General features: G+C 50.6%; 6 protein-coding genes across 6 annotated transcripts; 4 read left to right on the forward strand and 2 right to left on the reverse strand.

Annotated features, from left to right (window-relative positions):
• The first annotated feature begins 12177 nt into the window (after positions 1-12177).
• On the forward strand, positions 12178-30878 carry Nadk (NAD kinase). The gene is made up of 11 exons (XM_051171205.1): positions 12178-12411; positions 18527-18610; positions 24636-24765; positions 25868-25976; positions 26075-26160; positions 27346-27448; positions 28408-28547; positions 28731-28830; positions 28910-29067; positions 29536-29618; positions 30173-30878. The coding sequence occupies exons 1-11, from the start codon at positions 12203-12205 to the stop codon at positions 30336-30338; spliced, it is 1368 nt and encodes a 455-aa protein (XP_051027162.1). The 5' UTR covers positions 12178-12202; the 3' UTR covers positions 30339-30878.
• On the forward strand, positions 17334-17702 carry LOC127211367 (60S ribosomal protein L37a-like). Its single transcript, XM_051171206.1, has one exon. It carries the CDS (start codon positions 17360-17362, stop codon positions 17663-17665), a length of 306 nt encoding a protein of 101 aa, XP_051027163.1. The 5' UTR covers positions 17334-17359; the 3' UTR covers positions 17666-17702.
• A 16442-nt stretch (positions 30879-47320) lies between the features above and the next one.
• On the forward strand, positions 47321-68624 carry Slc35e2b (solute carrier family 35 member E2B). The gene is made up of 8 exons (XM_051171423.1): positions 47321-47826; positions 47985-48120; positions 48666-48793; positions 56854-56974; positions 61080-61133; positions 61710-61782; positions 62816-62961; positions 68289-68624. The coding sequence occupies exons 1-8, from the start codon at positions 47505-47507 to the stop codon at positions 68524-68526; spliced, it is 1218 nt and encodes a 405-aa protein (XP_051027380.1). The 5' UTR covers positions 47321-47504; the 3' UTR covers positions 68527-68624.
• A 6120-nt stretch (positions 68625-74744) lies between these two features.
• LOC127211456 (cyclin-dependent kinase 11B) lies at positions 74745-100950 on the forward strand. The gene is made up of 19 exons (XM_051171348.1): positions 74745-74903; positions 76326-76441; positions 78391-78518; positions 79874-80012; positions 84249-84388; positions 89669-89791; positions 90893-90988; positions 91087-91251; positions 91586-91651; positions 92288-92463; positions 93255-93345; positions 98168-98289; positions 98675-98780; positions 98953-99074; positions 99160-99267; positions 99372-99488; positions 99664-99812; positions 100055-100244; positions 100326-100950. The coding sequence occupies exons 1-19, from the start codon at positions 74793-74795 to the stop codon at positions 100416-100418; spliced, it is 2358 nt and encodes a 785-aa protein (XP_051027305.1). The 5' UTR covers positions 74745-74792; the 3' UTR covers positions 100419-100950.
• Positions 100951-101624: 674 nt separating this feature from the next.
• On the reverse strand, positions 101625-105872 carry Mmp23b (matrix metallopeptidase 23B). The gene is made up of 8 exons (XM_051171924.1): positions 105533-105872; positions 104898-105037; positions 104637-104776; positions 104400-104567; positions 103835-103999; positions 103643-103753; positions 103436-103562; positions 101625-102134 (listed from the first exon to the last, which is right to left on the reverse strand). Exons 1-8 carry the CDS (start codon positions 105683-105685, stop codon positions 101960-101962), a joined length of 1179 nt encoding a protein of 392 aa, XP_051027881.1. The 5' UTR covers positions 105686-105872; the 3' UTR covers positions 101625-101959.
• Positions 105873-107151: 1279 nt separating this feature from the next.
• On the reverse strand, positions 107152-121570 carry Mib2 (MIB E3 ubiquitin protein ligase 2). Its single transcript, XM_051171225.1, has 20 exons — positions 120972-121570; positions 119503-119658; positions 113336-113605; positions 113079-113250; positions 112051-112157; positions 111760-111954; positions 111513-111655; positions 111283-111390; positions 110342-110446; positions 110083-110245; positions 109874-110007; positions 109652-109800; positions 109397-109553; positions 109046-109206; positions 108830-108956; positions 108507-108740; positions 108004-108182; positions 107735-107922; positions 107593-107658; positions 107152-107480 (listed from the first exon to the last, which is right to left on the reverse strand). The coding sequence occupies exons 3-20, from the start codon at positions 113580-113582 to the stop codon at positions 107242-107244; spliced, it is 2874 nt and encodes a 957-aa protein (XP_051027182.1). The 5' UTR covers positions 113583-113605; positions 119503-119658; positions 120972-121570; the 3' UTR covers positions 107152-107241.
• Positions 121571-121896: the final 326 nt, after the last annotated feature.

Consider the following 121896-nt stretch of genomic DNA (forward strand, 5'->3'; position numbering starts at 1 on the left):
ATCATCAGAAGAGACCCTTACAAAAGACCCTTACCTCACTTAGCTGAGTGCGGTAGCATACACCTTTAATCACAACACTCAGGAGGCAAGGCACATGGATCTCGGAGGTTAGGACCAGCCTTTTCTACTTAGCAAGTTTCAGGACAGCCAAAGCAATATAACTGAGGAACCCAGTCTCCAAAAATGGGGGGCTGTGGGTGGGTGGGATCAGCTCCTGAGAGGCTCCTCATATGCTGTACACCTCAGGCCTGTAGAACTACGTTGTCCAGGGCAAGAGGCTTCACCACCACCTCAAGCATCTGGGGCCCTGTCTGCCATCTTCTCCTTTGGCCACTACCAACCAGCTGCTTTGGCTTCCTCTTCCTGTTTCCCCACTAAAATACCTGACAACCTGGCCCTCTAAATACACTCTTTCTTTCTGACTAAGCAGTGTTACCTCTCGGTCAGTAAAGGGTGATCACTTCCCCAGAGTTGTGGGCTGCTGTTCCAGTCTTTGACATTCATTCCACTGCAGTGCCCAAGTTCCAAGCTGCATACAATTTTTAATCTTACTTAGTTTTAACATTATAAACAATAACTTGCTCAAATGCCCTAGGTACTGACTGACAGGGCCAAGCCACCTTTGTTGGTTGGTAAGTGAACCAATCCACCTACAGTCAGTGGTGCCCAATTCAGAAATGACTCCCCTGATGTTGCGTGCTGTGCTGTGGTGATTGGCAAGTGGGCTTGCCTAGCTTAGCCCTTCCCCAGTCTCCCTGAGATCATGTGTTCTTCACAGACAGACACCCTTGCAAGCCTCTACCGCAGTTCCTTTTGAAGTAGAGGCCAATATTGGTGAAGTTCACGCGGCCCCAGCCCTACCTTTTCTGGGAATCTGCTGCAGGTGCTTCTACCCTCGCTACCAGCAGGCCGGGTGGAGCCTGGGCAGGTCCGACTCTGCCTCACAAGAGCTGGGGGTTGATAGCTTCTCAGCCAATGTCAAAGTTGAGCAAGCAGTAGTGCCCACTTCGAATATGTGGGCAGCAGAACTGACCAAACAGCATACAGAGGAAGGCCAAAGCCACAGGCCCTTCAGACAGCACAGATGCTCTGGCTTGCATGTCTAGCATCTGCGATTAAGTACCACCCATGGTCTGAAGGGTGACTGGAGGTGCCAGGCTGCCCTGTGTGTAGTCACCCAGCCTGCTGCCCATGCCTGGAATATGTTTAGGTGCACACAGACAGCCGAGTGGCTAGGATGTCTTAGGCCCACTTTTGCTCCGGCATGCTGCCTGATAGCCCTCCATGGCAGCAAGAGTGTCACCTCCTTATTTGCTAAATACTGTATATATAGTCTGGGAGGCTGAGGGGCTGAGCTGGCCTGCGTCCAGCTTGCACACTCCCACTGCCATCACTCTGCCCCTTTATTCTCAGTGCTCTATAGACTACCCCCTTCCCCTTAGGACCCCAGACTAGCCATAGCCAGTCTCCTCTGCCTCTCTCGGCGGGTGTGTAATTTACTCTCAGGTTCCCGGTGTAAGAGCTAGTGAACAGTCTGGCAGGTGTTCTATGAGAACAAAAGTTGATGAAGTGTGGTGACAGCTGGTGACTGCATAGCTTACACTCCTGAACCCACTGTTTGCTTAGCCTGAGACATCTGCTCTAAGTACCCTAGGCAAGGCTGGGTCCTGCCCTCATCAGCTCCTCCACCTACTGCACCAAAAAAGTGAGTGCCTGGCAGCCGTCCCTCTGGCTGAAGAAGGGGTCGAGTTGCCCCCTGAACCAACCCAGTAAGGGAGATTGAAGCAGGCTGTTGTAGACACTAGCCCCGGATGAAGTGTGCACTACTGGGGCACAGACAAGGTAACTTTGTGGTATCCCTTGAGACTAAACTCTCCTCCATAATAGATATTTCTGGCTACCAGTCACTTAGACCTTTTGGGTACTGGACAAGTTTGTGCCTGATCCTGACAGCCTGGCCCTGGGCACAGAGCATCCTGTTACCACTTCCTCACAGCCTACTTCTCACTGCCTGTTTCCAGTCTCCCTCTCCCTTACATTTAGCCCTTGAAGAGGTTTAAGTCCAGGAACTGGGAGCCTGGGCTGTGTATAACAGCCTTGATTTCTTCCTGGTACCTCACCCCCGCGGGACTGCTCTGCTGCCCTTTGAAGCCAGCCTAAAGGGAGCACTGGGAGCCCCAGCCATTGACCCCTGAACTGTCATTAGCCCTGTGGTGGGAATGAGCCCTCGAAGTCTGGTGGGGCCCACTAAGATGTCAGCACAGTTCCTTCCTCTGAAATGGGAAAGCCACCTGCACAGTCCAAGCCTTACTTAGCCCCGTTGTGAAAAAAGGGTTTCCCCAGCCTCCACTGGACAGCTACTCGATTTAAGAGGGCACAGGTTACTTGCTGTGTGACTTTGGACTGCAGATCATAGGCTGGGTGCCTTTCCAGAAGGATATGACCACTCCTGTTCTGGAAGTCTCTCAGGCCTGTGTATGTGCCTGCCACGTACCACTAGATACCAGTTAAGAACTATTAGAAGGGCTGGAGAGATGGGACAGCTCAGAGGTTAAGAGCACTCACCGGCTGCTCTTCCAGCGGTCATGAGTTCAATTCCCAGCAACCACATGGTGGCTCACATGCCCTCTTCTGGCATGCAGGCACACATGCATGCCGAACACTGTATACATAATAAATACAATCCTTAAAAAAAAAAAACAAAAAAACCTATTACAATGCAATACAGTAAACACCCCAAAGCAGTTGAAGCCTTCAGTGGGTGTGGCTGGTGTCCACTATGGGGAAGGAGTTAGGTTTACAAAAACACGAGGAAGTTACAACACTTAAGAAATCCCCTCAGATTCCTGTGTCCCTACCCCCAATTTTGTGTCCTCACTGTGCACCGGTCTGTTCTTTTTGGAAGGACAGGCCTCCGGAGTCTCCACCAGAAAACATCCTTACAGCAGCAGGTATGGGGGCTGTGGGCAAGTTTGGAGATCGGGCTGTACAGGAAGGGTCTTATTGCCAAATGTAGCATACACCATATTCTGCTGAACTTCTAAGGCCTGATGTAGGAACTGGGTATCCATCTGCTCAGCACTCCCGAGGATCAGTCACAGAGTCAACTCTAGGGGCCTCCTTCTTTCCTTGCTCTTAAAGCTGTGAGGCGCACTGTTTACACAGTCAACTCTTAAATCAGACTTTTTTTTTTTTTTTTTGGGAGACAGAGTCTGTCTATGGTACCCCTGGCTGGCCTCCAGTTCCTACAGACCTTTGTCTTTCAGTGCTGGGTTCTTCTCTGGCAAGCTTAAGACCACAGGTCAAAATCCTAGAGGTTTTGCCCATTGCGAATGGGGGTCGGGCCACTGCTGGTGGGCCTGGGACGCATATGAGCACAGGTGCCCCAGGCACAGCTGGGACCTGAGTTGTGCTTCGGAAACCCGCCAGGTCATTAAAAACAATGGGGGAGCGGGAGCCTGTAGCAAAGCCCAAGTCCGTTCCTACCAAGCTGGCCCGTGTTGACCCTCAAGGTCCTGTAGACCTCGCGTGCGAGCAGAGCGAGCAGAGATTAAAATGAGACTACAGGGCCGGCCGTGGTGGCGCGCGCCTTTAATCCCAGTACTTGGGAGGCAGAGGTAGGTGGATCACTGTGAGTTCGAGGCCAGCCTGGTCTACAAAGTGAGTCTAGGACAGCCAAAGCTATCACAGAGAAACCTTGTCTCGAAAAACAAAAAAAAAAAAAAAAAAAAAACCAATCAGACTGCCAGGCAAGGAGGAACTTGCGAGAAGGGTGGACCTGGTGGTACTCTGCAGCTGCTGCGACGGTCAGGGGCCTTGAGGGCGAGCCTGCTGCCCCTCCTATGGCCCCTCCTACGCTTCCCTTTTTTCCCCCTCCGCCTCCTCCACCCTTAGTCCCCGCCCACGCTTCCGCCCTTCCTCTCCCGCCACTCCTGCCTAGGGTGCTGCCGGGTCTGTCTTCCCCGCCCCTCCCCGACTAGTACACCCCTTCGCCTCCGGTGCCGTCTGTCTCCCTTCCGCCCTCCCGTCCCCATCCCGAGCAGCCACTCCCTCCTTCAGCTCCTTTGCGGGACCTCCTCAGATTTGCCTCGGCCCCGCCTCCTACTCGGCCACGCCCACTTCCTCTCGGCCCCGCCTCCCGCCCCGCCCACAGCCTCTGGCCCCAGGGCCTACAAAGAGCCTAGGAGCCGCCCGAAGTTTGAGCGCCGACGGCCCAGCTGCGGCTGCGCGGCCGTCCCGCGTGCTCCGCGGCGCATGCGCGCGTCCTGCGCTTGCGCACTGCCCGCCGCGGCGCCGCGCTGCTTGGCGGTGCCGGCCTCGGGGACCGAGCGGCCATGGGGCGGCGGGCGGCCGGGTCGCCGAGGGCCAGGTAGCAGTAGGGCAGCAGGGACCGCTGGCTCGGCCCAGCATGTAGACGTCCACGCGGGCGCGCGGCAGCCGACGGTGAGTGCGGGGCCTGGGGTCGCCCTCTGCCCGGCGGGCGTCACCGCGCCGGCCCTGCCCACCTGCCCGGGGCTGGGCGGGGGCCCCTCCCGTCGCGCCTCCCGGCGTCCGAACGTGGCGTGGGCAGCGACCCGGATGACGCGTGGTCTCCGGAACGAGCCTGCGGGGGCAGGTCTGAGGGTCCCCGCCCTGGGGGTGGGTCTGGAGGACGAGTTAGAGGTTCGGGTCCCGGGAGAAGCCCAAGTAGGCCGCCGTTCTGTTCCCGGCCCTGAGCGGGGCGGCGCGCGGCCCCGCAGCCGGCTCAGCTTCCGTGGGCCTTAGCAAGCAGGAGAGGCCCTGGCGTGTGAAACTTGGGAAGCCCGAAGCTAGCTGAATGTAGAGGTTCCAACGTTTGTAAATCAGTCGGGATGTTGGTATCCAGTACGTGCCGGAAAGTTCCAAATGGAGAAGTTCCTAAACAGGCTACTGGTTTTAGGCTCTGGCAGGTTTCTTAATAGTGGGGATAGGACGTGCCTGGCGGCCAAGAGCCGGCCCCTCTTCCCATCTCTCCTCCCAAGTAGTGGACTCTCTCTTGTCCTTGGTTCCAAATAGCAACCTATTTTTTCCTTTCTTGTTTGGGAAGAACGTCTTCAAATCTATATTCATTTATTTCATGTATCACGGCTGGTTTTCACAGCCTGATGCTGGCACCCTTTCTCTCTCAGCATTGCTCCGGCTCCTTGGGATTTCTCGTAGCGTATTTGTCCTCAGCAGTCACTTCCCTGTGAGTTACACAGCCCCATCTTGGGCTGTGGGACGGCAACCGGTGCCAATACACAATCCAGCAAGTAGCTGCATTTTGAGGTGGCCCTGGTGGGTTTATTTGCTAAAACAGTTGGCAGGGCTGCTGTTTTGTTCATTTGGAATTAAAGACCAACACCTGTCTCTTTTATTTTTTGGAAACAGGGTTTCACTATGTAGCCTTGACTGGCCTGCAACTCACTATATAGACCAGGCTATCAGTTAACTCACAGAGAACCAGCTGCCTCTTACTCTCAGTGCTGGGATTAAAGACCTTCGCCCATACCCAACCAAAAAAAAAAAAAAAATTTTTTTTTTTTCTTTTAAATTTTTGGTTTCTTGAGACAGAGTTTCTCTGTGTGGCCTTGGCGGTCCTGGACTCCCTTTGTAAACCAGGCTGGATAATTTATTATTATTATTATTTTTCTTTTTATTTTTTTTAAGAAAAGGTATGTGGTGGTACATACTTTTAATCCCAGCACTCAAGGCAGCAGTGGCAGGTGGATCACTGTGAGTTGGAGGCCAGCCTGGTCTACAAACTGAGTCCAGGACAGCCAACCCTCTCCTGGACAGGACAGAGAACCCTGTCTCAAAAAAAAAAAAAAAAAAAAAAGCTTTAAATTCCAGTCCCAGAGGATCCTACACCCTCGTCAGGTCTCTGTGGCAACTGTGTACACATACAAATAAGTCTTAGTCTGTTTGTTTTGTCAACGGCTCCAACAGTGGATTGGAACCAGAGAGCCCAGGTGGTGACCACTCTCTCTGGCCTTGGAAACTAGCAGTCCAACCCCAGGGGACACAATAGGGCGACACCCCGCGTTCCCTTGATCCAGCCTCTGCACTTCCACGTGACATGGGGTCTTAGTCTCCTTCCCGGTGAAAGGGCACCAAAATATACTCACAGAATACGTTTGTGGCAGGGCGCTCTTGAACTCCACCTCCCACGAGTCTTGTTCATCTCTATCCCCAGCAAACACAAAGCTAGAGCCTGGGAGATGCAACTGTCCGTACAGCCCGCTGCTTGGACAAAGGCCAACTGTAGAATGACCACGACAGGCTGCACATGGACCTGACCACGCTGTGTTAATGGTGCGCGCAGTCACGGTGTGGGTCCTTCCAGCCCTGACTCCGAGATCCCTGTGGTTCCCACGGGGTGTGAGGGGCTGTCCTCCTCCTTGTCCTAATCATCAGCCCCATGGTGATGGGATGGAGGAGGCAGGGGGACCCAGAGTCTGTTAGCAGATCTGTGCTATGTCTACCACATCCAGAACAGAGCCCAACGCACCCTCAAATGCCAGTGTGGACACTTGCTGCCAGCACACAGGATTTTTTGTGATAATTGGCATTTTAATAAGCCACCCACTCTGCCCAGTAATGACCTAACAGGCCAGCACAGAAACTCCAATGGGCCTGTACCTCACCAGGCAGCTACTTTTCTAATTCTTAAAGTTGGATTTGTTGACTTGGTTTTGGTGTGTAGGGGTGGGGTCAGGTGTGCACAACTTGTCTGTGGAGGTCAAAGGAGTTGGTTTCTTCGTTCTATGGTATAGCTCCAAGGGATGCAGCCCAGACTCCCACACTTGAATGGGTACCCAGGAGTGGACTAAGCCATGGCAGCTAAGACTGAGGCCGTGGGAATGGAGAGAGGATGAAGAGCTATGTAGTGAGGCCATGTCTCCAAAAAAATCTGTTATTATATGCGTGTATTTTCATTTTCTTAACTGTCATTTAAAGAGTAAAGTGTGTGTGACAGCATAGGCCTATAATCCTAGTTACTAGGGCAGCAGGGCAAGAGGATCACAAGGTCAAAGACTACCTGGATTACAGGGTAAGACCCTGTCTTTAAAAGAAAAGGGGAAAAAAGAGAGCTGAGCATGATGGTGCACACCTTTAATCCAGCACTGGGGAGGCAGAGGCAGGCAGTCACTGAGTGCGAGGCCAGCCTGGTCTACAAAGTGAGTCTAGGCAGCCGAGACTACACAGAGAAACCCTGCCTCAAAAAACCAGGAAAGAAAGAAAAAAGATAGACTATGGTGGTGCCCTCCTTTAATCCTAGCACTCTAGAGGCTGGCCAGGCAGGTCTCTTGAGTTCAAGGGCAGCTGAAGGACTCCTTTGTTAGGGATTAAACCTAAGGCCTTGTACTTGCTGTGTGATTTTTTTTTTTGTTTTGTTTTGTTTGTTTGTTTTTCAAGATAGGGTTTCTCTATGTAGCCTTGGCTGTCCTAGAGTCGCTTTGTAGACCAAACTGGCCTTGAACTCACAGCGATCCACCTGCCTCTGCCTCTGCCTCCAGTGTGCTGGGATTAAAGGCTATGCCACCACGCCCGGCTCTTGATTGGTTTTCAAGACAGGTTTTTGCTGTGTATTCTTGGCTACCCTGGAACTTAATCTGTAGACCAACCACCAACCAGGCTGGCCTCGAACTCCCAGCAATCTGCCTGCCTCTGCCTCCTGAGTGCTGGGACTACAGGCATGGGCCACCTCGCCCAGCTACCTTTTTATACTTTGAGATATAAAAGTTTTGTTAAGTTGCCCAGGCAAGCCTTGAGTCTGTCATTGTCCTACCTCTGCCTCTCAAGTAGCTAGGCTTACAGGCCTGTGCCGCCAGCCCCAGCTGTCTTGGTCTTTGGTTTCTTTACTGTATAGTCCTAGCTGGCCTTAAATTTGCAGTGGCCCTCTCCTACCTCTGCTTCCCAAGTCCTTATTCTGATTTATTTGATTTAAGTAAGTAGGACATAGAAATTGTCTTTAAAAACCTGGCGGAGAACTTCCCCAGCACCTCTGTGCTACTCGAGGTGGGCAGGTCTGAATGTCAGGGAGAGCTCAGGGAGCTCAGTGGTGGACAGAGGCAGGCAGATCTCTTGAGTTTGAATGAGTTCTAGGACAGCCAGGCCTGTTAGGTGGCCCCACCCTGTGACTCACTTCCTCTGAGGCCTTTCTGCAAGTGCCGTCACAGTGGTGGCAAAGGCTTCGTGATAACTTGACGCATGTTGTTGGGCCTGGGATCCAAACTGTGAAGGCGGAGAGGCAGGAAGATCACAAGTTCTAGCAGGTACTAGACTGTCTTAAAAAAGAAAACAGTGGGGCTGGAGAGATGGCTCAGCGGTTAAGTGCACTGACTCCTCTTCCAGAGGGCCCGGGTTCAATTCCCAGCACCCACATAGCAGCTCACAACTGTCTGTAACTCCAAGATAGGACACCCTTACACAGACATACATGCAGGCAAAGCACCAATGCACTAAAAATAAATTATTTTAAAAAAAAGAAAGAAAGAAAACATAGCTTGGGTTCTATAGCTCAGTGATAAAATGAAAGGGTCCCTACAGGTGTTCCACAGGGAAGCAGACCTTCTGAAGAGATAAGAATTAAACCCAATGCAGACTGGCTTCCTTCAGGGAATCTATTAACAGTTGGTTTATTCCCAAATGTTATTTAAGCCCAATACAGTTTGGAAAAGGTTTCCTGGTGTAATATAATCCCCCAGTGCACAAGGAAGTGGAATTACATCCAAACTCAACACAGGCTAGTGTGTCATTCTTCCAAGAAGATGGGTTCTAGAGATAGGCTACCTATAACTAGTTTAAGGGCCTAAGAGTCTGGCCTGGTCTCAGCCATACAACCTGTGTAGAGGTCATTTGGGCTGTTAGGCACCTCTGCTCCTGTTTGTAGGAGCTCACAGATGGCCAGGCTGGGTTTTTTGTTGTTTTTTGAGACAGCATTTCTCTGTGTAGCCTTGGCTGTCTTGGACTTGCTTTGTAGACCAGGCTGGCCTCAAACTCACAGCGATCCACCTGCCTCTGCCTCCCAAGTGCTGGGATTACAGGTGTGGGCCACCACACCCAGCTCACCAGGCTGTTAATCATTTCCAGTTCTCAGCTTCCTGGATGGAGTAGCAGGTTTTTCATCTTTCCTATTGGAATGAGAATCCTGTGTGCTTGAAATCCCTGTATCTGTGGGCTCAGGGGAGGACCTTCGTGCTGTGCTCCCAACAGTAGAGCCCTTGCTTGGCCAGAGTGAGGCCTTGGGTTCAGCCCCATAACTGCTCTGGGTGGGGAGCAGCATTCCGACCACAGCACTATTTCATCTGGGACAGTCCACCTCCCCCTCCTAGCAGGGGATTAAAGGTGCTCTAGTAAGAAACTGGGGAAGGGAAGCAAAGGGGCTGCAGGGTTTAGGGTGGGGGTGGGGTGAGGAGTGCTGGGAGGAGCCACAGGTGCTAGGACTTGTCCCAGGTTTCTTTGGCACCTGACAAAAGTGAGTTCTAGGACAGCCTGAACTATAGAGAGAAGACCTTGTCTCAAAAAAGAAAAAGGGTCTGGAGGGGCTCGGGGGGCCAGAGTGCTTCTTGTTCCTGCAGAGGACCAGAGTTGATTCCTAGCGTCGACGTGGTCGCTCACACCATGTGCACTCCAGTTCCAGGGGATTCAGGCCCTGTGTCTGGCTTCTGTGAGTATGAGGCACACACATGGTACACATACATACAGGCAAAACATAGACACATAAAATAAATCTTAAAGGAAAAAAAGACATTTTAAAAACGCCTTGGTCAGGTTCTTGTGCAGCACAGTATGGGGTGAACACCTGTAATCCTAGTACACAGGAAATGAACAGAGGGTCATCTTTGTCAATATAGGATTGTGTGAGCTCAGCTGGTTAGCATCGCCCTGACGCAGCACAGTCTCAGGAGGCTCGTCAGGTTGGTCTGTCCTGAGTATTGATGGCTGTCCTAGGTGGCTGGATGAGGACGCCTGCTGCGCACTAGAGCACCAGTGCACTCCCCTCTGTCCATTCCACAGGCTCTTCAGTGATGGACTATGACCTGGGTGTGTAAGACAAGTAAATCTGTTCCTCTCGAGTTGCCTCTGGTCAGTGTTTTCTCGCAGCAACAGAAAAGAAACTAGGACACAGTCTTACAGTCCCTTAACTCAAATTAGTTTACTACAGTTTCTCTCCAGACTCTGCTCCTTTGTTTTTTCTTTTTCCCCTTTGGTTATTTGTGGGTTGTGTGTGTGTGTGTGTGTGTGTGTGTGTGTGTTTTGTTTTGTTTTGTTTTCCGTTTTTCGAGACAGGGTTTCTCTGTAGCCTTGGCTGTCCTGGGCTCGCTTTGTAGACCAGGCTGGCCTTGAACTCACAGTGATCCACCTGCCTCTGCCTCCCGAGTGTTGGAATCAAAGGTGTGGGTGGCCCAGCCTCCTTTGTTTTTATTTGTTTGTTTTGTTTTTGAGAAAAATAGAATGTAGCCTTGGCTGAACTGGAATTCAGAGCTCTCCTTGTAGTTGCCAGTCATAGTGGCACACGCCTTTAATCCCAGTACTTGGAAGGCAGTGGCAGGTGGATCTCTTGAGTTCCAGGCTAGCCTGGTTTACAAAGTGATTCCAGGACAGCCAGGGCTGTTACATAGATAAACTGTCTCCGAAAAAAAGCTGGACGTGGTGGTGCTCGCCTTTCATCCCAGCACTGGGAAGGCAGAGGCAGGTGGATCGCTGTGAGTTCAAGGCCAGCCTGGTCTACCAAGGGAGTTCAGAACAGCCAGGACTACCCAGAGGAAACCCTGTTGTGAAAAAAACAAAAAAAGGAAAGAAAGAAAAGATGAGAATAGAGTCCTTGTCTCTGCTATTCTTGTTTGTTATTTGTGTGCTTTTATATGAGACAGGGTCTCTTTTGTAGCTCTGGCTGTTGTGGGATTCTTTCTGTTAGACCATTCTGACCTTAAACTCAGAAATCTGCCTGCTTCTGCCTCCTGGGTTCGCCATGCCTAGCCCTCTTTGTTGTTTTGTTGTAGAGACTGGAGTCCTGACTGTTGCCCTGGGCTGGCCTAGAGCTGACAGAGATCTGATTGCCACTGTCCCCAAGAGATGAGACTGAAGGCCTGTGTCCCTCACCTGACTTCCGCTGTGCTTCAGCTCGTTTTATTCCATTTCCAGCTTTATTAGTTCATTACTGTTCATCTTCAGAAAAGTCATCTCAGTTCTAGGGAACTAAATAAACTGTCCGCCTGCTTCCAGCGCGTGGACATTTCCCGTGTGGCTTCCTGTGTGGCTTTGGGCTTTGATCTCAAGTTGCTGAGGAGGAACGTTTCAACGCTCCCTAGTGGACAGAGACTTTGTTTTTTGTCTCCCTCCCCCCCCACCTTTTTGGGGGGGAGGTGTACTTTGTCTTTTTCTGATTTTTCTGGGCCATGGTCAGAACTATGTATCTTCATATGGGACCTGAAATTTTTCTTGAGGATTATCACAGTTCAGTTGTGATGACTTTGACCGGCACTAGACTCAGCTCGTAGCCTCTGTGGGTGTGCACTCCAGTGTGTGCCTGTTAGGAATTGAGAAGTCGATTACTGTACTCGAGTCCACACCACAACTTCAGGTTTGGATGTTGCTTGTTGGGCCGTGTGGGCTCCTTTGTGGGGCTGTGTCCACTCTTGCAGGGACCTTCTGTCTGGCTGTGATGGACACGCTGCAGCTCTGTGCTGGTTAGCCCTTCCTCTCCTCTTCTTTAGATTGGTTCCAAAACACCAGTGAGGATTGTTGGCGGTAGCTAGAACATGCTAGGCCCTGGATTCAGTCTCTGGCACTGAAGGAGAGTGACGGCAGGAAGGATTCTGAGCTCTTTGAAGAACTCTGAAAAATGAAAACCTAGCAGGTTTTTCCTGTTGCATGTGACTTTTCCTAAGGAGTCTGTTTTCTCTTCATCCAGCTAGAGATGGCAGTGACGGATGATCCCAGCCAAATCCAGCAGGGAGTTGATTGAGGTTCCTGAGCACCTCAGGCAGCCATGTCACCAGTCTTCCCGGCAGTGTTTGCTGCTTACCTACCTGCAGGGAAGGGAGGGGCCTCAGGAATCTTCCTCTCCTTCCTCAGGGAATGTCATGAGGGTCTTGTGAGAGCCTTGTGTAGGTGACTAGATGGTGGTTCTGACAGTCCCTGGTACACGGAATGTGTGCTATTGCTACTCAGATGCATCACTTCTTTATTTTATCAAATGAAGGCATCGGTGATTTTCTCATATACGATGGAAATGGAACAAGAGAAGATGAACGTGAGTAAGGAGTTGAGTTCTGACTCGGCCTCATACCACTGCTCCGCGTGTCATGGGGACGAGACCTGGAGCTACAGTCACCCCATCCGGGGCCGCGCCAAGTCTCGGAGCCTGTCAGCCTCACCTGCCCTAGGCAGCACCAAGGAATTCAGGTAAGACCAGGAGTGCGCCCCTGTAATGCATGTAAACATGTTTTTGTTTTGATCCCAAGTTTGGGATGTCAAACAGACTTGTGAGAGGACAGGTGATGTTTGTCCATTAGAAAAGGAACCGCCTCTTGCGGGGGCATGGTCTTTGCCAACTGATAAACACCCTAGCACGGACTCTGAGAGGATATATGTATATATGAGCCCAAAACAAGAGGTGAGGCATTGTTGGTCTTGGCTGCTCATCACTCCACCTCAAGACACTTCTAGAGAGAAGCACTCCAGCGAACGCTTCCTGGTTCCTGGTTCCGGCTGCTGCTCAGGCTTCCAGCGGCTGCAGGGGAATCGCTCCCAGGAACTGAGTCTAAAAAAGGTCTATTTCTTCTGTTTCCATTAACCTCTTTTCTCTCCTATCTAGGGTAGGTGGGTTGGAAGGGAGGTGTAAACATTAAAGAACCCCAAATAGAGTAGGTTTGAAAAAGTTCAAAGAAGCCGGGTGTGGCGGTGCACGCCTTTAATCCCAGCACTTGGGAGGCAGAGGCAGGTGGATCTCTGTGAGTTTGAGGCCAGCCTGGTCTACAAAGCGAGTCCAGGAAAACCAGGGCTACACAGAGAGACCCTGTCTCGAAAAACCAAAAAGAAAAAGAAAAAGTTCAAAGCCTACAGGTGCACCTAACGTGGCTGGGCATAATGGGCAACTTAACTTCTAATGCCATGGAGGAAAATGCAGCTCTGAAGGTGTAAAGACACTGTGTCCAGGTCAGCAGAATGGCAGCTGCTGTTGCAAGGCTCCTTCCTGCTTTGTCCCCAGAGGGAATTTTCAGTTTTTGCTTTGTCTTTTTACTGTATTCCTTTTTTTAAAAAGATTGGAAGGAAGACTGATGAGAGATGAAAACCGCAAGTGTCACTAAATTTTGTAATTCTGGAAAAGATTTCCAAATTTTCAGTACAACAAGAGAGTTTGTGGTTAAAAGTGGAAGCACTTGGGAAGCAGATAGCACCACTGATAAAAGGAGAAAAAATGTGTTCAGACTCGGTAATAACTGAAAAAAAAACAGGAGTTCTCCGCCCTTGCCCTCCCACCCTACTCCGCACACCAGGTGTTTAGAGCCTGCGGAAGGAGGTGGAGAAATACCCGGAAAGCCTGGAGGCCGAAAGGGCTCTAGAGGAACGGGAAAGCAGACAGGCCAAAGGGCTGTGGCGACAAGTGCTGCGATAGAGGAATTCTCTGGGGCTACACAGACACATCAGCCTTTCCAGTCTTTGTGCAACATGTCCCTGCTAATGATGGTGGTGGGGCTCCTGATGAGATGGTGTGGCATCCAGTAGACGTGCTAGATTTAAAGCATTTTAGAGAGTCTATTGTACGGTATGGAATACACTTATCTTTTGTTAAACAAATGTCAGTAACCGGGCTACACAGCATAGTATTCCCCAAGATTGGAAAGGATTGTTGTCAGCTGTGTGAGAAGCTGCTCAGCAGTTACAGTGGCTATCCTGGGGGAGAGACGAAGCCGGGAGAACAAAATACACCAGGGGGATAAGTGTTGTTGGAGATCAGTTGCTTCCTGGGTGTTGTAAAGAGAGCACCAACTCCGGGACCACCAACCTCCTACACTGATCCAGGTAGTTACTACGGACTCTTTGCCAGTCTTCACTGATCACCCACGATGACATAATCTCAGCGTTAGTAAGAGGCACTGCAATTTCCTCCCCGTCTGGTCCTGGTGGTTGATGCAGTCTTTCTTATTCTACCTTTCATAATTCAATTTTTTTTTCTATGGATGTCTTCAGTTTTTTACTTTATGTGCTAAGAAAGTCCATTCCATAATTTTATCTGATAAATGTTGTTAAAGGTCAATTGCTTGGTGAAGGGTGTTAGGCTGACTTAAGAGCACAAACCCGATTTAAAGGCACAGTAATTGAACGATGTCGTGTTGCAGCCTTAAGAGCTTGGCACGTGGTTGAGGAGCCTGGTAAAACAGCCATTTCACTTACTAAGGTATTTCAGGGCCTTGGAGAAGCCTTCACAGAGTCCTGACAGAGACTGGGCTCAGCTCTCGATAGAGCCACAGCCACAGCGGCCCTGACACAGGTGACGGCGTGGGAGAGAGCGAGCAGAAGCCAAAGGTGCTGCCACACACATTTAATCCCAGCACCCGGGAGGCAGAGGCAGTTGAGTTCGAGGCCAGCCTGGTCTACAAAGCGGGTCCCGGACAGCCAAGGCTACACAGAGAAACCCTGTCTCCAAAACAAAAACAGAACACATAGAACACTTTTTATTTTTTTGGCTTGGTGTCAAGTGATAGAAAAAAAAATTTAGCCTTTGCTGTTAATATAATGGTTTTTATGAAAATTTGAGGCTTTTAACAAATGTTTAAATTAGTGGTTGGTCAATTTTTTTAGTTTCCTGTGTCAGTGGATCTGATAACCCGTATGAGACAGAATATGAGTAATTATGCAAAAGATAGTTTCTACCTCTCAGGGCCTGTGAATTCCATTAAGTAACAAAGCCAATTCTGAGTTAGTCCAACAGTTTCTATACATAAAACAATTTTTTGCATATTGAGAGTCAGTAATTAAGATATTTAAGGAAAATCTAACAGCACCATAGGTGTTTTGTTTGTTGGTTTGTTTTGTTTTTGTTTTTTTGCTGTGAGTTGGAGGCCAGCCTGGTCTACAGAGCAAGTCCGGGAGAGCCAAGGCAACACAGAGAGACCCCATCTGGAAAAATGCTTTAAGTATAAACTTTATTTTTTCTCTTTTTGTTGTTTTTTGTTTGTTTGTTTTTGGAGACAGGGTTTCTCAATGTAGCCTTGGCTGTCCTGGACTTGCTTTGTAGATGAGGCTGGCCTTGAACCCACAGAGATCCACTTGTCTCTGCCTCCCAAGTACTGGGACTAAAGGTGTGTGCCACCACGCCCGGCAACTGTAAATTTTCTTAATGTTGGTAAAAAAAACCAACAATAGCAGCTGAGAAACATTGAGTTCTAGAAAAAAACTAAAGAATTAAGGCAACCAGTATACTGTGAGGATCTGCTGACAGTGAAATAAAAACCCGCAATAGTTTTAGGGTGGGGGTGGGCTTATGTTTATGTATCTACAGAGATTTAATTTTAAAAATACATGGTTTCAAACAAAAAAAAATTTTTTTAAAGGTTTTTCGAGACATAGTTTCTCTGTGTAGCCTTGGCTGTCCTGGACTCGCTTTTTATACCAGGCTGGCCTTGAATTCACAGGGATCCGCCTGCCTCTGTCTCCCGAGTGCTGGGATTAAAGGCCTGCACCACCACACCTGGCTTTTCCAACAAAATTTCTAAAGATTAGATCTGACCATAGAAGACCTACTATCTAAAACATAAATGTCTTCACATAACAAGGGAATTTTTTTATTTTTCTCGAGACAGGGTTTCTCTGTGTGACAGCTCTGGCTGTGCTAGGCTCACTCTGTAGAGCAGGCTGCCGCTGCCTCCCTAGTGCTGGGATCACAGGCAGGCAGCGGCACCACGCCCGGCTGACCAGGGAGTCCTGCGGCTGCCTGGTCCTTGTGACACCCACTCTTCAGTACTGCATTCCTTCCTTCCACGGGTGCACCTGTTGGGATCCTTCCCGAAGACACACTCTATCTGTGGAGATCCTGATTGCTTAGTGTGAGGCTGGGCCTGCCCAAGTGGTGATGACCCTAGCAGAGGGATCAAACACTGTCCACGAGACTTGTACTGGATACTTGTTACCAGCTGGCTTGTACCAAATGTAGGCCACACCATGTTTTCCTTTCTACCTCAACACAGAGCCGCCCAGTCAGCCCATGCTGAAGTGGGGTTAAGCTGAAAGGAAAGGATGGTTGTGCTCACTGAAAGAAGGTTCCACTGGAGCATGCATGGGTGCTGTTGTGACCTAGAGCCCTCAGCCCCTCAGACAGGAGCAGGACAGGGGGTCTCCTGTGTGCAGGCTGCGGGCACTGCCCTCCTCTGCGGCTGCAGCAAGCCTCAAGGGAAGGTTAGCTGACAAGCATGGGGTTCCTGATGGCAGGAGGTGTTCTGACTCCTGGAGACAATAACTATGTTACATTCTAGATGGAAACTTGCCAGAGACTGGCCCTGGCTCCAGAACAGGGTGACACCTGCCAAGTGTGGAAGTGGGCTTTCTCGTGAGGAGCCACTTTAAAAACATCCAGTCTTTTCCATGAGATAGAATGATCCCGCAGAGCTCCCTCTTAGCAGTAGAGGGATAAGGGGCTGCTGCAGATTCTATGTAGAAAGTTCTTTCTGTGAGAGATGGCTCCAGCAGAGGCCAGGTGACCAACACCTTTGCCCTTGGTACACAGCTGATCACAGCGTGGCCTCTGTTGCCTATTCCTTCACTGCGTTTTGCCCTGCCAGCTTTGCACAGAATTGCCTGGTTTTCTGGTTTCTCTGGGGATATTGGACCTTCGAGAGTGGCCATAGGTCAGAGAAGCTTCTGTTGCTTGTGGCTGTGTCCTGGGGCAGTGTGCATACAAGGAAGTTTGCCCATTTAACCTTTCCTTGAGGAGTGCAGTGCTGACCCTCCTGTCTTCTCCAAGCCCTAAATCCCCTGCCTGTTAGCCTTTTAGTCCCTACATACATGGAGATTTATGATGTTAAAGGTTGTGTAAGTAACCTAGACTTGGCAATTTACTCATATAATCTTAGCACTTAAAAGACTGAGTCAGGAAGATCACAAGTTTAAGGCCAGCCTGGGCCATATAGGGAGGCCCTGTAAAAAAAAAAAAGAAAGAAAGAAAACTGGATGCCGTGGCGCACGCCTTTAATCCCAGTACTGGGGAGGCAGAGGCAGACGGATCTCTGTGAGTTCAAGGCCAGTTTGGTCGACAGAGCAAGTCCAGGACAGCCAAGGCTACACAGAGAAACCCTGTCTCAAAAAAAAAAAAAAAAAAAAAAGCTCTTCGGGCTCTGGCTTCGGTTCCAGCAAGATGGCGAAACGCACCAAGAAGGTCAGGATCGTCGGGAAATACGGGACCCGCTATGGTGCTTCCCTCCGGAAAATGGTGAAGAAAATTGAAATCAGCCAGCACGCCAAGTACACTTGCTCCTTCTGTGGCAAGACCAAGATGAAGAGACGAGCCGTTGGCATCTGGCACTGTGGTTCCTGCATGAAAAGAGTGGCTGGTGGGGCCTGGACCTACAACACCACTTCTGCGGTCACGGTGAAGTCTGCTGTCAGGAGACTCAAGGAACTGAAAGACCAGCAGAAGGGCTACCGTTTGAGACTTGCCTAGCCTGCAATAAATGGGTTAATTTACGTTAAAAAAAAAAGGGAGGGGGAGGGGAAAAAAGCTTTATGTAACACTCTAGCACTTGTTGAGCCCAGAAGGGCCTACAGCAACCAGAGGGCTCCTCTCCAGCTGACGGCTCGCCAGGCTGGCCCGGCTCCATGACCTGGACACTGCTGCTCCCCCAGAGGCAGGGCAGTCTTTCATCTGCGTCATCAGATTGGGAAGGTTTTGTGGATTTGGAGACAGGCAGCTAAGAGGAAAGCAAGTTTAAAGGCCACTCTTGCTAATGCGGTGGTGTTCTCTTTGAGCTGAGAAGGGTTAGTGAAACCCTAGAGACCTGAGTGGAATGCCCAGGATGAACACGCATCACAACACTGTCTTAGTCTTTGCCCTGAACCCTCAGACCATCGAGCGCCCTGACTGCTGCTGTCCTTGGCCAGGGCAGGCTGCAGTGAGCCTGTGCTTGGGTGCTCAACTGGCTGGGTCACTTCAGGAGGGATGGCAGGGTTGCTCAATTGTATCTGTTAAGAGACACATGTGCTGCAGAGCAAATACATCTGCCAGAATGTTCATCTAGATTACTCAGGGTGGTGCCAGGTTTGACTCCCGATTATAGCCCACAGACCTGCTGAGAGGCTCGTGCCGGGCCCGTGTTTTCCTGGCTCTGACTAGACTTGTGCCTCCTTTGATTTGGGTTCAGTGTCCATGGGAGCCTGGCCAGGTCAGCTTCCATGCCTCCTTGCTGCCACAGGGAACCTGGGCAGCAGGGATCCCTGCCATGTGAATGTTGGGGATGGTGGTGCTGGTGCTGTTTTGCTGCCTGTCCCCTCCTACTTTGACACCAGTTCCCACTGTGCTCCACAGGAGGACCCGCTCACTCCATGGGCCGTGCCCAGTGACCACATTTGGACCAAAGGCCTGCGTGCTGCAGAACCCCCAGACCATCATGTGAGTTTACCAGAGCTGCGGCGGTGTGGGGGAGGGGCAGTTTGTTGGGAGTATTATGGGCTTGCTCTGTGCAGTGTTCTGAGTTGGATAAAAACAAAAGCCAAGCAGGTGTCTTTTAGAAACCCTCTGTACGTAGACTAAGCTGCTGGTCTCCTGTGGTTTGCAGAGGCAGAGGGCCACTTTCTGTGTCAGTGCACACCCGTAATCTGGCACTGAGTTTGAGGCAGGAGGATCTCCAGTTCCGAGCCAGCTTGAGCTGTTAATAAGATGTCAACCTTGGCCACAGAGTCAGACCCTGTCTGAAAAACAAAAACAAATAAATAAGCCAGGGGAAGGCAGTGGGGAGCCGAGCACTATAGCCACATGGGTGCCAGGTTCCCTGGTTCTGCCCTTCTTGCACAGATTGAATGGGAGCAATGTGAGTTACTTCATTTTCTGTTTCTTTTATTTTATTTTTAGTTGTTTTTAAAAGATGCATTTACTTGTGCATGTGAGCACTGTATGTGCATGTGAGCCTGCATGACAGAGAGAGCATCATCAGATCCCCTACAGGTGGCTGTGAGTCACCATGTGGTTTCAGAAACTGAACTCAGGACCTCTAGACAAACAGGCAGTGCTTTTAACTCCTGAGCCAATCTCCAGACCTGGGGTTCTATTTCTATGGGTGAGAATTCCATTCTAACAGTCAGTGGTTTCCCCTTTGTTACAGGAATAGAAACATGAATTTTCCTTGTTTTTCATCCTGTGCTTGTTTGCAGGGTGGGTTTGCTGTGCTAGCGACGGGACCCAGGCCTTGCACATAACAGACATGCACATCCCACCCAATGTAGTTCTCCAACTCTGTCAGTGTCAGGACAGTGCCCAGGAATAGAGGCTCCCCGAGACCTCAGCAGTTAGTGTGTCTTACCACGTGTACACACAATCCCCTGTCAGCCCAAAATCTGCTTAGCGTTGATCTTTTCAGAAGGGCAAATACTTTGTGTCATGTTCTTCACAGTGACTGCATTTCGTAATGGAGGAAAAGTCCCTCAAGAGGGTTGATATGAGTGCTCTGTGTGTGTGTGTGTGTGTGTGTGTGTGTGTGTGTGTGTGTGTGTGTGTGTGTGTGTGTAAGATTGATTGATTTATTATGTATACAACAACTTGCCTGCATGTGTGCCTGCCAGAAGAGGCACCAGCTCTCGTTACAGATGGTTGTGAACAGCTAGGCGGTGGTGGCGCACGCCTTTAATCCCAGCACTCGAGAGGCAGAGGCAGGCGGATCGCTGTGAGTTCGAGGCCAGCCTGGTCTACAAAGTGAGTCCAGGACAGCCAAGGCTACACAGAGAATCCCTGTGTCGAAAAAACCAAAAAAAGAAAAACAAAACAGATGGTTGTGAACCACCACCTTGTGGATGCTGGGAATTGAGCTCAGAACCTCTGCAAGAACAGCCAGTGCTCTTAACCACTGAGCCATCTCTCCAGCCCTAGTGCTTGGTGTTTTAAAATTTAGAATGCTATCTGGGTGGTAATGGCACAAATCTTTAATCCCAGCACTCTGGAGATCTCTCTCTTTTTTTTTTTTTTTGGTTTTTGGTTTTTCGAGACAGGGTTTCTCTGTGTAGCCTTGGCCATCCTGGACTCACTTTGTAGACCAGGCTGGCCTCGAACTCACAGCGATCTGCCTGCCTCTGCCTCCCGAGTGCTGGGATTAAAGGCGTGCGCCACCACGCCCGGCTCAGGCGGATCTCTTGTGTTCAAGGCCAGCCTGGTCTACAAAGTGAGTCCAGGACAGCCAAAGCTACACAGAGAAACCCTGTCTCAAGAAAGAAAAAAAAAAAAGAAAGAAGAGACAAAACAAAATTAGGATATCAAGGCCAATGGTGGCTCAGCAAATAAAGGCACCTGCTGCCTAACCTGACAGCCTGAGTTCAAGCACTAAAACTCACAGGGAGGAAGGAAAGAGCATTATCTTTTGACTTCCACTCTCTTATTATGATAGACACACACACACACACACACACACACACACACACACACACACACGTGAGTAAGTAAATGCTTGGAAGAAGACGTTAGAATTTCATTTCGTCAGCCGGGCGTGGTGGCACACGCCTTTAATCCCAGCACTCGGGAGGCAGAGGCAGGCGGATCGCTGTGAGTTTGAGGCCAGCCTGGTCTACAAAGTGAGTCCAGGATGGCCAAGGCTACACAGAGAATCCCTGTCTCGAAAAAACAAAAACAAAAAAAGTCATTTTGTCACTTTTGTTTTTTGTTTTTGTTTGTTCTTTTCTTCCTTCCTTTCTTTCTTGCTTTTTGTTTTTGTTTCCGAGGCGTGCGTCCAGAGTCTATTCTTTCCTTAAATGTAGACGGTGAAAGGGCTAATATAATGTGGCTGTCGGGAAGTAAGATTAGCCCAGTGTGTAAAATGGAGACACTTCACTACTGTTCTATCATCGACAAGGGTTGTAGGCAGGGCTAGTGATGTACTCTGGGGCTGAGCCAGGGCTACTGTGATCTCACTCTCAGAGCACACGTGCCTATGCAGTACACCACCCTTTTCTGGCCCAAGGCTATGACCCTCTGAGGCCTGGTTCTCAGCCTTCCTGATACTGCAACCCTTAATGCAGTCTAGTGTGTGACTCCCAACCATAACATTAAGTCATTGCTGCTGCCTAAGTATAGTTTTACTAGTGTTATGAATTGTAATGTCAGTAGCTGATATGCAGGATATCTGATACACTGCCCGCAAATGGGTGGCAGCCCAGAGGTTGAAAACAATTGCTCTAAGCTTTGTCTTGGAGATGAAGGTATCGTTGCTTCTTCTGCCACCTCCAGGCCATGCATGGAACTGCTTTTAAACTCCATATGTGACTGCAGAGTTGTTGTAAATCCCAGTAATGATGCTGTTCCTGCACCCTTGGTGCTGGTTGGTGTAGGGGAATTGTAATTGTCAGGAACCCTTGCCTCCAATGACAGACACCTAGTAGCAGCAATAACCCATAATTCTGCCGATGGAAACACAGGCATCCAGCATTTTTGCCGCAGAAACACTAACTCTAGCTGTCTAACATCCACTGTGGCATCACTGTCTGTCCCACGTGTGGCCTACCCACACTCCCCCCACCCAGAGCTCTAGGCTCTCTCTTACTTCCTGCCCACGTGCCCATGTCCACCACCTCCCAGTGTCCTAGTGGACTCCCCTGTTTGCCCAACCACCAGCTGCTTGCGACCCCTTCCTGCACAGTCTAACACTTGGCATTTCCTTAAAGCCTCTTCAGCAGCCAGTTTTTAATTGTAGAGAGAGAGAGAGAGAGAGAGAGAGAGTGTGTGTGTGTGTGTGTGTGTGTGTGTGTGTGTGTGTGTGTGTACACACGTGCATGTGTGCGTCCCCCCCATATGTATGCAGCGGTTTTGTAAACATGGGTCTTCTTCGAGGGGATTATGCCCCTCCTCCCCTTTTTTTTTTTTATCTTTCAGGACATGATTTCTTTTTCTTCTTTTTTTGGGGGGCGGCAGGGTAGGGGTTTGGAGACATAGTTTCTCTGTGTAGCCTTGGCTGTCCTAGACTTGCTGTGTAGACCAGGCTGGCCTTTCACAAAGATCTACCTGTCTCTGCCTCCCGAGTGCTGGGATTGACGGCCGGGTGGTGCTGGCATGATTTCTTTGTATAGCTCTAGCTCTCCTAGAACTCTCTTTGTAGACCAGTCTTGCTTCAAACTCAGATTCAAGTGTCTCTGCCTTCAAAGTGCTGGGGTTAAAAGCATACACCACCACATTGAGTGAGCAGTGTGCACTATACTCAGGACGGCTGAGCTATCTCTCTAGTCCCCCACAGCCAGTTTTACTTATGTATCAGTTATTTAGGACAGGACACAAACTGGCCTCCAAGCCATGGTTTGATGTTGGGAGGTCCAGGTGGGGCTTCAGGCTGGTGCTGAGTGTCTAGGGCAGGCAGCTTTTTCTGCTCTGCCTGGAACCGTTTGCTCTGGGCTCTGGGATGTAGAGTTCTGTCACCTACATTTCTGGGCACCTCCACATGTCAGTGTAGGGACACATAGTATCAGGGTTAGAAGAATGGGGGCCTCGTACATTTCCCAACTACTCTAAGATAGCATAGGGAGGGCTGACCATGAGGGGTTCTCATTTCCTGATTACTTTGAGACTTTACTTTGAGGCTGTATTTTCCTCGCAGGGTATGTGAGGCTATCAGCCTCTATACGTTGTATGGCACAGTGGTCACTCACCCTGGCTGGCATAGCAGATGACTTAGAGCTGGTTCTGGCAGGCCGTGGATGGGCCTGCCAGCTCCACATGGCACCTGCAGCCCAGACTGCCTGGAATGACCAGCCTTCCCTTTAGATGACACAACAGGAAGTGGAACTGGTTTGTGGTCACAGGGAGTGCTTGGCATCTTGGCCTGTATATAGTAACACTGTGGCACATGCTGAACCCTGCTGAGATTTGGTGCTGAAAGAGTCATGGCCCGGACCTGACTAGAACAGCCATGACACACGTATGGGCAGGGTAGGCCGCGGGGCGCAGGGTGGGGACTTGGAGCTCTGGTGGGACAGAGGACTGGGGTCCGCCCACATTGTCTGGGGCTCAACGCTTGGCAAGGAAGGGAGTGATGCCCTTTCACCTGCAGCCCTTTTGCCTGCAGGTGCCTGAAGCCTCCTCCCTGTGGGTGGCTCGCCATTCCCAAGCTGCTAGTCATCTGCTTGGCCTGAACACTGCAGCTGCCAGGAGCCTGCTGGGCAGGGGGTCCTGGCCCACTTTGTCTTTTCATTTTTAAAGTAGATTAGGCAAAAGGGTCATGTAGTCAGAAAGAGCCTACATTCTGTTTATTTGATTTTCATAGTTTAGAGAACACTTCGATAGAACTTTGACAAGTCTTTTACATTTTGCTTTCAGTTTTAAGGACACAAAAATAGGCCTCTCACTATAGTACACATGTAGAGCGTGGTGGCCAGACAGGGCTCTGTGTCTGCTAGTGAGGTAGCCCTGAAATACGGGGTGAGGGGCGTGCCTGCAGTCTCCTACAGGTGGAGATCCTGTAGGAGTCGCGAGCACCGCGGGCAGGTGGTGAGGCTCAGAGAGGCAGCTATGAGCGGCCCCTCCCCTCCCAGAAATGCCAGGAACAGGTGAGTGCTTTGACCAGGATTCCCTGGTCATTTTTTGGCCTCTGTTTTTAGTAGTTTGTGTCATATTTTTGAAGGTTGGTCGTGGGTTCTCACAGATTGCCAGAACATTGAGCCATTTTGTAATTGGGAAGATTGTGTTGAACAGGGAGAATGGTACTTAAGAAACTAAGCTTCACTGTGTCAGGCAGAGAACCAGGTTGCACCTTAAACTTAGCACTCAGGAGGCAAAGGCAGGTGCGTCTCTATGAATTCGAGGCCGGTCTGGTCTACATAATGAGTTCTAAGCCAGCCAAGGCCACATAATGAGAACCTGTCTCAAACATTTTTTTAATAATAGTCAGCTAAGTTTATTCAGTGGCGTAGAGAGGTAGGCCACATACTTTCCATGTACGTCGAAGGAAACACTAAGTCCTGAAGGGCCCTGGAACTGGACAGAGTCGTCACCCCAGGTGTCCTGTGTTCTGTAGAGCAGGTGCCCTCTGTGGGCTGCAGACAGCCTGGGCTTTCCCCTCTGCTGCTCCAGCCATCTCTGTCCCCACCAAAGAGTGTAAGGAAGGAAGTAAACATACTGTGTATGATCTGCCCCGTGGCTGTGACTACAGGAGCACTTGGCAAGCAGGGGCCAAAGGGGATATGGCCAAAGCCACGGAGACAGTGGCTGGGCAGCGTGCGTCTTGAAGGTCTGTCTACCAGCTAAGGACAGTTGCTCTGGAGCCGTTGTGTTCCTGGTTCTTGGCTATAGGATGGCTGGCAGCCGTCCCTGGTAGGGACCGTTGCTTACTCTATGTATACAAGTTGGCAGTGCATTTTTATTTGCTCTGGTTTGTGGCTATTTTTATTTTTCCAAATTCCTCGAGGAGGAAAAGATGACTGGTGGTGTGAGCTCTCTTCTCTCCCCAAAGGCACATCCAGGACCCTGCAAGCCAGCGGTTGACATGGAACAAATCTCCCAAGAGTGTACTCGTCATCAAAAAGATCCGAGATGCCAGCCTGCTGCAGCCCTTCAAGGAGCTCTGCATATACCTCATGGAGGTAAGGCAAGCAGGCTAGGGGCCACGCTCTGGAGTGGGGCATCCTGCTCAGGAGTTGGGAAGAGACTTGTCCAGGGCAGCAGAACCAAGGGCTCAACGATCCTTTTACTTAGATGTTTGAAGCATTCTAAAAAGTGGTTACTAGCCAACTGTGCTGGAGGCCCAGAAACTCAAGGCAGAGGAACTGCGTCTGGCAAGAGCCCTGAACTGTGCCACATGCTCATGAAGAACCTGCCCATGGCTGTTACAGTAAATTGTATCAGCTCGGCCTAACATGGCTAATAACTGACACAGAGTCTGAAATGTACCTTAAAGCTGTTAGCACTAGGTGCCGGGCAGAATCTAAACTGATACAAATCTACTGGTAAACTAAACAAACTACTCTAAACCTCATGACATACATTTATTCCAAGCACTTGCCACTCTGATCCTTGGGTGGTTTCTCTGCCCAGTTCTTGTCCACTGTCAACAGTCTTTCCCTTTCCTCTCAAACTTGGCTCTGCCCCCTCTCCAGGAAGTCCCGCCTTCTACTTCCTGTCCTTCTGCCTGTCCTGACAGGGTTTCTGTGTGTAGCCTTGACTGTCCTGGACTCACCTGTAGACCAGGCTGGCATCAAACTCACAAAGACCTCCTGCCTCTGCCTCCTGAGTGCTGGTGTATGCCACCACTGCCCGGCTGAGACAGTGTGTTCTTACACTTCTGTACAAAAGTCTTCTGACTTTCCCTCTTCCTTGGAAACTACAGGAGCGCAGTGGTTAGGGCTCGTCCTCCTGAGCACCCCCCAAAGGTCCCACCTCTGGACACAAAAGACTAAGCTGCCTCCCTCTTGGCACCTCAGAACCACACTACCCTTCAGGACATGACTTGGGGGACTCCCTCAGAACACAGGTAAACCATGCTGTGAATCTGGAGCCACTGGGGTCAGAAAGCTCCTGTTTGAGAAGCAGCCTCCATGATGCCCTGAGCGATGGATGAGCTGAGCAGGCTGCAGTGATGCGCTGGCCAAGGAGACACCGTCCACCCTGTTGCAAAGTCTCTCCATGCAGGAAGAGCCAGTGTGACCTGGGTGCACTGTTGAGCTCCAATGCATGTTTCACTTCCAGGAGAACAACATGATTGTGTATGTGGAAAAGAAAGTGCTGGAAGACCCTGCTATCGTGAGTGATGAAAACTTCGGACCAGTGAAGAAGAAGTTCTGCACTTTCCGTGAAGGTATGCTGTCTGGAGCCTCTGCTCTTGTTGATGTCTGCACACTCGGGCACTAGGGCTTTTTGTGTGACAACGGTTCCCATTTTGTGTTGGTCTTGTAGATTATGACGACATCTCCAACCAGATCGACTTTATCATATGCCTGGGAGGAGACGGCACCCTGCTCTACGCCTCCTCACTTTTCCAGGTAAGCTGTGTTGGGGGTGGGGTGTTGAGATGTTATTTGAGTCCAATGTGAGGAGGAGGCGCCTTCCCAGCACAAGTCCCCCTACTCGACCTCACACAGCCTCACACCAGAGAGCCACACGCTGTAGTGTTGAAGGGGAGCATCTCAGCCTGTGTGTTGCAGCCCCTTCTCAAGGGCCGCATAAGGGCATCAGAAAGTGTGTTTATATTGTGACTCATAAAGTAGCAAAATTATAGTTATGAAGTAGCAACAAAGATGATTTTGTGGTTAGGGGGTCACCACAACGTGAGGATCTGCCTTCAAGGGCTGCAGCATTAGGGGACTGAGAACCACGGCTCTAAAGATTTTTCAGTCCAACTAATTAGCAGTAGAGTGCATGTGCAAATAATTTAACTAGTTCCCTGGGGTCAGCCGAGATGAGTGACACACTCTGTCAGTGTCGGGTAGTGTGGGGAGACCTCATGAAGGAAGGGTGACTGTATGGCCACATACCAGACAGTCTGGGAGAGAGCTAGGCTAAAAGCCAAGGCCCCAGGCAGGGTAGGGCAGCAGGGGGACATGGGAGCCTCTGGCCTCACCCTCAGCAAGGCAGGACCAAGCCTGTGGTGTGCTAGAAAAGGGTGGGCATTGTGGACTGTAGATCAGCTGGGAGTAGGCCACACCCCCTGGTGGGACGGCAGGGCAGAGCCCATCTAGCTGTGTGAACTGGGGGTGGGAGTGGCACTGGGGCTCTCTTGGCAAGATGTCACCCTATTTTGCTGCATAAGTTTCTGTCTAAGGGCTGCAGGCAACTGGTACTTTGAACCTTGGATTTTGCTCAGTCCCACTTGTATTTAGATGGGGCCTAAACCATCTCCACCTTTCCTCTTCCACCCCCCAAGTCTCTGCCAAGTCTGCCTACCTTCTAGTCCTACTGGCATGGTCTCCACAGTCACAGCCTTGTATCTGGTACTGGCCAGATCTTTCCTGTGTGACCAGTGAACTGGTCTGGTCCTGTTGCTTTTGTTTCCTTTTGGCCCTTCTCACACATTCCTCATTGCTTTGGGGGATGGCACCACCCTGCCCTGCTCTGGGTTTCCCACCTCTTGCCTGGCTCATGTTCACCTGTCCCCCAAGATCCGCACCTGTTGATAGTCGGTGGTTCCTGGGTAGCCCAGCGATACCACCTGGTCTCCTCACCCACAGGGTAGTGTGCCTCCTGTTATGGCGTTCCACCTGGGATCCTTGGGCTTCCTGACCCCATTCAACTTTGAGAACTTCCAGTCCCAAGTGAACCAGGTGATAGAGGGTAAGCTGCGGTGCTGTGGGTCTCACGGAACAGCTCAGTGCCACCTCCTATGTGATTGGGGCTCATCATTGCTATTGGGTGTCCTCTCGTTTTTCAGTTTTCTGTCTTTGGGTATTTTGCCTGAAGGTTTGTCTGTGTAGCACGTATATACCTGGTGCCCACGGAGCTGTGGGATCCACCAGGACTGTAGGTGTTGCTACCCATCAAAGGGAAACTAGGGATTTAGACTAAGTCTCCAAAAGCTGCCAGTGCTTTTGACCACTGAGCCATGTCTGCAGCCCCTTTGGATTTCTTTGGCTTTTTGTTTCTTGGGGTTTTTGGTTTGTTTGGTGTTTTTGGTTTTTTGTTTGTTTGTTCGTTTTGTTTTTTTGTTTTTGTTTTGTTTTGCTTTTTTTTGTTTTTTTTATTTTTGATTTTCGAGACAGGGTTTCTTGTGTAGCCTTGGCTGTCCTGGACTCACTTTGTAGACCAGGCTGGCCTCGAACTCACAGAGATCCTCCTGCCTCTGCCTCCAAGACTCCTGGGGTTACAAAGAGTGCGCATTGGGTCCAGCTTGTTTGTTTGTTTGTTCTTTTTTTTTTTTTTTTTTTTTTTTTTTGGTTTTTCGAGGCAGGGTTTCTCTGTGTAGCCTTGGCCATCCTGGACTCACTTTGTAGACCAGGCTGGCCTCAAACTCACTCTGCCTCCCGAGTGCTGGGATAAAAGGCGTGTGCCACCACGCCCGGCTCTGTTGTTTAATATTTTTTTATTTATAATGATGCAGTTTCACAATTTGGAGATTTCTAAATTTCAGATGTTTCAAACACTCCTTACTAAAGTGGGAAGTCCTGCTATTCATGGGCTGCTCAGGGTGGCTTGGGTAAAGGCACTGAAGGTCACTGACTTGAGGACAGAGGGAAGGGTCGTAGCTAACGTGGAGGTGGCCCCAGCCCCCCTGAGCTGGATCCTGCTGACCCCAGGCAATGCTGCTGTTATCCTGCGGAGCCGGTTGAAGGTCAGGGTGGTGAAAGAACCCAGAGATAAGCAAACAGCCATCCTCAACGGCCTCAGTGAAAACGGCCTGGACGCGGAGGGCGGGAAGCAGGCCATGCAGTATCAGGTCTGTGCAGAAGTCCTTGCTGCCTGGCTTCACCTTCAAGGAGGGCACCAGGTGGGGGAGCTTGGGGCGGGAGTCCCTGACCCCAGCATGAGAAGCTTGTGGTGAGCCTGAGTGCTAATAGCAGCAGCCCCAGCCATGAGCTTACTCCCTGAGCGCAGGCCGTGGTCTTACCATCTCTTCCAGGTCTTGAATGAAGTGGTAATCGACAGAGGCCCCTCCTCATACCTGTCCAATGTGGATGTCTACCTGGATGGGCACCTCATCACCACTGTGCAGGGCGATGGTAAGGCCCATGTTGTGCCTGGGGAACCCAAGAACCCCACATGGGCCCTAGAGTGACACCTACACCCTGTCTCTGCCAGGAGTGATCGTGTCTACCCCGACGGGCAGCACAGCATATGCAGCTGCAGCCGGGGCCTCCATGGTGCACCCCAACGTGCCAGCCATCATGGTTACGCCCATCTGCCCCCACTCGCTGTCATTCCGGCCCATCGTGGTCCCTGCAGGGGTCGAGCTGAAGGTCAGCAGCTCCTTTCTGTCTCCTCTGCTCTGTGAGTCTTTGACCCTAGGTCAGCAGAAAGCAGTTGTCGCTACCTTAGCGCCTGCTGCCACCCAAGGTCTGCTGTCCAGCCCCCTTCCATGTGAGCGCTACCTGTCCCTGCCTTCCATGTGAGCGCTACCTGTCCCTGGAACCTAGGACAGAAGGGCTTTGCCTCTGTCCCTGGTTTCCAGTGGCACAGAGAGCTGCCAGCCCACTATGCAGGGCTCTCAGTTGCAAGAAGTGGGGACGGTCCCCATTGAGAGGGAATGGCATGTGTCTCCAGGTGACAACAGACCCCCGATTGGTTTAAGTTCTAGTGACCCTACCTATGGGAGGCACCAAAATGGGGGCTACAGCAGCATCATGCGGGAGTTCTGGGGGGCCAGAGGGGCCCTGGGAAGACCCTTCCTGCCTAGAGCTCACTTTCACTCCTGCCCCAACCCTTAGATTATGCTGTCGCCGGAAGCCAGGAACACGGCCTGGGTGTCCCTCGATGGACGGAAGAGGCAAGAAATCCGCCATGGAGACAGGTGTGGGGCTGCGATGCCAGGCAGGGGCTGACCTTGTCTTCCCTCAGGTGGTTTTAATCACTAGGGGGTGGCCTGTTCCAAAGCTTGGTCGTGGACACAGGCGTGACTGGTCTCCGCCTAAGTCACCTCTAGCGAAGTTGTGGTGCTGCCTATGACCTGCAGTGTCTAAAAGTGAAAGGTCCACAGCCCACTGCATAGCCTTAGACACAGTCAGCTGGCACTGACTCACGTTAGCCCCTGCATCCTCCTGGGTGTGTGAGTGCTGCCCGACAGCTAAGTTCTACAACAAGGCCTAGGGTGGGCCTGGTCATCCACTAACCCCTACCCTGGTTCACTTCAGGGAAAAATTGCCCAGACCTCTGGGAGTCAGAGACCTGGAGTCGGGTCTTCAGCACAGTGGTAGATAACAGGGTCTGAGCCTGTGTCTGTACCCCTATCAGGGTTCAGGCCCAGAGTGGCTGCTTGCATTTGGACAAAACTAACTGGCCTAGGGACTGCAGCTTGATACCTGTAAGGCCCTGCTCACCCAGACACGCTTCTCTTTCCCATCCAAGCATCAGCATCACCACCTCTTGCTACCCGCTGCCCTCCATCTGCGTGTGTGACCCTGTGAGCGACTGGTTCGAGAGCCTGGCCCAGTGTCTGCACTGGAATGTTCGAAAGAAGCAAGCTCACTTCCCAGAGGATGAGGATGAGGACCAGGATGGGGAGGACAGCTAGACGGCACGTTCCCGCTCCAGCCTGAGGAGGCCCCCAGCCTTGGGGGCTGCCTTCTCTTGCTCTCTCTCCTGCTGGCCTTCTGGCTGACCTGGCCTTGACAAACCACGAGGCTGTCCAGGCGTCTTGTGTCCGGCCTGCCGTGCTGGGAGAGCTTGGGTCTGCCTTTTGCAGAACAGATGAGCTTTTTAATGTTTTTAAACCTCTTTTTCATTTCTAAAGAAGCAAAATGAGAACTGGGCTGGGTGTCCTGCGTCTGCCCATGCGCTCCCGTTGGTCCCAGGTCAGGAATTCCCATAAATCAGTCTGTTGAAATTCTGAGGGGTCAGAATGATTGATCTCCCTTCTGATATTGAAATAAATGTCTCAGCCAGAAATCTTCCTTTAACTGCAGTGCTTTCCCCAGGGCCTGTACTTTCCCCCCATGCAACTCTTGGGGTCACCTGGCAGCTTTGCTATGGGTTGGCAAGGTGAGCTGGTTTTTGTGTTTGGAGATGGCTAGGTGCCTCCGAGTCTGGCCCAAGGCCTCTGACTCCTTCCAGAGCACAGCCATCCGGCAACCTCACATTCCTCACAGAGCAGGGCAGCAGCTCCTGGGACATTTTAGGTCCTATGTACACTTTTTAGAGGCTATTTTAAAACTTTCTGAAGTGACTATGTACATATTTTCTTGTACACACTTTGTGAAGATTTGGAGGGACTGCCTGTTCAGTGTTTACATGGTGTCTAGCCCAGGGCAGCGCTCTGTGCTTCCACTCTTCCCTTACACATGACCCCAGGGGATTTGAGACTAGCTCACCATTGACATCATCAGGCTTATGGGCCTGTTCTCCTTCCATAAGAGGGAGGTTTGCAACTGAGCAGCAGCCATATGGAGCCCTGAGTGCCACACATGGCTGCCACACGTGTGTGTGTAACACTGGGTGCCACACAGGCCCTGAAGCCTTTGTGGAGTCTGGTCAGCCAAGGCACCTCAGTGCAGCTTGTCTGCTTTCAGTTTGTCTTCACCCTTTTGGCAGGGGGAGGAGGGGAGGACTGCCCATTCTCTGACTGCTTTCAGGGTGACGTCAGGCCTCTGTCTCAGGCTGCTAAGGAGGGCTTGCCAGCTGCTGTAAAGCTGACCACGCAGAGCTTTCTTCTACCTGTTAAAGTCAGGCCTTACTGGGCCCTTGTTGACACCTCAGCCTCTGTGGGGCCCTGCGTGGTCGGTCTGGCTTGAGTGTTGTCGAGCCGTGGTGCCTCATCCGGGGGTTGTGCTGTTCACCTGTGAGGAGCACAGCAGGCCTCTGCTGTGATCCAGAGGAGAGCAGGGTCGGGCGTGGGGCGTGCATCTGCAGAACAAGTGTTAACAAGTCTAGAAGCAGCTGCCACCAGGCTGCAGAGAACACACAAATTCTTAATGTTTCATATTGTTAATATCTTAAAAATTTGTTAATTGTTAATGAAGGCCTTATTACTATTTTCAGATTCTTTCAATAAATAAACTTGTTTAAAAAACTGAGTTAAGCAGCAGCTTTCTTCTGGCTCAACTCAAGGGCATGTAGCTTGGTGTGCAGAGGCTACTCTCTCCACAAGAGTTGCCATTGCCCTGATAACACCATAGCCGTGGGTTGAGGGTGGGTGGGCCTACCATAAGGCAACATAGCATGCCATCTTAAGAGTTGGGGACACAGCCGGGCATGGTGGCACACAGTTTCAATCCCAGCCCTTGGGAGGCAGAGACAGGTGGGTGGCTGCGAGTTCAAGGTCAGCCTGGTCTACAATGTGAGTCCAGGACAGCCAAGACTACACAGAGAAACCCTGTCTTAAAAAACCAAAAATAATTTTTAAAAAGTTGGGGACACAGCCACCTCTGCAACGATGTCACATGTCCCCAGAGCTGGAATAGAATGGTGACTACCAGGGCAAAAGACTGGCCATGCAGTCTCCTCCCAGGGGCAGTACTCAAGTCAGGAAAAGTACTGAGACCAAAGTGGAAGTGAGCCCCACAGTCCCAGTGAGGGGATTCCCTGTAAGGGCGTGAGGAAAGCCACTGTCCCTTACCCACCGTCCGTCCAACAACCTGGTCCAGGTCACAGGTAGCTGTAAGCCAGGCAAAGCTTGAGCAGCCTGGGTGCTGGGCACAGGCACATTATTCTCCTGTCTGTCAAGTGCCTGCGGAGTGCTACATACCTACATGACCTGGAGCAAACTACTGGGGTGCCTGCTACTGTGCAGCCCTGACTCTGCCTAGGCCCCAACACAGCTTGTAAGACAAACATGGCCCTTATATACCCATGTGTAGGCCAGCCCGGGCCTGGGTGGTCATTACCTGCTCTGTTTGTTAGGACCATGACAGTGCCAAGGCTCACAGATTCACTTCCGGTAGGTCCCTCCCTGTACTTTGTACCTCCCTACCTCACTACCATGAGCACTGACCCTGAGGGTGTGAATCACACATTTAGACTAAAGGAGTCAGGAAGCCACTGACAGCAGAAATGACTTGTTTGCTGGATCATAACCAGTACCTGGGGCTCCTAGCCAGGTGCCAGCATTAACCTGGGCCAAAGCTGCTTGTGTGTGACAGCCCCAGCCAGGACCCATAACTCTGCCTCCCTGTTCAGAGCCTGTGCCCCTTCAATGGCCTAAAGGACATTTGGAGACCGGGACTCAGACCCCGCACTGCCTAAGGGCTCTGAGCCAGAGAGGACGTCTCATTAGGGGTGTTAGAGACCTGCTCCCACGCCATCCATACTCCTGGCAGAGGCTGTTGACCTTGCCTGGCTTACAGAGTGAATGCCAGGACTGCTACACAGAGAAATCAGGTCTCAAAAAAAACAAAACAAAACCTCAAGAAGCTGGAGTGAGACAAAGATACATGAAAAATTCAGACAGATGGATACGTGGAGACAGACCAACACACATGAGGCACAGGAAGCCGCACAAGAGGCATGAACACACACACGGAGACATTGGTGGGACAGGCTCAAGAGACAGAGAGAGGAGGCTTTGTACGGCTGCGATGTTTTTGAATGTGTCCCCAGAGCTCTGACTGCGACTGCTATTTGCCCCATTTTGAGGTAGGAGGAGGACACAAACATCTTGATCCAAGGTTCAGAAGTGGAAGCTTGGCCAGGCGCGGTGGCACATGCCTTAAATCCCAGACTCAGGAGGCAGAGACAGGAGAATCTCTGTGAGTTCGAGGCCATCAGGGTCTATACAGGGAGCTCCTGAACAGCCAGGACTACACACAGAGGCCCTGGCTCAGAAAAGCAAAGACAGCACCCAGGAGAACCTTCGGGAGCAGCTGAGGCTTAGGTGAGGCTCCTATGGGTGAATTCTGGTGGCTTTATGGAAGTGGGACACACGCACCACAGCACACACAGACACACACACTCCCTATCTCTCACCACAAGGTGCTTCAGAATTCCGTTCATTTGGCCCCTTGATCCTGAGCCCAGCATGAGGCCAAACAAATGGTTTTTCTTTATAGCTTTGCTACACTGCAGAGCTGTGTTAGCCGCACTGGGACACTGGTCACAACAGACGTGCACACATGTTGCTGGGAAAGGGGCAGACCTTCCCAAGGGCGCAAGTCAAGGGATGAGGTACATCCCCGGCACCGGGGCAAGCACATCACTTGGCAACGCCAGCTTCAGCCTACCCAGCCATCGGCTTATGAAGTCCACTCCGAGGCCTGAGTTGAAGGTGCTCTTGTGTTTCTGGTGGGGCTAGAGAGTCATGACTACAGTAAGAGAAGTCTGTCCCCTCCCCTGAGTGTTGAAGTCCAGCCTACTGGGGAGAACTGAGGTAGGACGTGAATCCTGTGACCCTGTAGACATTCTCTGAAGGCAACCTTCCACTGATGGTGGCAAGCTGGGGCTACGGCTGATGATGCTCCTAGCGGAGGATACAGCTGATGGTGGCAAGCGTCTAAAAAAGGGAAAGAAGGAGAGAAAAGAACCATGCACATGTGTGCGCACACACACACTTACACTCAACCACGATGTGAGACAGACGCCAGCAGGTAGGTTTCACCAAGCTGCTGCTTCTTTTTATTACTGTCTTATACTTATTCTATCCATTTTCTTATCCTTCTTCTTACAGTTTCTAAACCCCAACAAAATCTTTCAAGCAGTACAAAAATCACAATGTGTTTACAGTCTCTCTCTATAAATAAATGATTACAATGGGTATACATAAGAAAATCATGTTCCCCAATACCTGATCAAATGTTTTACATGTTATGAGTGAGGAACAAACATGAATAACAAGTTATTTCTAAGATACATTTGTACCTAAGCAGCTTGTTACATATTAACAGCATAAGCAAGCAGGAGAATGTCTCAGCCAGCTCTTCTTTACTGGCAGGCTGCCATTTGTGGGTACAAAGAAGGAATCAGTCCTCTTAAGATGTAACCTTATAAAGATCTCAAAAGAATCACAAATCTAAACTCCTATATGAAAATAATCAGCCATTTCTACTTTAAGTCCTAAAGGTGCTCATCTACTCGTTAATATGTTGTATTGAATCATATGAGGAAGCTGAGGGCAGAAAAGCAGAATAAGGAAGTCAATCGTCACCTCAGTCACCAGCCCAGCTTGAAGAGTCACGTCAGCCAGTGCTGCTGTGGCCGTTGTCCTTGCTTCGCCGACCTCAGAATGTCCCTAGCTTTACTGATAAGAGTGTACTTTCTCTTAATGTCAATTGTCCTAAGATTTCCTGCATCAGGGCCAATAGCAAAAATATCTTTACCTTACTTTGCTAAACAATCTATTTTTCCCTAAGACTTTCTACATCAGAGCCACTAGAAAAAACATCTTTACCAAGCCGGGCGTGGTGGCGCACACCTTTAGTCCCAGCACTCGGGAGGCAGAGGCAGGTGGATCGCTGTGAGTTTGAGGCCAGCCTGGTCTACAAAGTGAGTCCAGCACAGCCAAGGCTACATAGAAAAACCCTGTCTCAAAAAAACAAAACAAAACAAACAAACAAAAACCTCCCCCCCAAAAAAAAAGAAAAGAAAAGAAAAAGAAAGCCTCCTGCCTCTTCACCTGATACCCATCTGAAGGGCCCTAAATGTATTCATCTTTCCAATCAAATTTGGCCTCACAAATCCCTTAGACCACTGAACCAAGGGCCACCTAAGGGCACCCTAGATTCTAATATTATTCTGGATCTTTACAAATGCTGTGAGCTATCAGGAAAATGCAAAGAGATTCCCCATTCACTATTTCTCTTTACTTTGCTCCAAGCCCTGTTTGTTTTTGTCCAGTGGCCCCCACCAACACACACACAAATGGTGTAAATATCTGTTTTTGAAGTTACCACTGATGCACCACATACCCTACCCCACCTATCCATGGAGCTGCAGACAGTCTTGGTTGGCTGGAAGTCTCTCAACTCCCACCTGATACAGCCAAGACTCAAAACTTTCCTGTCCATAACCCTCCTTTGTCCTCAGCTTACTGGATTCAGCTTTACAGGAATTCAGGGGTCTTTTAGTGTGGGGACCAAACAAAAGCCATCTTGCACCAAGCCTCTGTCTTGCCTCGACAGTGAACTTAACATCCTTCCCTCAAGTTCCCCCAAATTCTTGGAAAGCCCACAAAAATACGCCTGGTAACATCTCCCTTGCAACCGGGGGCCAACTAATCAGGTACAAAACCCACAACGTCATAGTAGATAAAAAAAAATAAATTAGGTAAGATTCCCCTTATGAGCCGGGTGTGGTGGCGCACGCCTTTAATCCCAGCACTCGGGAGGCAGAGGCAGGCGGATCGCTGTGAGTTTGAGGCCAGCCTGGTCTACAAAGTGAGTCCAGCACAGCCAAGGCTACACAGAGAAACCCTGTCTCGAAAAACCAAAAAAAAAAAAGATTCCCCTTATGGCTTGGGCCAATACCCCGTAGCCTAGCATACCCTATCAGCGTTAAGGTCAAACCCCTTATAACCTCCTTACCCAATTATGTAACGCCAAGGCTTGGAAAACCCCGCTAGTGATTTTTGCCTTTATGAACCTGGTACCCTAAGGAGTCGGAGCAACCACCTTCCTCCAGTTACTGGGGACCTGACGGTCCTTGCTCCCAAGCTTGCTCAATAAAAGTCCCTGTGTATCTTGCGCCTGGCTGGTCTCTGGTGGTCTTTGGGGGAGGTCTCGTGACTTGGCCGTAACATTAGGTATGAGTGGCATTAGACTGTTTTGTGCTGTCCCACTTCAATCAAACGCTGGCTATGGAGTTAGGGTATGGCACCCCTTCCTCTAGACCCAAACATGCCCATTTCCTCCAAAATGCCTGTCCCTTATCAGATGAGCCACCTAACTACGTGACAGAGAAAGGAGACCAAAACTAAGTAAAGGGACAGAACAGTCCCACTGGGGCTACTCAGCATACACTCTTTTGGTTTGGGTTTAACTCTCTAAAATTTTTGCTAAGGTATAAACCTTATTGCAAGATTTGTAAGCATGTTGGGTATGATTAAAACTAAATCTGTGATGCCTTGGGGGCACTCAGGAGGCAGAGGCAGGCCACGGCTGTGAGTTCGAGGCCAGCCTGGTCTACCAAGCGAGTCTAGGACAGCCAAGGCTACTCAGAGAAACCCTGTCTCGAAAAAACAAAAGCAACGCAAAACAAAACAAACCCCCTCCCCACCAAAAAACCAAAACTAAATCTGTGCCAGGCAGTGGTGGTGCACGCCTTTAATCCCAGCACTTGGGAGGCAGAGGCTGGCAGATCTCTGAGTTTGAGGCCAGCCTGGTCTACAAAGCAAGTCCAGGACAGCCAGAAATCCTATCTCGGAGTAAAACAGAAAACAAAAAACCCCCCCTAAATCAGTAACAAAAGGGTTAACTTAGACCTCATAACCCTGGGGCTGATAGTTAAGAATCTATACACAGGTAGTCTTAAAGGAAACGTGGCTTGCTGCCATCTTAGCGGCTGTTCCCCCATCAGGGTGGAGGCAGCCACGTGGAGTTTGCTGGGGTTGAAAAGGGTGGATTTTACCATGTGACTTCACTCACATCTTGATTAGAAGTGACCACATGGCATAAGCCAACCAAGGAAAAAGCAACTTCTCCTAGCTGTGAGGCCCAAAGCAGGTGAGTCCTTCCTTCACTATCATGCTAACAAGCCTCCCCTTACACCCTCAACCCACAGTCTCTTCTCTCAGCCTCTGGCCTCTTCTGTCTCCCTTTCTCCCTCCTCAGAGACAGGCTGTCCAAATCAACCCTCTCAGGTGCCCACTCTCAGCCCACTGCCAGCCCTCAGTCCTCCCTCTACTTGTTGTAATTGGCCATGGGACCCCCTGTACCCCCCCAGCCTAAACCTGCTCCTACCCACTACTAAGAAGAGATTTTTATTTTTATTTACTTATTTATTTTTCCAGATAGGGTTTCCCTGTGTAGCCTTTTTTGTTTTTTGCTTCTGTTTTTCGTGACAGGGTTTCTCTGGGTAGCCTTGGCTGTCCTGGACTTGCTTTGTAGACTAGGCTGGCCTCGAACTCACAGGGATCCACCTGCCTCTGCCTCCCGAGTGCTGGCACTAAAGGCGTGCGCCACCACCTTGCAATCAGCTATATTTTTATAGATGATGGTCCTCAAACCTGTCAGAGAATCTGTAGACTAAGTACATTTAAATGCTTAATCAAAAAGCTTAATGTGACAGAGACCCCAGCTTCCAGCAGTGACCCCAAGGCCTCCAAGAAGACGTGGCCACAAGGAGAGAGGACTCCGCCTGGATTGTGATACTGGACAAGTCGCCCCAGCTGGCCTGCTACAAAGGCTTGCCTAAACACTGAACACCTGGAGTGGTTTTTGTTTTTGTTTTTTCAAGACAGGGTTTTTCTGTGTAGCCTTGGCTGTCCTGGACTCCCTTTGTAGGCCAGACTGGCCTCGAACTCAGAGATCCACCTGCCTCTGCCTCCCCAGTGCTGGGATTAAAGGGAACACCTGGATTGTTGACTGCACCGTTTTACCTAGACAACATAAGGTCAGTTATCCTCCCAAAGCCCTCTTCCCAGGAAAGGACTCTCAATTTGTGAGGCCCAGGCTGATGCTGTGACGCTGCCCTAAGATCTGTGCCCAGAATGAAGCCACGCTATCACAGGGGCCTACCCCTGGCTGTCCTGGACTCGCTTTGCAGACCAGGCTGGCCTCGAACTCACATCAAGCCGCTTGCCTCTGCCTCGGAGTGCTGGGATTAAAGGCGTGTGACACCACGCCCAGCCAATTCTTAGGCCGCTTGGATTACACTCTCTATGGTCATTTATCTTTCTCAGGTCTCTGATGGTTTTGAAGATCAGTTTAACAACAAAAACCCAAGACTTCAGCTGCCTTTGCAGAAGTAAAGTTTATGTAAGGTCTGAGGACCTAAGAAGTGTTTGAGAGTGAGGTGTTTTAAGGTTGGTAGTAAGAAAGTGATTTAAGGTACAGAAAAACTTTTCCCTCACTTAGTTACTGTTGTATTTAGACTGTTCACAGATTTAACATTAATCAGATTTTAAATTTTATCCCAAGCTAATGATGGGACCATCATGTATAAGAATTTGTAAACTTAGCCGGGCGTGGTGGCGCACGCCTTTAATCCCAGCACTCGGGAGGCAGAGGCAGGTGGATCGCTGTGAGTTCGAGGCCAGCCTGGTCTACAAAGTGAGTCCAGGATGACCAAGGCTACACAGAGAAACCCTGTCTCGAAAAACCAAAAAAAAAAAAAAAAAAAAAAAAAAAAAAAGAATTTGTAAACTTAAAAAGATTCTTATCAGCTTCAGGACATCCACTTGACTCCACAGGTCATACTCCAGATAAGTATTTCCTGTTTTAGAGGATGGAATTCCTCCCCCTTTCTCCAGTTTTGGGACTCCCCTCCTCCAGCTACCAAGACCATGGACCTAAAAGTTTCAAATATAAACTCCTTGACTTTATCTTCTGCCTCTAACGTACATGTGCGCCAGCATCCTGCCAGGTGCTGCGTCCTGAACGCAGGCGCTCCGGCCTCAACCTCACAGACTGCACCAGCTAGACCTGCAGTTTCTTAGCTGCTGTTAGTCCTAACAGCAAACACAACAGCCTGCGCCTTCTGGACTTGGCCAACATTTCAGCCTTTTGAACCCATGTTGCTACCCTACTGTAAACAGAAAGCCTGTTATCCACTTACTATCAACCAAAGGCTGGCATGTTAGGTCCTGCTGCAGGGAATGGCTGGCATGCCCAGCCCTCTACCTAGGGGTGGGACTTCCCCTCTCAGAGATACTCACTATATAAACCAGACATTTTGGTTTCTCTGGCCCTTTTGTCCCCTTTGCAGCCCTTGTCCTCCCTCCTCCAGCCCTCCCCTGTGCTCTCCCCCTTCCCCTCCCTTGCCGCTTCCAATAAACTGCATTTATGTATTATAGCTTTGTCGCCAATTAGCTCAGATCTCATTTAATCAACCATCTAGCAGACGGGCAGCGAAGGCAGTCAATGAGCTGCCATGACAGCCTTTCCAGGAGGGTTACTTGGTCAGTCTTGCTCATCACAGTCCTGATTGGTCCCTTATGCTTACTGTAGCTGTTGGTGACTTTTGGGCCTTGTGTTATGAATGCTTTAGCCCGCTTTAAAAAGTAAAGGGTATCCGGTGTTCAATTTATGGTCCTTAAGACCCACTATAATCCCTCACTTATAGAAGACACCTGGAGTCAATGATTTGACCCCCCCATATAAGTCAAGGGGGAAATGCTGTGTTAAAACTGGACAACAGGAGCCAGGCGTGGTGGCGCTCGCCTTTAATCCCAGCACTCGGGAGGCAGAGGCAGACGGTTCGCTGTGAGTTCATGTCCAGCCTGGTCTATGAAGTGAGTCCCAGGCAGCCAGGACTACCTTCTGAGACACTGAGAGGTTCCTGGTAGCTTGGGTTTAGCGGGCGTGGTGGCGCACGCCTTTAATCCCAGCACTCGGGAGGCAGAGGCAGGCGGATTGCTGTGAGTTTGAGGCCAGCCTGGTCTACAAAGTTAGTTCAGGACAGCCAGGGCTACAAAGAGAAACCCTGTCTGGAAAAGCCAAAAACAAAAAACAACAACAACAAAAAAACCAAACAAACAAAATTGCAGATTAAAGTTAATAATTCTCCCCTAGCCTCCATCTCCACCCTGACCCTCATCCCACCCTACTTGGAATTTACTACCTCAGACCCCCATTCACCTAAAACGTCACCTATTGTTAGCCTGTCCCTTGATAACTAACTACAGTTGCTGAGTTCTGCTCCTGTAAAGGGTATTTAGACCCTCTGAGTTGGACCCTGGTGCGTCGGCTCAATAAAATTCCTTTGCTTTTGCACCGACTCTGGACTCTGGCTCTCAACTGGACTCCCAGGCATAGACTCTGACGATCCGAGTCTAACAACGCTGTCTCAAACAGTAAATAATAAAGTTGCACAAGTTTCTGATTTGAGTTCATAAAAAAAATCAGAAAATTTTATCTTGTGATTAGGACAGAATTTTCAAATGATTCGGTTCTAAACACACTTAAGCAAATTCACACGTATGTTGATTTTGGCAAAGTGAAAATACTAACTCTGATCTGGCAGTGTCAAAGATTCAGCCAAGAATTAATGATTTGTGTGAAAATAAAAAGGCACATTTTTTCATAAGGCCGTTTCCTTTCATTTTAACTGATAAAATCGTATATATACCAAGTAATTGGTTTTTTGTTTGTTTATTGAGACAAGGGCCCTCTAACATAGCACTGGTTGTCTTAGAACTCACTAAAAAGAGCAGTTTGGCCTCTGCGCCCAACAAAGAATTATCTTAAGATACACTTAAGGTTGGCCATCAGTAAATGCTTGGTTTGCATATGAAAAGGGTTTTCCAGAGGGAAAGGTTTAAGAAGCTCCGCTTTAATTTGCTCTTGGGCAAGATCTGAAGGCTTTCAAACAACCAAGGGGTGGGGGGAGGGAGAACGAAGGTTTGACAAGAAGTAGCGCTATGAGGGCGGATCATCAGCTGAGGCCAGGCGCAGCCTCAAACTTCCCCACAAAATGACCTTCCGGGATAAAAGAGGCCAAGGCTCCTCCGCCCGGCTGCTGGCTACAAGGAGCTGTGATGCCTGCACCTCCGAGGCTCGACCGTCGAGCGCCCCTCCCGCAGCTCGCAGCCGGCATCACTCCAGACTCCGAGTACGGGGCTACTCCACTTGGTATGTAGGACAGTGAACGTTAGTGCCTCCTCTAAGCTGGACTTCCTAGTCACAGTTTAGGCTCCCTGGTTTGGCTCAGAGGTCGGTACCTTGGCAGCCTCCGGGGCGCCACCCCTCCCGGATTGGTCTCTGTGGAACGTTCCGGGACGTACCAAGAGGCGACGACGGGGAGGGAGGCCGGTGCATTCCTTCAGCATCGCGGGCCCCCGGCGTGGTGCAGCTTCCGGAAGGTGCCAACGGGCGGCCACGGGCCCGTGTCGTAGCCCCGCGCGCCCGCGGGTTGTGGGGAAGCATTACAGACGGCGTAACGTGCAAGCGCGGTGGGACGGTCTGGAAGGTGCCAATGTGTGTCCGCGGGGGGGGGGGGGCGCTGCTTAGGCGCGTGAGGCTTCCGCTTCCGCAGTCGTCCGCCGCAGCTTCCTGTGCGTCACTTCCGGCTCCGCCCCTCCCATCCCAGACTGGTCCAGGTCTAAACCCCTTAGGGTTCCTGCTGGCGCCCTGCGGGACGGCGTGCAGCCGTCGGCCTTGGCCGCGAGCCCCGCTGTGTGAAGCTGCTCGGCCCCCGAGGCGGCGGCGGTGGCAGCGTGGGGTGCACAGCAGTGGCGGCCCTCAGAGCCCAGCCCCGTCGGGGAACGTGGGCACCGGGCGCCCAGGTGGCGTGAGTCGCCGGGCTGGACGCACAGGTAGGATGCAGACAGCGATGGGCAGCGGCGGGGTGCCGGGCGGGCTGCGACCGCAGTAGTGCAAGCACCCTGTCATCTGTGGGTGTCTGGGCGACTCAGCCAGGTCCCGACCCGCAGCTTCAGCTGTCGGTGTTTTCCTCAGCCGGTTCTTTTCTGGCATTGAACTGTTTCGCTGCAACATTGATGGTTTGAATTCTTCAAACGTGGAAAAAAATAAAACGAGTCAAAAACACTACAGTTCAGGGGTTTTCCTTGTTCACTGGGCTTTGTTGTTAATCCTCGCCCTCGTCCATGGGATGAACGTACTCTATTAAAAATGTGTGTGTGTATGTGTTTCTTCCCCCCCACCCCCCTTTTCTTTTGAGATAAGATCTGAGGGGGTAGCCCAGGCTGGCCTTAAACTTGTGACCTTGTCAGTACTGGAATTACGGGATTGTGCTACCAGTATCCCTGGCTACAAAGAATGAAAGAGTTTTAAATTGCAAAAGAAGGCCCATGAGTGAAGAGACAGGAAGGCTTTTACATTAAAGTGACGCTTTTCCAGTGTAGACAGACTAGAGGGTGGGCCCACGGGCAGCTGCGTAGAGGACCTGTCCACCACATGGAGGCTGCTCATGTGGATGGCCTGCACTCTTTCTGCCTTTAATCTGAGCATATCACAAAGGGTCCTGAAGGCATCTGTTCTTCAGAAGTGATCAACTCTAACCTACAGCCGCAGAGCTGCAGTGTGTTCACCTTAGTCAGGAGTGACTTGCCCCTCAGTACAAATTCTCCAGTGCTGAGTGGTCTAGGGCTTCCAGTGTCCTGTTAGAAGCAGGATTGGGTGGACAGATTGTGAGCCCTTCTAGGCCCTTTTCTGGGCTTTTCCCACAGATAAACTCTCAGGAGTGCACAGACTTGATATGGTTTCTCTAAGCCACCACTCACTGGCCAATCCAGATGCCCTGGCCTTGGAACTGAGCACATCCCTCTTTTCTGTCCACCACTGTTCACCACTTCTTGTCCATCCATTGTGTGTAGGTGATTGAACCTTGGGCTTTGATGCTAGGCTAGCCCTCTGCCAGTGAGGCACATCCTCCAGTAAGGACGAACGATTAGTAAAAACTGGGTGAGCAAGTGTGTTGTGTCATATATGTAGTGGTGGGCTGTCACCAGGTCCCTTTATTGCTGGCCAGTGGTGGTGCACACCTTTATTACCAGCAGTCGGGAGGCAGAGACATTTAGTTCTCTGTGAGTTCGAGGCCAAGCCTGGTCTACAGAGTGAGTTCCAGCACAGTTACAGTCAAGACCACACAGAGAGAAACCCTGCCTTGAAAAAGCAAAAAAAGAAAGTCAATCCTGAGCAGTCATACCAGCCGGATAACAGGGGTCTTGATCTAGGGTCCATGGAGCCAGAATGTAGAAAAAATAAACCCTGAATGGGATAAAAATGACATCAGGTCAGGTAAGGTGGTCTATGCCTATGACTCCAGCACCCTGGAGGCTGATACAAGAGAACTCTCATTATCAAGGCCAACCTGGGCCACCCTTTAAGATCTTGTTTCAAGAAAAATCAGCAGTTGGGGCTGGAGAGATGGCTCAGAGGTTAAGCACACTGACTGTTCTTCCGGAGGTCCTGAGTTCAAGTCCCAGGATGCACATGGTGGCTCACAACCATCTATAATGTGATCTAATGCCCGCTTCTGCCCTGCGGGTGTACATGAAGACAGAGCATTGTATACATAATAATAAAAAAACAAATTTTTTTTTAAAAAATCAGTTAAGAGCATTGGCTGCTCTTCCAGAGTTCCTACAGGTGTACATTACAAATTGAGCACTCATATACATTAAGTAAATAAATGAGTAAATAATAAAAGTAACCTCCCTAGCGTTTGGGGTGAGGCGAGGGACTGCTGGCTTCTGTAGCATTGGCCTCGTGTCTTTGCTCTAGGTGTAGAGCATTGTGTGGCTTGGCTACTTCCAGCTCTGTATACACATTGATGACAGAGCCTAGAATAGAAGACAAGTCTGGTCAGCAAGGCGTCTTTTTGTTTGTTTTTGTTGTTGTTTTGAGACAGTGTTTGTCTGTGTAGCCCTGGCTCTCCTGGAACCTCCAACTCAGAGATTCCCCCTGTCTCTGTGTCTTGAGTACTGGGATTAAAGGTGTGCACCACCACTGCCTGGCCAGCATGAGAGTCTTTTTGTTTCTTTTGTTTTTTTCGAAAGGTTTCTCTGTGTCACCCTGGCTGTCCTGGATTTATTTTTTTAGACCAGGCTGGCCTTGAACTTTTAGTGATCCACCTGCCTTTGCCTCCAGTGTGCTGGGATTAAAGCCATGCACAACCACACCCAGCTAGCATGGGAGTTTTAATAAGCCAGTGGAAGAGAAGTTACAGCTTAGTTTAAATTTTTTCTTCTGTATATCTGAGAGGGGCATGGTGACCCCCAGCATTACAGTCAGTGACAGGGTAGGTGGCTGCTGTTCTACACACCACAAGTTCGAGTTCAGCAGCTCTAACTGGCTTCCGGGCCCATGTAGGTCAGATCAACTGTGAGTTCTTAAATGCAAGCAGCTTCTTGCCAGATCTCTGCTGATCTCCAGCTCTTTGCAGGCTAAGACGTAACTGAAACGAATTGTGGGCATGGGCTCTGAGCTAGATCAGGCCTGGATGAGCCACACGCTGCCAGGGCTGGAGCTTCAGCGGCTTGTCCGTGTGCTGATCAGGCATGGTTGCGTCGGGAGGGTCGGGCTCTACTCTGGTGATGTTGGCTCTGACTGTGTGCACAGTGGCGGGTTGGGTGGTTCGCAGTAGTGATGTTGTGCAGCGAGGAAGGAGACAGAAGAACTGTGTGGGCAGGAAGGCTCTGGCTGGAAGGTCTCAGACAAGTGCGGAAGGAAGTGGGCGTGAGGTCTGTACAATGTCTTATAACAATATGCATGTACACAGGCCTCGATGGGTGTCTCCACCCCCGAGAGCAAGCCAGCAGAAACACGTGAAGGGCATGAGTGGGTGCTCTGAGTAGCTCAGCCCAAGCGTTGGTTAGTAAAGGGTGCATGCGCTGGTCTATAAGTAGGGGATGTTGCCTGTAATGGCAGGAAGGGATGATTTGCTGTGCCAGTGTGCAGGACTCTGATTAAAATTGTCCTCTTGATTAAATTATTGCTCCAGGAAATCAGCCCCTGGATCCCTGGCTTCTTAACCAGGCATGAGATGTTGGTCCTTTTAAAGTCCTGTGGCCTCATAGGGCTTCTTGGTGGGCACACTACCTCACCAGAGGACAAGGAGCAAGTGTGCAAGAATCTGCACATAGAAACTCCAGCTTCGTTCTGTAGTATTTGTAACCTGCTTGCATTGTCTGCCAATGCTGAGAACTGGGAGCTTCACTCATCTCTGTGTTGGTCGTCGTGATGGATGTTTGCCGATGTTTTATACATTTTTAAAATTAGGGGGTTGGGATTTAACTCAGTGGTAGAGCGCTTGCAAGGCTGGGTTCAGTCCTCGGCTCTGGGGGGAAAATAAAGACAAAATAAAATGAGATTTAACTTAGTTGTGTGCGTGGTGTGGTGGCATGTGAGCCACGGTGCAGGTGTGGAGACCAGAAGACAACCTGCGGGAGTCGGGGGTGCCCACAGCTGTGTACCCACTGAGCCGTCCTGTTGTTGGATGTCGCTCTTGTGTCCCCTGCAGATGGGCACAGGGTGAGCAGCTCAGTGCTGACTGTGTGTTGGGGTAGTGTCCCCTGGAGGTTGGATTGTTGGGAGTCTGGATATGGAGCCCGTCAGTGGTGTAGGTGAAGGGTAGAGTTGCAGACCCCAGGTAAGAGGCTGTGGAGGGCCAGAGCGTGGGACAGAGTGGCCGGGTGGGGTGGCACGCACCTGTAATCCCCGCACTCAGGAAGGCAGAGGCAGGCGGATCTCTGATTTGGAGAACAGCCTGGTCTACACTGAGTCCAGGACAGCCAAGTAAGTCTACATGGAGAAACTCTCTTTCAAAAGACTTAAAAAAAAAAAAAAAAAGTCTTTGGATTCTCAAAGGTTACTCAGCTCCTGTCATAAGAAGACCAGGAGGGGTGATTGCAGGGCCATGGATGTCCCAAGGTGTTGGCTTTGTTCCATCATCTTGTCAGTGGCTTTTGTTTCTGTACTTAGATGTCTACCAGATAGTAAGCTGACCACTTCATCTTCAGTCAGACTGCTCCCCTGGGCAGGAAAAGGATGTGGAGGAGCTTGAATTCTTTCTTCATCCCAGCACAGGGCCTGGCCAGCCCTAGAGCCTCCAGCTGGTTGTCACTAGAGCCCAATTGTGGCGTTGCCAGTGATGAGGAGGAAGAGCATGGCGTCAGATGAAGGTCAAGCGTAATAGCACCTGAGGGATAGAGGAGCAGTGGTGTCCCCACAACGGCCTGGGACCCCACAAGGCTTCTCCTGTGTGCTGGGGTCAGGGTGGGAGATAGATCATACCTGCTAGGATCAGATGGCACCAAGGTACTGATGAGACTTGGCAGACCTGTGGGTGGCAACGGGTGACCGCTCAGGGAGCAGGACAGACTGTAAACTGCCCCAGCTGAGCATCAGGGCCCTGTACCACAGGTGGGTGAGCCCAGTGCCGAGGTGAGGTCTTCATGGGCAGGCAGTGCGTGCATCCTTCAGGTATTTGATGTGAGTCAGGCACATGCAAACATGGAAGTATGAACCAGGGTGCTGGTGAGGTGGAAATCTGACATCCAGAAGGGCTGAGGCTGGATGCATAATCAGAGATAATGTCTGCAGTGAGCCTCAAAAAGGGGTGGGGTGAGTGGTTAAGAATACTTGTTGAAAAAAAAAAAAAAAGAATACTTGTTGAGCTGGGTGTGGTGGTGCACGCCTTTAATCCCAGCACTTGGGAGGCAGAAGCAGGCGGATCGCTGTGAGTTCGAGGCCATCCTGGTCTACAAAGCAAGTCCAGGACAGCCAAGGCTACACAGAAAAACCCTGTCTCGAAAAACCAAAAAAAAGAAAAAAGAAGAAAAAAAAAAGTACTTGTTGCAAGGCTGGAGAGATGACTCAGCAGTTTAAGAGCGCTGGCTGTTCTTCCAGAAGACCTGGTTTCACTTCCCAGCGCCCACATGGCAGCTCACGCTCAGGTGCACACACGCATCTTATGCAGAAGATTACAAAAGAATATAAGATGTTCAAAATTAGTAATACGGTTTCTTTTCTTAACATTTTAGCCTCTGCTTTCTTACTTTGCTGGAGACAGGCATGTTGGGGTCCCCATTCGTGCAGACCAGGACTGCTGCCTCCAACTGTGGCCCTCTGTCTGGGCAGTCGATTTGATCCATGTGGTCCGTCCTTAAGATTCACGCCTCACAAGTGGCCTCAGCATGTCATCATCAGCAAAATCCCCAACGCTGGAAGAGACAGCAGCTGTCTGCGAAGAAGAGCCAAAAGGAAAACCTCTGCTCACTTGGGCCTCGCTTTTTGGTCACCGGAGTGAGAAAATTGCCTTTACCAGAGGTGATGGCAGCCCAGAGGAGAGCCTGCTCACCGTTACCATCACAGAGACTACTGTCATCGAGTCGGACCTGGGCGTGTGGAGTTCACGGGCTCTCATCTACCTCACCCTCTGGTTCTTCTTTAGCTTCTGTACGCTGTTTCTCAACAAGTACATCCTGTCCCTGTTGGAGGGAGAACCCAGCATGTTAGGTAATGCGCATTCCTGGTGGCCCCAACGTTGTGTGGCCAGAGGCCACCGGGAGAGAGGGAGGGAGAGCTGAGCCTGATGTGCTTCTGGAATGAAGGTGGTGTTCAGTGCGCATGTGCAGGAGCCTTGTCCTCAGCCTGGCCGATGCCTCCCTCCACAGGTGCTGTGCAGATGTTGTCAACGACGTTAATTGGATGTGTTAAAATATTTGTTCCTTGCTGTTTATATCAACACAAACCCCGGCTCTCATACCCACCCAACTTCATCATGACCATGCTGTTTGTGGGCCTCATGAGGTAAAAATATGTTGATTGACTTAATTCTTTTATTTATTTATTTATACATAGATATAAAATTCCTTCCTAGTTACTAAGTGTGGAAACCCAATTGGAGGCCTTGGTGAATAGTGCTGTGTTCAGGGCACAGGGTACAATTACAGGGCCATCCAACTGTGGGACACCATCAATTAGATTTTAGGTTTGTGGCCTTTAATCTCACAAGCATTCTTTAGATTCTTTTATAAGGAGACCATTAAAAAAAATTCAATTGAGTATGATGGCGCACGCCTTTAATCCTAGACCGTGGGACACAGTGGCTGGTGGATCTCTGTGAATTCAGAATCAGTCTGGTCCAACAGTGAGTTCCAGGACAGCCAGAGCTACATAGTGAGACCCTGTCCCAAAAAAAAAAAAAAAAAAAAAAAAAGTGATTATGTAGTGGTGGGAGGGAAGGTGTTTGCTATTTTGAGTGCAGTGGTGTAGCCCTCACCTGGGGCGTGCCCTCCAGTCATGGCTGAGCAGCTAGAGTCTCTGTTCTCACGACTCTGTTTTCTTGTTCTGAGGTTTGCAACGGTGGTTTTGGGGCTGGTGAGCCTGAAGAACGTGGCGGTGTCCTTTGCCGAGACTGTGAAGAGCTCTGCTCCCATTTTCACTGTGATCATGTCCCGGATGATTCTTGGGGAGTACACGGGTAAGGACGCGCCTGCCCTCTTGCCGGGCTCCCCCCACCCCCTTCCGGCCTGCAGTGTCACTGACGTCCTGTTCGGCTTTCCAGAGCTTTTCAGGGCAGTGAACAGCGGCAGACCTCCAACCAAACAGTGCAGCCATCACTTGCTCTCACTTCTGGAAGTTTTCCTTGTGGCCACATGTGGTCCCCTGCAGTGCTCTGAGCAAATGCCTCATCGAGCCTGCTGGGTGCTAGGGCTGCCCTTGTGGGAGAGTCAGGGTCAGAGGAGGCTTGTGCTTCAGGCTCCCAGCTGGGTGGGGAGGGGAAGGGAGCTGGGAAGTGAACATCAGGCTTTCACCTCCAAGAGACACAGGCACCGCCCATATTCAGGGATGGGGCCGCTTTAGTAGACCGTCAGGTGACGTCCCCAGGGAGCTCTGTGATTCGTCTTTGTTTTTATTTTGGCAGAGTTGCTCTATGTAGCCCTCACTGTTCTGGAACTTGCTCTGTAGACCAGGCTGGGATTAGAGACTTGCACCACCACTGTTTTTGCCTCCATGTCTGGTGCCTGGTGCCCAAGTCTTTCCTGGAGCTGGATTTACAAAGGGTGTGAGTCGGCCTAGGGGCATAGTGAATTATCCCAGGTCCGCTGTGAGAGCAGCCAGTGCCCTGATCCACCATCTCCTCAGTGCCTGCCCCACATGGACCTTTAAAAATCAGCATATTTGGGCCTAGAAAGGTGGCTCAGTGGTTAAGAGCACTGGCTGCTCTTCTAGAGGACCCGTGTTTAGTTCTCAGGATCTGTTATTTGAGGCTCACAACTGCCTGCTGCTCCAGCTCCAGGAGCCCAGCACTCTCTTCTGGCTGTTGAGGCTACCTGCACACAAGTGACACACAGTCACATAGACACACACACACACACATCAGTAAAAACAACTCTTTAAAATAAAAATCAGTGGGCTGGAGAGATGGCACATAGCTTACGAGCACTGGCTGCTCTTCCAAAGGTCCTGAGTTCAGTTCCCAGCAGCCACAAGGGTCAAGACCAGTTCCTAAAAATCACAAGCAGCATGAAGCAAACGAACCGTGTCAAGTTACCCATATACAAGTGCTGTTTCAAGCCAGGCGCAATGGTGCACACCTGTGATCTCAGCACTCAGGATTTGGAGGCAGAGGTCAGCCAGGGCTGTTACACAGAGAAACCCTGTCTCAAAAAAAAAAAAAAAAAAAAAAAAGTTGGTAAAATTTATCAAAAAGGAATCTTGTTAGGGATGCATTGAAGAACGGTGGAAGTAACTAGTGTTTTGTTCCATTTTGTTTTTCAAGACAGTGTTGAGGAATGTTAATTCAGAACATGGCTGCTGTGGCAAGAGATCACATCCAAAGATCTAGGTCTGTGTGGTCTGGCTGGAATACAAACATGCCTTTAATCCAGGAGACAGGCAAACAGATCTGAGTTCAAGGCCAGCCTGGTATAGAGCAAATATCAGGTACAGAAAAGCTTAGGTCCTGGCCTTTAAATCCCAAGTGAAGGGAAAATTAGTTTGTAGAAGGAAGCACCCATGTTTAAAAGTGATGTTTTATTGAGTGGCAGAAAAGGTGACGAATCAGAGGATTGACAGAATAGGCAAAACCCAACTCATGAGAGGAGAGAGGAAAGGGAAGCTACTTAAGAGGCACTGTTACAGAGAGAGGAGGCAGTTTTTAACAGGACAGTAATAGAGAGATGGGTTGCAGAGAGAGAACTCCGGTGAAGACAGAATGAGCCAGAAAATGAGAGGAAACCATATTAGAGCAGATTGCTGAGTTAGTCTGAGGCCAAGCAGAGCAATTCCAGGCCCAGAGAGAAGCCAGATTAAATCAGTCACCTGGGAGAGGAGTTGGAGTCAGATCAGCTGAGTGGAACCAGAGCTCAGAAAGAGCAAGTAAGGCTGAGCTTATTAAGCAGTAAGTCTCAGAAGCTGAAAACATTCTAGGCCTAGGTTAGATTGTACACAGGCTAGAAGCTTCCAGGACTAGGCCTAGGTTAGCAGAAGGAGGCAGTGAGCCTCCCAGACAACAACTGAGCCAGGAGCATCAAAGTTACTTTTACAAGACAGGGTTTCTCTGTGCAGCCCTGGCTGTCCTGGACTTGCTTTGTAGACCAGGCTGGCCTCGACGCACAGAGATCCACCTGCCTCTGCCTCCCATGCTGGGATCACAGGCGTGCGGTGAGGTGCTAGGTTTTAAAGGGAGTCTGTGTTTACTGAAAGTAGTATCCTGGTTGTTTGTCACCATCTCCCCAAGAGGCATTTGACCATTGTGTGGTAGCTGAGAATCTCATTGACCTGACATGGAAGTCGACTCGGTGTTGCAGTTAATGTATCTGTATGGCCTAGGAAGCCAATAACTGATACAAATAACCAGCACAGCGAGACTGAAGTGTAGCTCAAAGCTGCAGAATCTAAACCGCTACTAATGTGCTAGGAAAGGAAAGGAAGCCACTCCGACCCCCACAGCCTACTACATCCCAAGCACTTGCCAGTCCGGTCCTCCTAGGGCAGCTCCTCTGCATCAGCTGTGCGCTCTCGCTCTCAACTGTCAGCTCCCGCTGCTCCTCCTCCCCCGGAAGCCCCGCCTTCCACGTCCTGTCCTTCTCCCCAGTGGCCCAGCATTCCTCCACACTCAGGGCACAGGGTGTTGGCTACACCATAGTTATCCAGAAGCAAAGTCAGGTAAGCTGGTGCGTGTCTAGATCTCTCTGGAATTTTATGCATATTGTCCACTGCTGCTCCCCAAAGCGAGCTCCAGGAACAGCGGAGAAGAGAGGCGGGTCCTGGGGAGGGAGAGTTGAGCAGGTGGTTAGGGGAAAGAAATGGTTGGAGTAACAGCTAGCTAGAGGAACCGGTTGTTGAGGAGAGGTTGAGGAATGGAGGAAAAAGAAATACTCAGACACTCAGGCATATGTGGTACAAGCTGACGGTCTTAAAGCCCAGGAGAACTTTTCTTCTGACTCTGTCTCTGTCTCTGTGTCATTTGATGTGTCTGTCTGTCCAAATAACTATCTTGCTTGCTGTTCCCCGTCTCTCGCTGTTCCCCGTCTCTCAGGCTGTTCCCCGTCTCTCTCTAACTTACTCTCTCATGTCTGCTACTTGTTTGCCCCTTTCTCTTTGGGCCAACCCCAGTACTTTATTGAAATGAAGTTCTTTTTTTTTTTTTTTTGGTACAGATTACATCTTTTTTTGTTGTTGTTGTTGTTACAATCACTAGGGCAATCAAAAATCAACAGAGTAACAAGGAAATACAAAAAGTTCTGTAACCTACAACAAAAATCAATCAATTTCAAGCAATGGTCAGCATGACCTGATCATTATCTTCTAAACACAGGAAAGTTTAATCATAAATTTTCCTGGGCTAAAGATAATGTGTTTACAAGATGGTCATAGCCGCATCGCTTGAGCTAGACATTCTGTAAAGAAAGAGCTTGGCCTGGGCTGGAGAGATGGCTCAGAGGTTAAGAGCACTGGCTGCTCTTCCAGAGGTCCTGAGTTCAATTCCCAGCAACCACATGGTGGCTCACAGCCATCTGTAAAGTGATCTAATGCCCTCTGCTGGCCTGCAGGTGTACATGCATGCTGAGCACGAGCACTGTATACGTAATAAATGAATAAATAAATCTTTAAAAAGTGGTCTTCAAAAAAAAAAGGAAAAAAAAAAAAAAAGTGGTCTTCAGGTTCACTGTCAAGGCATCTGTGGCTCGTTGGAGCTGGCGAGTGATGACTGGAAGACAAATGACCAAGAGTAAAAATAGCCCGAGTGCAAATGCACCGTTAACTAACACCAGATTGTATGAGGATGTAGAAAGATGGCTTTCCAACGCAGGGGAAAATTCAGTAGCCGCTTCCTCAAGAGAGGCAGAACCTAAGAGTGAACTTCCAGCATCAACTATCTTTCCATGAAGTAGATCAAGATTAGCTCCCAAGTCAGAAGGGTTCCAGAGTCCTTTGATGTGGCTCTGTATACGTGCCCCTTCTGATTCGTTATATTGTAATGGAGTTTTGCCACAAATCCATGTAAACACTGAATGGCATGGAACTGCTAGTCTAGCCTTGATGTTCTGAGCGTGGACTCTGCCCTGAAGTCCTCTATCAACGGCTTCCTGATAAAATAATGCCAGGGAGACATTCCTACATAACTGGTCTCCATAATAAGTGACGTGGCAGCAACAGCAAAGCTAGAGATAGTGGCTATCAGTGCTGAAATTCCTAAAACAAGAGAAGCCACAACTCTTGCTTGCTTTAAAGATAAAGCAGCTCTATGTAGTAGTAGCTCAGCTCCAGGGTTATTCAACCAAGACCCAGCGATGCTCATAGACAGCGTGACATAGGGACGTTGCTTCAGCGACATAAAGGCGTCCTGACCAGTTTCAGTGATGCAGCTAGTCAGAACACACCCCTTACCAGAAGTATGACAGATGCCTGCGTTCCTTTCTTTGAATGTAAAATTCCATCTGTTCAAAATGGGGAGGAAACACAAGCAGTGACTGGTTCTTTTGTCGTACCAGATGAGAGACACTTTTTCAGTAGCTGCAAAAAGACAAAATAAATTATCTTGCAAGAGCAGCTCTCTTTTTCCAATCATGGGGCACAATATTGGAGTCACCCGTCCTGGGGATTACCGTGATTGCACATTTTAGCTGGGAATAGCCACTGAAATGCATAATAGCACTTTTTTTTTTCTCAATTCATGCTTTTGGGCAAGATGTGGACTTGAAACTGACCAACCCCAAAGCTGTAAATCAGAATTATTAAAGGGAGTATACACCACAGCATTGGAGGGAAACCACATGAAAACCATTTTAGGTTTCTTTCCTATCTTGTCTTAGGCAAAGGACTTGGAGCCCGTTTAAAATGAGTATCATTGTAAACCTGAGGTAAATATAATTTAAGGAGCCATATATCTCTTGTTGTTATAATAGCAACCTGGACAATCATAGGAAGGAGAATCAACTACTGAAGTAGGTTCCTTCAACAGAAAACAATCTTGAGTTACCTCTCCAGCTGTAAAACAAATGGGCCACGAGGGAGCAAAGCCTTCAAAAGCAAAATTATTTGCTGACTGCTGAGTTAAATACGTGTTACTCTCTCCATCTAGCAGGTCAACATTGTCAGTAGTGACTTTAATGAGGTCATCGTCCCATGTCGCCACTTGTAGCATGGGAAGATCAGGTATATAGCCCCAGATCCCTGAGCATTGGCCACGGTGAGGCAGGAAAAACACACCTCTACTGCCAAAAGAGCAAGCATGCCTACACACAAATCCTGTGGGCTGCGGGAGGCCATTAGTAGAGACCAGGATTTGGGCTCCACTAGCCAAGGCCTTGAGCTGACCTCATGTAGGAACCAGACTGTCCTGTGTGGCTGCTGCAACTGGGATGTATTTGTGCTCCTCCCACTTTAACTGAGGAGATGGCGCGGCCAATGCATGGTCCGCAAACTGTTCCGCCGAGGAGGATGGAGCCATGTTAGCTGTGTGACGTGCTGTCTTTCTACTCTGGGTCTTGCTTCTTTTTTTCAATGGAAGCTTTGAGTTCTGTGACTGGTCGGATGAGCCAATCTCAGATCCATCTGTTGGGAAAACACAGGCTCCTCGCTCACTCATTAGACATCTGGTCCTTTCCGTTGTGAAGTTAACAAGTCTTTCCATTTAACTTTAGGTTTATCTTCATTTTGTTGTCCCCAGTGTCTTTCCATGGCACTTAAGCCATCTCCTGCCTTGTTTAAATAATTTAAAACAAAGATGGAATGTGCCAGAATATTAGCTGGGGGATAATAATGCAAATCACCATTTTTTTTTTTTTTTTTTTTTTTTTTTGGTTTTTCGAGACAGGGTTTCTCTGTGTAGCCTTGGCCATCCTGGACTCATTTTGTAGACCAGGCTGGCCTCGAACTCACAGCGATCCGCCTGCCTCTGCCTCCCGAGTGCTGGGATTAAAGGCGTGCGCCACGACGCCCGGCTCACAAATCACCATTTTTTTAAACTTCATTATTTGGGCTTTAAGAGTCTGGTGTGAAGCCAGATGTGGTGGCACACACCTTTAATCCCAGCACTGGGGAGGCAGAGGCAAGAAGCATCTGTGTGATTTTGAGGCCAGCCTGTCTCGAAAAACCAAAAAAAAAAAAAAAGAGTCTGCTGTGCCAGCTCCACAAGGGCTTGCCGCTGAGGATTATGAGGAATCCCTGTGGTACAAAGGTAGAGCAGGAATGAGCAACACCTTTGCTGGAATGAGCTGCGCATTTTCTGTCCTTAAATGTTTAGGCATTCCTAGAAAAGAGAAAGAACAGGTGTTGCCTATCATCCTTTAAGGCTCCTCCTCTGCGGGTGGGCATGGCCTTCTGTACCTGTGAATATGTATCCATACAAAAGTGTACAAGAGTTTCTTCCAAAGGAAGAAACATTTGCTACAAATCTCTAGCCCTTAAGCTTCGAGGGTTTACACCTAAATGTTGGGTTGGATGGTGAAGTGGACAGGCCTGACACTGCCTAACAACTTGTCCAGCTGCTTCTCTGGACAAATGAAACTGACGTCTCAATGCTTGTGGATTTTGATGGTGTGAAGCAGGAGAATTCTTGGCTTGCTCTGTGGGGGCAGGTACTGTGGGGCCTCATACTGTGGGGTGGGTACTGTGGGGCGGGTACTGTGGGGCGAGTACTGGCACAGTCGATCTACCCGCTTCGTCTGCCAAGCGATCCCTTCTCTCAGAGGTCCCGGAAGGGAAGAATGAGCTGGCAGATGGGTAATAAACTAGGGGAACTCTCTTGTCTGTACCAAAGTCTGAAGTTCAAGCAAGGGGACATTAACTCAAGTCACATCATAGTGACAGCGGTTTCAATAGCGCGATAAAATTGAGCAACATACTGAGAATCACTGTAAGCATTTAAAGGCCAAGGTGAAAACACAGAAAAAGCCATAATAGCAGCAATTTCAACCTTTTGAGCTGAAGTAAAAGAAGTTTGCTTTCGCACTGCTTGGCCTCTGTAACCACCACTGCCACACCTCAAGCTGAACCCTCAGTAAACACAGTGGCGGCACCAGAAATTGGTTGTTGAGAAAAATGTAGGGAAGATGACAGCCTTTAACTTAAGAAACTTCACCAAAGGATGACGAGGAAGATGAAACTATTTTTCCTGTGTAATTAAGAAATGCCAATTGCCAATTGCCAATCCTCTGACATATTTAAAAGCCAATCAAACTGTTCGTTATTATAAGGTACTGAGGTAAAAGTAAAGTCTGCTCCTAGTGTTTCTGAGCTGAACCAAGAACAGTGACTGTTACTTTTTATAACTGTAAAGGGCCTGTGTCATTGTTTTAAGTCCTGTATGTAAAACTGAAAAGGTACTTGATGTCATTTCCTTAGTTAATGTGGGTGGGAAAGGTGATTTGCATTGCATTGAATGGATTTTTAAATTAAACATTTATTTATTTGTTTAGTGTGTGCGTGCATGTGTGTGTGTGTGCGCACATCGGGGGTGGGAAGCCTACAGAGGCCAGAAGAAAGTGTTGGATTCCTTGTTATATGGATCACGGTGATAAGCCCCAGGTAAGTGCTGAGAATCCAGCGCACCCTCCGGAAGAGTAGCAAGCACTGCCAGTCGCTTAGCCATCTTCCCAGTCCCTGAATGAGTAATTTTATCTATTGCGTAGTGGGTTTTTTGTTGTTGTTTTGTTTTTCAAGACAGGGTTTCCTTTTGCAACCCTGCCTGTCCTGCAACTGGCTCCGGAGACTAGGCCGGCCTCAATCTCAGAGCTCTACATGTTTCTGTCTCCCGAACACCAAACGATTACGTGCGTGCACCATCACATATGGCTTGGTTTTTTGTTGTTGTTTTTTGTTTGTTTGTTTGTTTGTTTTCTTCCCAAAAAGGAATAAACTGGAGGAGCCAGCAGTGGGTAAAGAAGTTTGCTGCCAACCCTGAGTTCAGTCCCCAGGCCCTAAAGGTGGAAGGAGAAAGCTATCTCCCACAGTGTGTCCTCTAACCTACACGTACGTTCCGTGACCTGCGTGCAGCCACACTTACGCATGCTCCTGTCTTGTTCTTGTCAGGGCTGCTGGTCAACCTGTCCCTTATCCCAGTCATGGGAGGACTAGCGCTGTGCACCGCCACTGAAATCAGCTTCAATGTCCTGGGCTTCTCAGCTGCGCTGTCCACCAACATCATGGATTGGTGAGTCACGGCGCAAGGGGGTTGGCGGGGTAGGGCTACGTGAGAGTGCTGGCTGTCCTTCCTCTGAGGCCACAGATGTTCCTAGCCCAGTCCCACTGCTGTGACTCAGAGCGTGGCTCCACTGTCCTGTGTTTTCTAAGAAGCATGACAGTAAGCTCCAGATCAGGTACGTTTCCCCAGCCAATCTGTAGTGTGATGATGTGGGATCCTGATTCTTAGTATGCTAACTAGAGGTCAGAATAGTCGTGATGATGGCTGTGCTAACCAGGCTGGTGTGGTGGCGCATGTGCTTTAATCTCTGCAGAAGCAGAACGGCTGTGAGCTCCAGGCTGTCAGGAGATGGGTAGTGAGACTCTAAATAGCAGCACAAAACAAAACAGTGTGAAGCTGGGCGTGGGGGCACACGCCTTTAATCCCAGCATTCAAGAAGGCAGAGGCAGATGGATCTCTGTGAGTTCAAGGCCAGTGTGGTCTACAAAGTGAGTCCAGGACAGCCAAGGCTACACAGAGAGACCCTGTCTCGAAAAACGAACCAACGAAGTAAACAAAACAAAACCACAGTGAGGCTGTCTTTGACTTTCACTCATGCGCCATGACGATCAGACCTTCACGTATGCACCATGACGATCAGGTACACACATGCCTACACCTACGGATATGCACTCCGTGTGTGTTAAACTGTGGGCTAGACCTTGTAATTAATATGACAATTCTAACAAGCGTATCATTGGCTCATGAAAAATACAAGCTTAGCCCTGTATGTCACATAGTCAAGGTAAATAAAACCAAGGAGAAGCCAGACACCATCTCAAGGCTGCAACGCCTGGCTGCTGGGTCACTCTGTCTCTTCCGGGCTGAGTGACTATTTATGTCCTGGTGTTAGGGCTGCAAAGATGAGGAGGAAAAAGTTAACTCTCAGTCAGATGCCAGCCACGTGGAAAGATCCTGAGCAAAAAAGTGGGGTTGGTGTTAGTGTTCTGGTCACATGGTCAGCTGTAGGACAGATGTCACAGTCCAGCCTTGTCGCCTTTTATTCTTTTTACCCCTTTTGCTTTGTAGTCCAGGCCATCTTTCAACTGCCAATCCTCCTGCCTCAACCTCCTGAGTGTTGAGGTGACAGGTATTAGTCACTACAGTATATCTGACAGGTCACCTCCATCCATGCTGTCACTGAAGTTCACCCCAAAAACTCTTCTTTCAAACTACTCATCAGTTTAAGGTTTCCCCTATTTTTGTTTTTGAGATAGGGTCTCTCTGTTTAGCCCTGACTGTCTTGAAATTCATTATGTGGACCAGGCTGGTCTTGAACTCACAGAAATCCACCTGCTTCTGTCTCCTGAGTGCTAGAATTAAAGGCATGTCTGGCTTTCCCATTTTTGAGAGAAAGAAAACCACTACAAGTATATACAAGTTTGTTATTACTGTTACTGCTAAAGAAAAGAGCTGGCCTCGCAGTTCCTGAGTGGTGCATGTGAACAAAGCCGGTCCTCTACCTCAGTGAGGCCTGTCCTCTAGCCCTCTACCTCAGTGAGGTCTGTCCTCTAGCCCTCTACCTCACTGAGGCCTGTCCTCTAGTCCTCTACCTCAGTGAGGCCTGTCCTCTAGCCCTCTACCTCAGTGAGGTCTGTCCTCTAGCCCTCTACCTCAGTGAGGCCTGTCCTCTAGCCCTCTACCTCACTGAGGCCTGTCCTCTAGTCCTCTACCTCAGTGAGGCCTGTCCTCTAGCCCTCTACCTCAGTGAGGTCTGTCCTCTAGCCCTCTACCTCAGTGAGGCCTGTCCTCTAGCCCTCTACCTCACTGAGGCCTGTCCTCTAGTCCCCTACCTCAGTGAGGCCTGTCCTCTAGTCCCCTACCTCAGTGAGGCCTGTCCTCTAGTCCCCTACCTCAGTGAGGCCTGTCCTCTAGCCCTCTACCTCAGTGAGGCCTGTCCTCTAGTCCCCTACCTCAGTGAGGCCTGTCCTCTAGCCCTCTACCTCACTGAGGCCTGTCCTCTAGTCCCCTACCTCAGTGAGGCCTGTCCTCTAGTCCCCTACCTCAGTGAGGCCTGTCCTCTAGTCCCCTACCTCAGTGAGGCCTGTCCTCTAGCCCTCTACCTCAGTGAGGCCTGTCCTCTAGTCCCCTACCTCAGTGAGGCCTGTCCTCTAGTCCTCTACCTCAGTGAGGCCTGTCCTCTAGTCCTCTACCTCAGTGAGGCCTGTCCTCTAGTCCTCTACCTCAGTGAGGCCTGTCCTCTAGTCCCCTACCTCAGTGAGGCCTGTCCTCTAGTCCCCTACCTCAGTGAGGCCTGTCCTCTAGTCCTCTACCTCAGTGAGGCCTGTCCTCTAGTCCCCTACCTCAGTGAGGCCTGTCCTCTAGTCCCCTACCTCACTGAGGCCTGTCCTCTAGTCCCCTACCTCAGTGAGGCCTATCCTCTAGTCCCCTACCTCAGTGAGGCCTGTCCTCTAGTCCCCTACCTCAGTGAGGCCTGTCCTCTAGTCCTCTACCTCAGTGAGGCCTGTCCTCTAGTCCTCTACCTCAGTGAGGCCTGTCCTCTAGTCCCCTACCTCAGTGAGGCCTGTCCTCTAGTCCCCTACCTCAGTGAGGCCTGTCCTCTAGTCCTCTACCTCAGTGAGGCCTGTCCTCTAGTCCTCTACCTCAGTGAGGCCTGTCCTCTAGTCCCCTACCTCAGTGAGGCCTGTCCTCTAGTCCCCTACCTCAGTGAGGCCTGTCCTCTAGTCCCCTACTCAGTGAGGCCTGTCCTCTAGTCCCCTACCTCAGTGAGGCCTGTCCTCTAGTCCCCTGCCTCAGTGAGGCCTGTCCTCTAGCCTGCACCCCGGAGCATCTTAGGAGCCTATCAGGCTTACGCCACACAGAACCTTGTTTAAGAAGCTTCCTCACTAGGCATTTTCTACAGCGCGCCTTCCGTGACTTCCTCTTGATCGCACGCACGCACGCGCGCCAATCTGCAGGGACATGGATCTTTACCTGTCCCGAACATCTGCAGATGCTCTTGATTGCTACTGTTCTGTTGCCTGAGACGGCGTCCTGGTCACTATTCTGTCAGTGAGGGTGGGTACCACCTTTTCCTACACTAAATTAGACCCTCTCCAGTGAGAGGCTAGGCAGCAGGGTCCCGCTGTCTCTGAGGTCGCTGTTGTTACTTGTTTTTTGTTTTGTTTTTTGTTGTTGTTGTTCTTGGGGTTTTGTTTTGTTTTGTTTTTTGTTTTTGAGACAGCTATCCTGGACTCTCTTTGTAGACCAGGCTAGCTTGGAACTCAGAGATTTGCCTGTCTCTGGCCACAAAGTGCTGGAATTAAAGGCATGCGCCACCACATGGGTCTGAGGTCACTTGTGAAGCCAGAATTGTTTTATATTCTCAGTGGCTATTTGTGTGTTTTCCCTGTGGTGTGTCTGCTCTGGCTTAAACACCTGTGATTTTCCACTGGGGTTTTTGTGTGCATGAATAGTTTTATTCAGTCGTAGATGTACCATGGGGCCCTTGTTAGCCCAGAATCTACAGCTGCACCTTGGGAATTATGGGAAATGGTTTATAAGCACTTCATTTCAAAGGAGTTATTTTGGTTTTTTTGTTTCCTTGCTTACTTTGCTTATTTTGATTGGTTTTAGATTTTGTTTGTTTGTTTGTTTGAGACAGGGTCTCTCTATTCATCCCTGCCTGTCCTGAAACGTACTGTATAGATCAGGCTGTTTTTGAATCCACAGAAACCTTCCTTCCTCTGCCTCCTGGCTGTCCTGGACTCACTTGTAGACCAGGCTGGCCTCGAACTCACAGAGATCCACCTGCCTCTGCCTCCCGAGTGCTGGGATTAAAGGCAGAAGCTACCATGCCTGGTCCTTGTTGGATTTTTCAAAGTGTGTAGAGCAAGACCATTCTGGTCCTGTGAGGTCTGAGATGGCACATCATTCAGGCTCTGTGTTTTCTACTTACTTGTCTGTAGGGACAGTAGGCACAGTTGTCCTTTCAGTGAGATGGTGCCTGGGCACGCCTGGTACAGGACTGGCCTCAGGCAAGTAAGTGCCAGTGGCTGTTGAGCTTTGCAGCCATTGTCATTGTCCCTGTATTCAGTAACTGATGAAAATGTTTAACATCTTTTCTTTGTTCTAGTTTGCAGAATGTTTTTTCGAAAAAACTTCTCAGTGGGGACAAATACAGGTTCTCGTAAGTATCTCCAGGAGGAAGATTTGTAGTTTCTATTTCTGGCAGTGGTGGTGGCGGCAGTGGTGGTGGCAGTGGTGGGGGCGGTGGTGGTGGTGGTGGTGGCAGTGGTGGTGGCAGTGATGGGATTGTGGAGGGTCGGGACAACATCTCTATGTGGTCCTGGCTGTCCTTGACCTCACTGTGTAGACCAGGCTGGCCTTGAACTCACAAAGATCCTCCTACCTCTGCTCCCCAAGTGCTGGGATCAAAGCTATGTATTCCTAGCAGGACTTTTGATTATTGTACCAGCCCTCGATGACCCTGGGAGCCTGAACTCACTTGGTCTGTGTGGCTTTGACAGTTCTTTGTGGAAAACTGAGGGAAAACCACCCGTTTTCCAGCTTACTCCTCAGACCCCCAAACAGCCAGCTCAGTTTATGGTGACCCTTTTACCCTCCTCGAGCGCCAAGGGCATCTGTGTCCCTGTGGGAGACACATTTCCAGACTGCTGATTCCTTAGCGTTTTCTTTGCTGGAAATACCAGGTAGAAGCCTAGACCCAGGCATGGGAAGGATCAAGTGTCTTCTGTCGCTTCAGGGCCCCGGAGCTGCAGTTCTACACCAGCGCTGCTGCTGTGGCCTTGCTGATCCCTGCCTGGACCTTCTTCATGGTGGGTCTCCAGCCTCTGACAGTTCAGGAGAAGAAGGGTGGGTGGCTAGTTCATCGTTTTCCTAAGGGTTTTTAGACTTTGTTAATTTATCTTTTATAGTGGAAATGGTATGTGCCCACTATAGAAAAGTCAATAGAGCTGGGCGGTGGTGGTGTAGGCCTTTAATCCCAGCACTTGGGAGACAAAGGCAGGTGGATCTCTGACTTTGAGGCCAGCCTGGTCTACAGAGTAAGTTTCAGAACAGCCAGGGCTACACAGAGAGACCCTGTCTCAAAAAACCAAAAAATAAATAATAGTCAGTAGAGTTTTCTGTTGTTTTGAGGCGGGACAAGGTCTCATTATGTCCTCTGGTTGGCCTGAAACTTGCTGTGTAGACCAGGCTGGCCTCAGACTTACAGAGATATGCTTGCTTCAGCCTCTTGAGGGCAAATATGTCCCCACACCCACCTAAGTCAACCAAACTGAGATGATTCCTCACCCTCAGCCTCTTCCCTAAATTGCTACCTAGCAAGCTTGTAGGCACAGATACCCTCATCACACATTTCCTGGAGTCCCTCAGTTTATGGAAGTGTGTGTCTGTGTGTGTAAACTGTTTACCCTAAAACATATTGCACTGGGAAGTCTATAGTGATCATGCTGTGAGACATGGCTTTACCTTGCCCCACAGTTCCACACATGGTAAAGGTATTTCTCACATCTACATCCTTGGTAATGGGCTGTGTTTAGAATGTAGTCTTGGGGCTGGAATGGTTGGTTGAAGCATTTACCTCCCCACTGGTGGTACACAGGAGCTTCAGCTTCCTTTGTGCACTGTGCCAGCCCATGGGAAGGTCCTGATGAGTGTGCTGCAGTGCTGTCTAGCAAGGAGCCATGCAGAGCTCTCGGTGTCACTGCGTTCAGTCCCTGGCACCAGTGATAGCATACCTTCTCAGCCATGATGTCGTCCCCGGCACCAGTGATCATAGCATACCTTTTCAGCTGCGATGGCGACAGGGAGACACAAGCTGCAAGTGTCCTTTTGTTTTGGTCATAGGATGTTCCTGTGATCGGTAGGAGCGGGAAGAGCTTCAGCTACAGCCAGGACATCGTGCTGCTGCTGCTGATGGATGGCGCCTTGTTTCACCTTCAGAGTGTCACTGCGTACGCTCTCATGGGGAAGATCTCCCCAGTGACTTTCAGGTGAATGAACTTTGAGATTCCCTTCTGTAGCGGTAAATGGTGGCACATTGTGAGTCATGGGATATTTTGTGCCATCACTATGTGAAATAGATTGGCAGGGGACTTTTCCCTAGACATCCATGTTGCAGACATTTTTCTGAGATTCTTTGGATGTTTTCTATCTAGAGCAGAGCTGTCAGAGATCATCAGGATGATGGGTGTTCTGTTTGTGTTGGTCCAGATAGGAGCTGGTGCCCACATGCCATTCCCGAGCTCCTCATGTGGAAGTGCAGAGACAAAACAGTTTGTATTGTGTCCTGTTTTTGTTTTTTTTTCGACACAGGGTTTGTCTGTGTAGCCGTGGCTGTCCTGGACACGCCCTTTGTAGACCAGGCTGGCTTCGAACTCACAGAGATCCACCTGCCTCTGCCTCCCAGGTGCTGGGATCACAGGCGTGTGCCACTGTGCCCTGCTGAAATGTCATTTTTTTCAATGTTGTCGATTCTTCAAAAAGAAATAAGGGCGAAAGAGATCATTTAGTGGTTAAGAGCACTGGCTGCTCTTCCAGAGGACCCAGGTTCAATTCCCAGCACCTATATGACAACTTATATCTGTCTGTAGCTCCAGTTCCAGGAGATCTGACACCCTCACACAGACATAAATACAGGCAAAACACCAATTCACATAAACTAAAAATAAATAAGTCAAACCGGGCGTGGTGGTGCATGCCTTTAGTCCTCCCACTTAGGGAGGCAGAGGCAGGCGGATCTCTGTGAATTCGAGGCCAGCTTGGTCTACAAAGTAAGTCCAGGACGGCTAAGGCTACAGAGAAACCCTGTCTTAAAAAACCAAAACCAAAAAAAAAAAAAAAAAAAAAAAAACCAACCAAACAAAAAATTTATATCTTAAAAAGCCTCATGCCAGGCATGGTGGTACACAGTGTTAATCCTAGCAATTGAAGGTAGGCAGAGGCAGGGGGATCTCTGAGTTTGAGCCCTACCTAGTCTACAAATCGAATTCCATGATAGCCAGGGCTATACAGAGAAATGGCTGCTTCAAAAATGAAATAAATAAAACAAGTAAATAAAATCTAAAACAAAAATGTAAAAGTAAAAGCAGAAAATCTTCATTACAAAACGTTTTTGTTTTATTTCTGTTGGGAAACTAACAGATAATTACAGTGGCCCCTTAGTATCTGAGAGAAGCTGGTCCCAGGACTGTCAACTAATACTAAGATTTTGTTTTGTTTTTTGAGACAGGGTCTCTCTGTGTAGGCCTGGCTGTCCTGGACTCCCTTTGTAGACCAGGCAGACCTCGAACTCATAGTGATCCGCCTGCCTCTGCCTCTTGAGTGCTGGGAATGAAGGCGTGCATCACCATGCCCGGTACTAGTTTTTCATTTTGAAATTGTCTTCTATATAGCCTAGGCTGGTCTGGAACCAACTGTATCACCAAGGAAATCTTAAACTCCTTAATCCCTGTGCCCCCATCTCCCAAGTGCTGGGACCACAGACATATACTGCCATATCTGATTCAAAATCCACAGATCTGAAATTCCTTAGATAAAAAGGCAAGGAATTCACATAGAAAGTATATTCATCCTTTATTTAAATCATCTATAGACTACTGAGACTCTGAGACTAACAAAATGCTGTGTAAATCCTATAAGTAACTGTTGTACTGTGTTTTTGGGAAGTAATGACAAGGGAAAAAAGTCTATACACATTTAATGTAACCTCAGTTTTTTCCCCCCAGATATTTCTGTCTGTAGTTGATTTACTCCAGAACTCATAGACAGTTCAAAAGAGCAGAAAAGTATGAAAATTAAGTTATCCATAATCTCAGCCCAGCAGAACGAAAGTCCAGGCATTTTAATGTATTTCTTTTTCTCTTTTTCGGTTTTCCTAGACAGGGTCTCTCTGTGTAGCCTTGGCTGTCCTGGACTCGCTTTGTAGACCAGGCTGGCCTCGAACTCAAAGTGATCCATCTGCCTCTGCCTCCTGAGTGCTGGGATTACAGGTGTGCGCCACCACACCTGGCTTTTTTTTTTTTTTTTAATGTATTTTATATTAGCTGTTTCTGTTGTGTCCTGATGTATGCATCAGACCAGTTTCACTTAACAAATTATAGCCTCTTAGAGTTGTTTATTTCCTCAGGTCTGTAAAGACCTTGACAGTATGTGTGGTGTGGTGTGGTGTGGTCTCGTTCTGTTGTAGAAAGTAAGCTGAAATATTTAGGGTCAAAATATCACAGTGTGGCTGGAAGTAGCGCCATAGTAGTTAGAGGCAAGACAAGGGAATCCATGGTGCCAACTCTCCCTCTCCATAGCCCAAAGCACGCACGCACACCCATGCACATGCACACACATACACACACCGTACTATCTCCACTTTAAAATATTTCAGTCTAGAGACTGGAAGATGGCTCAGTGGTTACTGCTCCTGAAGAGGGCCAGGGCTCAGTTCTGAATAACTACATGGCCGGTTACAATCGTGTGTTACTCCTCCAGTTCCAGGGGATCTAACACCTCTTCTGACCCATGTGGGCTCCTGCACACACATGCGTATGCATACAGTCAGGTTCGTACACGTAAACATTTTTGTTCAAATAAATAATGATACGGGCTTTGTAGCACATTTAAGTAATTCCAGCATTTAGGAGGCGAATGCAGGAGGACCCTGCAAGTGCAGAAGCAAGGTCTTGTCTCAAACTTAGATAAAGCCCTGGAGAGATAGCTTAGCCGCTAAGTTGTTTCAATAATTTGTATCAGTTGGGCCTAAAAAGCCAATAACTGACACAGAGTCTGAAACGTACTTTAAAGCTGTTAGCACTACGTGCCCGCAGAATCTAAACTGATACAAATCTACTCGTGAACTAAACAAACTACTCTGACCCTCATAACATACATATACCCCAAGCTCTTCACTCTGACCCTTGGGCTATTTCTCTCCCTGTGCCCCATCTTCTCCTTTCAGCTGTCAGTCTTCCCCGGCCACTCTCCAGGAAGTCCTGCCGCCCTCTACTTTCTTTCCTTCTGCCCAGCTGATGGGTAAACAGTGCTTTATTGACAGTTGTCAGATCCACTCAAGACATTCCTCCACAATCCCCCTTTTTAGTCTAATAATAAAAAAAACCTTTTACACATACATTTATGTCATGACACCAATATTACAATATACATGCACAAGAACCACAAAACAATCGCTGTATTTATGTTATAATGTTTCGCTGTCTTCAACCCCATCAGAGATTTGAGAAGGAAAAAAATTAATTAGCTGGGGGCTGGAGAGATGGCTCAGAGGTTAAGAGCACTGGCTGCTCTTCCAAATGGTCCTGAGTTCAATTCCCAGCAACCACATGGTGGCTCACAACCATCTATAATGTGTTCTGATGCCCTCTTCTGGCGGGCAGGTGTATATGCAGGCAGAGCACTGTATACTTAATAATAAATAAATAAATCTTTTTTAAAAAATTAATTAGCTGAGTAAATAGGAAGTGCAGGTTAGCAGCTTCCAAAATGAAAAAAAAAAAGAAAAGACAGACACTTTACTGCCTGAACAGTGACTAAAAACTCTTTAACACATTGGAGCATCATCTTCAGCCTTCTGGCCCAATATCTCTGACAGGCATATTTGTGAAGCAGGGATTGTTGAGGACTTGCCTAACCTGTGTTGGCAGAGTTTGGCCTTCAACTCCACCTTCTCTCAACTGTCGATCTTTGCTCCATCCCCTCTCCAGGAAGTCCCGCCTTTCACTTCCTGTCCTTCTGCCCAGCTGATTGGCCAAACAGCGCTTTATTGACAGTTGTTACATCCACTCAAGACACTCCTCCATAGTTAATAACTCCGTTGCCAACTCAGATGCCCTTCTCCGACTTCTGTGAGCACCGAGCATAGCATGCATGTGGGACACATACAGACGTGCAGGAGAACTCACACACAAAAGTGAAATGGTAGTGAGATTTTTGGGTTCTTTGAAAACCCAGTTTTTTGTTGGGACTATTGGTTTTGTTTTTGTCGTGTTTTTGAGTCAGGGTTTCTCTGTGTAGCCTTGGGCTATCTAGACTCACTTTGTAGACTAGACTGGCCTAGAACTCACAGCCTGTCTCTGCCTCTCGAGTGCTGGGATTAAAGGTGTGTGCTACCACACCAGCTTCAGAATGGAGTTTTCTTTGCTTTTTGTTTTGTTTTTTTGACAGAGTTTCTATGTGTAGCCCTGGCTGTCATAGACTTGCTTTGTAGACCAGGCTGGCCTCAAACTTAACAGCAATCCACCTGCCTCTGCCTCCCAGGTGCTGGGGTTAAAGGCTTGTGCCACCACTGCCTGGCTTTTCCTTTTTTTCTTTTCCTTCCTTCCTTCCTTTCTAATCCCAGAACTCGGGAGGCAGAGGCAGGCAGATCTCTGTGAGTTCAAGGCCGGCCTGGTCTACAAAGTGAGTCCAGGACAGCCAAGGCTACACAGAGAAACCCTGTCTCGAAAACAAAAGAATGTGTAGCTGTTAGAACTGCCTGACCCTGTGACCTTCACTGTTGGTTGCCTCTTGGATTTCTAGGAATAGGATAGATATATAAACAAAACAAACAAAAAACCAAAACCCACAAAAAAAAACAAAAACAAAGCAGCTGAGCCTGGGAGTGAGGCCGCCAGTTAGCAGAAGGCAGGCAGTTGGGGGAGTGGCTGGGAGAAACTTTTGAAGGCGCTGGGCTAGAAACTGTGAGGAAGGCTGGCAGGGAGTTATAAGAACTGGCTACTACTGAGCCAGGCGGTGGTGGTGCATGCCTTTAATCCCAGCACTTGGGAGGCAGAGGCCAGCCTGGTCTACAAAGGGAGTCCAGGACAGCCAAGGCTACACACAGAAACCCTGTGTCTGGGGTGTAGGGGGGGGCCTGGGAGGAGGGGAGAAGTGGCTACTGTTCTAAAAGAGCTAGCCATTTTACAGGTGTTTGGTCTGGCATGTATGTGTGCACTTCATATGCACGCCTGCTGCCCATGGAGGCCGGAAGAGGGCGTTGGAATTCCCTGGAACTGGAATTAGAGACAGTTTTGAGCCACCGTCTGGGTGCTATGAACCAAACTCGGTTCCTCTGGAAGATCAGCCACTGCTCTTACCCAACGAGGCATTTCTTCTACCCTTGGTTTGAGATTTTGTATTTAAAAAATAAACGTGAGAAGTAAATGAACTAAGCTGCAGGCAAACCCTAATGTTCCCAACCTCCCCCACGTTCCCTGGATGGCCAGCACAGTGGTCCTGCATTGTATAACATTTGCCAGTCACTGCCAGCAGCGGGCTGTACTCTGTTTGGGTGTGAACGCGGAGTCTGACTGTTCTCTCTACTCTATCACTGTAGTGTTGCCAGCACCGTGAAGCACGCCTTGTCTATCTGGCTCAGCATCATCGTTTTCGGCAACAAAATCACCAGCCTGTCTGCTGTTGGCACCATCCTTGTCACAGTGGGCGTCTTGCTCTACAACAAGGCCAGGCAGTATCAGCAGGAGACCATGCAGAGTCTGGTCACAGCCACTAGCCAAGGCCAGGAGGGTGACACAGAGCCGTTGGTTCCTCAGGACCCGAGGCAGCACCACTGAGCTCCTCCTGATGCTGTTCGCTGGATCCCAGCCTGGACTGTCTCCTGTGCTGTGTGCTGCCCCTCTCCTGCTCCCCACTGGACATCAGATGGGGAGTTTGGGAATCGGCTTCTACCTGACTGAGGAGGCAGGAGGAATCGAATGACCCACAGCTCCCCTGGCGTTACTACCCAGGCTGCGGTTGGGCCAGTGCCTCCGTGGGGCCCAGTGTGGAGTAGGCACAGGTTCTAGCACCAGCATGAGCTGCTCTCTGCTTGATGCCACCCAGGAGACCTCACGCTTTGTATGCCCATGGCCGCCACAGGCACTGAAGCATCCTGGTTCTTAATCTCTGAAACAGAAGCTCCGGATGCTAATGACTCTAAGATGGAGCCACAAACCCTGAGAAACCAGAGTGGCAGACGGAACAGAGACAAGTGTCTCCTGCCACAGAGGGACAGTGTTAATGTGAAGGGGCCTCTGTCTCCCCTTGTTGGCCGGTGCCAGTCTGAGATACCCTGCTCCAGGGTTGCTGTCCTGTGTTTCTGTTACTTATTTGGTGATTGCCCGACTCTGGGGAGTTGGGGAAAGTGCTAACTGGTGCCCTGGAGTTCTCTACCATCTTGGCTGTTCTGCCAAGACTCCCTTAGGATGGATGAGAGGGAAGTTTAGCAGAGTTCACAGGCTATGCTGCAGTTAGCGGCACGCTGCTTTTTAACCATAGCAGGCACCTGTGGATGCTTCTGGAGTGCCTGCATGTAAGGTGCTTCAGAGTCTACACACAGCTGGCTCTCCCAGGGATCATATGAGGCACGTCCTGAGCCACCAGGTGCCCAGAGCCTGCATCTCCTCACCAGTGGTGGGGAGGACAACAGTGGGGCCTTGGGCACAAGATGCTAGCTCTACCCTACTCATTTTGTGGGTTGTGTGTGGGGTGCATTCCGTAGCTAGCCAGTCTTTAAGACTCTCCATTAACTCTGAGGCCTGTGAGCTGCAGCCGTTGGCACTTCCTGCTCCATGCCTCACTTCTGCCTGCTGTGTACGTGTTCAGTGCCCATGACGTGTCACTGGTTCCCAAGTTGGTTTCTTACCTAGAAAACATGAAAACAGCCCCTTGAAGAGATAGACTGAGATGAAAAAGAGCAATAATTACGTTTAAGTTTTACTTGAAAAAGTCATCTGCCAAAATGGATCAAAAGGAGGCCTTTTAATCTACAAGCCACCGTTTAAAAGAAGCTGACCTGTGCTGAACAGAGGCTAGGTGTGTCTATATACAGTCACGTCCACTGTGAAGATGGTCTCTCATTTGACGTTGCCCGGGTTTTTTGTTCCTTCCTCTTTTGGAGGGTAGATGGTGGGTGCTGGGTTAATCTGTGCAGTAGGCGTGTCTCCTCAAGATCTGCCTGTGGAGCTGCTGATACACACAGGAGAGCACATGCTTACGGAGTTGGTGGGAGGTCCCTGGCCTTCCCACAGAGCTTTTCTGGGGATGCTCAGAGCCTCAAATGCCTGCCTTCTTACTGTTCTTTGGAAATGGCCCCTTGTGGTGACACCTGTCCCCCACTTCAACCTCACAGCTTGTTTTGATCTTCTAGGCTTGTGGATTAGAAACAGAACAGAATCTCTGAAAGTGCTCTCCCGCAGGTGGGAGGATGGTGGGATCTGTGCTAAAGCCAGCACCATGACCCCGCCCAGCCCTACGTCCCTTAAGTCATTCCACACGCAGCTGCTTCCTCCAGCACGCCAGGCCAGGCCTGGAATGGCCCTGCCTGGCCATCTGTTACAACCATCACAATGTTTTAAATTAACTTTGTTAGTACTTTAAGGTTCCTCATGAATTGATACTATGTACATAGTGATGTCAGGTGGTGTTACTTAGCTAATTCTCCTGAGCCTACATCACTGTCTGGTCCGTAGTAAATAGAACCCAGGACGGACCTTCTGAGCCAGCCACCTTCTTACTCCCTATACCCACAGTTAAAAGATGTACAATTTTTTTTGTTTGTTTTGTGTTTGTTTTTTCAAAACAGGGTTTCTCTGTGTAGCCTTGCCTGTCCCGGGCTCACTTTGTAGACCAGACTAGCCTCGAACTCACAGAGATCCGGCCTACTTCTGCCTCCCTGAGTGCTGGGATTAAAGGTGTGCACCACCACGCCCAGCTAAAAGACAGATGATTTTCTAACTTTAAAATGTAGTGGAGTGGCTAAGAACTAGTGCTTCCTTCCTGAGGAACCAAGTTCAATTCCCAGAATTGATGCAGGGTGCATGTAACTCCAGATTTAGGGATCCTGCTGCCTGTGGCTTCTCTGGATGTATATATGTGTGCACATACGCCCACACCCACATGATTTGGACTGTGTCTTGCATGCATTGCGAGGCCCTTGGTTTGATCCCTAGCAGTCCACATGGGATAGAAAGATGAAGGGGAGACAACAAAATCCTTAAAACTTCCACTACTAAAAGGCATGAAAAATAGATGCTTTTTTTTCTTTTAGTAATTTATTCAAATTTTATATGCATTTGATATTTTGCCGGTTTGTGTGTCCGTGTGAAGGTTTTTGGATCCTCTGAAACTGGAGTTTTAGACAGCTGTGAGCTGCCATGTGGGTCCTGGGAATTGAATTTGGACCCTTTTGCAGAGCAGCCCATGCTCTTAACAGCTGAGCCATCTGACCAGCCCATTTTGTTTGCTTTTAAATCAGAGTGTGGTGGCACTTTCCTGTAATCCTAGTCCTTTGAAGCACTGGGCTACATAGTGATTCCAAGGCCAGTGTGGGCTACATATTGAGACCATGTTTCACACACACAAAAAAAAAAAGTAAAAAAATTTTTTATCATCTTTTTTTTTTCCTTTTGGTTTTTCCAGACAAGGTTTCTCTGTGTAGCCTTGGCTGTCCTGGACTCACTTCATATAGCAGGCTGGCTTCGAGCTCAACAGCTATCCACCTGCCTCTGCCTCCCGAGGGCTGGGACTAAAGGCGTGGGCCACCACCGCCCGGCCTGATCATCATTTCTTAAATATCAACATTAAAACCTGTCGTCTGGTGGTGATAGTTTACACCTTTAATCCCAACACTTGGGAAGCAGAGGCAGGCAGATCCCTGTGAGTTTGGGGTCAGCCTGGTCTACAGAGTGAGTTTCAGAACAGCCAAGGCTACACAGAGATGCCCTGTCTTGAAAAAACAACAAAAGCATTATAATCTGCTGCCTAGGAAGTTGAGAGTACTCTTTTTCTTTTTTATTTATTTCTTTTGTTGTGTTTTGGGACAGGGTTTCTTTGTGTAGCCCTGTATATCCTGGAACTCCTCACAGAGACGCCAGTTCTTTGGGAGCTTGAGTTCCTATGTATCCCATACTGTCCTTGACGTCCTGGAATTCTAGGTCCTTTTACTTATTATGCCTTCTCAGTACTGAGATTACAAACGTGTGTCACCTCTCCTGACTTCATTTCTTTTGTCTCTCTTGTTTTGTTGTTGTAGTGGTAGAGCTCAGGGCTTCAGGAATGCTGGGTGCTGGATTTCCTCTGAGCTATGGACGCCAGCCTGCTATCCTAGTTTATAAATCTCTGCTCACCCCATGAGGTAGCACAGAACTTAAGGGCATGCTGATTGCGGACAAACAGCACCCACCACGAGTCACCACCAATTCAGCTTTGGTGTTTCTGAAGTGTGTGTTCCTGGGGCCTCTGATTCTGAGCGCGGGGCTGTTGGACCCTGTGTCACATGTTCACGTTCTGTTTGAAACAAACCCCATTGGCAAATTGTGGGTTTCCTTTTGTTTGTTTGCTTGCTTCATTTTTAGTTTCCATTTCTGGGAGTTAAACTGCATATTAAACTCATTTGTAATATCTGACTTTGGGGATAATTGTGAGTCTGTATTTGTTCAAGTATTTGTTGGTACTTTGAAAAGGACCACATTTTAGGGTGGTAAGTACCACATAAACAAAACAAACCACCTTGATACTATATTATTGTCTACTTCAAAGTCAAGTCATACTTGCTTTACACCAATACTAGGAAACTAAAATGTATCATAAAATGTATAGTGTTTTGTATTTTACTATTTCAGTATTTAAGTATATTAATGCCTTATAGAAAAGATCCTGTTACATAATAAAGTGATTCCTGTAATAAATTAATACTGTGTAATTAACACTGTGGAAGCCTCATTCCTTTTATGCAAGCTGCCAGTGGCTCTTGTAGTAACATGAAAATATGTAACTGTTTTCTTTCTCACCGCCTCCCCCGGTCTCTCTCTCTCATTGTCTGTGTAGCCCTGGCTGTCCTGGATCTCACTCTGTAGACCACGCTAATCTTGAACTCAGAGATCTGCTTGCTTTTGCCTTCCAAGTGCTGGGGTCAAAGGTGTGTACACAGCTGGGCTTGTGTAACTCTTTTATTTATGCTTATGAAAATGATCAGAGATGGTTTCCATGTCACTCTGGAAGCAAACTAAGAGTTGAGATAAAGCATTTCACTCCAATACCCGTCATCTTTTTTTTAATGCACTAGTTATATTAATTTACATTTTACCATTTCAAGACCATAATCGGGACAGTTGTTTGCTTTCTATTTTGATTGTTTCTGCCCCCAAACTCAAGATGTTTGTTGCTAATTTTTGTTTGTTTTTTGAGACAGGGCTTTCTGAAGCCTTGGTAGTCCTGGAACTAGCTACAGGCTGACCTCCAACTCGGATATCCACCTGCCTCAACCTCCTGAGTGCTGGGATTAAAGGCGTGCCACACCACTGTATGGTTTTGCTAATTTTTTCCCCCAAAACCCACAGGATTTGACAAAGACAAGCAAGGGGAATTTTAATTTTTGCTCTTTTGAACAAGTCCTGATAGGATAATAGGTTTTTACTGGAATTGTAGGACACGTCAGAACTTTAAACACTTTCGAGAAGTACTGACATAGTGTCACCTTTAAAAGCTGTCAGTAAAACCGTATCTATCCTGTTTCAACGTGTGTCAAGACAAAAATTACAATATGGAGATTTTACTTAGCTTTGTGATTCAGCAATTAGAATGAACAGAAGAAAAGCCCACAGAGGAAGACGGTACACATCTTTGATCCCAGCAGAGGCCAAACAATCTTTCTGAATTCGAATCCAGGTTTACATGCTGAACCCTGTGTCCAAGCAAAATTATAAAACAAAAACAAACACAATCACTCCCATAGGCCAAGCAGAAGAGGTTGGTTTGAAAAGACAAAAGGTTGAGGAAATTGGATTCGGTTATTTTCTTGTATGGAGGACGGTCCTCATCATGTTAATTAGCCTATCTGGGAATTCGGGTTCCTAAGTCAGAAAGACAGCTAGGTTTTCCATTTGATGGTGGGACCCTCTAATACGACACCACTCTGGAGGGCCTACCACGGCTTAGCCGAAACCAACGCCCATGACGGGTGGTGGAGGGTCGGGTGGCGTGGCAATCAAAGATGTTCGGCCTGCTGACGAGTGCACGGAGGTAGTCGTGTCTGCAGCTACCCACCCGGCCCACCCGCAAAGACGCCCGGGCGGGTCGTCCTGCGGCTCGTCAACTCCAGGAAGCTCGCCGGGGAGGGGCCGCTCCGCCTTCAACCCCGGAGTCGCGCGTCATTAGTAGGCGCCTACTCTGGGAGCAAGGACGCTTCCTGGGTGCGTCATCAGCATGCGTCCGGTTGGGAAGTGACGACGTTCCTGGCGCGCGCCGGGCACTGTTTCTTCTCGGACTCCAGGACCGGCGGCTGTGGCGGCGCAGGGGTGAGTGGCGGCGGGAGAGGAGATGCGGGTTGACCGGCTCCTGAAGAGCCGCGGGTAGCGACGTGGTGCTGCCGCGTCCGGTCTTGCTCCACGCGGAACTGAGGGCAGGAGAGGCGGCAGGCCCCGGTACTCAGGCGGGCGAGCCTGCGGGGGTCTAGTGTTGGATGTCGCCTGTCACCCGGGACCTTCCCACACAGCCTTTCGACGCCTAAAGCAGAGCTTGTTGAGCGCGAGGCACTGAAATAAGAGCTTTGGCCGGGCTGGTCTTTCATGCTAGGACAGTACTTTGACGTGGATGGTGAGATCAGATTGCGTTTTCCCCAACAGTGAACCGAGGTAGTCTGGGTTGCCCGAAACCTTACAGGGATGACAGAAAAGACATTGTCTTCAGGCAGAAGTCTTCCTACTTACCGGGACTGCCTGGACTTACTCTGAAGCACTAACGATTAGTTATAAGTATTCGGAGAAGACAGAGCGGCAGACCATAGCTTTCTGTGCCCCGAGGTTGCTTGAGTTGTTTCTCTTTTTGCAGGGTTTTAACTCAAATGGGTGATGAAAAGGACTCTTGGAAAGTCAAAACGCTAGATGAGATTCTCCAGGAAAAGAAACGAAGGAAAGAACAAGAGGAGAAAGCAGAGATAAAACGCTTGAAAAATGTAAGCTATGCTTTTTAAGTAAGTGGTTTTCTTAAAGGAGATTTAATTTCTTTGCCCTCGTTTTTCCATTAGAACAACGCTTCTTCGGTGAAGTTCTTTTGTACTTCCAAATGTCACAGGTGAGCCCAAAATCTATTCTAAAATTAACAAAAACATTCATATAGTCAGTTGACGTTGAAGGTAGATTAATGATGCACTGAAGCTGTGTCTACATGAGAATATATCTTAAAAAGTAAAATGTTCTGGACCTAGAATCGTTAGTGCCACCAGACTAATGTGTCTCATTTCATGACTAGTTCATTCATTGTACCATTTCCAGGCATTTTTAATATAGTGGGGACTTTTCTTGCATTCAGAGTGAGTGCCTTGTAATTACCTTGGTTTGGATGGTGACATACTCCAGAGCTTTTAGGTGACTAGATAAGAAACATTGGATAAGTACTTCTTTTGGTAAGATAAGGAAGAGATCGTTTGAAGTGTGTGTGTGTGTGTGTGTGTGTGTGTGTGTGTGTGTTTGTCACCTACACACATCCTATCCTATGTGATGTGTAAAAGTCCAACTAAGGTCTTAATTTTGGCTCATAAAAAAACTAACATTCGCCGGGCGTGGTGGTGCACGCCTTTAATCAGCACTCGGGAGGCAGAGGCAGGCAGATCGCTGTGAGTTCGAGGCCAGCCTGGTCTACAGAGTGAGTCCAGGATGGCCAAGGCTACACAGAGAAACCCTGTCTTGAAAAACAAAAACAACAACAACAAGAAAAAAACTAACATTCTTGGCACAATCTCATGTTCCTTTTCGTATATGGTGTTTTAAACTTTCTGTTCTCAGGTTTTGGGTTACCCCCCCCCAAAAAAAAGTGATATTGATTACAGAATTTTTTTATTATTTGTTTGTTTGTTTGTCTGTTTGTTTTTTGAGACAGGGTCTCTCTGTCTAGCCTTGGCTGTCCTGGACTCACTTTGTAGACCAGGCAATTCTCCTGCCTCTGCCTCCCGAGTGCTGGGATTAAAGTCGTGGGCTACCACATCTGCCTGGCTTGATTACAGAATTTTAAACAACAGTTTTTACGTTTTGTTATGACTGTATCCAAAGTGAATGTTTAAAGTTAGTTAACAAACTTCAGCTATCATTAAAAATATGTTTAGACTGCACAGTCTTTAATCCTAACACTCCAGAACTCAGGAGGCTGAGGCAGACAGATCTCTTGAGTTCAAAGCCAGCCAACTATATAGTGAGACCCTCTCTCAAAAAACTGTATCTTTAGTAAGGTAAGGTAACCTTAGCATGTAGGAGATTAAGGCAGGTTTCTAATTGGAAGCCAGACTGAGCTGCATAACAAGATATTTTTCATAGATCAGAAAAAGAAGAAAGGTTGTCTATAAGGAAAATGACTTACTGTCTCGGTTTCCTTTGCTTCTTAGTCTGATGACCGGGATTCCAAAAGGGATTCCCTTGAGGAGGGGGAGCTGAGAGATCACCGGATGGAAATCACAATCAGAAACTCGCCATATAGAAGAGAGGGTTCCATGGAAGACAGGTGAGCAAGTGTAAGATGTTGTGGTGGTTATCTTTAACCTGTAGCCCACGGGCCAGACGCGCCCCAGGGTACTGTGACTGTGTCCCATGCAGAACTGTTAACTACTTGAAGCATGAGCTTTGTGGTTTTTTCTGTTTTTTGTGGGGTTTTGTTTGTTTGTTTGTTTTTTGCAATTTGGTTGGAGAGTAAGGGAGAGTGTGTATGTGAGTAAGCTTGCCCGCAGAAGCCAGAGGAGGACATCAGATCTCCCAAAGCTGCAGTGAAAGAATGCTGTGAGCTTGGGGTGGTGGTGCTGCACGTCTGTAGTCCCGAAACTCAGGAAGCAGAGGCAGGTTAATATCTCTCTTGAGCTCAGGGCCAGCCTGGTGTACAGACTAAGTCTAGGACAGCCAGGGCTACACAGAGAAACCCTGTCTTGAAAACAAAAGTTGTGAGATGCTTAGTATGTGTCCTGGGAACCGAACTTGGATCTTCTCATTAGGAACAGCAGGTGCTGTGAGCTACTGGGCTGTCTCTAGACCCTGGCCTGCCTTTTTGCAGTGTTACTCTGAAAAGCTGGGGGCTAGAGCGGGGGGCTGAGCGCTTAAGAGCGGTTGTTGCTCTTACAGTGGACCCAGGTTTGGTTCAGCAACCGTATAGTCATGGTGGCTCATAACCACTGTGAGTCCAGTTCCAGAAAATCTGACTGTCCCTTTTTTAACCACCGTGCACATGTAATGTACACATATGTATATGTAGGAAAACATTTGTACACGTAAATGAATCTTTTTTTTTTTTGTTAAGTTTTTGTATGTTTAGGTTTTTTGTTTATTATGAGATGGTCTCTCTCTGTAGACCTGGCTGTCTTGGAGTTTACTATATAAATCCTTGAACTCAAAAATCCACTTATCAAAAGCCAGGCGTGGTGTTGCACACCTTTAATCCCAGCACTCTGAGGGGGAGACAGGTGGATCCCTGAGTTCGAGGCCAGCCTACTCTACAAGGTGAGTGTAGGACAGCCAGGGCTACACAGAGAAACCCTGTCTCAAAAGAAAATAAATAAATAAAGCAAGCAAGCACCTGCCTGTGCCCCCCAAGTGCTGGGGTTCACAGGTGTGCACCACCATGCCTGCCTGGTGGAGGTTTGCTTTTGTGTAGTGTCCGTTATGACGACAACATGAGCGCGTGATAATTCTTCAGTCAGGGCAGCACCATTTAGATAACACATTCATTGTTCCTCCTGTTTTGTAAGTCGACAATGTCAGAAGGAACCCAAATTGATTCAGGGGGGCCCCTGTCAGCAGTATTGTGCCAGCGTGTGCGTCTGACGACTGCTTTAGTGTGGTGGTGTGCTGTCATTTGTTTTCTTCTACTATCTTGTAAGATAGCTAAAGGAAGTAAAATCAAAAGTTAAGATTGCGTAGTTCTGAGAAGCTCAGAGTGTAAATTCTTCTAGAATCTTGGTGTTAAAAGGATTAGTTGAAGGTATTGATAAATGAACTTTTGGCTTTGTTAAAGTTGTTTAAAAATTACAGGACTTTGGCAGCCTTAGTGAAGTATGAATAGGTAAAAGAATTGTGTGTAACGTATGATTTGACACATTTTAACTTGGCCATGTAATCAACACCACAATCAAGAAAATGAAGAGGAGGGGTGGAGGTTACAACCAGGATGTAAAGTGATTAAACATTTTTTTTTTTTTAAGGAAGAAAATAAATAAATAAAAATTAAACATTTGCTAATATAAAAAAAAGACAATGAATGAGTGAGCATGCCCCTCCCTAAGGAAAGGCTTTTTCTTCTACACTTCACATTGACCATATGTTTCATCTGGGTCTTAAAATCGCTTCGACTTCAGCTTTGCTCAGATGATGGCAGGAGCTGAACGTTATTCTGTGGAATAGTGCTTTCCTTTGGATGTACTCTGGTCCCTGCATCTGCCGTCACGGTGTGTCTCTCGTTTATTTCAGAGGAGAGGAAGATGATTCTCTGGCCATCAAACCACCCCAGCAAATGTCTCGGAAGGAAAAAGCCCATCACAGAAAAGATGAAAAAAGGAAAGAAAAGCGCAGACACCGTAGCCATTCGGCAGAGGGAGGTAAGGGAGCTGCGCTGTTGTCTCCTGGGTCAGGGCCAGGCTTCTGCATGGTGCATCTAAAGCGCTGTAGACGCTCCCGCTGCTCTGTTTTCCTCTCCCCCTCGTACCTTGTTTTGACGTCATTGTCTACATACACAGTGGCTGTAATTCAATATGTATAGGTAAAAACACCAAAAAAAAAAAAAGTGGATGTTGGGGTCAGGTCCCATTAGACTTGAGAGGTTTGGTCTTGTACCAGTACTAAGAACTTCTGTTTTGTTTGTTTGTTTTAAATAACATTTCTTCAAAGCAAAACCTTGCTAAGTAGCTCCACTTGGCCTCCAGCCCCCAGAGCCCTCCTCCATCTGCTTCCTGTCCCGGGGTTACATGCATTTGCTGCCACCTAGCTTCCAGAGGGTTCTCAGAGCACTGGGAAGACAGCCCCTGGGGCCTGTTTAACTCTTATTATTGTAAGTGCAGTTGCTAAAGTGGCTTTTTATAACATGACGAAGAAGCACGCTGAAAGAGCTTTTTGTTCTGTATTGTGTGTGAATAGTGAGTTGTTGTTGTTGTTGTTGTTGTTTGTGTTTTTCGTGATAGAGTTTCTCTGTGTAGTTTGGCTGTCCTAGAACTCGATTTGTAGACCAGGCTGCCCTCGAACTCACAGAGATCCATCTGCCTCCTGAGTGCTAGGATTAAAGTTGTCTGCCACCGCACCTGGCATCTCTATCCTGTTTTTTTGAGACAAGGTCTTTCACTGCCTCTGCCTCCCAAGTGCTGGGATTAAAGGTATGCGCAACCATGCCCGGCAAGCACTAATTTTTTTAAAGTTATGAAAATAATATGTTGTGATATAACATTAAGAAAGGCGAAAAAAAAAATGGGCCAGATGTGCAGAGGCGGGGGGTCACTGTGAGTTCGAGGCCAGCCTGGTCTCCAAAGCAAGTCCAGGACTGCAAGGGCTACACAGAGAAACCCTGTCTTGAAAAACCAAAAACAGAAAAAAAGAAAAGAAGAAAAGGAAGATGAAAATCAGGGCCAGCAAGACAGCTCAGACGTGCAGAGTGCGCACTGCTGTCCTTGCACTTACATCAGACACCCTTCAGCTCCCACAGCTCAGATGTCAGGGACTGCAGTGTGCTCCCGCCTCCTCAGCACCTGGTGCACACGCTGCACATAAACTCACTCATCAGGCACACGGTCAGGGGAAGACCTCAGATCCCTGGGGGCTGCAGTTACAGGTGGTTGTGAGCCTCCTGGCTCAGGCCCTCTTAACTTCGAGCCGTCTATCTATCCCCATTGTTTCTTTCTTGATGTGATTTTCAGGTGTGAGTTAGTCAGCCGAGGCTCTTCACATGTTGCTCGTCTCTCACTAGGGAAGCACGCGAGAGTCAAAGAAAAGGAAAGAGAGCACGAACGTCGGAAACGCCATCGAGAAGAACAGGACAAAGCTCGCAGAGAGTGGGAACGACAGAAGAGGAGGGAGATGGCAAGAGAGCACTCCAGGAGGGAGAGGTGAGGCCAGCCGGGGAGGGCGCTGCCAGGCTGCGGGAGGAGGGTTTAAGGTGGCAGGAGCGTGGGCAGCAGGCTATATTATATCTGCAGCAGGAAACAAAAGAACACGCGTTAATCCTCATCTTCCTCTTTTATTTCTTCTGGGACCCGAGTCCACTGAATGGTGATACCCACATTAAGGTGTGCCTTTCTTTTTTTTTTTTTTTTTTTTAAGGTGTGCCTTTCAACCTTAAGACAGTTGTCCCTTTGTCCCCTGAGTCATTTTAGACTGTTAAGGCTATTAACTGACACAAGTTACCAGATAGGAGCTCAGGCATCGAGGGTGATGTGAAGCCTTGGTGTTGGGATGCGAGGCACAGTAGGAAGATTGGTGTTTTCTGACTAGCCCTGACCCTCTTCATTGGGAAGTGAGCCAGCTTCTTTTAGGAACATGGAGTTTTTCTAGTTTACTTTCTTTATTTTACTTTACTTTTCAAATTTGTTTATTTATTTATTTTGGTTTTTTGAGACAGGTTTTCTCTGTGTTGTCCTGGCTGTCCTGGACTAACTCTGTAGACTTGGCTGGCTTCAAACTTACAGAGATCCACCTGCCTCTGCCTCCCTGAGTGCTGGGATTAAAGACGTGCGCCACCACACCTGGCTAAGTACTGGGTTACGTTAAAGCTGTGGTGCAGTGGGGCGTAGGCTAGGCATGTACACACCTTAAACCCCAGTACTAAAGAGGCAGAGGCAGACAGACCTATTTGAATTTTAGGTCAGCCTGATCTACATAGCAAATTCTGAGCCAGCTATGGCTACAGAGTGAGACCTTTTCTTAAAAAAGCAAACAAGAAAGAAACAAAGAGGGGAAGCTGGCAGCACCCTAGAGGATGTCCTTCAAGCTTGTAGCCTGAATCCTGTCGCAGGCCAGTGCCTAGTACAGGCTTGTTTGCTGTTTGGTTTGGTTTCCTTTCCTGGTACAATAAAAGCAACTTCAGGGCGAAAGGGTTTATTTGTTTCATAGTTTCAGGTACAATTCATCATTGCAGAGCAGGCAGTGCCTGGAAATTGAACCAGCTAAACATATTACATCCACAGTCAGGGGCAGAGTGGGGGCTGGACAGGTGGCTCAGCAGGTAAGAGCACTGGCAGCTCTTCCTGAGGTCCTGAGTTCAGTTCTCAGCATCCACATGGTGGCTCAGAACCTTCTGCACTGCTCTCTGATTCCCTCTTCTGGTGTGCATGAACCCAGAGCACTCATAACATAAGTAAGCAAATCGTTTAAAAAAGAGCAGAGTGATAAATTAAGAAGTGTTCATTAGTTTTTGGCTTACTTTCTCCACTTTTAAAAAATATTTATTATTTAAACAGTATTCTGCCCACACGTGTGCCTGCCCACCACACGAAGGCACCAGATCTCATTACAGGTGGTTGTAAGCCACCATGTAGTTGCTAGGACTTGAACTCGGGACCTTTGGAAGAGCAGCTGGTGCTCTTAAACCTCTGAGCCATCTCTCCAGCCCACTTAATCTGCTCTTAAAGATATCATTCTCTCTCTCTCTCTCCCTCTCCCCCGCCCTCTCTCCAGCTTTTTTGTTTGTTTTTAATTATGTGTGTGTGTGTGTGTAGGTACGCTTGTGCATGTGAGCATAGGTGCTCTGAGAGGTCAGAAGTGTTGTGTCCTCTGGAGCTGGAATGACAGGTGGCTGAGAGCTGCCTGCTGTGGCACAAGCTTCACAAGAGCAGTAAGAACTCTAACCACTGGGCCATCTCTCTGGCCCCACTTTCTCCGTCCTTACATGGTTAAAAATCTGCTGCATAGAGAATGGCTTAACCCAGAGTAGCCGTGTCTTCTTACCTCAACTAAATATTCACTATAAAGCCTTTAATCCCAGCATTTTGGAGGCAGAGGCAGGTGAATCTCTGTGAGTTCAAGGCCAGCTGATCTACAGAGCTATTTCCAGTAGTACAGCCAAGGCTACCCAGAGAAACCCTGTCTTCAAAAACAAGACAATTGTTGGTTTCCCCTGAAGCCCTTGCTGTGCTCAGCAGTCACTCTGAGGCCAGCAGTGGCTGGATATAACCTCAGAGTGTGAGCAGTGCCTGTACCCACCGTTCTTTTCTAGAGACTGAGGTGCCTTGTCCAGTGAGGTGAGCTTGCCATAGAAGTGGAGCTTGGTAGGGAAGTTTGAGCATCTGTGTAGCTTTTTGTATGGTAAAATGACATGAAAGAAAACATGTAGACAGACTTCTGGATAAGACTAAGTAAAGTCCACCTGTCTTCTCCCCCAAACTAGCTTTAAAGCTGTTTATAATTGAGAAACACCACCATATTTGTGCTTTGGAAATCCACTAGAGGATAGAGTGACAACTGGGGGTGAGAGGAGTAGATACTGAGCTACAGGAGGATCAGAAGTTCAGTTGTAATTGGCAACATAGTGTGAGTTTAAAGCCACCCTGGGATACAAGAGACCCTGTTTCAGAAGGCAGCGGGGGTGAGGGGCTGGAAAGATGGTTCCGCAGTTACAAGTGCGCTTATAACTACCTGTAGCTACAGTTAGAGGGGACCTAATACCTCTCTGATCTCCACAAGCACCAGCAAGCACATGGTACACACATGTGTACAAAACAGTCATACATATAAAATTAATTTATTTAAAAGGAGATCACAGGTGGCTGCGTGCCTTTAATCTCAGCATTATGGGACACAGACGCGGGTGGATTTCTGTGAGTGAGACCAGCCTAGTTTACAAAGTGAGTCCAGGACAGCCAGGGCTACACAGAGAAACCCTGTCTCGAAAAACCAAAAACAGATCACATAGACTACAGAGGTGACATGCCTGGGGAACTAGCTAAAGTTGGGTGTGGACTGTACTTAATAGAGGAGCAGGCATTATCCTCTCTGAGGAACTCGGTGGCCAGTGTGTGCGCCAGTGTCCATGGTACCGTGTGTACCTCCTATAACGGGGTCCTCGGAGCAGAAAAGGGCAGAAGGACTGGTTCCTAAGCAGTGACTATCCAAGTAACTCAGTGAGCCCCTAGCAGGGTGGGGCTTCCTGTGAGAATGGTGCCCATTTAGCAAAAAATCTCAGCTGGGGATTCTGTGTCTGATAGAACTTTTGTACAACAGTGAAAGGAAAATAAAGACGTTTCTTGGTAAACAGAGACTGGTGGCCTTGATAGTTTATACCCTATGGAGGTAGTAAGGAACTTCAGGACGAGCCTCAGGCTGGGAATGGCTGGGAACGTGAATGTCCCCGTCAGCAGAGGAGTTTGTGCAGACTGGAAAGGTAGAGGCGAGTGGATCTTTGAGTTTGAGACCAGCCTGGTTTCCATAATGAGTTCCAGTCCAGCCTCAGCTACATTGTGAAGACCCTCTCTCAGCCCCACACTCCCCCAATAAATAGTAAAAATCGCAGTATTTCCTTAAATTGCCAGCTCTTAGGGCTCAGGCAGAAGGATTACTGAAAGCTTAAGGCCAGTCCAGGGGACACAGGAAAACCCTAACAAATGAAAAGTTCAAATAAAAATACCATGAATTAAAACAACACATCAGGTGTTTATGCTTAAAATCAGAGAAAAAATTAAAACGTAAAACTCTAAGCTGTGGTGGCGCACGCCTTTAATCCCAGCACTTGGGGGAAGCAGAGGCGCGCGGATCTCTGAGTTCTAAGGCAGCCTGCTCTACAAAGTGAGTCCAGGATAGCCAAGGCTACACAGAGAGACCCTGTCCTAAAACAAACAAACAAACACACACACACACACACACACACACACACACACACACACACACACACACACACACCTCTAGAAACAGAACCTTTTGTCTAGCCATGGCAATATGGCTACATGCTGTGTTCTCCCAGAGCTGCCAGTAGAAGCAGCAGAGCCGATGTGTGGAGTCTGACACAACAGCCTCCTCTTGTGCTTTGCCTTTTCCTGCTGTCAACACCTGAGAAGCCGTTTGTGGGCTCACAGCGTGAGTGTGCAAGTACACCGCATAATTGAACAGAAAACAAGCAGCCTGACCCAAGAAACTTGTGCCAGGTGGTGGTGGCACACTCCTTTGATCCCAGAACTCGGGAGGCAGAGGCAGGCAGATCTCTGAGTTCAAGGCCAGCCTGGTCTACAGAGTGAGTTCCTGGACAGCCAGGGCTACACAGAGAGACCCTGTCTCAATATCCCTCCCTACCCCTCCCAAAAGAAAACCGCTTGGGAGGGCGGAAGGCACAGGATGACTTGCTGTGCTTCCTCCAGGGACCGCCTGGAGCAGTTAGAGAGGAAGAGGGAGCGGGAACGCAAGATGCGGGAGCAGCAGAAGGAGCAGCGCGAGCAGCAGAAGGAGCGCGAGCGGAGGGCGGAGGAGCGCCGCAAGGAGAGGGAAGCCCGCAGGGAAGGTAGGGCGCCTTTCACCCCTGGGCCTCCTGGGCGGCTCTGAGGGGTCGCCTGTGGAGTTCACTCCTGTGTTGCCCTGACAGAGCGCCTGTGGTGTCCGCCTTGCCTGAAAGACACTCTGAAGAGAGGCAAAAGGAGTTTGTGGGTCCTATACCCTGTTTTCCTTCATTTTAAATTTCATGGCAAGCCGGGCGTGGTGGCGCACGCCTTTAATCCCAGCACTCGGGAGGCAGAGGCAGGCGGATCACTGTGAGTTCGAGGCCAGCCTGGTCTACAAAGTGAGTCCAGGATGGCCAAGGCTACACAGAGAAACCCTGTCTCGAAAAAAAAAAAAAAAAAAAAAAAAAAAAAAAAAATTTCATGGCAATATCTGCCTATTATCTATTTTACCCCTTTTAAAAGGATTTATTTTATTTTTATTGTTTTTATGAGTATTTTGCTTGCATTGTATATGTCTTTGTATTGAGTGTGTGTGCCTGCTGTCCTTAGAGATCTACCTGAAAAGGGTGTCACATCCCCTGGGACTGGAGCTACAGACTAGTGTGAGCATCTGTGTGGGTGGCAGGACTCAAATTTGTATCAGACTTTCTTCTTGAAGACTGGCTGATAGGAGAGGCTTACTTTTGTCATTTTGCTATTTATATATTATATATTATTAATATAAGTTAATATATAATAGTTTTGTCCCTTATTTCTGCTTTATTGTCATCCTTTGTATCACTGATCTACTTCCCTTGTATTTTTTGTTTTGGTTTTATTAATTTTTATCTTACGTGTATGAGTGTTTTGACTTGCATGTACATCTGTGCGTCACATGTGTGCCTGGGCCCTGGAAGGTGGTAAGCCTCCTGTGGGTGTGGGGAATTGAACTTGGGTCATTTGCACGAACAAGTGCTCTTAACCATGGAGCCAGCTCTCCAGCTCCCTCTTTTTTTTTTTTTTTTTTTTTTTTTTTTTTTTGTTTTGTTTTGTTTTTTCGAGACAAGGTTTCTCTGTGTAGCCTTGGCCATCCTGGACTCACTTTGTAGACCAGGCTAGCCTGGAACTCACAGCGATCTGCCTGCCTCTGCCTCCCGAGTGCTGGGATTAAAGGCATGCGCCACCACGCCCGACAGCTCCCTCTTTTTTTAAGCCAAATAGTTTAATTCATTTCTCACTTTCTTTTGTGTTTATGCTATGTCTAGTTTGTCTGTTTGTGTGGTCACCATGGGGACATATAGGACATTCTAAGTCTGAATTGATACTAGTTTTACTTCAGTAATTTGCAAGTTCTGTTTCCTTTATCCCTCTGAAGCTAATTTAGTTGCTCTTATCACACACACACACAAAAAATTCATCTCTGAATGTTGTATATTTAAAAATGCATTAGCCAACAAAGAGCTAACACAGTTGTTACCTTACACCGGAAAGCAGTTTCCTTGTACTGTGTCTCCTGGGTTTTGAACTCCCTTCTTAGAATATGCTGAGCAGTGTGAATGTTAGTGTTTGTGTCTTCTGAAAGTCTGCGTCTCAGCACAGACTTCACTGTGCTCTCTGTCGCCCTCTGACCCTTACTGGACTGAGTCACCTCAGGTCATCTGTTGGTGCCCACAGGCCTCTCTGGTCTCAATATTTTTCTTCAGTGGTTTTGCTTCCTGTTTCTTAGGTTCTATAGTTTTCATTGCTATATCTTTCAGTTCACTGAGTCTGTTTTCTGCCTACTCAGATTTGCTCTTGGATCCTTATGGTGGGTTAAGTATTTCCATTGTGAATCTTTTTTTCTTTTGGCTGGACTCTGCAAGTACCCTGGTAATTCTCAGCAGTCATTCTTCCTCAGGCCGCCAGATTCTGGAGCTCTGGTGTCATCAGCAGCCGGCCTGACTGTGGTTACTGTTGAGTTCTGGTGTCATCAGCAGCTGGCCTGACTGTGGTTACTGTTGAGTTCTGGTGTCATCAGCAGCCGGCCTGACTGTGGTTACTGTTGAGTTCTGGTGTCATCAGCAGGCCTGACTGTGGTTACTGTTGAGTTCTGGTGTCATCAGCAGCAGGCCTGACTGTGGTTACTGTTGAGTTCTGGTGTCATCAGCAGCAGGCCTGACTGTGGTTACTGTTGAGTTCTGGTGTCATCAGCAGCAGGCCTGACTGTGGTTACTGTTGAGTTCTGGTGTCATCAGCAGCAGGCCTGACTGTGGTTACTGTTGAGTTCTGGTGTCATCAGCAGCAGGCCTGACTGTGGTTACTGTTGAGTTCTGGTGTCATCAGCAGCAGGCCTGACTGTGGTTACTGTTGAGTTCTGGTGTCATCAGCAGCAGGCCTGACTGTGGTTACTGTTGAGTTCTGGTGTCATCAGCAGCAGGCCTGACTGTGGTTACTGTTGAGTTCTGGTGTCATCAGCAGCAGGCCTGACTGTGGTTACTGTTGAGTTCTGGTGTCATCAGCAGGCCTGACTGTGGTTACTGTGGGGTTATTGGGACTTTTATGTTCATGGCATTGCTTCTTTAACCGTTGCCACATCTGTTGGTCTTCCTGCTCAGAAGCCTGGGGACCACACAGCCCTGAGAGGAGGCCTCCTCAGCAGTGCTGTTGCAGCTTCCAGGGGAGGGCATCCCCTGCTTCACTTGTTCACCCCTCTTTATTGCTTTTGGGCTTCTTCCGATGAGGGTCCAGGGTGTGGAGGGAGGAAGCCAGGCTTGGCTGCCCTGCTTCCAGGAAAGGACATCAGGGAACTGAGCCAGGGCAGGGTTTCTTAGGGGATGGAGCTTTTCAAGGCAGAAATTTCCAAAGTGTGGTTTGGTGGGAGTGCAAGTCCTGAGCTTGGGGAGCTGAGGGGTTGGTGGCTTTTCTCAGCCCCTTTTCCCTGCATTGGGTCCATGGTTAGGGTGGGAAGACCTTCCTTCACATGCACAGGCAGCTGGGCTTAGGCACCATTGCTGCAGAGCTGCTTGGGGAGGCTGGAGAGGAGATGCTGCCACTGTGGACAGCTCCTATGGTGGTTCCTCATGATGGCTGCAGGCTGAGGAGGTGCTGCTCTTTTGACAGTTCCTACGCAGTACGCTCAGGGACTACATCTTTAGTTCTTTGAACATCTTTAAAACAGTTGCCTTAAAGTCTTGTTTTGTTTGTTTCCATGAAGGCATTTTCAAAGACAACAGTGATAGAAGGGGCCCTACTCATAGCTAGAGGCATAGGACAGTGCCCTTGGCAGTCCCCTTTCCTCCTGTGCTCCAGACTGAGGCAAGTAGGACAGTGCAGTTTCTTTATGCTTCTGAGCCATTGCTAGGCAGCCAGCATGGACTTGCCTCAGTTAGCCTGCTTCTCACCCCAGGCAGCAGGTAGGCTCCTTGCCAGAGAAGTCAAGCATGTGGGCCATGGTGCCACTGCATGGACACCAGCCGCACACTTTCTCTGAGGAGGGATGTAGACTGGTGACTCTTCCATTTCCCCAGGCTGTTTCTATAGGTTGTCTTCAGACTGTTCTCGTTGGCACCTTCCATCACACCGACATTAACAGGGATAAACGTTGTTTCTTTGAATGTCTTGTGTGTGTGGATTTTCTTGTTTGTTTGTATTTGAGACAGTGTCTATACACAGCCCTGGCTGTCCTGGAGCTCACTGTGTAGACCAGGCTGGCCTCCAAATCAAAGGGATCCACCTGCCTCTGCCTCGCAAGTGCTAGGAGTAAAGTTGTTTGCGTTTGTTTGTCTGTTTGGTGTCTTAGTCAGGGTCACTGTTGCTGTGGTGACCCTTCATGACCTAAGCAACTCGAGCAGAAAAGGGTTTATTTGAGTTACACTTCCGCATCACAGTTCATCGTCAAAGGAAGTCAGGACAGGAACCAGGATGCAGAGGCCGTGGAGGAGCGCCACTTTCCACCTTGTTTCTCATGGCTAGCTCAGCTTGCTTTCTTATAGAACCCAGGACCACCAGCTCAGGATAGCACCAACTACAATGGGCTGAGCCTTCTCCCATCAGTCACTAAATAAGAAAATGCTTTACAGGCTTGCCTATAGCCCTGTCTTATAGAATCTTTTTCTTTTCTTTCTTTCTCTTTCTTTCTTTCTTTCTTTTCTTTTTTTGTTTTTGTTGTTGTTGTTGTTGTTTGGTTTTTTTGTTTGTTTTGTTTTGTTTTTTGTTTTTTGTTTTTCGAGACAGGGTTTTTCCGTGCATTCCTGGCTGTCCTGAACTGTGCAGACCAGGCTGGCTTCAAATTCAGGGAGATCCGCCTGCCTCTGCTTCCTGAGTGCTGGGATTAAAGGTGTGTGCCACCACCACCAGGCTTAGAATTGTTTTCTTAATTGAGATTTCCTCCTGTCAAATGACTAGCTTGTATCAAGTTGACATAAAACTATCCAGCACAGTTAGGAGTTTTTTTTTTGTTTGTTTGAGGGGGTTAGTTTTTTGTTTTTGTTTTTTTTTTTTTTAAGTTGTTTTGTTTTTTGAGATAGTCTCTCTATGTCCAAGAATTCACTATGTACATCAAGCTGACCTCCAACCCACAGAGCTAGACCTGCCTCTGCCTCAGCCTTCCTGTGCTGGGATTCAAAGCATGCACTACTCTGCTGGGTGCTGGGTCTTGTTTGTTTGTTTGTTATTTAACCTGAGTGTTTGTTGTGAGTCTGAGGTCAGACCCCTCCTCAGGGCTGGCTGTGCGTGTCGGCGCTGTCTGTCCTGATAGCTGGCTTAGCACACTCTCCTGTGTCCGACCTGTCTGCCTGTCACTTTCTAGCCTTCCCTGCACATGAGACTGCTGCAGTGTCCAGGCCCTTAAACGTCTGAGAGTCAGGCGCAGTCTTAATAGCCTGGCTGCTTTATCTCTCTGGGAGCATAGGTCTTTGATGACTGGACAAGTCCTTTTTACCTGCAAACTACTCTGGAACCCAGAGTAACTGATTGACCTGCAGACAAGGGTGGGCAGCTTCTGCTATGTTAACAGCTAAATTGACCAGAATTGACCAGTTGTTATCCACACTACCCTGGAACAGTGAAGACCCTCCACCGATCCAAGCTCCACACTAAGTGCATCACAGGCCGCGTCACTGAGGCGCTGCCTGACATTTTGCACACCACCGTCTTTCCAGAATTCTTTCTCCTATTGGCGTCTGTGACCAGTGAAGAACATTTAAGAAGGTCCCCTGCTCAGCTGATAACCTCCAGCTTGGAGCTTTTTCCAAATGAGTTTGGCTGTGATGTTGACTCCGCTAATGCCGCGTGGATTTGTAGCCCCCACGGACGCCGCACACGGCATGGAGCCATGGTGGGGAGTCTCCTCCAGCAGCACCCCTCTCTGTTCTCTGTGTGCACAGTGTCCGCACATCACCGCACCCTGAGGGAGGACTACGGTGAGAAGGGAAAGGTTGGCCACTGGAGCCGCAGCCCTCTGCGGCCACCGCGAGAACGCTTTGAGTTGGGAGACAACCGGAAGCCAGGTGAGGCCAGGCAAGCATGAACTGTCTTTCCTGGGAAATATTTGAACATGAAATGTTGGGGTTTTTCTTGTTGTTGTTGTTTCTTTGTTTTTTAACTATTATGGTGTGTATAAAAGTTCTATAATATAGCCTATTATTTTGTATTATATGCTAACCTAAAAAGTTTATTTTAAAAATGTTGGGTGGAGGGAAAGCCAGGTGCAGTGGTGCACATCTGTAATCTCAGCACTCAGGGAGACAGAGGCAGGCAGATCTCTGTGAGTTCGAGGCCAGCCTGGTATAGAAAGCGAGTCCAGGACGGCCAAGGATACACAGAGAACCCTGTCTCGGGAGGAAAAAGAGGTGTGAGGTGGAAGCAGTATATGAAATTAAGGAAAACCTTGCCAAACAGTGTCTTATTCACAATAAAATCATGTGTTGGTGGCTCAGCTGGTAAAAGCTCTTGCCACAATGTGATGCCTGGGATCTGCGTGAAGAGGAGTCATCTGCACAGGCTCCAAACGAGGCGCCTGTTTCTCTGCTGAGATACATGGCTGGTATTTTGGAAGTTGTTCTCCTAATTATAATATGTGGACGAACTGTTTTCTCTTGATCGTTGTGTAGCTACATGTAACTTTTGGGTGGGTCTGTCGTGTTTATTTAAAAACATTTTTCTACCAGCTGTTTGATCCTAGGTACCACAATTTAAAAAAAAAAAAATTAGTCTGGTCGACAGGGCTATAACCCCAGTCCTCAGGAGGGAGGACAGAGGGGTCGGAAGTTCAGTGTCATTCTCTGCTAGTGTTCTCGTGAGCTTTAGGCCAGCCTGAGGTATAGGAGACCCTGTCTCAACAAAAATACGGCTGGAAATCTGGGTAAGCGGTTAAGAGCATTTGCTGCCCCTACAGAGGACTCTGTCCCGGCACTGTCGACTATTTGTAACGGTGGTTACAGGGATCCAGTACCCTCTTCTGGCCTCAGCGTGCACCAGGCACACTTATGTGCACATACATGTGGGCATGCACACTCACAATACAAAGATACATAAATAAAATAATTTTAGAACCAAATTAATTTTAAAATATATCTCCAAATTTGCCTGTGTATGGTTTATTTTACAAGTGAAAGAAGAGAAAATGGAAGAAAGAGACCTGTTGTCAGACCTGCAGGACATCAGTGACAGCGAGAGGAAAAGCAGCTCAGCCGAGTCCTCATCAGGTAAGGGGGGCTGCCCGGCTGGAGCCACCTGCAGAAGCCTGGCTGCTGCTGCCAGGAGAAGGCCAGGGCTTACCCTGTGGCTCTGTTTTATTCTGTAGCAGAATCAGGCTCAGGCTCTGAGGAGGAGGAAGAGGAAGAAGAAGAGGAGGAAGAGGAAGAAGGGAGCACCAGTGAAGAATCAGAGGAAGAAGAGGAGGAAGAGGAGGAGGAGGAAGAAGAGGAGACTGGGAGCAACTCTGAAGAAGCCTCAGAGCAGTCTGCAGGTGAGGAGCTGGCGGGCCCTGCGGACCCATTGCTGTTGCAGGGCTGTATGCTCCCTGTGTAGAGTTAGGTTCTTCAGAGGAGCAGCTCAAAGTGTAATGTGCACCCATGCCAAGGACAGCTGCTTTACCATGTGACATGCACATGGACTCCAGGACTGGGACTGAAATGTGGTTCAATGGGGCCTCGCTGGCCTAGTGTATGTGAGGCCCAGGGTTCAGTCCCCAGGACCACTTCTTGCTGGCTGTGAGATCAGCCTGACGGGGGCTGAACTGACAGTCCATGGCTACTTCCCAGCTCCACACTCACCTGAGCAGACACTGTCCTTTTTTGCAGAAGAAGTAAGTGATGAAGAAATGAGTGAAGATGAAGAGAGAGAAAATGAAAACCACATCTTGGTTGGTGAGAACCTCTTTGTGGCGGCATCTGCCCCTGGAAAGCTATGCTCTGAGTGAGGCTGGGCCTGTTAATACAAACCATCACAGCACACAGTGACCGTGTCAGTTCAAGGTTTTCCCTGGGAGCTGTAGAGAGCTGTCGACAGAGGTAGCAAGCTGAGAGGTGCAGTGACTCCCAGAGGACACCGTTGGTCACGTTGCAGCCCGTGCCCACCGTAGCTGACATTCCTTGGCAGAAAGCAGCTTTGTTTGGATGGCTTCCTGCTCCGTGCCCGCTGTGGGAACGAGGCTGTGTTGGAGAGCAGGTTCTGGGGTCTGATGGCACATGCACTCTTAGGATAGGGGAGGCCTGGCTGCCGTCTAGCAGCCAACAGGGCCATGGCCTTGTGGACATGAGTTCTGGGCCCGCCCACTGCGTGTGGTAGCTGCCCTTATCTATGAGCCGGGGTCTAGTTGTGCCTCTGCTTCTGTCTGCCTGCCTGACCAGGGCTACAGGCCTCCTCAGGTACCTTCCCAGGGGTCGGCCTTGTGTGGCGCCTTCATGGAGAACACAGTGCACCACTTCCAGCAGCCCCGGAGCAGGAAGAGAGTTGGTTGTACTTACTTTCTCCTCTTCTGTAACTAGATTTAACTTTTAAAGTTCCAGAGTCGAGATTTGACCGAGACTCCGGGGACAGTGACGAAGGGGAGGAAGAAATGGGTGAGGGGACCCCACAGAGCAGCGCCCCAACGGAAGGAGACTACGTGCCTGACTCTCCAGCCCTGTCGCCCATTGAGCTAAAGCAAGAACTGCCCAAGTACCTGCCAGCCCTGCAGGTCAGGTCCCTTGGCTGCTTCCCTGCTTTGACAGTCCACAGCTTAAGTAGGTGCTACAGCGCAGCCATGCTTCTGAGGTCTGGACATCCTCTGTGCAGTAGTCAGGGTCCTTCCTTGTGCCTGGTGGCACTGTGGGCCTTACTGGGTCCTGTGAGCTGTGTGTTGTTGCTTCTGTGTGATCCCTCGATATGGCAAGGGTCTCTCTGTGTAGCCCTGGCTGTCCTGGACTCACTTTGTAGACCAGGCTGACCTCAAACTCAGAGCAATCCACCTGCCTCTGCCTCCCAAGTGCTGGGATTAAAGGCGTGCGCCATCACGCCTGGCAGCTGCAAACTTTTAATTGTTTAGGAAAATGCCTGTGAGTGGGTGACACTGCGTGGAGGATTTAGACGGTGTGGTCATCCTGAGTGATAATACCTCCTTCAGGAGCCCTTGTCACCTGCCCTCCACTTGGTGCTTTCAGATAATGAGTGTGGCCTTAGACTGCGCAGAGCAGTGGCACCCGGCCACGGTGTGCATGGAAGGCTGTCACTAGGGCAGGCCGGCCACGTCCTCTCCAGGCCGAGGATGTCATAAAAGACGTGCTTTCACTCATACAAAAGTGGTAGGTGGTCTTGGGAGAAGCAGAGAAAGGAGCAGGTTGTTTTTATACTTAGCTCCCACGTGCGTGCTCTGTTCTGCAGAGGTCACTTCCGCTAGTTCTCCAGCACACCCACCCCGGACAGGGTACAGACAGGGTGCCAGGCTGTCAGATACGACTGTGTAGCCCTCATGCCCTGCTTCCTCCACAGGGGTGCCGGAGCGTAGAAGAGTTCCAGTGCCTGAACAGGATCGAGGAAGGCACCTATGGGGTGGTCTACAGAGCGAAGGACAAGAAGACAGGTGGGTGTCTGCTGAGGAGTGGCGGGGCAGAGAGCTCAGGCCTGCCCTGCACAGGCTCAGTCTTGGGAATTGTGACGGGCAGTGGTTTCCCTGGAGAGCCTTTGGTGGCCTTTGTGCAGACCCTGGAAGGAATCTTGAGTGTTGAGCCCTGAGCAGCTGGCCTGTGGTCTCTACCTGTGCACGGTCAGCACGTGAGTGCTCTCCTACCTGTGCACGGTCAGCACGTGAGTGCTCTCCTACCTGTGCACGGTCAGCACGTGAGTGCTCTCCTACCTGTGCACGGTCAGCACATGAGGGCTCCCCTACCTGTGCACGGTCAGCACGTGAGTGCTCCCCTACCTGTGCACGGTCAGCACGTGAGTGCTCCCCTACCTGTGCACGGTCAGCACGTGAGGGCTCTCCTACCTGTGCACGGTCAGCACGTAAGGGCTCTCCTACCTGTGCACGGTCAGCACATGAGGGCTCTCCTACCTGTGCACGGTCAGCACGTGAGTGCTCTCCTACCTGTGCACGGTCAGCACATGAGGGCTCCCCTACCTGTGCACGGTCAGCACGTGAGTGCTCCCCTACCTGTGCACGGTCAGCACGTGAGTGCTCCCCTACCTGTGCACGGTCAGCACGTGAGTGCTCCCCTACCTGTGCACGGTCAGCACGTGAGTGCTCCCCTACCTGTGCACGGTCAGCACGTGAGTTCTCTCCTACCTGTGCATGGTCAGCACGGGAGTGCTCTCCTACCTGTGCACGGTCAACATGGGAGGGCTCCCCTACCTGTGCACGGTCAACATGGGAGGGCTCCCCTACCTGTGCACGGTCAGCATGTGAGTGCTCTCCTACCTGTGCACGGTCAGCACGTGAGGGCTCTCCTACCTGTGCACGGTCAGCACGTGAGTGCTCTCCTACCTGTGCACGGTCAACACGGGAGGGCTCTCCTACCTGTGCACGGTCAGCACGTGAGGGCTCTCCTACCTGTGCACGGTCAGCACGTGAGTGCTCCCCTACCTGTGCACGGTCAGCACGTGAGGGCTCTCCTACCTGTGCACGGTCAGCACAGGAGGTCTGTGGAGGCAGCCCAGCCCTTTCCGTGGTGCCAGTTTTCAGGCCACTCTGTACCTGTGAACCTTGCACCAGTTCTTAGGTCACACGATGAGTTCCTGAGCGTCTTGGTATCAGAGGTGAAGAAGGGCAAGAAGACCAAACAGCGCTTTTATACCATAAGTTGGGGCCTTTCCTTTTTATGTGCACACTGGAATTCTAGGCACTTCACCACTGTATTACACTCCTTGCCAAGGATTTCCTTATTCTTCTGTTACTTTCTTTGTGTTTTGGTGACAGGGTTGCATTGGCTTGGACTCCCTGTGTAGACTAGAATGGCTGCCTGCCTTCTGCACGCTGCAATAAGAGATGTTGTCTTACCATGAATGCTCAGGGTTGGCCTGGAACTTTCTATATTGACTAGGCTAGCTTTGAACTTGCAGCCCTCCTGAATGCTAGGATTAGGGTGTGCTGGCACACACCCAGCCACGTTATGGTTTTTAGTCCACATTTATGTTTTCTGGGGTACTTGGTTGATTTTTTTAATGTGAGTTTTCAGTATTCACGCTTATATGGGGAGGTTTCATGTGCTCATGAGTACAGATGCCCACAGCAGCAGAAGTCGGTGTTGGGGTCCCTAGAGCTGGAAGTACAGGAAATTGTGAGTCATCTGACGTAGGTGCCGAGAAACAAAGCTCAGGCCATCTGAAAGCACAGCAAATACTCTTAACTGTTGAGCCATCTCTTCCGCTCCATTACATGATTTTTACATTTTATTCTCTGACAATGTCATACGTGTACACAATATGTCCTTGACATCCCCACCCTGCATCCCCCCTCACCTTTTTCTCTTCCCTACGTCTCTAACTCCTTGGCTCAGTTAGTGAGTGCTGCCAGCCCATGCCTGGGCGTGGCCCTCGCTGGAGCATGTGCCACCCCGTGAGGAGAACCCAAGTGATCCTGTAATGTTGACTAGCGTGACCAACGGATACTGTGAGATCATGCGTGTGACAAGCATGTCATGGCCAAAAGACGGCATTTACCGTGCTCTTCCTCAGCCTTTGGCTCTTGCACTCCTTCTTCCTCCTCTTCCATGATGTTTCCTGAGCCTTGGGCTGGGGTCCATGGAGGGATGAACACTCAACAGTCACTTACTCCGATCTCTTTGATCAGTTATGAGTCTTTGCATTAACCACCACTCACGACAAAAAGAATTGTCCCTGGCTGCTGATGCTTCCTCTCCTCCAGCGGCCTGCATAGCATCTCCAACCCTATGAAAGCTAGCCAGGAGGGAGGGCGTGTCCTTCCTAGCCAGTTCCAGCTTGATTTCTGCGAGCGTGTAGGGTCTTCCCATCTGGTTATGACAAGAAACCAAGAGCAGTGGCCATGGCCTGGCTTGATTTCAGGGCTTCTGAGGTTCCTTCCCTTCCAAGTTCTACAGACACTTGAAGTAAAGCACAGCTCAGGTCCTACATCAACGCTAGGACCCAGGGCCAAGAGGGATGGCTCGGCAGTTAAGCGCACTTGCTGTTCTTGCAGGACCTAGTTCAGTTCCCGGCTCACATGTGCAGCTCACATCTGGCTGCAGCTCAGGTTCTCTGCGCCTCCTCAGGCACCAGGCATACACGTGACGCAGCAAATGTTCATACATACAAAAACCACATAAATCTTCAACACTCTCTCACTTAATATATGATTTTCCAATACTAGAACCTCTGTGCCTCCAATAGTAGGAAGTTGGGGCAGGAGCCTGGAAATAGGAGCTGATGCAAAGACCCCACAGAGGGGTGCTACTTACTGGCTGCTCAGCCTGCTTGCTTTCTTTTTTCTTGTGACTGCTCTGTCTGCATGTACTCATGAAAGTAGAGGCCATCAGACCCCACTACCGATGGTTGAGAGCCACCATGTATTTGCTGGAAATTGAACTCTGGTCCTCTGGCAGAGCACCCAGTGCTTTTAACCATGGAGCTATCTCTCCAGCTCCCCCAGCCTGCTTTCTTACATAACCCTGAGCCACCAACCCAAGAATAGCACCACCCACAATGGGCTGGGCCCTCCACCATCAGTCACTAAGAAAATGCCTTACAATTGGGTGGTAGTGGTATATGCCTTTGATTCCAGCAGAGGCGGGCAGATTTTTGTGAATTCAAGGCCAGCCTGGTCTACAAAGTGAGTTTCAGGATAGTCAGGGTTGTCACACAGAGATTTTGTCTTAGAAAAACAAAACACAAAACAAGAAATGAAAAAAAGAGCCGGGCGTGGTGGCGCACACCTTTAATCCCAGCACTCGGGAGGCAGAGTCAGGCTGATCGCTGTGAGTTCGAGGCCAGCCTGGTCTACAAAGTGAGTCCAGGATGGCCAAGGCTACACAGAGAAACCCTGTCTCGAAAAATCAAAAAGAAAAAAGAAAAAAGAAAAAAAAAAGTCTTAGGGAAGCATTTGCTCAGCTGAGGTTTTTTTCATTTCAGATGACTCTAGCCTGTGTCAAGTTGACTTAAAACTAGTCAGGACAGCTGGGCATGGTGGCACACGTCTTTAATCCCAGCACTCGGGAGGCAGAGGCAGGCAGATTGCTGTGAGTTCAAGGCCAGCCTGGTCTACAAAGTGAGTCTAGGAGAGCCAAGGCTACACAGAGAAACTCCGTCTCTAGGTGGGGGAAAAAAATTAGTCAGGACAACTATTATAAATATTCATACCATCTGTAAATAGAAATATTTTGGTTTTCTTGTTTGTATCCATTTTGTTTGCCAAGGCTTCTGGTACTGTATTGAATAAGAGTAGACAGCAGGGCGTGGTGGTGCACACCCTCAGTCCCAGCTGTCAGCAAACAGAGGCAGGTGAGTCTCTGTGTTGGAGGCCAGCCTCCAGCAGAGTGAGTTCCGGGAGAGCCAGGGCCACACAGAGAAACCCTGCTAAAGGATGGAGCAGGTGGGCTCCCTGTTGTGTTCCTCACACTAGTGTGTGCAGGTGTGTGACGTGCATGTCTGTCTGTGAACTATGTGCATGGCTGATGCCTGAGGAAGCCAAAGAGGATGGAGACTGGCCACATGGGCACTGGGAGCCAACCAGGCCTCTGTGAGAGTAGTGAGCGCTCTTATTTGCTAGCCATCTCCAGCCCCAGGAAATGCTTTTGAGCTTCTCCCACCTGATATGTCAGTTGTAAGTGTGTCACATTTACTTGATCCTTTATTGAGATTTGTTCCCTCGAGAATCTTAACGTGAGCAATGTTGGATGTTGTCACAAAGCTTTTCCCTGGCGACTGTCAAGATAACCATGTAGTTCCTGTTCCTGAGTCCGTTTATGCGATTTTTAACATTACTGGTTTGCATATATTGAACCATCCCTGCATGTTTGGGGAAAAAGCCAATTTGAGTTCAATTTCCAGCAAATACATGGTGGCTCACAACCATCTATAATGTGATCTGATGCCCTTTGCTGGTGTGCAGGCGTACATGCAGGCAGAGCACTGTATACATAATAAGTAAATCTTTAAAAAAAAAAAAAAAGAAAGAAAGAAAAGAAAAAAAGACAGGCTCTCTCTGTGTAGCCCTGGCTCTGCTGGAACTCATAGACCAGGCTGACCCTGAATTTACAGCGTCTGCCCACCTCTCAGTGCTGAGATTAAAGGCGTGCGCCACCACACCAGGCTTGGTCTTGTTTTGTTTATACATTGTCCCTCTCTCTAGCCAAGTTGTCCTCAAACTCACAACAGTCCTCCTGCCTCAGCTTCTTGAGTGTTGGAATGATTAGCGTGAACCACTACGCCCGATTTGCCCGCTATTTCCACAGATGAAATTGTGGCTCTGAAGCGGCTGAAGATGGAGAAGGAGAAGGAAGGCTTCCCCATCACGTCACTGAGGGAGATAAACACCATCCTCAAGGCCCAGCACCCCAACATCGTCACTGTCAGGGTAAGGCTCAGTCTCCACATCTGCATTTCCTGCCTGTGTGGGAGACTTGTCCCCTGAACCGTCAGGCATTAGTACTTCAAGAGACATTAGCCTCCCAAGATGTGTGTCTTCAGTTTCAGGTTGGGTGGGACTGGAGGTAGGAGCCATGTCCAGGCCCACGGGCTGACTGTTGATTAGGGAGGAGCCATGTTCAGGCCCACGGGCTGACTGTTGATTAGGGAGGAGCCATGTCCAGGCCCACGGGCTGACTGTTGATTAGGGAGGAGCCATGTCCAGGCCCACGGGCTGACTGTTGATTAGGGAGGAGCCATGTCCAGGCTCACAGGCTGACTGTTGATTAGGGAGGAGCCATGTCCAGGCTCACAGGCTGACTGTTGGTTCCTAGGAGATTGTTGTGGGCAGCAACATGGACAAGATCTACATTGTGATGAATTATGTGGAGCATGACCTCAAGAGCCTCATGGAGACCATGAAGCAGCCCTTTCTGCCAGGTACGTGTGCACCACCCCCAAGCCAGGGACCCCGGGTCACAGGGAAAGTATAAGTGTGTAGTCTCTCCTGTCACAGGGAGAGAGTGTGTGATCTCTCCTGTCACAGGGGGAGAGTGAGTGTGTGGTCTCTCCTGTCACAGGGGGAGAGTAAGTGTGTGGTCTCTCCTTGCAGGGGAGGTGAAGACCCTGATGATTCAGCTGCTGAGCGGTGTAAAGCATCTCCATGACAACTGGATCCTGCACCGAGACCTTAAGACCTCGAACCTCCTGCTGAGCCACGCTGGCATTCTCAAGGTGAGCCTGTGCTTTCCTGAAAAGTACCAAGGCCCTGGAAAGCCAGTCCATCGCCTGGCCTACAGCCACCCTGTCCTTGTTACAGGTGGGCGACTTTGGGCTGGCTCGGGAGTATGGTTCACCCCTCAAGGCCTACACTCCAGTTGTTGTAACCCTGTGGTACCGTGCCCCAGAGCTGCTGCTCGGTGCTAAGGTGAGTCTGAGAACCTCCCTTGTCCTGTGGTAGCCTCATTCAAACCTGTGGCTGACACCTTTGTGGGCCTGCTGTCATCCGACCCATTTCCTCTGGACTCTCAGGAATACTCCACAGCTGTGGACATGTGGTCAGTGGGCTGCATCTTTGGAGAACTGCTGACACAGAAACCTCTGTTCCCTGGGAAGTCAGAGATCGATCAAATCAACAAGGTTTTCAAGGTAAGTGTTGGGCTGGCCTATCTGTCTTGAGCGTGGCTTGCAGTACCTATGCAGAGTTAGGGCCAGGATTGGGGACCCAGGCCATAGTCTGGTCTTTTGGTGGCCTCTCTGACAAAGTGACACACACGTGGGTGCCATGGAGTGTATGTCTAATTCACACAGCCCTGTTTTTCAGGACCTGGGGACTCCCAGTGAGAAGATCTGGCCTGGCTATAATGACCTCCCAGCAGTCAAGAAGATGACCTTCAGCGAGTATCCTTATAACAACCTCCGCAAGAGATTCGGGGCGTTGTTATCAGACCAGGGCTTTGACCTCATGAACAAGTAAGTCTGAGGGTGGCACAGTCTTCAGCCACTGGGCTCCAGGCTGACTCTCGTGCAGAGTTGTCCTGGAAGGCCTGGAACGTCGGGTTTTAGGAGGTGCTGAGGCCCAGTGGGTCTCACCTTCCTTCGCAGCATAGCCCCACAAGTGTCCAGCAAGAAAGCAGAAGACTTGGCTCAGTCTGCGATGGCCATAAGTGCGCTGACCACACAGCAGTTCCCAATTCCCCATGTCGCTCTCTTAGGTTCCTGACATACTACCCTGGGAGGAGGGTCAACGCAGAAGACGGCCTCAAACACGAGTACTTCCGAGAGACCCCCCTCCCCATCGACCCGTCCATGTTCCCCACATGGCCTGCCAAGAGCGAGCAGCAGAGAGTGAAGCGAGGCACCAGTCCTCGGCCCCCTGAGGGCGGCCTGGGCTACAGCCAGCTGGTGAGGGGCGTGGCTGGTGGGGTTTCCATGGGGGAGCCTGCGAGGGGACACAGTCCTTATGGCGGCCACCTTACTTCACAGGGTGACGATGACCTGAAGGAGACGGGCTTCCACCTCACCACCACCAACCAGGGCGCCTCAGCTGCTGGCCCTGGCTTCAGCCTCAAGTTCTGAGGTCACAGGGCCTGACAACAAGATCTACTGAGTCAGGACAACCTTGTTTTGTTATATTTTCCCCCCATGTTGTTTATTTTGGTGGGGCAGGTTGTAAATTTGTAGAATTAAATCATGTTTTCCTTGTGTAAGGAGAGAGGTGTCTAACTTGCCTGGTGAGGAAGGGTGGGTACCCACAGGTGCCGAGCGGGCAGCCCACCCTCCCCACAGTAGCTTCTGGGCTGGAGCGCAGTCGGAGCTGTTTGCTTCTCACTGGGCCAGCTGAGCCAACAGCGTCCTCACAAACCTTGGCCCTCAGAACCAGGTGTGTGACACCTTGAGCCACAGTGGGTTTTTATACATGAGGCTGTTAGATGTCTTAAGAAGTTGTAAACTCTTGTTGGAGGAGCTCTGGGATTCCTTTTGCCGCATGCCTGGGATAGGGAACTTCTAGCTGCCTAGACTTGGGTGAGCAGACAATCTCACCCTAACATCACACATGCCAAACCCTTCCTGTTGGCAATAAATATAAAAAATAGCTAATAATGATTATTATTAAATTAGTCTATAATATTGTGACAGTATTATCCAACCTTCTTCATAATGAATAAAAGGCAGACACCTGTTGTATTTTAGAATAAGCCTAATTTTACCTGCGGCTGGGCAGATATTAACCCCTTAAACAACCTCCTGTTATCTGCCCCACTCCCAGGCCATCTGCCGTAATCATTTCTGTCTGGGCTGCCTCCATCCATAACTGCGGAACACTCGCTTGTGCTGTTCATCTGAACCGCTTCTCTCCATCCCGGCCCACGGGGCCTTCCTGTCCCATGACGATCCCGTCCTCTCTCCTCCTTTGTCTTCAGACACCTCTCTGTTCCTCCCCAAGCTCATTCTGTCCCCAGAGCTCTTGGACCTTAGCTCCACCCCTCATTTCTGCCCTGGCTGAGTGTAGGCCTTTTTTATTAACCAATCGACTTTAAACAGATAGAGCCAGGTTGACACAAGGGGCAGGTTGCTGAGAATGCACTCCTCTGGGTGGCAGCCAGATCTTGGAGAGCAAAATAGTAATACTCAAATGTTAAACACCAGACTGGGCCAGGCGTGGTGGTGCACACCTTTAATCTCAGCAGAGGCAGGCGGGTCACTGTGAATTCGAGGCCAGCCTGGTCTATAAAGTGAGTCCAGGACAGCCAAGGCTACACAGAGAAACCATGTCTCTCTCGGAGGGAAAAAAAAGAAGCACCACACCCTGTTACACCATCTTGACCTCAGCTCTTCCCTCCCCTCACCCTGATCCCTCCAGTCACACTGCAGTCTCCCCTGGTGCTGACAGCTGGCTCCACTTTACCTCCCGGCTCTAGAGGCCATCTTTGCAAAGCCCTTGCTGCACTGTGGACTATGTGTTCACCTCAAAGGACTTTGCAGAAATAGAGGAGTGCTGACCCTGGATCCCACAGACAGGTGGCAAAGCCTAGCCTTCCCTCTTTCCATGAAACAGCACGGAGACATTGGAGAGAAAGTGCTTTATCTGCTGGCTGCAGTCAGAGGCTGTGGCAGACTCAGCTCCTCACTCGGACCCGCCAGGAGTAGGTAGTGAGAACACGCTGGTGCTGGCGGACCACACACGTGTAGGTGCCCTCGTTGACAGCGTTAGCGATGATGCTCAGCTGTGCTTCGCCCAGGGCCAGGTAGCCAGGGTAGGAGAACTCCAGGGGCTCCTGGTCCTTGTACCAGCTGCAGGAGGGAGGTTCCTGCATGCCTGCCCTGTCCTGCCCATGCCACGGGCCCCAGGATATGCCAGGGAGCCCCAGGACATGCCACGAAGCCCCAGGATATGCCAGGGGGCCCCAGGACATGCCACGGAACCCCAGGATATGCCAGGGGGCCTCAGGACATGCCACGGAACCCCAGGATATGCCAGGGAGCCCCAGGACGTGCCACGAAGCCCCAGGATGTGCCAGGGAGCCCCAGGACATGCCACGAAGCCCCAGGATATGCCAGGGGGCCCCAGGACATGCCACGAAGCCCCAGGATGTGCCAGGGAGCCCCAGGACATGCCACGAAGCCCCAGGATATGCCAGGGAGCCCCAGGACATGCCACGAAGCCCCAGGATGTGCCAGGGAGCCCCAGGACGTGCCACGAAGCCCCAGGATGTGCCAGGGAGCCCCAGGACGTGCCACGAAGCCCCAGGATGTGCCAGGGAGCCCCAGGACGTGCCACGAAGCCCCAGGATATGCCAGGGAGCCCCAGGACATGCCACGAAGCCCCAGGATGTGCCAGGGAGCCCCAGGACATGCCACGAAGCCCCAGGATATGCCAGGGAGCCCCAGGACATGCCACGAAGCCCCAGGATATGCCAGGGGGCCCCAGGACATGCCACGAAGCCCCAGGATGTGCCAGGGAGCCCCAGGACATGCCACGAAGCCCCAGGATATGCCAGGGAGCCCCAGGACATGCCACGAAGCCCCAGGATATGCCAGGGAGCCCCAGGATGTGCCAGGGAGCCCCAGGACGTGCCACGAAGCCCCAGGATGTGCCAGGGAGCCCCAGGACATGCCACGAAGCCCCAGGATATGCCAGGGAGCCCCAGGACATGCCACGAAGCCCCAGGATATGCCAGGGGGCCCCAGGACATGCCATGGAACCCCAGGATATGCCAGGGAGCCCCAGGATGTGCCAGGGAGCCCCAGGACATGCCACGGAGCCCCAGGATGTGTCAGGGAGCCCCAGGACATGCCACGGAGCCCCAGGACATGCCACGGAGCCCCAGGACATGCCACGGAGCCCCAGGACATGCCACGGAGCCCCAGGATATGCCACGGAGCCCCAGGACATGCCAGGGAGCCCCAGGACATGCCACGGAGCCCCAGGACATGCCACGGAGCCCCAGGATGTGTCAGGGAGCCCCAGGACATGCCACGGAGCCCCAGGACATGCCACGGAGCCCCAGGACATGCCACGGAGCCCCAGGATGTGCCACGGAGCCCCAGGACGTGCCACGGAGCCCCAAGCCCGCCCAGTGCTGGTTACTCACTATACTTTGCCTTTCTTGTGTCGGATCTTGTGCCCACAGCGGAAGGTCATATTCCTGCCCTCTCTCACAAACTTGGTTTTCATTCTGATGGGTGATGTGGTGCTGGCCACGGTGGGAAATGGGAATTCTATTCAGAGAGTAGGAAAATGCCATGTTAGCCAGGCCCAAGATGGAGGCCCCACCCAACCCCATCTGAACCTCAGTCACCATAACAGAAGTCACAGCTCCTGGGGCAGAGTCTCTTCATAAGCCTCTGGTGGATATCACAAAATCCTTTTCGTGCCCAGGATGTACACAAAAGCAGCCGGTCCAGGCAGCCTAACAAGAAGGCAACGTGGCTCGGAGCTTGCCCAGAGCCCTACGGGCCACCTGCCCACCCACCTGCCCCATTGCACCCACCATAGAGTCGGTATAATCCCCACAGCTCATCCTGGGACAGTGCCTTCCAGCCTCGTAATGTGGCATTGAGGTGCATGAGTGCCTGATCTTGCTGTGAGTGCATCAGTCCCAGTGCGTGGCCAATCTCATGGGCTGCCACATGCACCAGGTCCGTGAGCCAAACACCTGTGGGACCCGTGGCTTAGTGCATGGGCACCCTCAGCCCTTCCACTCCCAGTGTTGTTCTAGGAGGCCCGGCACTGACGCTGGAACCCAGCTGTAAGCCGCTCTTAGCCGCAGCCAGGGAGGATAAGCATGTTCCTGGCCTAAGCTGTGAGCTTGGTCCTCAGGAATGCAACTCCGACTCCCTCTCCAGTGGCATGTCGGGGCGGGCCTGTGAGAACCAGAGTTCCTCTTCCTTGATTGCTTGACCCTAACAGCAGCGACCCAAATACTCAGACCCAGGAAATCTGCCTGCCTCAAAGCCCTCCTCCCACCCCCCATCCCACACCCCCCACCCCCGTAGCCCACCATGGTAGAAAGAATGACGCCCCCAGCAGGAGGCCAAACCAAGGAGTTGGGTCACCTTTCTTCCAGCTGTAGCGTGTGGGGCCCAAGATCCAATACTCGCTGTCATCAAAGTGAATGCCACCGTGGGGAGGGAAGAAAGCATGGGCCAATTCACCTGTGGGCCCGTCAAAGCAGTGGTGCAGAGCAGAGACCGAGCAGTCGGTGTGGTTGACTGGGTAGAAACCTAGGAAGACACAAGGCTGCAATAGCACCTGTGGGGCTGGGCGGGGTCAGGGACACGTCAGTCACCCACCTATCTGGAGATCACTGGGACGCTCTGGGGCCACCTCACGGAAGCTGAACGGGGAAACATCGCTCCACATGCGAAAGGCAGCAGCCAGGCCCTGCCTTGTCTCTTCCGGGCTCAAAAGGTTCCGGGGAAAGGAGAGGATCCTGGGCCGTGGAGGTGGTAATGTGTAAGGGTCAGTGTTGACGGCAGTCTCTGAGATATGGCCTGACCCACCTACCCCATCTCACCCCACCCACCCCACCCACACCCGGGTCTAGGCGGCACCTGTATGTGAGGTTGAAGTGGTCCCAGCGCAGCCTGGCTGGTGTCAGCGTGTAGCGACGTCTTCGTGCCACCAGCATGGTCAGCAGGCTGGGGACCTGGGCAGTGGAGCCCCCTGAAGAGTTTGGTGCGTCCACACTTCCCTTCACAGTAAGAAAGTGGGTGTGAGGAGGGTTAGGAAGTGTCTCCAGTGCCCAGCATTGTTGTCCAGGCAGTGGAGTGCAGGAAGCTGTAGAAGAGCCCTCCTTTGGGATTTTTCGCTTTTCTACTCTTACTGAGTTACTTCCAGCGGCACCAGGGAGTGGGGAGTTAAGAGCGGGTGGGAGTTGAGTCAGGCGTGGTGGGGTGGTTGGCACACACCCGCCGTTAGTCTCCGGAGGCAGGCTACAGAAGCCAGCCTGGTCTACACGGAGACACCCTGTCTCTAACAACCAAAACATAAAAATAGCCAATGGGAGTGGGCAGAGTTGGAGATGGACGACGCTGCCTCCCTTCTCCAGCAACCACTGGGCACTAACTCAAGATGCTTGGATCTAAGGACTTAGGCAGTGCTGCAAAGCCTCTCCTCACACATGGGCCCACTGATAAACCCTCGGATGCTCACCCGCTCCTCGCACCTGGCCCTCCAGTCCGCTCACCTGAGCTGCACTCCGGGCGGTCTCTGCCGGAGCCCCCAGCCACTCCAGCCACGCCAGCGCGGAGAGAAGGCACAACCCACTCAGGACAGTCCCCAACCAGCGGCCCTGTACAGCGCCGGACGCCTTCGGAAGGAGGCAGGCCCGGCAGCCCATGGCAGTCTCACTGTCGGGTTCAGGGCCACAAGGGGCAGCGCGACGCAGGGGCCTGGACCGCAGAGCTGGGGCGGAGTAGGAGGGGGGTTGGCGGCGGGGCGGCTCAAGTTACAGCCCTATAGTGGGGCGAGGACCCGCCGGCGGCGGCGCTGGCTCCAGTTGTGAACCAGCTGGCCTGTCTGGGACATCCGCATCCCCAAGTGGAGTTCCAGGAACCAGGCCTTAGGGTCCGTGACAGGCCAGAACGCGGACTGCAGGGTCTGGGGTCTATCGGAATGCTAGAAACAGCTAGTAAAGCAGGGTGTCAGGGATCAGATTTGGGGACCAGGCCCACTTGTCTGGGGGTGAATGACCTTCGGATTTTCCCCTCAAACCGCTGGACCCACAATGAAATCCAGGAGGGAAGCCTTGCTTCTGGCTGAGTGTAACCAGCATACCCGCCAGGGGGAAGCGCAGAGCGAGGGGGACGTGGCAACGAGAACAGGGCGGTTGAGCAGGCACTGGGGAGAGACTGCAGTAGGAAGGGGACTCAGGGAAGGCAGTGAGCAGGAGGCCTGGGAGAGCCCTTAGGGCATCTGAGAAAGGGTCTCCTTAGGCCAGAGGGTGCTCTCTTCGGAGCAGAGCAGGAGGTGTGGGGAGGGTGCCAAGACCTGGAATTCTTGCTTGGGCTCAGAGGAGAGGGGGCTGCAGGAACTGAGTCAGGAACTGTGATGGTCCCCGCACAGGTCTGGCTGCGGGGTAGGAGCTGTGGTCTGGGCAGCCAGTGGCTGTACTGGGTGGGCACTGAGTGAGCACAGCGTGGCAAGCGAAATGATGCCGGGCCCAGGTGGGACCCCGGGGTGGGGCCGACTGTGGGGTGGGTGGAGCAGTGACAGCAAGGTAAGAGCTCCCTCCCAGTCTTCCATATCGGCTTGGGACCCTAGGTGACAGCCACAACGTAGTGGCCAGCAGAGTGGCGCCAACCAGCTGGTGTTCACTGCGGCTTGAGCCGCCGCGCTGGAAGTTCTTGAAAAGCGTTGGCCATCTGACTCCTCCCTTCGTTACAAAGTATTTGTCCCAACAAGTCGACCCTCTCTTCTTCCCTCAGCCCCAGTTCAACCGCCAGGCGGCCTCCCACCCACTCCCTAAGCCAGGACCCCCAGAAAGGTGAGTCTCCATACTTGCTAAAACCTGCACAGTCCAAGTCCCCGCCCTAGGGGGGAGGGAGGGGGAAAGCAGGATGGGCACTAGGAAAGTGACGTGGGGTGGACCAGCCTAAGCCTTTTGGAGCACGGTGTGAGTTCTGGGACCCCTTTGTGTCAAACCATGGCCAGGCACTTGAAGTGGCTTGTATCCACAACCAGAGTGTGTTCTTGACCTACATGCAGCCTGCAGCCCCAAGTGTGGGGAAGGGGGCTGGGGAGACTTGCGCTCTGGGGTTGGAGGTCAGGTAAGGATCGCTGGGGCCTGCGGAGTACCCCTAGGCAAGGAACAGGCAGCAAAGTCCGAGAATCTTTTTATAAAATACGGGGATTTTGAAGGAGGGTCTGGGATCAGCCACGGTGTGCTGAGCACGCTCACACGAAGATCTGAATGCGGTCGCGGATGGGCTGGCGGCAGATGGGGCAGGCGGTAAGGGCAGCGCCACAGGGCGCGCACGCTCCATGGCCGCACTGGAACACCAGGCGGATGTGGCTGTCAATGCAGATGGGGCAGGTGATGCGCTCCTCCATCTGCCTGTAGCGGCTCTGGAGCTCCTCCACCAGCTGCCGAGGCGGGCCAGGCACCTGGATGGCGTTTACCACCTCTGAACCATCTGTGGGACAAGGTGAGTGGGAGTCAGTAACAGAAGTGTGAAGATTATTAGGTGCAGACTGGTGAGCTTGCCGCGGGGCACGGAGGGGATAGGCCAAGCTCCTCCCACCCACCTGGGCGTAGCTTCTTGCTGATGACCACCTGGCACCTGATACACTTCTTCATCCTGCGAGCGCACTCTGCAAGAGGCAGTGCACCGTCAGTAGGGCTGCACCAGGCAGCTGGGCCACCCTGGGCCCCACACCCGGCACTCACCCTCACAGACGGTGCGGTGATGACACGGTGAGAACAGGACAAGCAGTGCCAGCTCCGAGCACACCAGGCACTCCGAGGCTTCTGGCCCTGCTGTGCCAGACACACGCAGGTTCGTCACGGTATTGGGAGTGCTCAGCACATGCCGGGGGCCCGGGGGCACACCCCCACTGCTACCTGCCTGTCGCTCCCTGCAGTTGGAAGGAGGACTTGAAAGGACCAGGTGGCCTTAACTCTGGCCCCGCCCTACACACTCCCCATCGTGGTCTCACCGGAAGCGCTGGGCACAGCCCTGCAAGGCCTTGAGCACTCGGCCCTCAGTGGCCAGGTCCAGCGGGCTCCGGCCGCGGTGGTTTGCGTAGCTTACATCCGCACCCTCCAGTGCCAGGAAACAGGCCACTGCAGCGCCTACGGTCAACTCTGTGCTGCCTGGGAGGCCGGAGGCCTGTAGCTGAGTAGGACATACAGATTAAGGGTGGAAACCCACACAGACAGGAGGGAAGCCAGACGTCTGAACAGGGTACCTCCTGGGCCAAGGCTTCTGGAGAGGACAGGCCCTCAAGGTACCCTTTGCTAGGCAGGGTCTGAGACCCTTCATCTTTTCATCCCAACCGGGGCCAACTGTTTTCCAGGTTGGTCTGGATTACAGAGGATGGCTCCTGAAACTCAATCCTCCAAACTGCCCACTCTCCAGAAACCCTGGTTTCCTGGGGCATAAAGGGAGTGAAAAATGACCCCTGCCTTCTTTTCCAGCACCCACACCTTACTTCCTCACCCTTGACAGTAGCTGCATGGGCCCTGGGTCCCCCCCAGCCCTGTCAGCCACCAGGGGCAACAGCTGATGGCGCTGCAGTGCCACGTGTAGGGCTGTGTCTCCCTCCTCATCCTCAGTGTTGACACTGCATCCAGCATCCACGAGCAGCGGTACCAGCCCAAGGTGGGCCTGCTGCACGGCCAGGTGCAGTGGAGACTGCAGCTTCCGACTGCGCACATTCACGTCACAGCGACCCTGGGGAAAGGGCGGACACAGGCTCAGCTCTGAGACCCCACTGGGTCTGGTTCCTGGCCTGTGAATGGCCCTGGGGACCCTGCACCCACCTCTCGGATTAGGACCTGGGCCACCTCACGGTGGTTGTTGAGAGCTGCCAGATGTAGTGCAGTAAAGCCATCCTCCTTCTTGGCATCCACCAGCTGCCGTGCCCGCGCCAGAATCTTTCTGACTGCTCTGTGGGAACGAGAGTGTCTGTCCAAGGTCTTCCCTAGCACTTCACCAGAGTGCTCTGTGGCAAGGTAGCTGCCCAGCCCCGCACTCACAGCACATGGCCCTTGAGGGACGCGTGGTGCAGCAGTGTAAAGCCCTGGCTGTTGGTAGCAGTGACATCGATGCCAGGCACCTCAGTGAGGACTTCGACGATGCTATTGGCCCCAGCACCCGCAGAGATGGCAGAATGCAGGGGTGTGTCTGCATGGGCATCCTGCAACAGAGGGGCTGCTCAGAGGTGTGTCTGCATGGGCTTCCTACAACAGAGGGGCTGCTCAGGGGTGTGTCTGCATGGGCTTCCTACAACAGAGGGGCTGCTCACACAGCAATTCATTTCCCATGGTCAAGTTGCTTCCTTGACCTGGGGCTGGTTAGTGCCAGAACAACCAGGGCCTGTCACTCACCGGCAAGTTGACATCACAGCCTCGCTCACACAGGGTCTTTACCACCTCTAGGAAGCCCCTCTGTACAGCCACATGTAAAGCTGTGCTGCGTGTGCTGTTCTGAGCATCCACCCCACATCCTGCACTCAGGAGCACCCGTGTGGCCTCCGGCTGGTTCCTAATGGAAGAAATGGGAGGGTTTGGGGGACACTCCATCTTGTATACCCACTCTTAAGTTTCTTCCCAGCACAACCCAGCAGCCTGCCCTGGCCTCACCCCAGAGCTGTGTAGTGCAGCGCAGTGTTGCCTTCCTCATCCAGCAGGTCCACGCTTGCCCTCGCCTGCAGCAGCAGCCGCACCAGCTCTACCTGGCCCAGGTAAGCAGCCACCTGCAGGGCAGTCCTGCCCTGGTTCTTGGTGTCCACCTGTGAGGAAAACCAAGTCATGAGTTCTAGGCACTCCCCCTAACCCTGTCAGATGGTCAGAGTGGCAGCTTGCCTGCTCTGGGTGCTTCCGCAGGAGATCCAGAGCCCGGGCTACATTCCCCAGTGCAGCCTCTACTACCAGCCTCCCTGGGTGCTCTGGGTCACTCTTCTGGGTCCGAAGCTTGTCCAGGGCCACACTCAGTGAGCCTGGGGGCAGGGGTGAGGTAAGTGCCGGCCAGGGGCTGCCCTGCCTCCCACCAGCCACTGAGACTGATGCCGCACTTTTGTTCTCTCTGGCACGCTCAGCCACATCCAAGTTGGCATCTTCCTCAGGTCGGTAGGCCAACAGGCAGGAGGGGCTGAAGGTCCACCGCTGGCCGCCAACCGCCACACGCAAGTTTCCATCTCCAAACACCTTCACCACTTTCCCCACTCGGCCCAGGGCCTGAGAAGAGGAGGGGTCACAACAGGTTGGAGGTGGAGCCGACAGCAGCAGGGGTGGGGTGGGGTGCATGTGGTGCTGACAGACATCAAGACTCACAGGGGCCATGTCATCGGTCCATTCACCGTGTCCAGCCTGCAGTCGCTTCACAGTATCAAGGTCATCGATGACCCGGACCACATCACCCACCCAGAAGCTGTTGTGCTAGATGACAGAGAAGCCTGTCAGGGGAGTCCCTCCAGCTTCTTGTGTCTCCTCGGGGTCATGGAGGAGGGCAAGAAGAATTAACCTTGGCCCCAGTTCCTGCCTCAAGTACAACCAAATGGTCCATCTGGTCAGGAAACAGGCCTGAGTGGCCAGCCCGAGCCACAGGGGATGACAGTCAGAGAAGCAGAAAGGTAACAGCAACCAGACCAAATCAAAGGCCAGGAGACCTGCTTTCCAGTGTACCTATCCATTGACCAGACACAAGGCAGCATGGAAAATGTGGTATAGATCCAGGAAAGAAGTTGAGGAGGGAGTTGGGTGGGAGCCCAGGGTGCCAGCGCACGGCCTGGAAGGAGGGTGGGGTCCCCACATGGATCTATACACACAATGCATATACCTGTGTCCAGAGTGAACCTGTCCTCCAGTACCCTCCTCCATGTCCAGGCAGGAATGCCCCGCTCAGTGTCCCCTCTGGCCATCCCATAGTCTAGCTTTCCAAACAGCTTCCAGAGCCTTCCAAACCCATCTGCCTCCATGGTGCACACTGCAACTCCAGAAAGTGTGGCCCCGCTTCGAGCCTACCGAACTGCCTTTCGTCTGTCCTCAGGACAGAGCTGCTGGCCCACAGGCTAAGATGCCTCACTTTCCTGTGTCCCTCACACTGGATTCCCTTCCTGATCCCACCTCTACCCACCAGGCTCTCCCCTTCCTTCAGGTCTGCAAACTCATGGGGACCCTGGTGCCCTAGGCCTGCCTAACCACTCCCAAGACTGAACAGGTACATGGAGGGAATTAGAAGCAATAAGTGGGGCTCAGCCCAGCCCCCTAGGCACCTTGGTGAGAGCCCCAGGGTGGAAGGTCCAGCGCGTCTCATGGTTGAACTGCACGCGCACGTCCCCACGGTCTGTGATGCGGTGCACAGTGCCCATCTGTCCGATAAACTGTGGCGGGTCACGGAGGCTATGGCTGGGTCAGGCTGGACTCTTGGGGCAGGAAGAGGGATAGGGGTCCAAAGAACTTGGGAAGGGGGGCACATAGGGACTCCGCAGAAGAGGTGGCTCACCTCTGCCATCCTAGGGTTCCAGCCACCATGGCCTTCTTGCATGTCCCTTAGCACATCTGTATCCAGCAGACACTTGACCTTGTCCCCACGCTGGAAGGGCTGGCCATCAGCACTCACCCTGCGCTGTAGCTCTGCTGGCTTGCCTGGGAGGAGGGTGACAGGCTAGGCCTCAGGCAGCAATCTGCCTCGCCATGCAACAGGACATGTCAGGGCAGGAGGGCAGCTGGTGTCAAAGCCAGCCCCGTACCAAGCTTTGGGAGGTGCTCCTTGTAGTAAAAGCCGCCCGCTGCCTCACCAACACACTTGAGATCCACCTTGCCCTTGTGGCCCACACGGTACACATTGGTAGTTCCATCTGCCCACGTCACACTGGCCACACTTCGGCCTGTCTCCACATCCCAGCCACGGATGTCCACCACACGGCCTGTCTTCCCTTCCCCTCCTGGGAAGACAGTTGCACACCAACAGGCTAAGAGTGTGCCTCAAGGCTGAGCTACGAACAGCTTCACCTCCCTGTCTTCCTCCAGACATCACTCACCGTCCTGTGATCCCCACTCCCAGTCAGGTCCCCGTACCACTTTTGCTCCCTGAAAGATGCCCCTGAGCGGGATTCGAGGCAGGCCCTGCCGCGGACTCAGCGTGACCCTGTAAGAGAATGAGTCCTAAGCCATGCAGAGTGGAATGCTGGCCGGACCCTGCACTGCCCACCTTGTCCCCTAACCTGATGGCACCATGGTCTATAGGATAGGTTATTCTGGATTTCAGGCTGAACTATTGCCCTGGAACGGCCTTCCCATCAGACCTCCACACTTTGGGAGAGGGAACAAGCTATTCAATGTCTCTGCAAGACCTTCACCAATACCAGACCATAAAGGGACCTGAGATGACTCTTGGAGTAGTCTGTGTGATCCGTCCCTGTCGGCGGCCCTTAAGGCAGCAGGGGCCGAGCGAAGAGCAGAGGAATCGAACATTATCTGGCATCAGCACAGACAGCTGCTCTGACCTCACGTTGGCCAGAAGAGACCTATATGCACCTCTCTCCACACACAGGGAAGATCAAGAAGGTGCAGAGAATGAGGGATGATGCCCAAGTACCTTCCCAAGTCAATCAACAGGCCTGTCTCCCAGCCTCATCTCTCTCATCAGGCCAGGGCCACGCCCAGCTGTACCTATGGGCTGGCACCCAGAGAGCTGCCCAGGGACCAGCCTCCTCGACAGACCTGGCACCACCAGGGGATGCGGGCTGTACACAGAGCACCCTCAGTGCTGCGGGCTGCAGCTGCCCTCGGGAGTTATGCCTGCCTGACTCTAAGGGTGGCAGAGGAAATCCCATGCACAGAGCCCACTGCACAGTGTGCCTGGAACAGGCCTTCAGTGGGAAATGGGGGACCGTCGCTCTCAGGACTCTAGGGTGACCTGACCCTGGCTATTCTTCAAGGAAATCACTCAGGGAGGACTTGCTAGGTACTTTTGGAAGTGACTCAGCCAGTGGCCAAGGCCTGGCAAGATGTCAAAGGCACCAGTCAGAAGACCCTGGGCAGGTCGGCCACTGCATCGGGAACTCACGGGCGTGAGTGGGAGGTCTCGTAGCGCTCGAAGGCGTGGGTAAGGTCGTGCTTGTTGTGCATGTAGCACTGTGTGCAGAGGTCATAGTCAAAGCAGACACGGCACTTCCAGCGCATGCCACGAAGCCCATGCTTCTTACAGCAGTCACAGATGATGTTGGGGTGGCGGACACCTAGGTGTTGGACGGGGTTAAGTGAGGACTGGCTGGTCTCCTGTCACAGGGCCAGCCCCACCCACAGCTGGGCATCAACACACACCGATTTGGGCGTTGTCATAGAGCAGCAGGTCATGGGCACCTTGGTAGCCAGCTCGATAGTTGGTACGTGTGCCCTGGTCCCACTGAACAACAACTGTCCGGTCGGGGGTCGAGGGGCTGCCATGGCGGCCAAGCTCCACCACGGTGCCCACACCGCCCTCACCTCCATCCTGCTGGCCCCACTTCCAGTCCATTCCGCGAACCACGCGCATGCCCACCTGCACACCTGCGTGGGGGTCCAGGTCCATGGTGAGTGGGGGTGTTCAAGGGCCTGCAACAGAGAGCACGCTCAGTTTATGTCAGAATACCATGTGACCAGGCTAATCATAGGACACATGGCAAGGTGGCAAGTATGGGTCAAGATCAAAGAACAAAGAAAGGACAACAGGGGCTTGGGAAACACAGAGCACGGGCCTACAGGCCGGGACCAGAGGGACCCAGGAGAGAGAGCGGTGGGGGCAGCAGAACAAAGCTGACAGACACGGAAGGGTGGAAGCTAAATGCAAGGTGCCCACTACAGTAACTGAAAGGAAGGGGCTGAGGCTGGGAGCATCCTAAGTAGCCAGGCCCAGAGGATCAGGGACTGAGCCTGGCACAGCGGCCGCATGCTGGTGGATTTCTTCCAAAGGTCTGTGCACGATGCTCCATCAGTATACGTGCACTTCAACGCTAGAGCTGGACGTGATGGTGCACACTTTAACGCTGGCACTCAGGAGGCAGCAGCAAGGGAGAGGTTCAAGACCAGCCTGGGCTACACAGTGAGTTCTAGGCTGGATCCAAAAATAAATTATTTTAAAGTAAAGCTAATTGATGTGTATTGTAGACATCCATGTTAGGGACTGTAAGGCCATCCATCTTTCAGAGGCAAAGACTTATCTTTCTGTGCAGTTCAGTGCTATGTGGGACTGAGCTAAAGGGCTGTTGTTCATGTGTGAGAGAAGAGGCTCATGGTAAACAACCCACAGTCTATATGAAAAAGTCAGACAAACTGAAAACGGCTCAGACACAGAAGCGTGCACTCCAGGCCACATACTACACGTGGAATGTCTTGTTACCCTGCTCACAGGCAGGACAAGACCCTCGGCTCCACACTTCCAAGGCCAGTGCAGTAAAGCCACACAACACTGTAGGGAGCTTCTCTGGAAAAGCGTGGTCCAGCCATACAGTAGGACCGCTCACAGAAGTGCCTGCCCTGTGTTCCTCATGGTGAACTGGGCCTTGCAGTATTCAGTGCCCGGGAGTCTGGGGCAGCAAAATAAAGATGATGGACATGGAAGGGCAGTAGCCAGAGGTAAGAGTGTCCACTACAGTGACTCCACTTACAGAGACAGGCAGGCCGGGCAGATCTGTATGAATTCGAGGCCAGCCTGGTCTACAAAGAGAGTGTCCAGGGCAGCCAAGGCTACACAAAGAAACCCTGTCTCGAAAAACCAAAAAAAAAAAAAAAAAAAAGAAGAAGAAGAAAAATGAGTAACGGCGATGACAGCAGTGGGCAGGCAAAGGAGCCAGGGCATTATGGTGTCAACCATTCCCAGGTTTAGGTCGTTGGTGTGGCCTGAGTCATACTATGTATCTGTTCTGAGTCTTAGCATGTACAAGGTGTTTCCCAGACTCCCCTGCCTCAGCCTTTAAAGTGCCGCCATCCAGGCACACAAATGAAGGTGACAGACAGACTGCCGGGACGGGGAGGCGCAGAGGCTCCTGCACAAGTCGCTTCTGCTTCGTCCCATTTAAGCACCAAGCTCCGCATCTGGGGAAGGAGTGGGGGCTGCTCAGAGTGGCCAACACCAGCAGGCCCGTCTGGGGGCAGCTGTCAGCACCACAGGGTCCTGCCAGCTCTATCTGGAGGCCAGTGTCCCTTCCTTGGCCATGAGGCAGAGGCCAGATCGGGGCCAAGTGAGCCACAAGAGAGGGACAGCACATAGCATCCCTCTGCCTGGGCCCTCTTCCAGTCTGTGCCGTGGACTGACAGCCTCCTGGCCTGCCCAGCTCCCCCCACCCAGGGGACAGTAAGGAAGACCAGCAGTCTTGCCTAACTGCATCCACTAGCTGAAGGCCTGAGCACCACAGGCTGTCCTAGAGCCAAACAGTAACAACTCCAGTGCTGCCCAGAATCCTGTGCTACACACAGGGCACTGTTACATGCTGACTCTGGGCCTGCATCTCACCCCGTACTCAGGACCACAAACCTCTTGGCCAGCAAGACTTTGTGCAGTTTTAATGTTTTAAATTATTTCATGTGTGGGGTTTTGCCTGTGTATGTCTGCATTACCACATGTGTGCAGTGCCAAGAGAGGACAAAAAGAGGGCATGAGAGGTGACTGCGAGGCGTCGTGTGGATGCTAGGGATTGAACCTGTCGGCCTTCTGGAGAGCAGGCAGCTTAACCACCACACCATTCCTCAAGCCCCTCCTGAAGCTCTTCTTCCTAGACCCACAGCAAAGGCAGGTGGCTCTCTCTCCTGGCTCGTCGCCTAAGAAAGCTCCCCACACAGCTGAGCTCTGCTTCTTCAAGGACCCTCCATATCTGTCCATGGACGGCGTCTGTCCTCTCCATGAGCCCTAGGGTCCCTGCTGAGATGTGGCACCAAGGCCTGATGCCAGGGGAAATCCACAGGAGGGACAACCGCAGGGCAGCTGAGTGCACAAGGTCTTTGAGGACAGCACCAAGTCCTTTCCCTGCCAGAGCCCATGTCGTCAGACTCAGGCCTGGCCAGACTCAACAGCAACTGAGTATCTAGGATGCACGAGACACAGAAAAGTAGGGGAGCTTGTGCTTGGCTCCTGTTATGACTACAGACTCTGTGTTTTGATGGCCCAGGTAGCCTGGGCCCCACAAACACTGCAAGCCAGATACTGGTGCCTCACCCTGAGTGGCACAGACACATCACACACCAAGGAGCACGTTCCACTGGGAGGCTCAGCTCCATGTTCCTCCCTGGTAATGGCCACGGCTGACTCCTGGGGCCATCCTGGAGGGAAATGAACCAAGCAGGTGTGTTGGAATGGGACTGAAGTTTCTCAGTGCACCTTCCCAGCCAGACAACCTGCACTCCAAGGCTCCCAGCCTTGTCTTTTCCTAGGTCCTTGCTTTGAGTTCACATTCTCTCCATGCAGATCTCCTAAAAGTGCAGAGCACTCTCAGGCTAGGCACTCTATGCACTCCCAGCATCCTCTGCACATGACTAAGAGAGGGGGGACTAAGACAGTGGCCTGTGGGCGCAGTCCTGGCACTGCTCTTCAGAGACACAGCTCTGCCTCCGCCAGGCTGCTCATTGTGTGATGGGAACCACACGAGCCTTCTTTCCTGCTAACAGAGGTCATCACAGCTGGGAAGACCTCATTCTCACTCCAGCATACCTGTCCAGCCAGAGCAAGGCTTGTTACAATAGAACCTCAGACTCCAACAAAAGTGGGCAGACACACTCAACAGTTGCTCTGAAAGCAGGGGACACTGACAGCCACACCCTGGACCAGGCATGGTGGTGCACACTTGTAGATTTTGCATTTGGGAGGCTGAGGCAACAGACTCTCAAGTTCAAATCTGCTTAGGGTGACATAGCAAGATCATATCTCAAAAGAGAGAGGGTGGGGAAGGGGAAAAAGAGGCATGGGAGGAGGAGGAGGAGCCAACAACAACAGGTCCTGTGTGGCAAGTCTCTGCTCCTGCGAGCAGCTTCTCAGCCACAGCTTATCCACAACTGCAATAATCACTTGGCGCTGGGCCTTTTACAAGACATAGAGTAAGGTGGGCTTCAAACATGACAACAAGCTTAGCCCATGTATGGCCCCGCTTTCAGGAGAATGGGCAGAGGGCATAGAGCTCATGTGGAGAGTACCCAGCCCAGTCTCTAGAGCTTCCCCCAACCACCAGTCCAGCAAAGCCAGAACACAACCATATGGAACACAGAAAAGGCTCTCTGCTCATAACCAGCATCCCAAAGCCTAAGGCTGCACCAACAACACAGTCGGAGTGTAGGCAGGAGGTTCAGTACACGACTTCTTCCACAGTCAAGCTTCCCTGTGGTAAACACTAAGAAGCACCCAGCACTGGTGGCACATGCAACTTGAGAGCCTGTGTCCCCCGTCCCCACGGCCTCAGGTCTAGGAGGTAGCACTCTACATCCTGCGTGGTGTTATCTGACTGGGATTTCCTTCCCTGAGCTGCGCCTCTCTCTGGCAATGTCTCTCTGCTGCCTCCTAGAACATAGTCACTGCAAAATCGGGCAGGAGACAGAGTCCCTGAATATGGCATTCTGTGACACTATTAGAAGACCCAGTCGACGGCTTCCGTTCCTTTCCCTCCACCCTCCAGGTTTCTGCACTGTTACCAGCCTGCTTTTAGCGTCCCATTCCTTGGCCTGTGATGCCGCTATCTGAGAACAGACAGGTTCTCCTGGAGCACATGGAGTGGTCCACAGCAGAATGAGAAGAAGCAGGAAGGCAGAGATGACACTGGGGGAGGTCTCCATTGTGGACTCAGCTCTTGTTCTCATCCACCTAGAGGGTCTTCCTCGTTGGACGGCACGGGGACCCGGCCACAATGAAAGGGCCTGTCTACTTCATGATCAACAGAGAGCTGGGGGCGTGAGACCACTTCAGAATGGAGTTTTCTTTTTCTTTTTTCTTTTTTTGAGACAGGATTTCTCTTTGTAGCCTTGGGCTGTGCTAGACTCACTTTGTAGACCAGGCTGGCCTCCAACTCACAGCGATCAGCTTGCCTCTGCCTCCTGAGTGCTGAGATTACAGGCGTGGGCCACCACGCCCAGCTCAGAATAGAGTTTCCTGACAAAGGTCTTATTCTTTATGCTTACCTGGCCACTGACTGACCAAACTCTCTAAGGCCCAGGGCAGAGTCAAGAGGGAAGCTGGAGGCCAACATGCTGGGTGCAGCACCAGGCCAGCGAATGACGAGTCAACTATGCCAAGCTTCAGGTGAGTATATATGCTCAGGGGGCCTAGGAGAAGTGCCTGGTGAGACGCAGGACCGGAGGTCTGTCGTGAAGGACAGCCAGCTTCTCTGGGATCTTACTGTTATTGTCCCTTTCTGGACCTTCCCTGCTGTGATAGCTGCTCTTGGTCAACATCTTGACTACATCTGAAATTAACTAAAGCCCAGGCAGCAGGGCACCCCTGTGAGGGATTCTTCTTAATTAAATCACTGAAGGGTGGGGCTGGGCATGGTGGCACATGCCTCTAATCACAGCACTCCGGGAGGCAGAGGCAGGCGGATCTCTGTAAGTTCAAGGCTAGTCTGGTCTACAAAGTGAGTCTGGAACAGTCAAGGGTACACAGAGAACCCCTGTCTCAAAAAAAAAAAAAAAAAAAAAACATTGAAGTGGGAAGACCCACCTTTAATCTGAATCTTTTAAGCTGGGAAGACTCACCTTTGATATGGGCCACACCTTCTGGTGGCAGTTTATAGAAAGGGGGGAAGAAAGAAACTTTTGTTCTTTTAAAAAATATATTTATTTTTATATTTATGAGTGTTCTGCTTGCATGTACACCTGCACACCAGAAGAGGGCACCAGATCTCATTATAAATAGTTGTGAGCCACCATGTGGGTGCTGGGAATTGAACTCAGGACTTTTGGAAGAGCAGTCAGTGCTCTTAACCTCTGAGCCACCTCTCCAGCCCCGACTTTTGCTCCTTTATTTATTTTTTTTTTCAGTGTTTTGAGACAGGGTTTCTCTGTGTTATCTCGGCTGTCCTGGACTAGGAAACTTCTGTTCTTATCTGCTTACCCCATTTCAATTCGCTGGCAGTGGAGCGTGCTTCTTCCTGACCGTAACCTATACTGAATGCCAGCTGAGACACCCAGCCTTGTGGATTTGGACTTTCCATCAGGAGACAATTACTGTTGGACCAGTTAGACCACAGCCTGTAAATGACTCTAAAAATTTCTTTTCATGCTTGCTGTGGTGGTGCACACCATATGTGTGTGTGTGTGTGTATACATATAAATATGTATATGTATATATATATATACATATTAAAACTCACCTGCAATCCCAGCACTTAGGAAGCAGAGGCAGGCAGATCTCTGTGAGTTCGAGGCCAACCAGGTCTACAGGGCTAGTTCCAGGACAGCCAAAGCTATACAAAGAAGCCCTGTCTTGAAGAAAAAAGAAAGAAAGAAAGAAAGAAAGAAAGAAAGAAAGAACTCACCTTAGGACACACAGAAGCCTCTAGTCAGCATGCCAGGTATTTAGTTGCTGCTTCCTAGGCTGCAAATGTTCTCAGCCACCAAAACTTCCTGTGGGAAACTAGCAGCCATTGCCAGCACAGAACACAGCAAACCAAACAGGTAGGCAGGAAGCCAGCCTGGGGAAAGATCATTTTAGAGGCAGTTTTACTCAGTATTTACTAGGATAACCAGACAGTGATCATTGTGGCTGCTGTTGCTACCAGTATTTCTTCCTTTAAGAAACAAACTTTAAAAAAAAGGGGGGGGGGGGACGGGAGTGGTGGCGCACGCCTTTAATCCCAGCACTCGGGAGGCAGAGGCAGGTGGATCTCTGTTCTACAAAGCGAGTCCAGGACAGCCAAGGCTACACAGAGAAACCCTGTCTCTAAAAAAAACAAAATAAAAACAAACAAACAAACAAAATATGTAGACCAGGATGGCCCGGGATTCCTTTCAAGTGCTGGAATTAAAAGCATGTGTGAGCTGGGTGGTGGACACACGCCATTAATCCCAGCACTCGGGAGACAGAGGCAGGTGGATCTTTATGAGTTCAAGATTAGCCTGGCCTTCGCGAAGTGAGTCCAGGACAGCCAGAGCTGTTACACGGAGAAACCCTGTCTCGAAAAACCAAAATAAATGAATAAAAGCATGTGTGGGGCACCATGTCGAGACAGTGTACACCCCTTAATAGGTTAGAATTATCAGGACGGTGTAGACCACTGCTGTCTCTTATTATGTGAATATTTTATTAGGAAGCCCCACACAACCATAAAAATTAAATCACGTTTACTGTGTGGATGCTGGCGGGTTGCCTTTGTTCAGACGGACAGTTACATGACACAGAGAGCACTCGGGACTGACACTTACCTACCTACACTTCTGGTGGTGCCTGAGACCCTGCTGAACTGAAAATGTGCGGCAAAAACTGGTGTCTCAGAAGCCCCTGCCAGGCAGGTCGGCACCCCAGGTGCCAGTAAAATCAAAGAATGCCAACCTAAGACACAGAGGCCAGGAAACCAGATCGCCCCACATCAAGACATCTGCTAAGGTTCAGGGGTATCATGATATTGGTTATCTTGCCGGAGAACTCCAGATACCCTGCAGCTCGGGGTTCCTCACGCTGCCCAGGACTGACCTTGGGTGCGATAACGACAACCAGATACTTGTTGCATCAGAAGCAACAGGCCAGAGTGCAATGTGCAGCCAGGAGACCTTCTGCAAGGGGCTAACCTTGCTCTGTCCCCAAGCCGACTGGCTCATCAGGAGCCTTCCTGGCGTCTCTGCTTCTCTCCTTGGTTCTGAACCCAGAGGAGGCAGGAAGGACGATTTCTCACTGCCTGGTCCACTCAGGCACATTAAGACGCAAACACAAGCCCTGACAGAACATCAGACAGCATCAAGGGGAACGAACCAAACCCAAACTGTCAGGCCCCAGCTGTCAAGCGCTCACCTGTCTGGAGATCCAAGTGTCCCCCACCCGCCTTGAGAATCGGGCAGGAGCCCTGATGCTTGGAGACTTGGGACTGGGCTCTGCCGGGCTGACCTTCCGCGAGATCCAACCCTGTGTGGCCAGGGGTGGCGGAGACGCAGTTAACACCTGAGAAGGGACAGAGGCCGCTGCTCGCCTTAAAAAGCTGTCAGGGGTCCGGCGGCTGGGACACGCAGTATCACCCCCACGCACCGAGAACGCGCACCGGGCACGAGCCGTGCCCAGGAGCGGAGGACCAGAAGCCTGCCGCGCGCAAAGGCCCAAGCCGCTCGCCCAAGCCGCAGCCCGGTGAGGCTGATGAGGGCTCCTGGGCCCCGTGCCACCGCCCCCGGCGCTGGGAAGATGCTCGTTCGGCCCAGCAACACCCGGTGTTGCTGCAGCGCAGAGGCTGACAGGCGATCCTCGGCTCGCGACCCGGGCGCCAGCAGCAGTCCGCGGTCCTCCACCCCTCAACGGCGCCTGGCAAGGCCGGCTCTCCAGCGCCAGCCCACCGGGCAGCCCCACCACGGCCCCCCGACAACTGTCCCGGGCCGCCGCACAGACTGCCGGGAGTTGTAGTTTGCTGCGCCGGCCCGGGGGCGGGGCGAGCAGCTCCCAGTAGGCCCTGCGCGTGACGTCACGCGCTTCGGTCAGGGGCGGAGCGTGTAGTTCCGGAGAGACATCCCCGCCCCCCGCAGCGTGACGTTCGCATCTGTTGCTGCCGCAAACGAACCGACAACCGCGGCGTCTACGGTCGGCGGAGCTCTGCCTGTCTAGAGAAATACTGGAAAAGTCTCGGTAAATAGGGATGCATTCCAGGAGAGAACGGGGTCGGGAAGACCCGCGCCCGGAAGTGCGTCTGGGCGGAGCCCGCGTGGCGCCGCCCTCTTGCGCTGGACCAGTTTCC

This window comes from Acomys russatus, chromosome 29 (genome assembly GCF_903995435.1).
Source record: "Acomys russatus chromosome 29, mAcoRus1.1, whole genome shotgun sequence".
NCBI classification, from domain to species: domain Eukaryota; kingdom Metazoa; phylum Chordata; class Mammalia; order Rodentia; family Muridae; genus Acomys; species Acomys russatus.

Excerpts from the sequence above, each read along its gene's own strand:
- LOC127211456 (XM_051171348.1), top strand. The coding sequence starts at position 74,793 with ATGGGTGATGAAAAGGACTCTTGGAAAGTCAAAACGCTAGATGAGATT. Across the intron at positions 78,519-79,873 it reads TAGCCATTCGGCAGAGGGAG|GGAAGCACGCGAGAGTCAAA; the intron begins GTAAGGGAGCTG and ends GTCTCTCACTAG. Across the intron at positions 98,781-98,952 it reads GAAGCAGCCCTTTCTGCCAG|GGGAGGTGAAGACCCTGATG; the intron begins GTACGTGTGCAC and ends CTCTCCTTGCAG.
- LOC127211367 (XM_051171206.1), top strand. The coding sequence starts at position 17,360 with ATGGCGAAACGCACCAAGAAGGTCAGGATCGTCGGGAAATACGGGACC.
- Slc35e2b (XM_051171423.1), top strand. The coding sequence starts at position 47,505 with ATGTCATCATCAGCAAAATCCCCAACGCTGGAAGAGACAGCAGCTGTC. Across the intron at positions 48,121-48,665 it reads CTGTTTGTGGGCCTCATGAG|GTTTGCAACGGTGGTTTTGG; the intron begins GTAAAAATATGT and ends TCTTGTTCTGAG. Across the intron at positions 61,783-62,815 it reads CTGCCTGGACCTTCTTCATG|GATGTTCCTGTGATCGGTAG; the intron begins GTGGGTCTCCAG and ends TTTTGGTCATAG.
- Mib2 (XM_051171225.1), bottom strand. The coding sequence starts at position 113,582 with ATGGACCTGGACCCCCACGCAGGTGTGCAGGTGGGCATGCGCGTGGTT. Across the intron at positions 110,008-110,082 it reads GCGTGCCAGAGAGAACAAAA|GCTCACTGAGTGTGGCCCTG; the intron begins GTGCGGCATCAG and ends CCCTGCCCCCAG. Across the intron at positions 107,481-107,592 it reads CAGCAAGAAGCTACGCCCAG|ATGGTTCAGAGGTGGTAAAC; the intron begins GTGGGTGGGAGG and ends CTTGTCCCACAG.
- Nadk (XM_051171205.1), top strand. The coding sequence starts at position 12,203 with ATGAAGGCATCGGTGATTTTCTCATATACGATGGAAATGGAACAAGAG. Across the intron at positions 26,161-27,345 it reads ACGCCTCCTCACTTTTCCAG|GGTAGTGTGCCTCCTGTTAT; the intron begins GTAAGCTGTGTT and ends CCTCACCCACAG. Across the intron at positions 27,449-28,407 it reads AGTGAACCAGGTGATAGAGG|GCAATGCTGCTGTTATCCTG; the intron begins GTAAGCTGCGGT and ends TGCTGACCCCAG.
- Mmp23b (XM_051171924.1), bottom strand. The coding sequence starts at position 105,685 with ATGGGCTGCCGGGCCTGCCTCCTTCCGAAGGCGTCCGGCGCTGTACAG. Across the intron at positions 104,777-104,897 it reads CACTTCAACCTCACATACAG|GATCCTCTCCTTTCCCCGGA; the intron begins GTGCCGCCTAGA and ends TCCACGGCCCAG. Across the intron at positions 103,563-103,642 it reads GAGCTGTGACTTCTGTTATG|AATTCCCATTTCCCACCGTG; the intron begins GTGACTGAGGTT and ends CTCTCTGAATAG.